This window comes from Eulemur rufifrons, chromosome 29 (assembly GCF_041146395.1).
Source record: "Eulemur rufifrons isolate Redbay chromosome 29, OSU_ERuf_1, whole genome shotgun sequence".
Classification (NCBI taxonomy): Eukaryota; Metazoa; Chordata; class Mammalia; order Primates; family Lemuridae; genus Eulemur; species Eulemur rufifrons.
The window spans coordinates 75,959,639-76,103,817 of NC_091011.1; the positions used below are offsets into that span (position 1 = coordinate 75,959,639).

General features: G+C 37.9%; 7 protein-coding genes across 7 annotated transcripts; 5 read left to right on the plus strand and 2 right to left on the minus strand.

Moving 5' to 3' along the window:
* The first annotated feature begins 1,303 nt into the window (after positions 1-1,303).
* Positions 1,304-14,152, plus strand: LOC138377415 (hyaluronidase PH-20-like). The gene is made up of 3 exons (XM_069462308.1): positions 1,304-2,254; positions 2,694-2,783; positions 13,646-14,152. The coding sequence occupies exons 1-3, from the start codon at positions 1,304-1,306 to the stop codon at positions 14,150-14,152; spliced, it is 1,548 nt and encodes a 515-aa protein (XP_069318409.1).
* Positions 14,153-14,161: 9 nt separating this feature from the next.
* Positions 14,162-26,544, minus strand: LOC138377003 (uncharacterized). The gene is given in 5 exon segments (XM_069461657.1): positions 14,162-14,165; positions 16,956-17,672; positions 17,869-18,265; positions 26,053-26,181; positions 26,400-26,544. Coding segments are annotated over 5 exon segments (1,392 nt in total).
* A 3,534-nt stretch (positions 26,545-30,078) lies between these two features.
* On the minus strand, positions 30,079-32,565 carry LOC138377181 (histone H2B type 2-K1). Its single transcript, XM_069461939.1, has 2 exons — positions 32,434-32,565; positions 30,079-30,315 (listed from the first exon to the last, which is right to left on the minus strand). Exons 1-2 carry the CDS (start codon positions 32,563-32,565, stop codon positions 30,079-30,081), a joined length of 369 nt encoding a protein of 122 aa, XP_069318040.1.
* Positions 32,566-36,677: 4,112 nt separating this feature from the next.
* On the plus strand, positions 36,678-51,649 carry LOC138377004 (hyaluronidase-4-like). The gene is made up of 5 exons (XM_069461658.1): positions 36,678-36,817; positions 41,115-41,181; positions 43,566-44,516; positions 48,458-48,547; positions 51,221-51,649. Exons 1-5 carry the CDS (start codon positions 36,678-36,680, stop codon positions 51,647-51,649), a joined length of 1,677 nt encoding a protein of 558 aa, XP_069317759.1.
* A 12,336-nt stretch (positions 51,650-63,985) lies between these two features.
* On the plus strand, positions 63,986-73,302 carry LOC138377005 (hyaluronidase PH-20-like). The gene is made up of 3 exons (XM_069461660.1): positions 63,986-64,936; positions 65,404-65,493; positions 72,808-73,302. Exons 1-3 carry the CDS (start codon positions 63,986-63,988, stop codon positions 73,300-73,302), a joined length of 1,536 nt encoding a protein of 511 aa, XP_069317761.1.
* A 10,157-nt stretch (positions 73,303-83,459) lies between these two features.
* LOC138377006 (hyaluronidase PH-20-like) lies at positions 83,460-92,327 on the plus strand. Its single transcript, XM_069461661.1, has 3 exons — positions 83,460-84,410; positions 84,879-84,968; positions 91,821-92,327. The coding sequence occupies exons 1-3, from the start codon at positions 83,460-83,462 to the stop codon at positions 92,325-92,327; spliced, it is 1,548 nt and encodes a 515-aa protein (XP_069317762.1).
* Positions 92,328-113,342: 21,015 nt separating this feature from the next.
* Positions 113,343-119,405, plus strand: LOC138377392 (hyaluronidase PH-20-like). The gene is made up of 3 exons (XM_069462280.1): positions 113,343-114,293; positions 114,759-114,848; positions 118,896-119,405. The coding sequence occupies exons 1-3, from the start codon at positions 113,343-113,345 to the stop codon at positions 119,403-119,405; spliced, it is 1,551 nt and encodes a 516-aa protein (XP_069318381.1).
* The last annotated feature ends 24,774 nt before the right edge of the window (positions 119,406-144,179 follow it).

Sequence of the window (144,179 nt, forward strand, 5' to 3'; positions counted from 1 at the left end):
TGCGTGTTCTAAACATGAGGGAAAAAATTAATTATTTTCAAAACATTAGACTGTAATGGTTATAAGATTTCATTTTATTCTGACTATGGCGTTGTCTTTAGAGAAATTTATTTTTCAGCGATGAGAATGAATGGATAATTTGCTAGAGTAAAGACACAATTCTGGAAAGAATGTTATAATTCTTGTTGTACCTTTACATAGTGGTATGCTACTATCTAACTGAAAAGAAAGTTCTAATTTCCTCCCTGAATCACAGAACATCTAAACGTCTTTTTGTAGGTAATTTTTGCAAATACCAAATGACTCTGACCATTTTATTATACCACAAAATGGTACCATACAGCAAAAGTGTGTGCTGTAACACTTCACTTTGTAAATATCAGAAGGATAACACAATCTCACTTATCAAAGAGTATAAAAAGACCAAAATCTATATATTGCTTTTCTTAAGCTAGGCTAGAATCAATCCTTTCCATAGAAGATATAAGGAAGTAAAATGTTTTATTAACTTAGAGTACATTACTGTAAGACTTGATCAAGTAGTGCTCCAAAGAGCACTTGAACTTCTTTGGTGGAGTTTTTGGTTGATTTAATAAGTTCAAGCAAACTTTCGACTTACTACCTCTGGCAGAAGTGACTTTCCCCTTCTCCCTACTGTCCCTCTTTAAAAAGAAAAAAGAATATGAAATTACACAATTCTGTGAGAGGCTGTTTTCAATATTTAGAGACCACTATAAGGTGGTCTGTCAAGAAGCAATAAATGAAAATAAGAGATTCAACTTTGAATTTATTTTCATTCAATGGGATTTTGCCAAGGAATTACTTGGTACAGCATTCTGCACACCTGGGAAAGCAAAAGGAAAAATAGCTACCTTCACTGCTCTGTAGGCTCCTTAAGGATTTGGGAAGATGAGACAAATGTTAACCATTGTAGAATTTATATCATAAATAAGAGGAAATAATTTTATTGATTCAAACATGAGTAGGTCCTCCATTTTTAAAAATTGAACTCCCTGCACATAAATTTGATAACTTAGTAAAGCTTACAATCTTTATTATGAAATGAAGCATAACAATATATTCTGTTTCTTTTTTTCAGTTATAGAGATGCAACTTGCAAAACATTCCTGAAACATGAAACAAGAATAATATTTAAATATAATATAATCATTATACCTCTTTATCCATCAAAGTGGCTTCATTTCCCTCTCTTTCATCTGTTCTCATATGCTGCATCAAATATTGGGTAAAAAAAGTATGTAGGAAGAAATAAGTGTTTTTATAGGAGTCATTACTCTCTGCAATGAGAGTGCTAAGGTTCAAGCATATCTTTTTTGGGAGCTTTGATGACTCCAGTGGAGCATACCAGACAGTGTTCACCTTCCTTCTGATTCCATGTTGCTTGACTCTGGATTTCAGAGCACCCCCTCTTATCCCAAATGTGCCTTTCCTCTGGGCCTGGAATGCCCCAACTGAACTTTGTGTTGGAGCACTTAACGAGTCACTAGATGTGAGCCTCTTCTCTTTAATAGGAAGCCCCCGAAAAGATCTCACAGACCAAAATGTTACAATATTTTATGTTGATAGACTTGGCTACTACCCTTATATAGAACATTCAGGCACGACTGTGCATGGAGGAATCCCTCAGAACATGTCCTTACAAGACCATATGGACAAAGCTAGGCAAGACATTCTTTATTACATACCAACAGACCACGTGGGCTTGGCTGTCATTGACTGGGAAGAATGGAGGCCCACTTGGGCAAGAAACTGGAAACCTAAGGATATTTACAGGACTCGTTCTATTGACTTGGTTCGACAAAAAAATGCAAGCCTTAGTGTCGCAGAGGCTACCAAGATAGCCCAAAATGAATTTGAAATGGCAGGAAAGGATTTCATGCGAGAGACTTTAAAATTGGGGAGATTACTTCGGCCAAATCACTTGTGGGGTTATTATCTTTTTCCTGATTGTTACAACCATAATTATAGACAACCTGGTTTCAATGGAAGTTGCTTTTATATAGAAAAGAAAAGAAATGATGATCTCATCTGGTTGTGGAAGGAAAGCACTGCCCTTTTCCCATCAATTTATTTGAACACCGTAATGTCTCCTACACAATCTGCGCTGTATGTGCGAAATCGAGTTTATGAAGCCATTAGGCTTTCCAAAGCACCTGATGCTAACAGGCCACTTCCGGTTTTTGTATACGCCCGCCTAGTTTTTACAGATTCAACTTTGAAGTTCCTTGAGAAGGTAAGTAAATCTGGTATGAGGGCAATGAACTAGTGTCTACAAAAAGTATTTAGTGAAACTTATTATTTTTGAAGGGAGTGAAATCTAGCTTTTAATATATGTACACAAGTAGTTCTACATCATTATATGACTTCAAAATAAGAATATATTTAATCTTTAATGATCTCTTAGCAAGCATGGAAAATTAGATAATAGAGACAATGTACTAACTCAGTTTCTTTTTTTTTCTTTCATGCTCTTGCTCTCTTGTCAAGAAAAGTAATTAAAACAAGAAAAGTCTACTTTTTATAGTAAGGCAATGGCTATGTAAAAGATATAAATATAGTGGAAAAATATTTGAATTACTATTATTGTGTCAGCATGCTTAGCTGTGGTGGTACTGTCCCATGTACAACAATTTTATTTTATTTTTATCTGATAACTCTATCACATTTTCCAGGATGACCTTCTGAATACACTTGGTGAAACTGTTGCTCTGGGTGCCTCTGGAATTGTAATATGGGGAAGCCTTAGTGTACTGCGAAGTACAGTAAGTTGAACTGGTAGAAAATAGATGAAAATATTTCTACCTTTAATGTTTTCAAGAATTGTTTTGGTATTGAATACAAAAATAAGTAGTACTATGCATGGCATGTAGTAGCAGGTGCTCAATAATACCACCTGAATCAAATATCTTGGATTTTTGTAGTTGCTGTAAGGCAGAAATACTGTACCTGTTTTCCAGTGAGGAAACAAATTCAGTGACATTAACTGAATTTCTCTAGGCTGCATGACTATTAAGTAGCCAAACCAAGACTATGATATCAGTTTTTTCACATGGTGTTTGGTGTCAGAAAATAGGTATCTCTTCCTTTAGTTTCATTTCTTTAATTCTCCACATCAGGTCTTTATTGCCCACCTCTTCAATTCTCTTGGCTCAATGCAAGAGTAAAGGTGTCATAGTCACTGCTAAATTGGAGCTGAACTTTCCCTTCTCTGATGGATGTGGAAATACTAATGAACATGCCGTGGAGAATGTCAAATTATGCTCATGGCCCAGGGGTCCTATCTTAGGACCTGTAGAGAATAAACTTTATACTCTAAGATCAGAAGAGACCTTTTGGGAAGAATTATATTCATCTCTTGTCCTTCGGATACAATAGCCATAGTCTTACTTCATTCAGAAATACTTACAGCAGTTATATTCCGGAAATTCTTTCAAGGTAATCTGAGCCCTTCTGTCTATTTTGAATAATTCTATGTCTCTAGTTTGATCTACAATAAAAAGAAACAACAGAAAATATAAGTTCAGAGAAAGGTATATGTCCCTTGGTAAAATCTTTTATGTCAGAAAATTATTTTAAAATTATAATTCTACTAAGTATTTTCCTAATTTTTATTAGTTGTTTTCCCAAATCCATATGCTTTCTCAATGGTCCTATTATTTAAAAATGTATAAATATTTATAAATTTTCCATACTATTTTCTTTTCTTTTCTTTTTTCTTCCTCCCTTCCTCTCTCTCTCTCTCTCTCTCTCTCTTTCTTTCTTTCTTTTTCTTTCAACTGAGAACTCTACCCTTACTCTGAGGAAGAGTCAGTCAGGCATTCCTCAATGAGTAGTATAACATGATATACAATTTAAGTGTTATATTTGTTTTTTAATGGCACTTTAATCTTAGATTCACAGTCCATTCTACTATCACACCTCCTAAATCATCTTCACTATTGTTAATGTCAGGGACAATCCTTCAACTTTAATATGACTATTTTCTACTATCTTGAAATTGTCCCTTGTATATTCTGTTTGTATATATTTCTGCTACATTTCCCAATTTGTGTTCATTTTGAATGCTAGCTTTATCATTACTTCCTTTTTATTCTATGTCATTTCTAATCAGTAGAGTCATGGATTACTTGTCATGTTTCCACTCATTTACTGACATCTTGAGAAACCAGTAATTGCAGGTTTACTTGTAGTTTAGGAATAGACCTAAAACAAATGTAAGTGAACTATTTTCCTTCATTTCATTTTATCAGATCTAGTGGTATGACAGAGCCAGTTCTACTGGTCCCAGCTTGTAAGACCTGCTTAATAAATATTCAGGAATTTTGTGAGCCAGTTGTTAAATACAGCCATTATTAAAAATTAAAGAAACTTAGAATTATAGAAAATCATAATAAAATAAATTATGTTAAAAACAAAGGTAATAAATTCTCAATATATTTATTATTTACTTCATTTTACTATTATCATGCTCTTGAGATTATTTACATCTGTTGTATAAGTGGAAATACTATGTAATGATGTGTTACTCTACACCTTATTGCCACACTGTGTAGTGGCGGTATACTCAATTCCCAATTCTGCATTCAGTAATGTTAGGTTGGTATCTTGAAACTGGCCATAGTAGGAGTATTTACACCATGGATATATGATATATGTGTAGAGGGCTGTTGAGAAAGTATACAGCCCTGTAATATGAAAAATAGTGTTAACAATGGCTGGATGCTTCCCAGACAGCCTATATATATAAACCAGGCCTTATCTATTAGACAGTCAGTTTTAAGACCTTTCCATAGACTATATCTTATGTAGGCTAAAATTCTCAAAACATTTTTATCCCTTTACTCCTCTTTCCACCTAACTCTTGTCTCTGTGGAATTGAGGAAGCAACTGCAATGTTAACTGAACTTTTATAAATTCTCACATCTTTGGTATGGGACCATAGCATTGAAGAATATTGACAAAGACCATGGACTCTTGAATCTCATGAGGGCTTAAAAACAATAAAAAAGCAAGAAAATATTTTATGTCATAAGTGTTATACAGAACATTAAAATAGACAGATGTGAGAGAGTTCACAAGAAAAGTATCCAAGAAGGGTATTGTCTAACTAAACATGCCATCTGAATGACAAAATGGAGTCAATCATGTTAAAAATTGGAAGAAAGAGCATTCCAAGCAATTTGAAATGAACCTGCCATACTAAATGTGAAATAACTCCTATGTCTAAGGTAGAGTGGGTGTGGGAGGGTTGTACAAGAGGAAGGAAGGGTTATACCATGTCAGGCTGTGTACAAGTCAAGAGAAGAGGTTGAATTTTATTCCAAGCACCATGCAAAGCTATTGGAGGGTTAAAAATATGGGTGGTATATTAGTTTTCTGTTGCTTCCATAAAAATTGCAACAAACTTAGTGGCTTAAAAACTAGAAATGTGTTATCTTATAGTTCAGTAGGTCAGAAATCCAATGTGCATCTCAGTGGGCTAAAATCAAGGTATCAGCAGGGCTGCATTCCTTTCTAGGGAATGGTTCTTATTTTCTCATTTGGGTTGTCAGTAGATTCAGTTCCTTGTGGTTGGAGCAATGAGATCTCCATTATCTGGCTGGCTGTTGCTAAAAGCCATTTCCTGACTTCTAGAGGCCAGTACATTCCCTAGCTCATGGCCCTTTTGTTCTGTCTTCAAAGTCAGCAATGGTGACTTTGAATCTCTCCTCCTCCTCGTGTCTTATCTTTCTAATTCAGCTTGAAAAGTTTCTACACATGTAGACTCATGTAATTAGATTGAGCACATCCAGATAATTCAGGATAATCTCTTCTCAAGGTCCATATCCTTAATCACATCTGCAAAATCCCTTTTGCCATGTAAGCTGACATAGTCACAGGTTCTAGGGGATTAGGGTGTGAATGTCTTTGGAGGCAATTATTCTGCCAACAGTAGATGACATCATCTCAAGGAAGGTAACAAGAAATAGATTGAAGTGGAAGCTGTCAAGATTCCTTGACTTGCCTCCCAAGCTACCACCACTACTTCCTTTGGTCTGCTGAAGGATTAACAAAGCCAGCACACTCAATGGAACTATTGATCATTAACATAAGTGACTATCTTCAATGTTTTTAAAAGCACAGTGTCCAGGTTTTAGGATACACTACTCTCAAGATGAATCATTTCAGTTACTCATCACTCATAGTCTATAAAATTTGTGAAAGAGCTGTCACTATTCATCTGCAATTAGACTATATGTAACATTTACATAAAATATACTCAGTTGGACCTGTTTAGTTGTTTTCAGTCACCAATTTAAAAATCACTCCTAGATTCCCCAGCAAGATGACTGACTAGATATTGGTTGCTAGATCATCCCAGAAAGAAGAAAAAGTTTCAGGTGAAAAAACATAGCCCAGGTATGGTTCTGAGGGAAGAGTGCCAGAACCTATTGGAGATCCCAGAGGAAGAAGATGCAAAGCAGAATAAGGAGCAAGATTTCAACAGAGATAGACCTTTGAGGAACTTCGAGTCCCATGCAAAGGGTAGGTGGTGGTGTTTATTTTTCTTCTTCACACACCTATGCCAGTCTTCTGGCTCCTGAATTATTGAAGAGCTCCTCTACCCTTACAAGCCCTAGTGCTGCTGCCATCAGTGAAGTGAGAGCTTCTTAAGAACAGAGCACAGGGCTGCCAGCCTGCTCTCTGTTGCTTCCCTCCACCACTGACCCAAGCCAATGTGGTGGGTGCCATATTTCTTGTGCACTCATTGTGTGCCTTTTTCCTCTCCAGGGAGCCTTAGCCTTTCAGTTTCCTTGTCACTGCACCCTGCACAAATACTTCTAACCACCTGCTTAGACTGTGACAACCACAAAGGTCCAAGGTGACACAGGAGAGCTGCAGGATTCCCCACAGTTTTGTCTGATAGGATTGGATATACTTATGGGACAAGAAGGTTACTTGAACTACAAAGATTTTTTGGGACAAAGGAAAATGGAGTGTGACTGGCCTTGTGGGTTTGGCCTGCTGCCAGGGGCAAGAGGTCAGAGGAAGATCTGCTGGGCAAGGAGAGTGAGAACAGAGTAAACACCACTCCCACTGGTTGGACTATGAATTTGAGACTGCCGCAGCCCCACAAGCAGATTCTTTGGTGTGGTGGGGACAACTCTGCCCCTCCCTGGATGATTTCCCCAGTGGCCTGTGAGCCAAGTCCTAACCTTTGCTGAGACAACACTTTCACCTGCATTTGGGGGGTTGGGCCAGCCCAGCCCTACCAGGCTTTGCCCCTCCACCTGCCTTAGTAGTGGCAGAGCACAAAAGGGGTCCTCTGGGAGTTCCAGAGCCCCTCCCACTTCCTGGGCCATCCAAGTGCATCTCCTGATTGACTATGACCGGGCATAAGTCCCACAAACACCACCACAGCTGACTGTTTCTGCATGCCCCATCTACTGGCACAGAAGTCAACTTGTACAGCCCATTACATCATTTACTGATTCAATTGCACACAGTTTGGCTGACTCTCATCCTCAAGTGCCACCTATTGACCTGGAGATTAAAGTGGACATCCCAATATATTTCATACTCTTAGAAGTGCACAGGGCTAGGGAAAGACATAAGATTTCAAAGATCTTCATCTCCCTATCTTGACAGGAGGCAGAGAATCTACCTTCACACTTAGTACACCATTGCTATAATCTATAAATAACCAGCATTTGAGAAAACCACTACACTAAGGCTATCTGCAACCAAGGTATTCGTTCACATCCTAGGTGCCCCCACCAAAATAAAATAACCACAAACAAAGTCAAAGATCCTTACTCAACATATGGTACAGTCACATCCTTTAGAGGGAGGGGGGAAAAAGTTCAATTGAAACATAATTGAAAAACATAAAGAGATAGCCTTATCAGATGAGAAGTAAAGAGTGCAAGAATTCTGGCAGTATGAACAAACAGAATGTAAAGACTCCCCTCAAAGGATCACACCAGCTTTCTAGCAATGGATCCAACCAAAATGAAAATGTGGAAATGATAGATAAAGAATTAAAAATATAGGCAGTGAGGGAACTCAGTAAGAGCCAAGAGACGATGGAAAACCAACTCAAAGAAACCAGAAAAGTAATTTAGGTAATGGCTGAAAAGTTTACTAAAGATATATATATATACACACACAAACAGAACTTCTAGAAATGAAAATTCATTTAGAGAAATATAAAACGCAGTGGAAACTTTTAAAAACAGACTAGACTGAGAAGAAGAAAGAATTTCAGAGCCTGAAGATAAGGCTTTCAAATTAACACAGTCAGTCAAAAGTAAAGGAAAAAGAATCAAAAGAAATGCACAAATTCTGAGAAATATGGGATTATATAAAATACCAAAACATAAGATTCATAAGTGTCCCTGAAAGAGATGAAGAAAAAGAAAAAAGCTTCAAAAACCTATTTGAGGGAATAATTGAGGAAAATTTCCCTGCTCTTGCTAGAGATTTAGACATCCAGATAAAATAAGCTCAACAAACTCCTGAGAGATTTATTGCAAAAAGGACATCACCAAGGTACATAGTCATCAGACTAGCCAAAGTCAACACAATGGAGGAACTCCTATAAGTCATGAGATGAAAATATCAAGTAATTTACAAAGGAAATCCCATCAAACTAACAGCAGACTTTTCAGTAGAAACCTTATAATCTAGAAGGGATTTGGGTCCTATCTTTAGTCTTCCTGCAAAACTAAGTTTCATAAATGAAGGAGAAATAGTCTTTCCCAGACAAGTAAACACTAAAGGAATTTTTTACCACTATAATAGCCCTACAACAAATATTCAAAACTTCTCTAAACATAAAAAAGAATGATCAATACTCACCACTATAAAAACACTCAAAAGTAAAATCTCACTTTTATTAAACAGTAACACAAGGGAGAAAACAAAGCAACTAGGTAGCAATCTATACCTAGATTGGATGATGAATGGAACAGTGTTTCACATATCAATATTAACATTGACTGTAAGCCTTTGAAGTGCCCCTATTAAAAGATATAGATTGGCAGAATGAATGAAAAAAACACAACTGAAATATCTGCTGTCTCCAAGAAACCCATTTAATTCATAAAGATTTTCATATATTCAAGGAAAAGGGGTGCAAAAAATACTCCACAGAAATAGAAACCCAAAGCAAACAGGAATAGCTATTCTTATATCAGAAAAAACAGACTTTAATTCAAGAATAGTAGAAAAAGACAAAGATGGTCATTACATAATGATAAAGAGATTGATTCAACAAGAAGATATAAAAATACGAAATATATATGCACCTAACACTAGAGCTTCTAGACTCATTAAAAACAAATACTACTAGACCCAAGAAAAGAAATAAACAGCACCATAATAATAGTGGGGGAATTCAACACTCCACTAATAGAACTATACAGATCATCAAGGCAGAAAATCAACAAAGAACACTGGACTTAAGTGGGACTCTAGAACAAATGGATCTAACAGACATTCACAAAATGTTTTACCCAGAAACTACAAAATATACATTCTTCTCATTAGCACATGGAACATTTTCTAAGATAAAACATATATTAGGCCACAAAACAATTCAAAGCAAATTTTAAAAAATCAAAGTCAATATCATGTATCTTCTCAGATTGTAGTGGAATAAAACTAGAAACCAATTCCAAGAGGAACTCTCAAAATATTCAAATACATAGAAGAGAAACAATCTTGTGCTGAAAAATCTTTGGGTCAATGATGAAATCAAGATGGAAATAAAAATTTGTTTTGAATTGAATGACAATGGTGACACAAGTTACCAAAATCTCTGGGATAAAGCAAAAGCAGTGCCAAGAGTTAAGTACATAGCAATAAATGCCTACATCAAAAACACAGAATGATCACAAATTATCAACCTAATGTCACACCTTAAGGAAGCAGAAAAGCAAGAACAAATCAAACCCAAAACTAGCAGAAGATAAGCAATAATAAAGATCAGAGCTGAAGTAAACAAAATTTGAAACAAAAAACATTACAAAGGATCAAATCAATGAAATGAAAATTGGTTCTTAGAAAAGAAAAACAAAATGGATAGGACACTAACTACATTAATGAAGAAAAGAAGAGAGAGGATTCAGATAGGCTCAATCTGAAATGAAAAGGGAGACATTACAACTGATACCATGGAAATACAAAAGATTATCCAAGACTACTATGAACACTTCTATGCATACAAACTAGAAAATCTAGAGGATATAAATAAATTTTTGGAAGCACACAGCCTCCCAAACTTGAATCAAGAAGACATAGAAATCCTGAACAGACAAATAACAAATAGCAACATTGAATGAGTAATAAAAATATTTCAGCAAAAAGAATCCCAGGACCAGATGGATTTATAGCTAAATTCTACTAGACTTTCAAAGAAGAACTGGTAACTATCCTACTATAACATTCCAAGAGATCAAGAAGGAGGGAATACTCCCTAACTTATTCTATGAAACCAGTATCACCTTGATACCAAAGCCAGGAAAGGATACAACAAATAAAGAAAACCACAGGCCAATATCCCTTATGAACATAGATGCAAAAATCTTCAACAAAATGCTAACTGAATCAAAAGCACATTAAAAAGATAATTCACCATTATCAAGTGTATTTAATTCCAGGGATGGAAAGATGGTTCAATATTCACAGATCAATAAGTGTGATTCACCACATAAATAGAATTAAAAACAAAAATTATATGATCATCTCAATAGATGCAGAAAAAGCATTCAATGAAATCCACATTTCTTCATGATAAAAACCCTCAATAAAGTAGGCATAGAAGAAACATACCTCAAAATAATAAAAGCCATATGTGACATACCCATAGCCAACATCATACTGAATGAGGAAAAGTTGAAAGTACTCCCCCTATGAACTGGGACAAGACAAGGATGCCCACTTTCACCTCTTCTATTCAACATAGTACTAGAAGTCCTAGCCAGAACAATCAGGCAAAACAAAGAAATAAAGGACATCCAAATCAGAAAAGATGAGGTTGAACAATTTCTGCTTGCTGATGATATGATCTGAATGTACCAAATCAGTAGCATTTCTATATGCTAATAATAGCCAAACTGAGTAGCAAATTAAGAACTCAATACCATATATAATAGCTGCAAAACAAAATTAAAATACCTAGGAATATACTTAACCAAGGGGGTACAAGGTCTTTACAAGTAGAACTAAAAAACACCGATGAAAGAAATCATAGATGACACAAATGGAAAAACATCTCAGGCTTATAGATTGGAAGGATCAATATTGTTAAAATGTACACATTGCCCAAAGTGATTTACAGATTAAATGCAATTCCCATCAAAATACCAAAATCATGTTTCACAGAAGTAGAAAAACCAATCCTAACTTTCATTTGGAATCAAAAAAGAGCCTGAATAGCCAAAGAAATCCTGAGCAAAAAGAACAAATCTGGAGGCATCACATTACCAGACTTCGAATTATAGTATAATGCTACAGTAGCCAAAATAGCATGGTACTGCTATAAATGTAGACATATAGGTCAAAGGAATAGAATAGAGAACCCATAAATAAAACCACATACCTACAACCAACTGATTTTGACAAAGTAGACAAAAACATACGCTAGAGAAAGGATACCCTATTCAATAAATGTTGCTTGGAAAATTGGAGAGCCACAGGCACAAGTATGGAACTGGATCCATTTCTTTCACCACATACAAAAAGTAACTCAAGATGGATTAAAGACTGAAATATAAGACTTGAAGCCATAAGAATTCTCAAAGAAAACCTAGGTAAAACTCTTCTGGACATTGGCCTAGGCAAGTATTAATATTTATGACTAAGATCCCAAAAGCAAATACAGCAAAAACAAAATTAATAAATTGGAGTTAAGTACACTAAAAAGCTTCTGCACTGCAAAAGAAAGCATCAACAGAGTGAACAGACAACCTACAGAGTGGGAGAAAATATTTTCAAACTATATCTGACAAAAGACTAATATCTAGAATCTATAAGAAACTCATCAAATCAGCAAGAAAAAAACAAAATTACCCCATTAAAGAGTGGGCAAAAGACATGAACAGACATTTTTAAAAAGAAAATATATTAATAGGGGCCAACAAACATATGAAAAAATACCCAGCATCACATAATCATAAGGAAAATTAAAATTACAACCATAATAAGATACCACCTTACCCCTGTGAGATAGGCCATTATTAAAAAGTCAAAAAAACAATAGATGGTGTGGATGCAATGTAAAAGGATTGCTTATACATTGTTGGTGGGAATATAAATTAGTAAAACCTCTATGGAAAATAGTATGAGTATGGAGGATCCTCAAAGAACTAAATGTAGACCTACCATTCGATCCTGCAATCCCACTGCTGGGTATCTACCTAAAGGAAAACAAGTCATTGTATAAAAAAGAGACCTTCACTTGCATGTTTATTGCAGCATGATTCACAATTGCAAAGATATGGAATCAACCTATGTGTCCATCAACTTATGAGTGGATAAAGAAAAGGTGATATATATATATATATATATAATATATATGAACACATTCATATATCATATATATAATATATATATATCATAAAATACTACTCAGCCATAAAAAGGAATGAAATAATGAATCCTTCTGTAGCAACTTGGATAGAACTGGAGGCCATTATCCTAAGCGAAGTATCTTAGGAACAGAAAAACAAATAAACTCCTGTTCTCAGTTGTAAGTGGGAGCTTATAACTGAGAGTTATAAGTGGGAGCTAAGTGATGGGTATGCATGGTTGTCATACAGAATATTATAATGGACATTGAAGACTAAGAAGGAGGAAGGTTGTGAGGAGGATGAGGAATGAAAAATTACTCATCGGGTACAATATACACTATTTGGGTGATGGAAACACTAAAAGCCCTGACTTCCCCACCATACAATTCATCCATGTAAGAAAAAACCATTTGTACCCCCTAAATCTATTGAAATTTTAAAAATAATTTTAAAAATCACTCTTTTCAATGCTGTTTAAACTTGTTTGACAAATGTGATGCTTATTACATTTATTTATAACTTATTAAGGGTCAACCAAAGATATGCTAGGCCTGGAGTTAAGAACTTTTATATGTATCATATCTTTTCATCTTCACAACAACCCTATGAGGTAAGTGCTATAATTACCTTTATCTTATAGATAGTGAAGCTGAAGCATAACCAGGGTAATTAATTTGCCCAAGTCACCCAGATAAGAAAGTAAGACTTAGAAAGCTTGAGAAATTCCCAAATTCATACAGGTGGTCACTAACAGAACTGGTACTCCAATCAGATAAAATGGACACCAGAGGCCATACTCTAACATGAGTAGTTTATAAATTATTAAGGAAGATCGAGGCTAGGGTATGTGAAGCCTCAACTGCTCAATTATTCAGTGACATGAATTGGCACTTAACAAATGTTACAAAAAATAGTTGGAATATTATTGCCTGTTAAGGTACAAAAGATAAAATATTCTCTACTCTTGCTGTGTCTATTCTTTTGTTCTTCCTTAAAACATGTTTATTGCAGTGAATTCATACATGAACTAACTTGTCCTTTCATATTGTGACTATCTTATAATTTTACAGAAACCTTGCTTGAACCTCGAGGACTACATGCAGACTACACTAAATCCCTACATAATCAATGTCTCCCTAGCAGCCAAAATGTGTAGCCAAGTGCTTTGCCAGGAGCAAGGTGTGTGCATAAGGAAAAACTGGAATTCAAGTGACTATCTTCATCTAAACCCAGCAAGTTTTGCTATTCAAATTGGGAAAGGTGGAAAGTACATTGTGCATGGAAAACCCACACTTGACGACTTGGAAGAACTTCATGAAAATTTTCACTGCAGCTGTTTTACCAACTTCTCTTGTTCCACTAGAGACAGTGTAAAAAACATTAGTGCTATTAATGTGTGTGTTGCCGACGGTGTTTGTATAGATGCCTATCTAAAATCAGAACCCGGCGATCTATTTTCCGGCTCAAATGAAGAACCTTATTTCTTTTCCTATGATGTCTCATCCTTCACACCATCTACCACAGTGCTCTTTGTTAATATTTTGTTTCTCATCATGAATTCTGCAGTGAATTTGTAATTCTACCTGTTAGCTGAAATGAACAGTATGCCCATTTTTAAGTGTGGTTTTTAGACTAATTAAATGTCTGAGAACAACATCTCTCACTGAAAGGTCATTTTTTTAAATTTTCTTTTTTTTTTAAGATTTTTTTTTTATTTCAGCATATTACGTGGGTACAAAAGTTTAGGTTATGTATATTGCCCATCCCCCCCCCCCCACAGTCAGAGCTTCAAGAGTGTCCATTCCCCAGACAGTGCATATCGCACTCATTATGTAGATATACACCCATCCCCTCCCCCCACTACATCTGCCCGACACCCAGTTGGTGTTATTCCCAAATGTGCACTTAGGTGATGATCAGGGAAACCAATTTGATGGTGAGTACATGTGGTGCTTATTTTTCCATTCTTGGGATACTTCACTTAGTAGAATGGGTTCCAACTCCATCCAGGAGAACATAAGAGATTCTATATCACCGTTATTTCTTATAGCTGAGTAATACTCCATGGTATACATATACCACATTTTACTAATCCACTCATGTATTGATGAGCATTTGGGTTGTTTCCACATCTTTGCGATTATGAATTGTGCTGCTATAAACATTCAGGGGCAGATGTCTTTTTTATAGAATGTCTTTTGTTCTTTTGGGTAGATGCCCAATAATGGGATTGCTGGATCAAATGGTAGGTCTACTTGTATCTGTTTAAGGTATCTCCATATTGCTTTCTACAGGGGTTGCACGAGTTTGCAGTCCCACCAGCAGTGTATGAGTGTTCCTGTCTCTCCGCATCCACGCCAACATGTATTGTTTTGGGACTTTTTGATAAAGGCCATTCTCACTGGAGTTAAGTGATATCTCATTGTGGTTTTAGTTTGCATTTCCCTGATGATTAGAGATGTTGAGCATTTTTTCATATGTTTGTTGGCCATTCTTCTATTGTCTTTTGAAAAATTTCTATTCACGTCCTTTGCCCACTTTTTGATAGGGTTGTTTGATTTTTTTTGTTGTTGTTGATTTTCCTGAGTTCTAAATAGATTCTAGTTATCAGTCCTTTATCGGATGTGTAGCATGCGAAAATTTTTTCCCATTCTGTAGGTTGTCTGTTTGCTCTCATGACTGTTTCTTAGAGCATGTAAACAGGTGGAAAACCATACCATGCTCACGGATCGGAAGAATCAACATTGTTAAAATGTCTATACTACCCAAAGTGATCTACGGATTCAATGCAATGCCTATTAAATTACCAACATCATTTTTCACAGATATAGAAAAAATAATTTTATGCTTTGTATGGAATCAGAGAAGACCCCATATAGCAAAAGCAATTTTAGTCAATAAGAACAAAATGGGAGGTATTAATTTACCAGACTTCAAACTATACTACAAGGCTGTGGTTATAAAAACTGCATGGTATTGGCACAAGTGCAGGGACACAGACCAGTGGAAAAGAACAGAAAATCCAGATATGAAACCATCCTCAGATAGCCATCTAATCTTTGACAAAGCAGACAAAAACATACTCTGGGGAAAAGAATACTTATTCAATAAATGGTGCTGGGAAAACTGGATAGCCACATGCAGAAGACTGAAACAGGACCCATAGCTTTCACCTCTCACAAAAATCAAATCACGGTGGATAAGAGACTTAAACCTTAGGTGTGAAACTATTAGAATTCTAGAAGAAAATGTGGGAAAGACTCTTATAGACATTGGCCTAGGCAAAGAATTTATGAAGAAGACCCCTAAAACAATCACAGCAACAACAAAAATAAATAAATGAGACCTGATTACATTAAAAAGCTGCTGCACAGCCAAAGAAACAGTCATGAGAGCAAACAGATAATCTACAGAATGGGAAAAAATTTTCACATGCTACACATCCGATAAAGGACTGATAACTAGAATCTATTTAGAACTCAGGAAAATCAACAACAACAAAAAAAATCAAACAACCCTATCAAAAAGTGGGCAAAGGACGTGAATAGAAATTTTTCAAAAGACGATAGAAGAATGGCCAACAAACATATGAAAAAATGCTCAACATCTCTAATCATCAGGGAAATGCAAACTAAAACCACAATGAGATATCACTTAACTCCAGTGAGAATGGCCTTTATCAAAAAGTCCCAAAACAATACATGTTGGCGTGGATGCGGAGAGACAGGAACACTCATACACTGCTGGTGGGACTGCAAACTCGTGCAACCCCTGTAGAAAGCAATATGGAGATACCTTAAACAGATACAAGTAGACCTACCGTTTGATCCAGCAATCCCATTATTGGGCATCTACCCAAAAGAACAAAAGACATTCTATAAAAAAGACATCTGCCCCTGAATGTTTATAGCAGCACAATTCATAATCGCAAAGATGTGGAAACAACCCAAATGCCCATCAATACATGAGTGGATTAGTAAAATGTGGTATATGTATACCATGCAGTATTACTCAGCTATAAGAAATAACAGTGACATAGAATCTCTTTTGTTCTCCTGGAAAGAGTTGGAACCCATTCTACTAAGTGAAGTATCTCAAGAATGGAAAAATAAGCACCACATGTACTCACCATCAAATTGGTTTCCCTGATCATCACCTAAGTGCACATTTGGGAATAACACCAACTGGGTGTCGGGCAGATGTGGGGGAGGAGGGGATGGGTGTATATCTACATAATGAGTGCGATATACACTGTCTGGGGAATGGACACTCTTGAAGCTCTGACTGTGGGGGGAGGGGCAAGGGCAATATACATAGCCTAAACTTTCGTACCCCCATAATATGCTGAAATAAAAAAAAAAAAAAGAAAGAAAGCAGAGCAGGTCCTACAGCCCCTAGCTGGCGGCTTCCCCGGCGTCCCTGGGACCCCAGGGTCGTCGCCGCCAGGCACTGGCCGCCGCAGCGGCCCGGGCCCCGGGAGGGGCAGGGAGCGCGCCCCTCCGCTGCCGCTGCCGCTGCCGCGGGTACCGCAAGCGCAGGAAGCGCTTCAGGAACACTTGGCAGTGGTAGAGCGCCAGCACGTACTGCAGCGCCAGGTCCAGCGCCCCCGGCGCCGCTGCGCCCCCCGGCCCGCCGCCCAGGCTGAGCAGCAGCGCCTGGCCCGTCAGGGTCTGCAGCCCCACGTGAGCCGAGGGGTAGAGGAGGAAATTGAAGACGAAGGCGCTGGGACAGCGCCGCTGCTGCAGGTAGACCTTCTCCAGGGCGAAGTGGGTGAGCGAGTGCAGGAGGCAGCGGTAGGGCGAGGAGAAGCCCAGCATCCGGAGGTCGGGGCTGCGAGCGAAGTGCCGAACCGAAGACACGAGCACGTCCAGGGTGATCCCGTGCATCCCGTAGAAGTAGAGGCGCATCCAGGCGGGCAGCGTGGCACCCTCGGCCGGCGCTTCAGCGGTGGACAGCGACTCGGGGTAGCCGGGGGCCGCCTCGCTTCCTGGCCCTCCCGGGGCCCTCGGACTCCGTGCCGCGCCACCTCTCCGTGCCGGCCCCTGGCTGTCCACGTCACTACCTGCTGTGGGCTCAGAGGCTTCCTGGCTTCGGAGCCTGAGCCACCGTCACAGTGTGCTCGCAGCTGCGGAGCTCCGCAACGTCTCCCGGCCGCCGCCTGTCCCCGGGGGTAGAAATGGGGCGCGCAGGAAGCTGCGTCCGGGTCACAGTCCCGCGGCAGCGGGAGCTAGTAGTTTAGGGGAGCTAGTAGTTTAGGGGACGCACGGGCCGCCCGGCTCTCTGAGTACCCCACCGGTGGCCCCGCCGTGCCCTCCTCTCCAGTTCTGGGCGAGGTGCAGCCGGCCGCAGCCAGCGCTCACCCTGCACCGCCGAAAGGACGCCGGGGCTTCGAGGAGCAACGCAGAGGCCGGTACAGGCCCCATCCCCTCCGCAGCTCAGCCCCGCGCCTCTGCCGCAGGCTCTGGAAGCGTAATGCGAGCAGCAGCCGCCCTTCCCCGCCCCGCTCCTCGCCCCAGCTGACCGCACTGAGTCCCGCGGGGGTCTGCTCGGGAACGCCGGGCCCTGCTTCAGCCTCCCCCTTCGGGCACGCTCAGCACCCGGGGCTCCGGCCGTGTGTGGGGCGCTTGCAGGGCGGAGGCACCGAGTGGAGAAATACCTAACAGGTGTGACTGCCAGCTGATGGGCATTCCCTGTATCGCGAAGCCAGGGCCAGAGCTATCCCCTAACCCCTCCCCAGTCACTCCTCTTTTGCTATCCTGCATTTTACTTTAATCAACAATCTACACAGGCATTTTACATTTTTGTTGTTGTTGTTCTACACATTTACTTAGTTTATTCCATCTTTGCTTCTGGGTTTCTTCACAAAATAGTAAATGACCATTGTACAAATGTGGCTATATGGAACGGGTTGCTATCTGGTACCATTGTGAGAAGACTCCCGGGTGAGATACCGTGAAGATGAACACAGAATGCAACATGTATTCCTGTCAACTGTCAGTACATGATAACTAGATACTGAAGTTAAACAAAACAATGCTGTGATGTACCAGTTTTTAACAGCTCTATTTGTGGTTATCATAATGTGAAAAAGCTTGGCTTGGTTTCAGTGCAGTGACTTAAATAGATTTGCATATGTTCAACTATTTAACAGCTCATTTGTACCTGGTGCAACTCCAAAACTTTAGGTCATGTTGTATTTTAATATTTTCAGTATAGAAAAAAAATACAAGTCACTAAACATGATTGGTAATCAGGAAACTTTGGAAAAAAAACCTATCCAATTTTTCAAAGCCTCAACGCAGGGAGGTGTGATGGCAAGCAGATAAAGGAAGCTGAACAGACATCTCAAAGAATACAAGTTATAAGATGGAAATCAAGTATCATGAATGTCTGGACCCTGTCTCATTTCTTTTTTTTTTTTTTTTTTTCTTGAGACAGAGTCTCGCTTTGTTGCCCGGGCTAGAGTGAGTGCCATGGCGTCATCCTAGCTCATAGCAACCTCAAACTCCTGGGCTTAAGGAATCCTACTGCCTCAGCCTCCGGAGTAGCTGGGACTACAGGCATGCACCACCATGCCCGGCTAATTTTTTTCTATATATATTTTAGTTGGCCAGATAATTTCTTTCTATTTTTAGTAGAGACTGGGTCTCGCTCTTGCTCAGGCTGGTCTCGAACTCCTGACCTTGAGCGATCCACCTGCCTTGGCCTCCCAGAGTGCTAGGATTACAGGCGTGAGCCACCGCGCCCGGCTCATTTCTTACATATTTATTAAGCCCCTACTTCATTCTAGGTGTTCTGCCATGAACTGAAGATATAAAGCTGAATACCACATGGATCTTTTCCTTACTGCAATCACAGTTTAGACTGAAATCACAGTTTAGTCATTATCAGCAAGGTGGTAAGTTCTGGATAGAGCTGTATACAGCACGGGAGGCGTGCAGCTCTGAGGATCAGATTTGACGCCAGCACGCAGGGGCTGCCAGGTCACATCCTTATAAACAACCCAAGAACTGATTTCCCTTAAGATGCGGACCAGGGCAGAGCACTTCCTGGTTGTTTGTTCACCTTAACCCTGGTCTCTTGTGTCATGGTCACAGTCTGCTGTAGAGTAGGTAGGCAGGGGTGAGATTTGTTTGCTGCTTCAGGTAGAACTCCATTAACACTGTGATAAACGATCTTTCCTATTGCATTACAGTGATATGAAACTACTTAAGTCCAATCTACCCTGGAAGCTGACTTTATAGTCAAATTTTCAATTAACCACCAGTAGTAAAAATGATACATTTTAAAGTTTAACACCTAGTTATTTTTCTCCTTTTATCCTCAATCTTGTGATGACAAATCTATTTTTATAATTCATACTTATCACTAAAACCAGAAAATGCAACTTACTTAATGCATACATGTTGTGACAGGGTTTTCATCTAAAATCTGAAAGCCTCTTCCTCTAACCACACTGCTGCTCTTAAAAAACGTCTCCTGCCCAAGTAGGATTGATTCTAAGTTCCCATCTTGACTGCACAAAACAAGCTCAATCATCAGGGCTGTCTTAGTTCATTCAAGCTGCTGTAACAAAATACCATAAACTGGGTGTCTTATACACAACAGAAATTTATTTCTCACAGCTTTGGAATCCAGGAATACCAAGATCAAGGGGCCAGCAGATTCGATATCTAGTGAGGTCCTGTTTCTTGGTTCATAGATGACAGCTTCTAGCTGTATGGAACGTGGAAGAAAGAGCTAGGGATGTCTCTGGGGTCTCTTTTATAAGTTCACTTACTCCCAAACCCTCATGATTTAATCATCTGCAATAGGCTCCACCTGCTAATACCATCATCTTTGGGGTTAGGATTTCAACATACGAATTTGGGGTGGGAGGGGACATAAATATTCACACCATAGCAAGGACTCAGAAGAGAGTTAGTTTTACTTAAATTTTAGAAAACAGATGAAAAGAAGGCGGAGTCAGTCATATTGGCCCATAGCCTGGATTTGGTAGACTCTCAGGTGAGGGTGCAGCTCTTAGAACTCGGTGTACTCACTGCCTTTCTTGGCTAAGCCGCTGGCTGTTTCCAGCCACCTAGGGACAAGGTACTAATCAGTTTTCTTCCTTTAGCTGTAAATTGTTAGGCTCAATCTGTGTGACCATGTTTCTTCAGAGATTGGTCATGTTGATGACCAGTCACCTGTGATTAAGATTGCCACAACTCTTGCTTTAAATAATATATTTATTATAACATTTTGACTTATAATAGCTAAATATTAACATATTTAATATTATACATTTTATTCATTCAACAATTGTTGAACACTTTTGTGCAATGTTTTGTACTATGCCCTGGACATACCAAAGTGAATATAACAAAGTCTCTGTCCTCTTGAAGTTTAAAATATAGGTTATTACAAAAGATTTAATTGGGTAGTGAAGAAACTGTAATAAAAATAAAAAACAAGTACATATCACCCATGATACCACAACACATAAGTGTCCACTCTTAATATTTTAGTACATAGCCTTTTAACAGTATTATAGTATCACTAGAATATTATATTATGTGTTCCTTTTGTAATTGCTGTTGTCACCAATTAGGGAACACTTTTCCATTTGATACTGTTATACCATTAGCATTGATTACAAAGGATTTCTTTGCATAAATATTCTATAATTTGGTTAGCCAATCCCCAAAAAACTTTTGTTATTATGAACTTCTATATGATAAGCATTCCCTTAATCACCTTTTTCATGGAACCATGTTTATTCACCCTGAATATACTCTTTAAACTTCAGTTGGAAGATCAAAGTTATACACATTTTATGGCTTTGGTTATTGCTACTAAATAGCTCTCCAGAAGTCTTGTTGGAATCTTGCAATACTTTCATAGAATAAATACCAGTCAAGTATCCGTGATCCTAAATGTGAACTGCCTGGGACCAGAAGTGTTTTGGATTTTGGATTTTATCAGATTTTGGATTATTTGTGTTATACTTACTAGTTGAGCATTCCTAATCCAAAAATCTGAAATCGGAAATGCTCCAATGAGAATTTTCTTTGAGTATCATGTCAGGGCTCAAAAAGTTTCTGATTTTGGAGCACTGTGGCTTTCAGATTTTTGGATTAGGGATACTCAACCTGTATCTCCCCCTGATGGGACCAGGGAGTCATGGCTAGAGGCAGAGTGCCATATAATAGAATCTTGGTGTTAAGAATGTATGTTTGGGGCGTGCAATGCCACGGGTTGCACTCAGTGGATAGTAATAAAGGTAGCCTTTGACAAAATATGGTTAAATAAAATATAAATTGCTTTGAATGATACACTGTTACTTCTATCTATCCATGTATAGAATTCCATTCTTCATCTCTCCCTCTAGAACAGATACTTCCTTTTCTTCCTTTCCTCTCTCCTTTTCTTTCATTTTGCACACATACAAACATTTTTGTACCAGCTATGGCACAACCACAACATGATCTTTACTCTTTCGCAGCTCAAAGTCTAGTGAAGGAGGTGAATAAGTAAACAGTGACCGCAACACTGAATAATAAATATTAGGACAGAAAGAAAGCACTGAGTATATTTGTGCACACAGTAGGAGACCTGTCTCCAAATGGAAGAATGCAGGGTCTTCCTGTTCTCCAAATATACTCACCTTCTCTCCTTAGTATCTCTCAACCCTCATATTCAGTGGCGGTTATGTCCTATTTTTATTCTCCAGTATTTCTTTAAATACATTTTCATAAGCTGTTATCTCCTTTCCATTTCCAGTGCTGTCATCCTCATTCAGACCTTTTTTTTTTTTTTTTTTTAATACCTCAGCCAGGACTATTCCAGTAACACTCTGATGTCCTCAGCATAAAAGTTTTTTGACCCTCCTCCAGCCTGTCTGGACATTGCTATCAGTATAACCTCCATAAACCACTACTTTGAAGATCTCATTACCCCAGTCAAAAATCTTCAAAGCCTTTTTACGACTTACAGCAGAAAACCCAAGCTCCTTGGCTTGATAATCAAGATCAAATAGCGACCTATTTTTCCAATCTTATTTTTTCCACTTACCTTTAACAGCCTCCCCTGGATCCCTCCTACTTAAGCAGATCCTACCCATTCTCCAAGGCCTGCTCATACACCCTCCACAAAGCTGGGCCTGACCATACCTGCCTGAAGTATTCCAGTTGTTGATGTGTCACCTTTAACAGCTGGCCACATACTGCTTTTATTGCTATCTTGACTTTTCCAAAATGTCTGTTTATGTTTAGTCATATTGAAAACTCATTTGTGTCACAAATACTGTTGCCATCTCTTGTAGCTCTTACCACAGAGACTTTTATAAAGAGATCATTCAACTTACGTGCGATCTGACGTTGATTTAAATGAGCTGCTGTATGGACAATTCTTAAACTTCCTTGATTAGATTATATGTAAATATAGTCTAGTAATACTGACATGAATTAGCTCATGTGTTATCTCCTACTCTTCCACAATTTAATTTAATAAACAATGCGCAAAACATCTAACTGGGCTCCAAACATGCTGTTGTTCCATTTCGTCATCCTTTCCTCTTGCTAGGGAATTGTACAGAGGAGAACACCTCTTTTCTTCTTGGTATAGTGTGACTATTCCTTATTCTCACATATGTGGCAGACATAATTATTGCAGCATCCTTTCCCACAGAGTCTAGACTTCATCTCATAGTCTTATCCATCAGAGTGATCCAAGCAAACATCATTAAATAATCATTAGGAATTGGCAAGACAAATGAATTCTGCTTAACATCCCCATTCTAGAAGGTATGTGGGGCATTTCTTTCTTTTGGGGGGAAATTAAATGTATGGGAATTTGCATTTATTGCATACACAACCATTCTCATGATTGGGATAACCGTTTATTTTATAAAAGTTCTCTCCTTTGTAAGCACATATTCATAGTAGAGTTCTTTGAGAATGCAAACTTTCTTAGTACATTAAATGTATTGTTTGAGTTACACTAACTATTTTTGAACATTGAACGGCATAAGGTAAGTTCCTATTTGTGTTCAAATTTAACATAATTCTTAGGAGCTAGATAAACAATCAGCAAATAAATGCGTTAGAATTTGTGTAACATTCTTAAATTTTCAGTATTCAGAAATGAATTTCAATTAAAGTATTAGCACGTCAAGTATATATTTCATAGCAGGGACCCAGGCTCAATCAATACTGTTTGTGTAGACACAGTTTTCTTTTTGCATTTGTACAGTCCCTTAAAGTTTACAAAGTGATTTCATATTTATTATCTCATTGGTACCTTCTCTACAATAATGTTTGGTGGGCAAGAAGTATCATTTAGTGATAAAGAAATTCTAAAATAGGGAAACTGTATTTCAAGAGTTAATAACTCTAGAGAAGGCTGGGCACAAATGTAGATGGTTTTTGAATTTAGCTTTCATTTAATTTTGAAAATATGCAATACTTTCATATCTTCAACATATATAAAGTATAAAGGATACACAGACAAAAATGTCCTCCAATACCTCTCCCTAATCCACTCATTTTCCTTCTGGGATAATATTATTAGTATAGTATTATTAATAGTTCCCTGGCTGTCCATTCAGAGATGGTCTATTCAATACATTCTCTACATACAGGAGAATTGAATCCCCCCTACCATTTTTATGCCAATACTAATATGTTGTACACTTTATTCTGCACCTTACTTTTTTCAATTAATTTTGTATACAAATTATTCCAGATCTATATATAAAGAACTCATCTTCAATTATTTTAGAAACAGCTAAATAGTATTTCATTGTTTGAGTGAATCATTATTTATCTTAACCAGGCCCCTACTGACAGGCATTGAAATGGTTTTAAATCTTTGGTCATGGTAAAAAAATGCTACCATATAAAAACCTTGAATGCAAGTCATTTCACTCATGTGGGAGTATATATGTTAAAGATAAATTTCAAGAAGTGATGCTGTTAGGTGAAAGGGTATGTACATTTGTAACTATGATAAATATTGCCAAGTTGTCCTCCTAGGGAATTTCATCAATTTGTGCTTTCACCAACAATTATGAAATGATCTATTTCCACACACCCTTGCCAAAGATGTTATACTATACTTTTTGCCAATCTGGTCGAGTGATAAACAGTATTTCACTGCAGTTTTAATTTTCAACTATCTTACTGTATTATGAGTACAGTGGGGCATTATAGAGAAGTTCTTATAGATAAGAACTATTTGTCCTTCCTCTTTGTGAATTATCTGTTCATATCCCTTTCCACTGGGTCTTTTTAAAATTATTGGAAGAGCTACTATTAGAGAAATTTGTCTTTTGTGTAAAACACAAGACTTTTGAGTCTAGGTTTCACATTCTCAAAACTATATTAACAAACAAAATATCATTTCTAAGGATAGTGTCTCCAGAACTTGCAAATCTTTTATATTATTCAATCTACTTGCATGTAATAATACTCCCTATCCTTTCTTTCCCTGTAAATTTATTTCTGCCCTGTAATTAGTTTACAATGTTGATAAATTTCAACTGCCCTGTAATTTTCCTTATTTCTGAAACCTTCCAAAAGTCCACTGCAAATAATTCCACCTCTAAGAGTATTCTTCCATACCAAGAGGCATTTCTTTTTTCTGAAACTTCTGACCAGAGTATTTGGAAACAAATGAACTTCTCCTAAACCATCTTTAGGATTCCAATGGCATTTAGGGGTGGGCAACCTGCGGCCTTCTGATTTTAGGATTGTTCTTTTTTAAAAACCAAAGGATGCAAGAAAAGCTTCATCTTTCTTTGCTGCACCCCTTTTAATACACAACATGATATAATGGAAAGTACAATGGGGACTAGGCATCAGGAGTTCCGGTTTTCTAGTTCCTGGTTACATTACTAAATTGCTGTGTGACTTGGCACTCAATGGCTCAGTTTTCTCATTTGTTTAAAAAAGTGGGAATGGGGGAGAGGAGGGACTTCATTATCTTTAAAATTGTTACCCTGCATTCTGGTTTTGAGCCACCCCTCTTGTTTCATTCTTCAAATCAGTAACTCAGTGTTCTTTAAAGTCTAAATTGTGAAATATGAAACATCTGAAATTGAAGAGAACGACTGAATCTCCCACTAGATGGCACAAGATACAAAGGGAAGACACCTACAAAATTAACAATCCAGTAATTTTCTGGAAATTGTCTAATCCTAACTTCTCAAACAAGCAGGTGTACTCTCGTTCAGCTTATCTAACATTATTACTAAATTATAAATTGGTACTGATCTGTTGAAATCTCCATAGTTGCTCCCCCAGTTCCAGTGGCACATACTGTGCAGGTGCTAGCAAGCAAAGAGGTGAGAAAGGGACCCAGACCCATTTCAACAAACCACAGTTCAACCCAGTCACCCCCAGTCATCCCCTAACCTCCCCACCCCTCCAGTGTCAGCAGCCCATGTAATGAATGTTTCGGTCAACAACACACGCTCCCCTTGACACAGCAGAATTACTCGCTCCCAACCAGCCATCTGGGGTTGGAATCTGCCCCAACCTAAGAATCATTCTTGGCCCAACAAGACCAAGAACTACCAGAGACTGAGGTTTCCTTGCACATGGCTGCGGGGAGAGCAGCATTCCTCCTACCAAAGGGGAAAAAAAAAAAAAAAAAAAACCAAATCAGTGAGGAGAGCAGAAGCCAGGCCAGGCCTAGGCGAGGCTGATGGAGAAATAAATCTTGATTCTCTGCAATGGGGAGCAGTAATATTTCCTGCCCTTTCTCTGATTCAAAGAGTGCCTAAAAACTTGCACTCGACTTCATTGCCTTCTGGAATCCTTTTAAAGGGAGGTTAAAAGCCACCGATGGTCTGCTTCATTACCAGATCTATCCACTCCTCACACCGGGCACTGTTAAGGAAGGTACCCCCAGATGGAGCAGTAGGAGGTGAAGCGAGAGCCGGAACAGGGGCCCAGAGATCAAGCAGCTCCTGCAAGAAAATCTCCATGTGGCCTGCATTTATTGCATAGACTCTATTATCATGTTTGCTAAATACTCCATTTCAATAAACAAAAAAGCTCTATGTTAAACTTAATCAAAACATTTATGATAATAAACTTTGATTTTTAACATCTCTGGTAGCTCCCAGTAGAAATCTCTGATGTACTAAACAAATTGATAAACTTATTCTCAATGAACTTTGAGAACATTATAAAAAATTAAAATTGGCCTGGCGAGGTGGCTCACGCCTGTAATCCTAGCACTCTGGGAGGCCAAGGCGGGTGGATCGCTCAAGGTCAGGAGTTCGAGACCAGCCTGAGCAAGAGCGAGACCCCGTCTCTACTAAAAAAATGGAAAGAAATTATCTGGCCACCTAAAATATATATAGAAAAAAATTAGCCGGGCATGGTGGTGCATGCCTGTAGTCCCAGCTACTCGGGAGGCTGAGGCAGTAGGATCGCTTAAGCCCAGGAGTTTGAGGTTGCTGTGAGCTAGGCTGATGCCACGGCACTCACTCTAGCCTGGGCAACAAAGCGAGACTCTGTCTCAAAAAAAAAAAAAAAAAAAAAAAAAATTAAAATTAATGCTGCCTTTAATGAAATTGGCTGAGAAGGAATAAATCTACAAAGGAAAATGAGAATGTATATCCTTGGGTGTTCTCACATAAAATATGGAGGTTTCAAAATTAAACTTGATTAATAATGTTAGGGGGAAAAGTAAATTTAAAAAAGTAACAGGACTAGTTATAAAATAATTAGCTTTTGAAAAACAGAAATAACAACATAAACCTGGAATTACCTCTGAGTTACAGAGCTAACAAATCCAGAAGCTAAGTCAGTTTTTTTAAATCAAAAATGCAACTCCTGTAAACTGAAAGCACAGTGACAGCAGAAAGTATTACAAATTCTTGAGAAATGATACAAATTAGAGCCCTCTTATTTTCAAACCTGTGAACAAGTATAGTACCAAAAGTACAGGATTCAGATAGGCTGAAGTTGTAGTTCCTGTTATGCCTCCTAGAACCTTATGGACTTTGGACAAATTGCTTCTGTGAGTCTTAGTTTCCTCATTTGTAAAATGAAAATAATTTCTATTTCATAAAGGTGTAGTATAAATAGGGATAATTATACCTGCTTCAAAGTTGTAAAAATACAAAATTACAGGTAGATAGGAGGAATAAGTTCTAGTGTTCTACAGCACTGTAGGATGACTATAGTTAACGACGGATTAAATAGTTTCAAATAGAGGATAATGATTATTCTCAACATGAAAATGATAAATGTTTGAGATGACAGATATACTAATTACTCTCATCTGATCACTATACATTATATGCATTACATAACTATGTACCCCATAAATATGTACATTAGGTGTCTTAAATTTTTTAAAAAATACTATAAAACATAAAAAAAGATAGCATATGTGAAGTACCTGATACATCGTGGTTACTTATGAGTTGTTTGTCATTGACAGTCCTTGCCTATGGTCTGTTCTGCTTTTCCTGAACTAAAGAAAGGATCAAGACTTGACTTGAAATATGTATTTTTACCTTTGTCCAATCTAAGCCTGATTCTTCAAAAACTGTCCTTCAAATTTACAACTCTACATAATTCTCCAAATATATGGTGGTGAACTTGATACACAATCTCTTTGTTAGCATAATTTCTGGTTAGGCTGTATGTTATGCCTAATAGGCTATTAATATATTCCAACATGCCAAAAGAACAAAACTTTTTAGAACTATACATCCAGAAATGTGACATGAGCACAACCTTGCCTACCTTCCCGGGGTCTGCCGAGAGTTTACACTGTTCTCGGGAACTAGACCCGTGTCCAGGATTGTTGGTGTAGTGGGTGCTGCTCAGTCACGTCCAGGGTTTGCCCTCAGCCATCTGTGGGTATCCCCCACTACTGCTACAGGACCAGGAGATCATTTTTCAGAAAATACAAAACACTGTAACAGCAGCTGCCTGATGCTGGTCAGTTAGCAGTGAGCTTTTTGGCTCAGTGTTAAGTAGGGGCTTAGGAATAAACAAACATAAGGAACAGAGCCAGTGAAAGGAGAAGGGAGGCAGTGTGGGGGAGGAACAAAAAGTAGGAACAAACTTCAGTGTACATCCTATTAAAATGCAGATTCCATCCTAGATCTGAAGTGGAGCCCAAGAGCCTGTATTTCTTTTTTAAGAGATGGGGCATTACTCTGTCACCCAGGCTGGAGTACAGTGGCACCATCATAGCTCCCTGCAGCCAAGAACTCCTGGGCTCAAGTGACCCTCCTGCCTAAGCCTTCTGAGTAGCTGGGACTAGGTGCTCACCACACCTGGCTAATTTATTTTTATTTTTTGTAGAAATGGGTTCACCCTACACTGCTCAGGCTGGTCTTGAACTCCTGGGCTCAAATGATCCTCCTGCCTTGGCCTCCCAAAGTGCTGGGATTACAGGTGTGAGCCAGCACTGTGCCGCCAAGAGCCTCATTTCTAATAAGCTCCCAGGTGGTGTGGATATTGCTGGCCCATGAAGCACACCTTGAATGGCCAGGTGTGAAACAGTGGGGAGTAGGTAGGAGTGAGGCTCAGGGCCCCAATCTCCTGGGGCTGCCCCTTGCCACCTGTGCTCATGGAATCCCGCTGTGAGGCTTGAGGTATGAGAAAATACATATGAAGTACATAGCATCACAGCCAACGTCAGCCATATTACAAGGCGATGCCTTTTTAGCACATGGAGTTGAAGGTGACAGCAAGCTGAGTCTATCCAATTACACAGGGAACATAAAGGACTTTTAGATTTGTCTAAATCTTACTTCACTCCACCCTCTCCAAGCTTAGAAGAGAATTTATGGGTCATATGCCCACAAGATAGAGCAGGGGCTGCATGAGATACAGAAAAAGCAAATGTGGTCAGATGTTAAATGATAAATCTAGGAGAAGGATGTGAGTGGTCATTCACTTTCTTGTAATTTTTCTGTGGGTTTCAGATTTTTCTAAATAAAAATAGGGAAGAAAAGTTATATCCCTGCTGATTTGTTCTGAAGGGGAAGAAAATGTTGGGGGAAAATTAAAAATCTTACTGATCTCAGCAGGTTTAGAAGCTGATCTGGGCCTTCAGTTTTTGTATCTTGAATAGATCCATGTGGCCCCTTCACCAAGCACAGGGCCTGTCACATAGGATGCATGACAGTTGGTGGGAAATGGTATTATAAAACCACAGCCTAAAAAAGTAACACATATGAGGAATTTCAGGCCCAGGGAAAGAGCCAGCAGTAAACCCGGGACTCTAGTCCAGGTCACAAGTCCTACTTCAGCTCACTACCAATTAGAACATTTGTATGTTTACAAAAGCACTGTCATGTCACTGATGGGATACACTCAGCAGGCAGTTTTTAAAAACTATGAATGTGAGTTGCTGTTATTCCACCTGTGGTAGCCTCACAAAGTGAGGATACCCTTGCCCCAGACTACACCCCAGCTTCACGCATCCCTCTTTTAAATCACCACAGTGCACAGGAAGAGCTGACCCTTTATTCATGTCAGTCCCTGGATCACTTGGAGCTGGTGTACTTGGTGACAGCCTTGGTGCCCTCGGACACGGCGTGCTTGGCCAGCTCCCCAGGCAGCAGCAGACGCACAGCTGTCTGGACTTCCCGGGAAGTCAGGGTGGTCCGGCCTGAGTACTGGGCCAGCCGGGCGGCCTCACCAGCTAGTCGCTCAAACATATCATTCACCAACGAGTTCATGACGCTCATGGCCTTGGCAGAGATGCCGATGTCGGGGTGCACCTGGAGAAGCAGCAAGACCACTGTTAAACAAGGAGCTCTGCTTGCACCATAAACCTCAGCCCTGAGCTGGGAGCCCTGGGGGTCCTAGGAAGCAAACGGCAGGAGGCAAGGCCTCCTTGCCAGCCCCTTCCCAGAAGCCAACAGACATGGAAACTACTACTATGGTATATCTAAGTTAAAAAAAAAAAAAAAAAAAGCTTCTCCAACTGCAAGAGTTAACACTATTAAGTTCCTTGTATAAGTACATGTAAGCATCTATATTTAACAAATAGAATCAGTTACACATGCATCTTGCTTTTTTCATTTAATGCATTTGCGTAGTGTTCCGTGGTATTGATGAATCATACACTAGTTCATACCATCATTCCTCTCTTAATGGACATTTAGGTTTTTTTTTTTTTTTTTTGCTGTTAGGTGGTGCTATAGTAAATATACATTTTTGAACCTTGTATGAGCATAATGAAGGTTATTCCCAGAGGTGGGACTGTAGGATCAAAGGGTTTGTGTACTTAACTTGGTGACAGTTACCAAGTTACTCTCCAGTAAGCATATGATATAATCATAGCACCAGACTAGGAGGTGAGAGACCCTTGTTCTGTGGCTGTTCCATGAATCACCATGACCTTGAATAAGGCACTTTCCTTTGGGCATCAATTTCCTCTTCCGTCACACAGGCTTTTGAACTAGGTGATCTCTGATAAAACAAATGGTGAGGACCTGATGACTACCCTAAAGTGAGTAGGTAGACCTTGTCAGGTGTAAAGTGGGAGAGAAGTGACTGCCTACCAACCTACATGGAGCCAGTGGTGGAGACAGTACTGGCTTGGGCAAGATCCTAGCATCCTTCCTGGGCCCCTGTCCCCCCCGCACAGGGACCAGGCTCCTGACACCTGCCCACCGGCTCTCCCACGGCCTCTGGTGACCTCTGCATGCAGGAAGTCTGCAGCTGGCACAAGGTTGGTTTACTCCAAATCCCCTGTTTTCAGAACATCCTGCTCTCCTTAGGGCTGTGGAGTGAGAGGTAGGAGGCTAACTCTCTCAGCAGCGCTCTCCTCTGCGAGGCCAGGCCTGGTCCAACCTAACAGTCACCATTTTTGAGCCCCAAAGTTGGCTAAGCTGCAGGGCTCTGTAACACTGCCATCCCACTTTCCTCAGGGCACTGGCGTCTGTCCTCTGATGCTTTCCTTCTGGCCAACCCACATCAATGCTGGGTCTACCCTCCACCCAAGAGATTCCCAGACACCTGGATTGTCAATCAACTAATCCAGGTGGAGTTCAGGTGGAGACTGGCTCTACCTCTGGGACCTAATCGAGCAGAGGTGTAAGAATTTTAGGCAGATTCGAGAGACCCAGGATAGGTAACACAGCTGCCCGCCCCCTGCTCCTGGCCCTGGCTTTGCTGAACAGGGCAGTGGCTTTGGGTCCTCCAGACAGACTGGTTGTTGGGTACACATTGGTGCCCAGCAGTATCTGTCAACGTGCTGAGTCCCAGGAGTAGCTGCTTCTCGTGCATGAATAAAGGGCACCTGCATCTCCTGTGTGGTAGGGGAGAGGGACACACAGGAAGGATGCTAGGGACTTGCCTAGAGCCAGGGGGATCAGATGGCCACTATCTGCTCACATGACTCAGCTGCCCCATGGAGACTTTATGGGCCTTGGGTTCTTGATCTGTAAAGTAAGCAAACCCTAAGCCCCTCTGAGACAGTGCTGCGTGTTCAGAGGCCTCCCTGACTCCAGCTCACACTGCCTGCTCCTCTTCAGTCACCACCGATATCCTGTTGTACCATGTTTGGCACCTGAGCACCTTGAGCCCAGCAGAGCGTGGTCTTCTTGTCCTTTAATTATGTCCCCTCCCCTAACCATCTTGTCTATCCAAAAGCCCTGTAAACTTCTGGAGGGTGGAGGGGAGTGTGCTTTACATGGCACCTACCTGTCACAGGTGCATGAGATGCCGGGGAGTGGCGAGACCTCTGAGATGAGGTTCTGCCACCTCAGGAGGGGCACAACATGCTGAGCTGCTTGCTCCAGTGCCTGCACTAAACCAAGTCACAGGTTCCAGTCTGGTGCCCCGTTAAGGCACTTTCCAGTACATCCCCTCGCCTCACTCCCTACTCTCACCTGCTTCAGCACCTTGTAGATGTACATGGAGTAGGTTTCTTTGCGCCGGCAACGCTTTTTGGACTTCTTGTTCCCAGAACTGCCACGCCCTCGGCCTCCAGCCTGCTGTGACTGTCCGTGCTCCGTGTTCATCCTCCAGCTCCTCAGACAGCCCCCTCCCAACCTCAGGAGCCACTTTTATGCAGTCAGCTGCCCTGCCAGGTGTGGCTGGGGGCATGCACCTGGGATGGAGGTGGTGGAAGGGGAGGGGTTTGGCTCAACCCAAACCAGAATGTGCTCTGGGTTAAACTTAAAAGAAACTAATTGCTCCCTCCTCTCTCCCAAGTAATTTCCTGTCTCAGAATCAAGAAATCCTTCACTAGATCCCCCTCCCCTACTCAACTGCCTCCCAATGTATTTACACACTGTTAAAGTTCACACAACTCCAGACCATGAACCTGTAATCACTGAGCACCCAGGTGCTCAGCATGGCTCAGAGTGCTGGGGAGCTCTGGAAGGAGCACAGGCTGCCTCCCCTCAGAGCTGATGAGACAAGACTGGTTCACACCCGTGATGGGGCCATTGGGTGTGGCACCATAGTAGGAGAGCTCAAGTAGCCAGATACAAATGGGGATCTGAAGCCAGTCTTGTAGGTTGGGTATCATCTAATTGGGAAGAATGGAGGAAAGAGAAACGGTATGAAAAGTAGAGAGTGGAATCAATGCAAGCAGAGTATAATGAGGCTCGGACTGAAGGCAGAAGATGGAACAAAATGGCTGAGCCTGGACTAGAGGCAGACAGCAGGAAGCACCCTAGCATGGAGGAGCAGAGAAATAGTGGATGTTGTGGGGGTCAGGGAATTTAGCTGCAAAGGGGAAAAAAAAAAGGCCACTGTAAAATGGAGAAAGTTAGTTGTCTTACTTTGCACCTACATGTGAAGAAACATTTCAGGGCCTTGAATGCTGTGATTAAAGAAATCTGGAGCAACGTGAAAAGTATAGGCTTGGGGGAAAAGAGGATATTCCAGATCAAGAGAGGTGGGGGAAGAGTGCCAAAGACAAGCATCACCTACCAGTGTGAGCAAGCAATCTCCACCTCATTAACTTACTACTACACTCAATTCCCAACATCCAGTTACATCCTACCTGCTAAAGTTTAACAGGACTAAGGGGGGCAATTCTTAACCCAAAACAAAGCACTGCTAAATTTAGAAATATATATTTTGCGGGTTTTTAAAACATTCTTAAAATTATCAAGATTGGCATTTTTCCTGACAAATCAGCTGCTAGAATACTTCCATATCTCCAGGTTCTGAAGACCTCTCATCCCTTAACACCTCAGATACAGTACTCTGGAGCCCCCCAACAGCCTTTATCTGGATTCTTGTCAATACCTGGGCACTTCCTTGGCTGAAGTAGCAGGAGCTGTTCCCACTACCCCAGCAGCTCCCTCTCCAGATGCCATTCTCCTGTGCACTAAGGCTCTGGACACTCAGGACAGACTGACATGGGCCATTCTGCTCCAGGCTCCACTTAAAGCACAAAGCAGCTCAGCCAGGCCCATCTGGGGTTGGCGGTGGGGCAGAGGATACCTGTGTCTCAGTTGCGACATCTCACCGAGCCCTCTTGTGCCCTCCACCTAGTGTAGCTCTTGGACTTTGTGGCCATCTGAGAAGACCCTCGTCATCTTCTGAGTTAGAGCACTAACCCTGCCTCCTGAGCAGCTACTCATGAGAAACTTCCCTCCTTTTTGAATACTTCTGTCTCCTACCTAAATCACAATATAGTATCTGATTTATGTCTATTACTATATCTTGTTCTCTAGTCTTGTTGGCCTTCCCACTAGAACATGAGCTCCTTGGGGGTTTAGATACCATCTGGGACGTGTTTCCCCCCAATAGTCTTAGATGTACTGTAATTAGAACTGAAAAATCGTGAATGTGCCATGTTTTCCCGCAGGGATGGCTGCTGAGGTTCCAGAGGTAGAGTGGTGACTCCGCACCAGTGAGGATGGCCACTGATGTGCCTAGTGGCACAAAGGCTATAAGTACTATTCAGATTCAAAAGAACCAGACAAGGTATGCAGAGCTCCAGGCTAAAAGTAAATTAGATAGTGCTGATGAAAATTATGGCTGTGGACAGGGAAAATAATAAAACTTCCTATATCCCAGCCTGACGTGTGGTTCACAAACCTTCGTGTGAAAATGCAGACTCCTAGCCATTTCTGCATCTCATCAAATGGAATCAGTAGGTCTGGAGCTCAGGAATCTGCATTTTTAACAAGCATCCCAAGTATTGTGGTGCAGGTGGTGGCAGGAGACCCTCAGATCACATGCCGAAAACATGCTCTGGGGCAGCGGTTCTCAAAGTGCAGCCCCCTGACCAGCAACATCAGCATCACCTGGAAGCTTGTTAGAACTGCTAATGTTCTTGGTCTCGCCCCAAACGTACTGAGCCAGCAATCGGAGCCGATGGGCCCTCCAGGTGATTGTGATTCACCTGCAGTGTGTGAACCATGGGCCTAAGAAAAGGCACAACTTCAAATCAGCAGAATGAGAACTTCTTCCAGTTCCTACAGACTAGTCTTCAGTACCCATCTATCCCACTGACTGCGGCCCCCCAGCTCTTGCCTACCGGAAGTGAAAGCTGGGCACTGCAGGGAGGAGGAGAAGCTACCCCACAGACCTGAGAAGGAAGGTAGGAACCATGGCTTCCTCTTTATTTATTGGGCACTTCGTAGATGCCCTGCAGGTCTAAAAGTTATGCTGTTAAATAATTATTTAAAACTGACCAGGACTAAGGCTCTGGTCCAGAGCGCCAAACCAGAAGCAAAAAGGAGTAGAGGTGGTGGGCTGGGGGGTACTCCTCCGATATCACCAAAACCCAGACAAGGAAGCTCTTACATGCGGATTCCTGGTTCCTCTCCAGATTACCATATCAGAATAGCAGGGCCTAGGGAATCTATTTTTTTTCCCCAAGTCCATCCCTACAGCTGGGGGTGGGGGAGGAACTTTGAGACTGCCTTGGCTATGGAGCAGTGACTGACCCCTAGCCTTGGGGCAGGACTGGAGGCCCTGCATAAACTCTGTGCTCTAGAACAGCCATATTATTATTTTAATAGAGGCAGGGTCTCACTCTGGCGCCCAGGCTGGAGTTAGACAGCCTTCTAGAACTTGTCTGTGCACACAGATCACCTGAGGTTCTTGTTAAAACACAGACGCAGATTTAGGGGGTCTGCGATGCGGCAGCAGTTTCTGCATCCGTGATGCGGGTGTTTCTGGTCTAGGGTCCACACTTTGAGCAGCAAACCTCCAGAGGACTCTCCTAGTCAATCCCCTGAGGTGTGTAGGTCTTCCCAGACATGCAGGGACCCGCTCCCTGCCACTTGATTCCAACCATCCCCAGCTTCCTCCCCGCACCCCAGTCCCCGAAGCCCTTCTCACACCGCCAAACTCCATGCTCTGATCTGCCCTGCCCTCCTTCCCTTGCAGAAGTGGAAATGCCAAAGATGTCTGGGAGAGTCAAAGCCAGCCCTCAACCCGCCCACTGGCCTGAGGCGTGGCTCTTGGCGGCTGCACACCAAGGTGAGCCTGAGATCCTGAAGCACGTGGTCCAGGCAGTGGCTCTCGCACAGTTCCACGGGCACAAGCTTGTCCTTGAGCTCCAGCAGGCGCCAGGCCCGTCCAGTAGGCGCCACAGCAGCCGCCACTCTGTGGCTGCCCCCTCTGGTGGTAGGCGGTGTAGAACCCACGCACAACCCCAAGCAGTGCAGGTAGAGCGACGCGAGCCTGTACTGGAAGGACTGCCGCTCCCGCTGGGGCACGGGTTCGAGCAGGGGTTGCTCTCGGTCCAGCAGCTCTTGCAGGCTCACGTGGGAGGACTCGCAGAGGCGCTGTTCAGCTCTGGAGGGAAGGCAGCGCCCACGCCCTGAGCCGCCAGCCCTTCCAGGACTGTGAACTCCGGGTTCCAGAAGGTGTGATGTTACTCATGGCACCAAAACGGACTTCAGTGAAGCGAGGGGCCCACAGGGGAATGAGTGGGCACGGCCTGGGTTTAGGGTGTGAAATTGGGGTCCACTGATGGATTAGCAAGGAGAACGGAGAAGGGGCATGACCCTTAGGGGTTTGGGAGGGAGCCAGCCAAGGAGTGGGGCTCCTGTAAGGTGGGAGTCTTTTGGAGTCAGGCGCAGTGGGTCCCTCCAGGTGAGGGTGCAGACCATGGATGCTGCAGTGGTCTGGAATGGTGGGTGGGGAGTAGGAGTGACGGATGGGTGTGGAGAACGGTCCCTTCCCCGGAGCAGACCCTGGTTCTAGAACTCCTATTAATAGTCCAAGGGAGATCTGCAGAGTGAAAGCCGGCCCCAGGCAGAGCAGCCAGGGAGCTGTGAATGACTGGGACCCAGCCAGGTGGCCCAGCACCCAAACTCCCTCTCTGCCCCGGCCTCTCAGGACCAGGAAGGCACTTTGCCCTTTGCTCTCCCTGCCCTGGGGCCTCCACTCCAGCCCCTCACTCACCCCTCAGACATGGGGTCTGCTTCTCCTCATGCTGCCCTTTCTGAGCTGGTTGTGGAATCCACAGAATCCAAAGCCAGGAGGCAGAACAACCTGGTTTTAAGAGTTCTGACCCATCGTACCAATGATCTAGGGCTAAGGAGAGAGAGCTGGGTGGGTGCAGGATTGGGGACACTTACCTTGGAGGACTTCCTGGAAGCTGCCCGCTCATGAGAGGGAGGGTGATGGCTGCAGGCTCCCAAGTAGCAAGCTTTGGAAGGTTAGGGCAGAATGTGGGGTCCACTGGGGCTATTTTTCTTGTGAGGATTAAATAAAATAAGTCTCTATTTGAAATCACCTGTAAACTGTGAAGCTCTCGATATAATTTCTTTTCCCCAAATTTAAAGCTTATATGACAAATAGCAGTTTTCCTACTTATTTCTGGAGAAATGATAAACTTCAGAGGCTTTTAGGAGAATTCGTTACTTCTTTATTTTTTGAAGAGGAATTTAAATAATCTGAATTGTGTCCTGGATTGTCGTTTCATTAGAAATTGAAAATACGGGCAAATTTGAGCAAAATGCTCTACTGAAGCAAGTCTGCTTTACTTAGTATTTCTCTTCTTTTTCTTTCCCTAAAACTACTATTATTCTATTCTCTGAGAAAACCCAAACCATAAATAACCTGCAGGTGAAAGAAAATCTATCTATGTTTACAATACATAACTTTACAGGATTTGTGTTGTATATAAGAGGTTTGAACATATTATCTCAGAATTCATCTCCATGGCATTTTCAGCTTATTCAGGGTCCATGCCAGTATTTTTAAGTGATAGGGGAGTGCTGTGATTAATAGCAACAGCCCAAGGCATGATTTTCACTGGATACTTAGTTTAATAATACTTCATCATAATGAACTCAGTGATTGATGATTCCACATAAAATAAAAAATATATCTCCCTGAAAAGACATTCACAGGATTTGCTGTCATTGAGTGAAAAGAATGAAATTCTCAACTGCAAAGGATTATGGACTCATATATAGGATACACACAAACGTATATACATGCATATATAAAACCGGTTTAGAACCATCTTAATCAGTTCACATTTCAGTTGAAGAAAATGTATAAGGAAAAACATGGTAAAACCATATCTTCCTCACTTTTGGTCACTGTCCTTGGCAGAACTGAAAAGAAGGCCCATAGAACTCCAAAAAAGCTACTGACAAAATGATGCCCTAGATCCTCCCACTACAAAATGTCTGAGATAAAAATTGTCTTAGTCTGTTTAGGCTGCTATAATCTATAAAAACAGCTTAATCCGGTTGTTTATAAACAGTAGAAATTTATTCCTCACAGTTCTGGAGGCTGGGAAGTCCACGATCAAATCCAGCGGATTGACATCTGGTGAGGGCCTGCTTCCTGGTTCATAGATGGCATGTTTTCACTGTGTCTTCACACGGTGGAAGGGGCAAGGACACTCTCTGGGGTCTCTTTTATAAGGACACTAATCTCATTCATGAGAGCGCTTCTCTTATGACCTAATCACCTTCCAAAGGCCCCGTTTGTATTATAATACCATCCCATCAAGGACTAGGTTTCAACATATGAATGTTGAGGGGACACAAACATTCAGATCATAGTGCCAATGAGAAGAAAGAGAATATAATTGGAACTGATTATTTATTTTCCTTTAAGAATCCATCAGAACTTGGCTGGATATGTTGGCTCATGCCTGTAATTCCAGCACTTTGAGAGGCCGAGGTGAGAGATCGTTTGAGGCCAGGAGTTCTAGACCAGCCTGGGAAAAATAGCATGTCCTGTCTTTACAAAATACTTTAAAAAATTAAAAAAAGAAAAGAATCGGGCCGGGCGCGGTGGCTCACACCTGTAATCCTAGCACTCTGGGAGGCCGAGGCGGGTGGATAGCTCAAGGTCAGGAGTTCGAGACCAGCCTGAGCAAGAGCGAGACCCTGTCTCTACTCAAAATAGAAAGAAATTATCTGGCCAACTAAAATATATATAGAAAAAATTAGCTGGGCATGGTGGCGCATGCCTGTAGTCCCAGCTACTCGGGAGGCTGACGCGGAAGGATTGCTTAAGCCCAGGAGTTTGAGGTTGCTGTGAGCTAGGCTGATGCCACGGCACTCACTCTAGCCCGGGCAACAAAGCAAGACTCTGTCTCTAAAAAAAAAAAAAAAAAAAAAAAAAAAAAATCCATCAGAACTCATTCCATGATGATTTTAATACATGAAGCTCAAACTTGTAGGTTATTCTTTGTCACTTGTATATTTTTCTTTATACCCTCTAATAGAGCCAAATTCATGCCACTCCCTTACCCTGCAAATCTGTCCAATATGTTCTCTGTAACTTAAAATATGCAATCAGGAAAATTCCCTAGATCAAATGCATCTCTCTGAGTGTTCTCTTTCTTTTCTTACTATAATAGAAAACCAGCTGTCCTCTTAGGGCACCATTTCCCCTGCAGCACTCATTCTTTCATCCTTCTTTTGAAAAATTGTGGTAAAACACGCATGACATAAAACTTACTTTAGCCTTTTTTTAAATGTACAGTTCAGAGACATTAAGGATATTTATATTGTTGTGCAAACATCACCGTCCATCCATCTCTAGGACTTTTTCCCTCCTCAGCCCTCTTATTGCTAGTTGTTACTTGTCACATCCCAGTGGACAGGGAAGGGGCAGGTGTCTCCTCACAGCTATTTCAGACCATGGCTCTTCCATTCACAACTTGTGGAAGCACGTTAGATCAAACTGAACATCAGAACAAACCTTTCAAAGTTACAGTCATCTATAGAGCCCTGGTCACAATGACCAGATTTTAGCACTTCGTCTATTAATTAAGTTTATAAAGTTAAATGCATAGTTTAATAAAAGTTAACTCTTTTCTCTTTCCTCTGGCTTAAATCTGTTGGAAGAAAATCTTCTAGGAGGAACGGGAAGTGTGTTTCACTTCTCTATTCTGTTGCCAAGCAGGGTTGAAGTGGGAGGGTGAATGGCTGCAGTTGAAACAGGAGACATTTGACAGGTATCACTCTGGAATTGGCTCTTTAAACCGACTCTCTTCTTATGAGGACTTTCATGGCAAAACAAAAAAGTTGAAAAAAAGAGACCGAAAAAAAATATTTACTTCATACTATTCAATGAAATTGAACCATAATATAGTTCACAATATGTTTAACAAACTCCTTGTTGATCACATATATGTTGTTTTTAGCATTTCTTGATTACAAACATAGCTGCAGTGAATGCAGCTGTATCTGTAACTTTTTCCAATCCAGTAGACTTTACATTTTAGGGAACTTTTAGGTTCATAGCAAAATAAAGCAGAAAGTACAGACAGTTCTCATACACTCCCTTTTCCTACACATGCACAGCCTCCCCCAAGATCAACATCCCCCACTATCAACATCCCCCACCAGAGTGGTACATTTGTTACAGTTGATGAACCTACATTGACACATCATTATCATCCAATGTCCATAGTTTACATTACAGTTCACTCTTGGTGTTGTAGATTCTATGGGTTTTGACAAATGTATGATGACATGTATCCACCATTATGGATTATACAGAATAGTTTCACTGCCCCACAAATCCTCTATGTTCTCTGCTACCCCACCCTTGGCAACCACTGATCTCTTTGTTGTCTCCATATTTTTGCCTTTTCCACAAAGTCATTTGGTTGGAATCATACAGTATGTGACCTTTACAAATTAGTTTCTTTCAGTTAGTAATGCACTTACTCAGTTCTCTTAGTAACATTAAGTTTCTTCCATGTCTTGAGCTTGATATCTCATTTCTTTTTAATACTGAATAATATTCCATTGTCTGGATGTACCATCATTTACCCATTCACCTACTGAAGGATATTTTGGTTGCTTCCAAGTTTTGGCAATAAAGCTGCCTATAAACATTCAAGTGATGGTTTTTGTGTGGATATAAGATTTAAACTCACCTGGGTAAATGCCAACGAGCACAATTATTGGATTTGTATAGTGAGAATATATATAGTTTTGTAAGAAATTGCAAACTGTCTTACAAAGTTTCTGTACAATTTTGCATTCCCATCAGCAATGAATGAGAGTTCCTGTTGCTATACATGCTCACCAACATTTACAATTGGAATTGTTCTGGATTTTGGCCATTATAATAAGCATATAGTTTTACCTCATGTTGTTTTAATTTGCAGTTCCCTGATGCTATATGATGATGAACATCTTTTCATATGTTTACTTGCCATAGGTATATCTTCTTCGGTGAGAGGTCTTTGTTCAAGTCTTTTGCCCATTTTTAAATGTGGTTGTTCATTTTCTTATTGTTGCATTTCAGAGTTTTTTTATATATCTGCATAACAGTTCTTTATTGGATATATCTTTTGCAAATATTTTCTCCCAGTCTATGGCTTGTCTTCTCATATTTTTTACAGTGTCCTTTACAGATCAGAAAATTTTAATTTTAATGAAGTCCAGATTCTCAACTATTCCTTTCATGGATCATGCCTTTGGTGTTGTATCTAAAAAGTCACTTCCATGTCCAAGGTAATCTAGATTTACCTCTATGTTATCTTCTAGGAATTTTATACTTTTGTATTTTATGTTTAAGTATCTATAACTTTTTGCAACATGTAGAATTATGTTGGTTTCACCACTGCATCTCTAGACCTGGATCATTGTCCTAACCATATTATATATTCCATAAAGATTTATTGAATAAAAATTCAAGGGTATGTAGATATGCGTATATATGTATACATATGTTATAAGTGAGAAAATATAGATCTAGTTTTATACTTTGACTAATAAAAATGCCTATAAAAAAGAATAAAACTCAATAAGCAGCATTGGAAAGAAATCATTATATTTAAAAATTCATATGATTTATAATGCATAATTGTTTTTACTGTATAGAAGCATGTTAAAAAACGCATACAGGGGACCAAGATGATGCCAAAATAATAAGTTTTCCATAGGCTAGTGACAAAGACATATTGTGCATCATTTATATATACAGAAAACATGATTAAAATCTCCTAGAAAAGGAAACTTGTAACTGGATTTTACTAAAGCACAATATTTTGGACCTTTAGCACCTTTGTCTCTAAAAAGTTTATTGTATGACATTTCACACATTTTTTTCCAAGGATATCACAGTTTATTAGGCATATATACTCAGTGTCCAGTCATGACAAGAGGGAGGTAAAGAATAATGTTTATGGAGAGTGGGCACTCTTACATTTCCCCTGAACAACAGGAAAAGAATGAAGAAGATTTACTCTTATTTTTTGTGGGGAGGTGGTGGGGAGAGGGAGTCACATTTAACATCCCATGGTTGGAGAAGCATTAAGGGAGTGAAGCCATCTCTGTTGACTTAGAGACTCATGAACATCTGGTGCCATAATACAAATGCCACATGAAGTCAATTGTCTCAATAATATCCAATTTGTTTAAAAGGATAAACTGTCATTCACATTTGTTGATTAAAAAATTCAATGTACAGAAAGCCTGTGGCTTACTCAAGTTTCTTTGCAAACTTGGGGTGCTGTGTTGCAAAAGTTTACATAAGATTTTGGTCATGTCTTTCCTACATTTAATACATTAAATAAAGACACTAAGAACTACATAAGAAGCAACGTGTGGCTTTTAAAGGAAGACTGAGTTTATGACATCAGAGAAAAATCTGTGATTCCTTAATTTTAAAAAGTGTATATGATGAAATAATTTTGATAGAGAACTCCAACCATACTGCTTTCAAGAAGAGACCTTATTGGCTGGCATACATCAACTGTTAGTCCTTACATTGGGGAAGATTCTTTGGCAGTTTTGTCTCAACTGACTAATTAGAGGGGACTCGAGAGTCAAGATTCATTTGGACTTTAGCTGCTGAAAATACAGTCTAATATCTTCAGGGGAAAACCATAGAGTTAAACAACTAATAGGCTTTTAGCCTTATTTATGTGCCTGAGAGAAGATGATAGCACCAACATTCATAATCAACAACAGGTAACTGACATCTCTACCTGTTTTGTGTTTCAGCCTATGCTAGTTCCAACTGCAACTGCTGTTTTAAAAACAGATGAAGGAACAAACCTTTGAGGCCAGTATGTTTCAAATTCTATACAAGGTATTATTTACTGTTAGTACAGTTTGTTATTTCTTTTTGTTCTATTTAGTATTTGTCAAAATGCCAGTATTTGTTAATTTTCAAGTGGGCATATTCTTGGAGTCACTTTTCCAGTAACCGATAAGGAGATACGGCAACACACTTTGTTTTCTAGTTGCCCTTGCAGCTGAAGGCTTGTCAGTACAGGATGGCTTGGGTTAGTGTACTCAGAGTTATAGGAAATTTAAACCAGAATGGCAAGAAGGTAGTCTTTGCAAAGCTGAGGATTTGTGTGAAAATTTTTTAGTTTTTATTCGCTGGATATTTTTTTCACATTTCAAGTAAAAATGCAAAAAAACAAATCTCCCCCCCACCAAAAAAATCCCCCCAAAACCCTTTTTCAGATAAAATTATAAGTTAGGCCTAGATGTCAATGAACCTTATAAGTCCTTAGAAATATTTGGTCTATTCATCATGTGCCATAAAATTAGAGAGACATTTGAATCCGTCATGTATAATTTTTTTTCTTCTCCTTTTTAAGGAGGCTGCTGTGATGCTGAAAATTACAAGTCATGTGTACCCATGGGTGGCATGGTTAGGAGAGCTGCTGCTCTTTATCCTAGTAACTCAGGCTGCCCTCAAGCCAGCAACGCCTCCAGTGTTCAAGAACCAGCCTTTCAACATTTTCTGGGCAGCCCCAACAATGTATTGTAAGCATTTCTTCAATGTGAATTTGAATCTTCAAGTATTTAACATTATATCAAATCCTTTAGAGACTCAGCATGGATCAACAATTGCCATATTTTATCCAAATGAATTAGGGTATTACCCTTATTTCTCTCAAGACAAAGAATCCTTTAATGGAGGGATACCACAGAACATGAGCCTTTCTAAACACCTTAGGAAAGCTGCCAAGGACATTGCAGAAGCTGTCCCTTGGTGGAGATCAGTGGGACTTGTTGTTATTGACTGGGAAAGTTGGAAACCCCAATGGGATAGAAATTGGGGCAGCAAAATAATATATAAAAAACACTCCTTCACCTTCACTAGAAACCACCATCCTGACTGGTCAGAAACGAAAGTGCAAACAGTTGCCCAACAGCAATTTGAAAACGCTGGAAGGAGTTTTATGAACGTTACCCTCACACTGGCTTTAGAAATGAGACCAAAATGTTTATGGGGATTTTATCTCTATCCAGACTGCTATAACTATGATTACAGGATAAATCCAGAGATGTACACAGGTAATTGCCCAAATGATGAAATTATCCGCAACGACCAACTCCTGTGGTTGTGGGAAAAAAGCACAGCACTGTATCCTTCAATATATTTGGATAAAATATTGAAATCAAGTTTAAATGCTTTGAAATTTGTTCATTATCGAGTTAGAGAAGCCATGAGAATTGCTGAAATGGCTAGACAAGACTATGTGTTGCCAGTTTTTGTTTTTTCCAGACCATTTTATTTGCATAGTATTGAAGCTCTGTCACAGGTAAGAAAAAATATAGTCACTCACATAAAAAATGGAAATTTAGTAAAATGACTATACAGAGTCTAGAAATAAATATTTTAGGATTTTTTTCCCTTAATAATATAATGATACTCTATCATTAAAGGCCTGCATTTCTTCAAATGTCAACTCAATTCTGAAACTGTCCCTGACAATTCCATTTTCAGATGATGGTTCTTATCAGCTTAGCACTTACAAGAGTTTCCAGCAGAACAGCTTCTAAGCTTGAGTTAAATAATATAAATATATCAGTTTTAACCAGGGAGAAATTTTAGAATCAGTTTCTTCTTTTTATTTTCTTTCTTTTTCTTTTTTTTTTTAGAGACAGGATCTCTCTGTCACCCAGGCTGGAGTGGAGTGCATAGCTCACTGTAACCTCCCACTCCTGGGCTCAAGCAAGGCTCCTGCCTCAGCCTTCCCAGTAGCTAGGACTATAAGTGCACGCCACAATTCTGGGCTAATTTTTGAAAATTTTTTGTAGAAATGGGGCCTCTTTGTGTTGCCCAGTCTGATCTCAAACTCCCAGGCTCAAGCAATCCTCACACAACAGCCTCCTAAAGTGCTGGGATTACAGGCATGAGCCACTGCACCTAACCCTAGAATCATCTTCTTAATATGAAAGGGTAACAGCAATTTTCCAAAAATATAGAAAATAGAGCTTAGGGTAAATAATTAATCAACTACTTCTTTTGTTATATTGCATTTTTATGTTTTGATTGATCAGGCTAACTGAAAAAACAACAGATTCTGTTGATTTTGTTTTTAAGAGTCTACAATGCAATTTAGTGGTTAGTGTCAAGGCATTAAACATGGTTTATATAAAGAGACAGATATTGCCTTTAGACTTAATACTAAGTAGGATGTACAGAAATGTGTAGATGAAATTGTTTAGAAGATAATTGGTTTGCATCCGCTGGAAGTGTTCAAACTTTAGCTAGATTGTCACTTAGGATGTTATTGTAAGGATTCAATCATTGGATGGGTGGCTAGATAAGAAAACCTTTAAAGCTCTATCTATACCTGAGAGCTAAAATTCTTTATTCCAGTACTCAACACAGAAGCAGGGCTATTGGATAGACAGCTCACTCTCTTTAATCACTTATATTTGCGATAAGAGCATTGAAAAGCAGTAGCAATTTTTCCTCAAACATTTCAGAATATAATCTATTGACTCAAATATTATTGGTTAGACTTAACATTTTCATCAATGCAGAACAACTCAAAATGGGGTGTTCATTCAATAAATTTAGGAGAAAAAGAATCATAGCATCATGGCAAAAAGTTGGAGGTGTCATAGGTATCTAATCCTCCTCCTGGCCTTTCTTATGTGGCCTCTGCTTTAGTCCTCTGATTTTTGATGGGACACTTTCTCTATCAGAAGGAAAACTGGCATTCTGGGACAACATTAATTCCTATAAGTTCTTGAGTATGTTGAATCTATTTTGTCTCTGAATAACTTTATACCACTAGTTCTAATTCTACCTTCTAGTGCCACACAGAATAAATCAAATCCCTCTTTCAAAAAAGCCAGTTCTCCATGTATTTTAGGACATCAGTCATGCCTACCAAAGTCTTCTCTCTAAGGTGTTTCTCAAGTGACAGATCTCTCAAATCATGTCACTTTCTCAAAGCTTTCTGGGAAAAAGACTAGGTTATATTTATTCATTCAAAAATTATTGAGTGCCCACATTCTGTCAGGAATAATATGTTATTAGTAAGAACAGTAGAAAATAATAACCATCCATGCAGTCAGATAGTTCATCTTGAGACAAAATGGGAAAAGAAGATGAGCCACATTTTCATGAAAGCCTTGTTCATAGCTTTCTCATTTTTTGTGCTATTAGACTTTTGAAGAAATGATGAATTAAGTATCTTTTCCGAGCTCTATATCAGAAATCAATAGACCACATACTTTACTCACTAAAAAGCATAGAATTACCTGAGTATTATATTGAATTGTTTTAATGGTTTTCCATTGCCTTCCATGTTTCACATATCCACAAACAATATGAGTTTTCCTCACCTATTGTCTAAGTAACAAAATGTTACAATGCAAGTTTTTTTTTTTTTCCTAACTCAGCTTGGTATTTTCTTTCAGAAATGTCTCAATTTAAATAAGAGACTAGATTTATGTTTATGGAGTGTGATACTAGTTAGCACAAAGGAAGAATGATTTCTTTTCTTGTTGTATTACTTAGACACATTGCAGAACACAAGTATTAGCATTACTGGAACCTTTCTATACTGCAGAAAAGCTCGCTGTGGCATGGCCATTTACTCATTCTGGTCTTTCCAGTGCTCTACCTTTGCCCTGGATCTCTGACTCTTCACACCTGGGAGAGGAGGAAAGAATGCAGATTGCTCCAACAATCATTCCCTCTATCTTCCATTTCTCTCCATGTCCCACCTCTTTGCTCTTTGCCTATAAGCATGAACATAACCTCCTCCGTTTTATATCATGGTGAATTATAATCCACTTAGTCATTCAATTTGAGAGTCCATTGGATGCTTCCCTTCTCTTCCCATTATCCAATTGGTAACTAAAACGTATCCATCTTAATTTCCAAATAACTCTTCAATCTGTTCCCTTTGCTTTACAAGGACTGACAATGCCTTTGTTGAGACCTCATCATTTCTCACCGAACAATTTTTGTCATCTCCTAACTGGTGTCCCTGCCTGCACCATCTTGAGCTTCTCTTCCAATGCATTCTTTACGTGACCAAAAATATATTGCATAGTTGCAAATTTGTATCTTTCTGTTCTAAAAATTTTTGTAGTTAAGTCCTAACACTTTAACATAGCATTTTTTCTTCGTATTTCAATTTTGCTTATTCACAAGGATTCCTATGCTTTCACTTCTCTGCAAATCCCACGTGCTTTACCACAAGGACTTACTGGAAGTTCTCTGGATGACCTGTGCTCTTGCCTGCATATGAGCCTCTACCCTTATTCTCACTTATGGACATAAAACTCCTCTCTCTCTCTGGTCGGTCTTGTGAATTTATACTCATTCTCAAAGGCTCATCTAGAATTTCATCTGTTCAAGGAAGCCATTCCAGACTCTTTCATGCAGTATTATGCACTTTTTCTAATCTATGTATGCCTTATGAGTACTGCTAGTATAAAGATTAACTTATTATGTTGTAGTTACTTGTTTATATGTCTGTCTCAACCATTAGGTTAAAGCATTCCCTCAAGAACAGGAACTGGAATCTATTTCCTTTTTAGATTTTCAGTGTCTAGAACATTGCCTGGAACATCTTACAAATTTATCCAATAAATGTAGAAATCCAAGCCAGAATCACATTTTCCAATTCTCCTAGAGGCCTTTGTTTTATTTTTTTGTATGAGAGTTTTATTTAAAATAAATTATTTTTTGTCTGTGCTTTGTTTTCACATTTATTTAAATTGATATACAATATTCTAGTGTGCATTTATCATGTACAACATAATGTTTTGAAGTATATATTCATCGTGGAATGGTTAAGTCTAGCTAATTAACAAATGCATGACCTCACATATTTATCATTTTTGTGATGAGAACATTTAATATACACTCTTAGCAATTTTCAAGAATACAATGTATCATAGTTAACTATAGTCACCATGCTGTACAATAGATCTCTTGAACTTATTCCCCGAACTGTAATTATGTATCTTTTGACCAACATCTCCTCAACTCATTCTCCCTTCTAACCACCCCAGCCTCTGATAACCACCATTCTATTCTCTACTTCTATGAGATCAGATTTTTTAGATTTACATGTAAGTGAGATCATGCAGTATAGTCCTTTCTTTTGGAAACAAAGATAACATTATTAATGTGTTCTATACCAGAGTTGATAGGTTGAGTCTTATTACTGAATTACCAATGAGTGAATTTAGTTTGGCAGAAACTACTCTGAACACTTCTCTTTTCTAGGAGGACTTAGTACATACAATTGGTGAAAGCGCCGCATTGGGGGCAGCAGGAATAATACTGTGGGGAGGATATAGTTATTCTGCTTCAAAGGTAAGCAGGGATTTCTCTGTCAGCATCTTGAATACATTGTAGATACTAGTTTAGTTTCTTAAAAAAATTTTCACGTCAGAGCCAAATCTTTGCTGATTGCTCTCTTGACTTTAATGAAGTTCAAAAACTGTAGGGTCTAACGTTTGAGAACCTACTGTACACCAGCCACTGTGGTTAGTAGAAGGGTAAAGAGAACACAGTCTTTCCAATAAGATAGCTAAGTGAGAAACTGATGTTTACATTCTAGGGGTATAATTTTCAGCATGTTAACTAAAAATTGCTGAGTTTCAGCTTCTCCATCTACAAAATTGTACTAAAGGAAAACCTACTCTGCAAAATTTTGGTAGATTACATGGCATAATATATATGAGATAAAAAAAAGAATTCTAAAATTTTTTGATATAATTTTTAAATTATTTTTTTCATTTCAAAATATTAACAGGGTACAAATGTTTTTGTTACATGGATACCTTGTATAATGCTGAAGTCAGGGCAATGAACCAGAATAGTGTTCATTGTACTTGAAAAGTAAGTTTTTACTCCTCACCCCCTTCTACCCTCCCACTTTCTTGGGTTTCAATGACCTTCACATCTCTACGTACCCATATGTGCTTATCATTTGGCTCCCAATTATTAGAGAGTGCCTGTGGTGTTTGTTTTTCCATTCCTGAGATACTTTGCTTAGGATAATGGTCTACAGTTCCATCCAAGTTGCTGCAAAAGACATTAATTTATTTCTTTTTATGGCTGAGTAGTACTCCAGTACCCTCCCTTCCTCCCTTCCTCCCTCCCTCCCTCCCTTCCTTCCTCCCTCCCTCCCTTCCTTCCTCTCTCACTCTCTCTCTTCCTTCCTTTCCTCCTCCTCCCCTTTCTTCCTTCCTTTGGTTCAATATTTTACTTGTTTTGTTTTATTCTATCCTTACTAGAAACTTCTTCAGATGCCTCAGACAAGGGGTCTTGTCCTTACTAAAAATAACATTTGTTTCTAAATATACTATGAGGCTGGCCCAGATTGAATGTGCCCATAACAGTTAATATTGCTTACATCAGTGGTCCCCAACCTTTTTGGCACCAGGGACCAGTTTCAGGGAAGACAATTTTTCCATGGACCGGGGGTGGGGGTGGGGAATGGTTTGAGGATGATTTAAGCACATAATATTTATTGTGCCCTTTATTTCTTTTGTTATTACATTGTAATATATAATGAAATAATTACACAACTCACCATAATGCAGAATCTAGCACTGCTGCTGATCTGACAGGAGGTGGAGCTTAGGCAGTGATGTGAGCGTTGAGGAGCGGCTGTAAATACAGATGAAGCTTCACTTGCTTGCCCTCTGCTCACCTCCTGCTGGGCAGCCTAATCCCTAACAGACCATAGACTGGTACTGGTCCACAGCCTGGGGATTGGGGACCACAGGCTTACATGATTTTCAGTACTTGCTATTGCCCAAAGTGATACCTTGTTCAACTACCTACCTGTCATTAAGAGTTTTACTCTGTCTTATGACTTTCCATTTGATTCTCCCAAATCTTTACTAGCTGGATTCATAGTTCTGGGGCCTCTTTTCACTGAGAAAATATCCCACTGTTCTAAATTAACATTTATATTGATAAAATAATTAAAATGCTAATAGAAAACTCAATTTATGTTATTAATGAATCTACTAGAATTTTCCCATGGTGCTTCCTGTATGGATCAAGGCAGGCATTTTTTAAGACTTCATCTAGACTCTTCTGGGTTAGCTGTTGATATTTCAATTAGGCTTGCCCATCCTTGGAGCACAGTGTGATCATTAGGGGTAGAAGTGTGTCCTAGTGTGAAAGCCCAATGCTGTGGACACATCAATAAAATACCTAATAGCAGACTTGTGGGAAGACATGTTTACCTAGTATCATTGAACCATATATTCTAGTACAAGTGACTCAGGCATTTCATTGTAAATAATGATCTATTATATTCTACCTCCTATAAACTGACTGATAGATAAATAAAGTATGGTATATTTGTATTATACTGAACAGCAGCTAAAATGAAAAAAACAGAGCTACATACATGTATTAACATAAAAAAATTGAAAATGTTAAGTTTAAAAAGCAAGTTGTATAAAAATATACCCACATGATATATATTTATGTAAATATTCAAAAAACATATAATACTAAAGATTGTCCATAACTATACACACACACACCCCTGGTAAAGTTATAATAAGATGGAGAAAAATCTGACCAAATATTATCATATTTTGAGTATCAGCCCTGAAAATATTTCACAAAGTTAAATTATAACAAATCATCCCATAATAATATGTTTTTAAGGCATTACTACAAATTTCTCTTTATATCAGGGAATAGTGTATAGTGGAAAAATGGGGATCATCTTCCTCTGGAAATGACATGCGTTTGGTTGGGTCATAGTCAAAGGCATGGCTGTCCCTTTAGCATGGATACAGCAGAAAAAAAAAAAAAGAAAAAAAGCACAAAGGCATGGCTCATCAGTCATATGATCTTATAAAGGCTTAGTCCCTTATTTAAATAATTAGTCTATTGACATGTTCTTCCTTCTTGGCCTCACCAAAGACAAAACTGCAGGCATTAGTACCTCCTGGATGATGGATAATGGAATCACATTTTGAGAACGCTTTGAGTAGATCTCTGTTTTTCCTACAGGAGAACTGCTTATCTGTGCAACAGTCTATCCAAGGGTCTTTGGGCCGTTATGCTGTTAACGTGACATCTGCAGCTGAGCTCTGCAGCGAAAGTCTATGTAACAATCATGGAAGATGTGTTCGAAAAACGCCTGAATCCTCCTCCTATCTGCATCTGCCTGAAAGCAGTGGCAAGAAATACATCCAAAACAAGAGTTTCAGATTCATCATTTCTGAAAACATTAAACTGAATATAATAACAGACATGAAGAATGGATTTGTGTGTCACTGCTATTATGGCTGGCATGGACAGTCTTGCCACTATCAGACTTCAGAACTCCCAAAAGAGAAGAATAAGGCTCCTACTGCTAAATATAATTTATCAGTTTTTCTCAGCATGGTCTTATCTGTGATTCAGCTGAAATCTTGTTGCCCCCTACTAAAATGTTAATTTTTCCTTGAAATACTGAAGAGTAAAAAATGTTGACATTTTCTCTTTAATTTCAAGTCTCTTCTAAATGTCTATTGGCTTTAAAGTAAAAACAAAAAACAAAATAAAACAAAAAACATAAAAGTTTGCTGAAAAACTTTGTTTCCATAGAAGTTTGCTGAAAAATCATTGACATGAGGGAAATTGATCAATAGGAGGAAAAAGTTATAAATTTATTTTAACATGTATACAAGGGAGACTTCAGAAAGAAAACTCAAAGATACATGGGAAATTGTCCATTTTTAGCTTCAACAAAGTATGGACAGCCATGTGGAAATATAATTGGACAAAAAGGGTATGATCTAATGCTAACAAGCTGAGTGGTGGAACTCAGCAAGGCTTGTCTGTCTAGATTCTTCTTGGCCTCTCTGAGCATTCCTTCCTTCCTTCCTTCTAGGCGTGGGGCAGGACCCTTTCTAGAATGGGGGTCTTAGATTCAAACAAAGTAGGTCAGAAAATTACTATATGGCCAGTTTTTACGTAGAATAATTTTAGGTTTTATGGCTGGCTTTCAAGGGAAAAAGGTGTTCTGGTCTTTATGAGCTCCCTGGGGAAGAGGGATTCTACTGTGGTTCCTATGGCTAGCTTCACAGAATAATGGGACTGAGAGGCAGGAGGACAAAGGAAGGTCAGAGAAAAAAATTTGCTTCTGAGGCCTTCATTTTGGGGTACTGTTTTCTGAGCCCCATCAATAGGAAATCAATACTATCTGGAAGGATTTTTAAAAAGTTATCTAAATATTTACAAAATAATCTTGACTCTAGATTTGAAAGTTAAACACCACCTTCTTTTATGAAACTTATTTTCTATACTTGACCAAACAACTTCATTTCTTTAGTGATAATAAACTTACTTTTAGAACAAACAATACATTTTTTTGAGATAGGGTCTTGCTCTGTGGCCCAGGCTGGAGTATAATGGAGCAATCATAGCTCAGTGCAACCTCGAACTCCTCAAGCGATTCTCCTTCCTGAGCCTCCTAATTAGCTAGGACTACAGGCATGTGCCACCATGCCCAGCTAATATTTTTAAGATTTAAAAAATAGAGATAGAGTCTTGCTAAGTTGCCCAGGCTGGTCTCCAGCTCCTGGGATCAAACAATCCTCCTACATTGGCCTCCCAAAGTTAAGGGATTACAGGCATGAGTCACTACACCTGGGCAGAAACAATAAACTTTAAGGGACGACATGTTCATTTCAAAAGATTACTATAGATTATTGGTACATTCTTCACATTCTTAAACTTAAGGTAAGCTTCTTTCTTTAGTAGCTATAGCCTGTTTTCTTTCAGGAGAAAAGGACCAGCAGTTTGGGTCTCATCTTATTAGGCACATTTCCTTTCTGAAGGGCAAGCTATTTCCAAGTGTTTTAAAACATCAGTGTACCCACCACTGTACCCTATCCACCATAAAAGTCTGTACACAAATTTTTCAAAACCTGATATTCATTTATGCCAGACTCTAAATGACTATTAATAGCTTCCATTACTGACTTTCCCAGTGATATCTGTATTTTAGAATACAGTTATGATTAGAAATGCAGTTAAGATTGAGATTTAAGATTTAGAATACAGTTAAGATTAGAAAAAAGATTTGCCAGTAAGTAGTAAATCTCTTAACCTTCCTTGACCTCAGTGCCTCAGTGTGTTGATGTACAAAATGGGACAGTATTACCTGTCCCACTTACCTAGCAGAAGTATTATGAAATTTAAATGAGAAAATGCAAAAATTTGAAGCACTACAGAAATATGTATGGTGTGGCTATCACTTTTTTTTTTTTTTTTTTTTTTAACAAGTATCAATGCCTTAAACTTAAACATGGGCTGAGAATGAAATCTCAGGCAACAGCCATAGCTTGGGGGAATAACACAAAGGCATTAAAACCTTATGTCACACAGAAGATTGCCTACACTACCTGCATATAAATATAACCTAGATATAACCTGATGCTTTGCTTTTAAAAAATAACAAAGGGACTTTCTTGGGTGTTTATACCTGCAATTGATTAATGCTGTCGCTCACAGGGAGCTCATTAGCAATGCTCCAGCTCCTCACAGTGGGCGCCTTGCTGACATGCACTCTGGTAAGCACCAGGGACTGAACCCAAGTGTGGACAGCACTGGTGAATTAGTGACCACAAAGTAATTTTTGCTGTCTGGTGCCAGGCACAAGTATATTATTTACTGCTTAATAAGTTGTGACTTCTCAGGAAGTAGTATAGGCTTGGCAGAGACTCCTAAATGGGTCCAACAAAAGTAACATCAGGGGATATACGGTGGTAATCTCCAAGTGATGTGAGCCTTAGCCATATGCCCTGTGTTTGATTGACATTTTTCAAACCTAAGGGATCACTATTTTGATGTGACTACACTATCTTAGAAAGAATCTTTGGCGTTTACCAAGTCACATGCTTTATAGCACAAAAATTTCTAGGCCAGTACTAATGGACCCAGACTTCACACATTCTTTATTTTGTTTTTCTGAGAAAGTTATATGACACGTCTTATGGAGTTATAAGACCACCATAAATGATTCAAACTTACCTCTAATTTAGGTAAAATGTTTGTTTCTTAGTTTCAAGGACTTCTTAAGTTCTTAGGTCTCATGATGTGGACAATTATTAAATATGAATACAGCACTTCCATTTTCTTGATCAAAATTGAGTAAACTAAGTCAAAATATGAAACACAGCTTAATTACCAGGCTAACACCTCTAATGATTTGGAGTAAATAAACAAAAAACAGTTGTTGAGTTAGAAAAAAATTAAAAAATGAGGCAACTATTTTGCTAAAGTCATCTAAACCAAAATCAGGCAGATTGGTTCCAGGAAAGAGTACTGTACTAGGGTGTACCTAAATGCATATCTTTGAAGATATTTAGATGATGAGCCTTAATTCCTTTTTTTTTTAAAGTGGGGTTGCTTATAATGGCAAAGTATGATGGCTCATTTTACAAATAGAAATATTTCCCTCCTCTATATATTGTATCAGACAATGAAAACATTCATTCCCCTTCTCTAGAAAATGTCCTGCATTTGTTGCATATTTTAATCTTTATAATGATAGTGACTGGTCCACTATAGGGCAGCGTAAAGAGCAAGAGCCTTAGAATGAGCTAGAACTGGGTTTTCTAGCTTTGGGCTGGTGACCAAATTATTAAATATTTTCTAATGCTTATTTTCTTGTTCGGGAAATGAGAGTAACTCTTACCCCAGAGTGTTGCTGTAATGCTTAAATGTCATAATTGATTGTTTACTGAAAATCATTTGATGACTACAAAATTAGTTATTGATTGTCAGATTTTAGGAATATGGTAGAAATTGTTTTGCTGTTAATACTGTTTCAATGAAATTTTAATAAATATTTAAAATTATAACAAATATCACACATTTGTTTAAAACTGTTTATGCCATCAATAAATATGACTTATAGCTTGAAATTTTGAAATTTTAGCTATTGCATGTTAAGAATTATTAATGAAAGCAAGTAACAAGACATCCACAACTGAGTAACAATATTTTTTGTTAACCATAAGCATTAAGAAGCTAAGGCACTAATTAGATGCAACCTTAGGAGACCCACTGCTCTGTAATTATGTTTACAACTGAGCATGCGCCTTTTGAAGTTTCTTTTTAACCCTTTGAAGTTTTCTTGCTCTCTGTTCTGGATTTTTTGTTTTGTTTTGAGTAAATTTTGTCCCCATCCTCCAACTTCATACTTGGTCCAAACTCTTTCAAGATTTTGAAGCAGAACAGCCCCCAATCCTAATAAATATTCCCTGGGGATTTTCATAGCTAATTTCCCAGATCCTCTCAGAGTTCCTTCCTTTCTTGTGCCTTTTGCTAGTTGGTGAGTCTCAGGGACACTCCCATCCTGTCATCAACTAGCCAGATTCTTGCTCTTCAGTTGCTCTAGCACTGAGTTCCTGTTTCTCATGTCTCAGGTGATAATCATAGGGCACTCCTATTTTCCTCTGTTTTTGGTGAGGAGGCAAAAATAACTGCCTCTTTTTCTTATCCATAAGGGTAAATGTGAGGCTTTTATGGAGTAATGTAGTGGGGCAGAGATAACTATGAATAGTAATGCATCTTAGTAATGTCATTAAAAGGTTGAAGTTGTAGTGAATTTTTATTTCTGGAAAGTATCTGTCATACATTTATGATATATGCTATATGATAGATGTATTGTTTATTTTAATAACAGCAATAATGGTTGTTAATGATTGCTTATATCTCGTGGATGTAACCAACATGCTAATAGCCAAAGTAAGTGGGTTTGACTTTGACACTGGGAAACAGTCTTGTTAACTCTTGCTTCTTTGATGTTTGGTAACTGCTTTTCTTCCTCTTTTGTGAAATTGAAACACAACTGTCCTATTTGGCGAGATGGGTATATAACTACCAAACACTATAGAAAATATATGGATTCTATTTTTTTTTATTTTTTTATTTTTTGGAGACAGAGTCTTGCTCTGTTGCCTGGGCTAGAGTGCCGTGGTGAGCTTAGCTCACAGCAACCTCAAACTCCTGGGCTTAGGCAATCTTTCTGCTTCAGCCTCCTGAGTAGCTGGGACTATAGGTGTGCACCACCATGCCCAGCTAATTTTTCCTATATATTTTTAGTTGTCCAGTTAATTTCTTTCTATTTTTAGTAGAGATGGGGTCTCGCTCTTGCTTAGTCTGGTCTCAAACTCCTGACCTCAAGTGATCCTCCCACCTCAGCCTCCCAGAGTGCTAGGATTACAGGCGTGAGCCACCATGCCCCACCTGGATTCTATTTTAATAATATATTTTGCCACTATTTGTTTTAAATGTCACTTACTTAAATGTTACTTACTTATTCCACTAATCTAATTTAGAAGACTGAAAACTTGTCATATAATGCATATTTTGTAAGTCAGAAAAATACTTCCACTGGGCTGAGGGAAGGAAGCTGGAAGTCCGAGCTTGAATAGGGCATTTTCTTTCGTGGACTTCCTCACAAAGATGCAAAGAGGCAGTCAAATTAATGACATTTACCCTAAGGCTGAGTCAGTTTGACATACCGATAGAGCCATGATCCGTGTAGACTTCCTCATGTATGTTCCTTCTCAGAAGCACACTATGTGGTGATACTCGTCATTAATAAAGCACACACCATCATCAAATCTGGCTCCACCGTAGTATGAATTTGATAAGTATTTCAGTTTTAGTTTTTCTGTGTTTTGTTTTGTTTTGTTTTTTAGGACACGTGGTCTTGCTTTGTTGCCCAGGCTGGACGTGAATGCCTGGGCTCAAGCAATCCTCTTGCCTGAGCCTACCAAATAGGTGAGAATACAGACACAAACCACCGTGCCCAGCTTGTGGAGTATTTCATTTCCGTCAGAACAATTCCTTATCGGCTCACATATTTTGATTACTTTTTTCCCTTAATTTCTAAAGGAAGCTTGAATACTAGCAGTTCTGTGACTGAGTAAATGGTTCTGGGCTTGACCTCGTGTTTTCACTGTCTTTCATACAGATGTGGGTAGGGGCAAGGGACAATATTATTAATAATAGCAGGAATAACTTACATTTATTGGCTACTTTCTATGTGCCAGGTGTAAGGTTTAAAAAATAATTTCACTCTCTTATGTTCAGCTACTGGAGCCTATGAATTGAACTGAAAAAAGGTTAACAGGAGAAAATCATATAAATTTTATTTAATATTTTTCTGGTCACATGGAAGCCTTCATAGGAAAAATGAAGACCCAAAGAAGCAGTTAAGACCAAGAGCTTATATAATTTTTAAACAAAGAACAATAAATTATAGAGAACTGACAAGACAATGGAAAAGTGGTTTCAGTTTCTAGGGGCAGGGATTTGTGCAAAGATGACTAGAAAATATAGGAAGAAAACTAATTGAAGATAAGGATTATTTTAGTGGGTTTGTTTTACTGATCCATTTCAGCATTGACTCCCAGTCTTCAGTGGTAAGAATGTTCTCCTCTTCCTGATACAGGGAGGGCATCTTTCCCATGGGAAATTTTATGTTTTGCTTCAGGCAGAAAGAGGAAGATCAGAGAGTCTTTCCTACACCTGCTGTTTCTCAGTCACATGCAGCTCAAAATAGTCAATATGCCAAAGTGGAGTGTTTTGAACACCTTCATTTCCCTTGTTTGAAACTTCATTGTAAGTTTCTCATAGTAAAGCCTGAATTGGTGGCTGTGGAGAAAAGAATCAATTTGGTAGCTGAGTGGTAAGAGATCTTCAGAGGGACAGAAGAATGTATGTTAGAATGAGAATAAATAAGCAGGAAAGAACAAATCTAGACACATTTCCCGTATCCTATTAAACCAATCTCCCAACTCTGGGAATAGATCAGTCCAATAAAATTGTTGAGTCTAGTTTATCTTATGAAGAGTCTTAATCTCTTCTGTTAAATGGTATAAATTAGACACTATTTGTCTCATTTGATTCACATAGAGGCAGCATTTTTCAGCGGTAATTGCACAAGCTCCTCCTTGTTGGGAAGTCAAATATGAAGGTTGTGATTATTTTGGAGTACAACAGAAGCTAAGTTATTTACTTCTGATTAGAGTGCTTCCAACATTTTCATAGTGATATTAAACTTTTATTCTATTACCTGAAAAGATTTAGGATCACCCTTTCTATGGCACAAGTTCTAAAATTTGGGAATAAGGTCCTTAGCGCTGAAAAGAACTTGAAATAGCAACACAGAATCAGGTTTTCTATGCAGTCTTATCTGATATGTTTATGTGAAATGACTTTATTAATGCAGGAGCCCAATTTTGTAATTTGGCTGGCATGTAAGTATCTAGTGACAAAAGGAGCCAGGTATCTGAGCACATATTGCCCTGACCATTTAGGTAGGAATCTTTTATATAACTTGTTGCCACATAAGATAAAGACCAGTATTGTTCCTGAACAAGTTTAGAGTGGAACCTACAATTCCCCAGGTCCAGTGTGTTTCACAACTTTTTTCATTGGTCCTATTGGCATCTGAACATCTCCATTTTCATGTGCTACTATCAGTTTGTAAGAGCAGACTATGTTGTGAAATATTTGACATAGGAGACCTGTAGTCTGGCTTTGGCAGCTATGAGGTTCAGTTTTGTCACCTGACCAAATTGGTCCAGATTTTTGGTCTACTCATATAAAATTTTTGGCGTTAGGTAGCCTAATCAGGGAAGTAGCTGAACTACCCAACATTGTGCAACAATGGCCTATGAATCAACCAAAACATTTGATGATTTGCTAAAAGTTTGTGCCCTAACAGGCTATGCTAGAACCACTTATGACCTCCATGAGAAGTTTGAGGATGCTGCATGTGGAATTAAAACACAGGGTTTGATTGCAATATTGCCTTGGTTTGTCACCTAGGAAAGGTCCATTACCATGTCTATTTTTAACACAAAGGAAAAAAATTGCTTCCATTGTCTTTACCTGAACAAAGGACAGTCCTTCAGCTTACACAGAGGTTTTTCCTGGATGCTTGAACTTACCAGAAAGAAAGGTAGAGTGACATTGTTTTTCTGGTCATGGATATCATACACTTCCATTTATCCATTTTCCACAGTTGGTCTACCAGGTGCTCACACTGGCAGAAATAAAAACTAGTTAATATTGTTAATGCTATCTAGATGTTGACATAACCAGCAATCAGAATGTTTAGTTAACATGACCAGGATTTGCAAAACTGATATAAGGAGGTGTCAGGTTTGTGCTTGACCTGTTAATAAAACCGTAAGGCTAAGAGGAGAGAGAATTGAAAGACAGACTGTAGTGGAGGACCAGAGGGACAGTAGGATAGATTAATATCAGTAATCTTCAGTCAACTTTTCAATAAATGGGGGGAAAAGGTAGTTATTGTTTAAAAAAGAGGTCCCCTTTCCAGGGAGGAGAGAGACTCAAAAGAGGAAAAATAGATGGAAACAAAGTTCTTGATCTGTGATCTTGGGGAAAGCTGTCTACTTTGTGATGTCATCTTGCTTCTAGAGCCTTGGAATTGGCTCTGAAATCCTTACTATGGAGTCACCTGTAAGGATGGTCTTCCAGTTATCCTAGGAATTATGATCTGGATTTAGCTTTATGTGGCTCACATGAATCCAGGAAGATTTTTCTTTTATTATGATGGTCATGTAGGTGGTTAGCAGTACTTCATAGGTCTTTCCAGCAAGGTAACAGTGCATGCTTTCTTCTAAAATCTTGATGCAAACCTATCTTCTGGTGGGAAAAAAAAAAAAAAAAAAAAAAGGCAAGGTTTGTCTCAGTCAATGGGAACGGTTGTCAGTTATACCTTTTTGACCTGCTGATGATATGATCCAAGTATATTAGTTAGCTCTTGTATACAGCTATTCATAACATCAAATTGTTCACTAAAGTTCCCATAATGTTCACTCAATCCAGGAATACAATGTTTTGAGATGCCAGTAGATACAGGGTGTCCAAAAACTATAAAAGGGATTATTCTATTTCTCTTATTTGGAAAATTCCAGAATTTTTAAGGGCCAAAATTAATGCCTTTAGCCATTTAAGTCTAATTTCTTGACAGATTTTTTTCTTAAAATTTATTTATATTGAAAATTTTATGTTACACTTGTTCTGGCAGTTAAGGATGGTATGAAATTTTAAGGAATATTCCACAGTTTTTGTGAGTAAGTGGTTAATTTCTCCTAAAAAATGAGTTTCTTGCTCTGATTCAATATATAAAGGAATGCCAAAATGAGGAAAATCTCAGCTATTAATTTCTTTGCCACTATCATGGTGTCAACATATGTAGTTGAATGGAATTTAGTCTATCCACTAAATATACAGACAATAACCAAACAGAGAATGGAATTTAGTCTATCCACTAAATATACAGACAATAACCTTACCCTAAAGCTGTAAGTAAATCTCTAAAATCCATTTGGAGTGTCATTAGGTGCAGTGTGGGCCTTGGAGGATTCCCTAAGTTATGTTGATTTCCTCCAGAGTGAAATTTACAAGTAGTGCATTGGGAATTAATCTGGCCAGAAATTTTGTGAGTGCCAGGGCAGAACGAATTGTCTTTTAGTTCCTTAACTATCCCTAACTGCACATATGTCCCATCTAATGGGAGATAAATGCAAGCCAAAAGGTCAAAGTTAAGTGGACTGTAGGAAGTCTGTGTGGCCCAATGCATAATCTATTTGATAATTGTTCGGCACTCATCTGTATTGATTTATTTTTTTAAGATTGTGAGGCATTTGCCTGATTGTCAATAACATCAGTTAAGGATAAGGAATATCTTTTAAGATTCCATCCCCTTCAGAGGATTTTAAATTGAGATAGCTTTTCATTAGAGAAGGGAGGAAGTTTGAGGTTTGGTCTGAAGGTGGGAAAATAAAAACATCTTTATAAGTACTCTGTATCCTCTCAGTGTCACTCCCCTTGTCCCATGTCACTTCTCAGTCTTGAGGGGTACAGAGACACCAACCACTATGGCTATTTCTTGCTGGATTGGGGCAAAGATTGCTGACTAGGATATGAAGAGAGAAAGTATATAGCCTGGTGCTTGAGATATTCATGAGTCCCAGGCCTGGTGTCATAGTTCTCAAACATCATTATACTGGTTGCTTTTGTCATTGCTTTCTTATAACATTTTAATATATATTTGGCTATAATATAAAGTATGAGCAAAATTAGCAAGACTGACACGTCTAACTTTAGCAATCCAGAAAGCATGGACTGGATTTCATGAAAAATCCTTGAAAACAAAGAAGAAAACCAGTCAGGTAGATTTGTAGTCAGGAAAGTACTCAGAGTTTAGTCCAAACTATAGGCAAATAATGAAAACTCAAAAACAATGAACAAGGATAGAATCTAATAACAGGTGTACTTATGAAACATAATTTTTTTCTCTCTAGTTTTCCATTTCTACCAAGGATAAATCATAGTAACCAACTTAATTGCAAAATAAATTTTAGTATTATTATGCTTGGCCTGATTGTTTGCATAAAGTGCAATAAGAACAATTTCTGGTCATATATGCTTTTTAAATTGGCTTTGGTGGAATTTTTATATAAATAATCTCAGGTTAGACTTTAAAAAATTTTTTTTTATTTCAGCACATTACTGGGATACAAATGTTTAGGTTACATATATTGTCCTTGCCCCACCCGAGTCTGAGCTTCAAGCATGTCCATCCCCCTGACAGTGCACACTGCACCCATTACGAGTGTATATACCCATCCCCTCCTCCCCCCTCCCATCTGCCTGACACCTGATGAATGTTACTACTATATATATGCACATAAGTGTTGATCAGTTAATACCAATTTGATGGTGAGTACATGTGGTGCTTGTTTTCCCGTTCTTGTGATACTTCACTTAGTAGAATGGGCTCTAGCTCTATCCACGATAATACAAGAGATGCTAGATCCCCATTGTTTTTTGTGGCTGAGTAGAACTCCATGATATACATATACCACATTTTATTAATCCACTCATGTATTGATGGGCACTTGGGTTGTTTTCCACATCTTTGCAATTGTGAATTGTGCTGCTATAAACATTCTAGTGCAGATGTTTTTTCTTTTTTTTAATAAACAAATGTCTATTCTTTTCTGAAGATTTCTATGGGTAGAGGTCTTCTCATTAGGCTCATTATGTCCCATGATTTCTTATATAAAATCATATTGTGGAAATAGATTTGAATGTTAATTTCAATAAGATTAGCCTACTCCTTCCCTGAGATAGAGGGAAAGCTAACCCTTTATCCCATTTCCTTCTTTCTCTCCCTGCCATTCAGGCATTGGTGTTAGTGGTTGGTATTTGAAAGGAATTAGTTTTTTCCCCAAATATTATTTTTAGGTGGAGATTTTCTATGTTCTGAATAAGGAAGTTTGTAAGAGTTTAAATTATGAAAATCTATAGCTACTTTACATGTTCTAAACATGAGGGAAAAAATTCCTTATCTTCAAAACATTAGACTGTAATGGTTCTTGAGATTTCATTTTATTCTAACTATGGGGTTCTCTCTCTCTCCCTCTCTCTCTCTTTTATTTATAACAGGTCGAAGTGTCATGCTCAGGTTTTCTCATTAGAGTAATTTATTTTTCAGTGATAAGAATGAATGGATAATTTGCTATGGAAGGACACACATTCCTGCAAAGAATGGTGTAATTCTTGTATTTTCACATAGCAGTAACTACTAATCTAATTTTAAAGAAATGTTATAGCTTCTTCCTAGGATCACAGAACATTTAAATATGTCTTTTTGTAGGTAATTTTTACAAATGCCAAATGCTGAATAATAAATACATAGCTTAATTTCTTGTCCTTGGCTCACACCATTATATTGTACCACAAAAGTGGTACCATATAGCAAAGATGTGTGTTATATCACTTTTTGAAAATCAGAATGACAACACAAAATCAATATATTCCTTTTCTTTAGCTAGGCTACAACCAATACTTTTAATAGAAAGATATAAAGTAGTAAAAATGTATTTCTAACTTAAACATGAGAGTACATTACTGTAAGACTTGTTCAAGCAGTGTTCCAAATAGCACTTATTTGGTAGGAGTTTTTGGTAGATTAAAAAAGTTCAAGCAAATTTTTTACTTATTACCTCTGGCAGAAGTGACTTTTCCCCTACTCCCTTACTGTCCACTTTCAAAAAAAAAAAAAAAAAAAAAAAAGAACAACAAAAAAGAAAATGAACAAATCTCAGACTTCTATGAGAGGTTGTTTTCAATATTTACAGATCACTATAGATCACTATGAAGCAGTCTTTTAAGAAGCAATAAATAAGAATGAGGGATTCAACTTTGAATTTACTTTTACTCAATGGGATTTTGCTAAGGCATTTCTTGGTATAACATTCTGCACACTTGGGAAGGCAAAAGGAAAAATAGTTGCCTTCACCTCTCTGTAGGCTCAGTAATGATTTGGGAAGATGACACAAATGTTAACCATTATAGAATTTGTATCATACATAATAGGAAATAATTTCATGGATTCAAATACAGGAGTAGGTTCTCCATCTTTTAAAAGTGCATTAGAATCCCTGCACTTAAAGTTTAGAACTTGGTAAAGTCTTACAATCTTTATTATGAAATGCAACATAACAATATATTTAATATTTCTTTTTTTAGTTATAGATGATGCAACTTGCAAAACATTCCTGAAACATGAAATAAGAAGAATATTTAAATGTAATATAATCATTATGCCTGTTTATTCATCAAAGTATCTTCATTCCACACTCTTTTGTCTGTTCTCATATCCAGCACCAAATATTGGGTAAAGTGTGTAGGAAGAAATAAGTGTTTTTCATACTCATTACTTTTGCAATGGGAGTGCTAAGGTTCAAGAACATCTTTTTTGGAAGCTTTCTTGAGTCCAGTGGAGTATCCCAGGCAGTGTTCACCTTCCTTCTGATTCCACGTTGCTTGGCTCTGGATTTCAGAGCACCCCCTCTTATCCCAAATGTGCCTTTCCTCTGGGCCTGGAATGCCCCAACTGAACTTTGTACTGGAAGGTTTGATGAGCCACTAGATCTGAGCCTCTTCTCTTTCGTAGGAAGCCCCCAAAGAGACATCATAGGGCAAGATATTACAATATTTTATGTTGATAGACTGGGCTACTATCCTTATATAGATACGACAGGCAAAAATGTGAATGGAGGAATTCCCCAGAAAGGGTCCTTAAAACACCATTTGGATAAAGCTGAGAAAGACATTCTTTATTACATGCCAATAGACAATGTGGGTTTGGCTGTCATTGACTGGGAAGAATGGAGGCCCACTTGGGCAAGAAACTGGAAATCTAAAGATGTTTACAGGAATCAGTCTATTAAATTGGTTCAGCAACAAAATGTACAGCTTAGTGTCACAGAGGCTGCCAAGATAGCCAAGGTTGATTTTGAAAATGCAGCAAAGAGTTTCATGCAAGAGACTTTAAAATTAGGGAAATTGCTTCGGCCAAATCACTTATGGGGTTATTATCTTTTTCCTGATTGTCACAACAATAATTACAGACAACCTGGTTTCACTGGAAGTTGCTTTAGTACAGAAAAGAGAATAAATGATGATCTCAACTGGTTGTGGAAGGAAAGCACTGCCCTTTTCCCAACCATTTATTTAAACACGGACATGTCTCCTCAACAAGCTGTGCTATTTGTGCGAAATCGAGTTCATGAGGCCATTAGGATTTCCACAGTACCTGATGCTGAAAGGCCACTTCCAGTTTTTGTATATGCCCACATAGTTTTTGCTGATCTACCTTTCAAATTCCTTTCTGAGGTAAGTAAATCAATATATGAGGCCGATGAAATAGTGTCTACAAAAAGTATTTAGTGAAATTTAATATTATTATTGGAGGGGGTGGAATTTAGCTTTTAATATCATTTAGCAATGTGCACGCAAGTAGTTGTTCATTATTGTATGAATGCAAAATAAGAATATGTTTAAACATTAATGTAATCTCATGATCTCTAAGCAAGCATAGAGAATTAGGTAGTATAGACAGTGCATTAACTCACTTTCTGTTTTTTCATTCATGGTCCTGCTCTCTTGTCAATAGAAGTGATTAAAACAAAATAGTCTCTTTTTTATAATAAGGCAATAGTAATATAAAAGATAGAAACAAGTAGTAGAGAAATAATTAAATTACAGCTGTTGGGTCACCATGCTTAGCTTTGGTGTTACTGTCTTGTGTATAACACTTTCGTTTATATTTATCTGCTAACTTTTTCTATCATGTTTTCCAGGATGACCTTGTGAATACACTTGGTGAAAGTGTTGCTCTAGGTGCCTCTGGAATTGTAATATGGGGAAGCCCAACTATAATGCGAAGTATGGTAAGTTGAATTGGTAGGAAAATATTTCTACCTTTAATATTTTTGAGGAATTTTGGTACTGAATAAGGAAATAGGTAGTACTATGCTTGTCATGTAGCAGTAGGTGCTCAATAAATACTGGCTGAATCAAAATATCTTGCATCTATATGGTGGTTGTAAAGCAGGAAACACTGTACCGGTTTTCCAATGATGAAACAAGTTCACTGAGATTAGTTGAATTTCTCTAGGCTGCATGGCTATTAAGTAGCAAAAACAAGACTAAGATCTATTTTCTGACATGATGTGTGGTGTCAGAATATTGGTTTCTCTTCCTTTATTTTCATTTTCCTTATCAGGTATTTATCCCCCACCTCTTCAATCCTGTTGGCACAATGCAAGAGTAAAGCTGTCATGTGGTCACTGCTGAATTAGAGCTGAACTTTTGCTTCTCTGATGTATGTGGAAATACTAATGACGCCATGGAACATGTCAAATGAAGCTCATGGCCCAGGGGTCCTATCCTAGGACCTGTATAGAGTAAACTTTATACTCTAAAATCAGAGGAGACCTTTTGAGAAGGAACTCATTCATATCTTGTCCTTCAGATAAAATAGCCATATTCTTACTTTAAAAATACTTAACAGTCATTACATTTGTAAAATCTTTCAAGGTAATCTGAGCCCTTCTACCTATTTTGAATAGTTCTTATGTCTCTAATTTTGATCTTCAAGAAAGAGAAACAACAGAAAATAGAAGTTCAGAGAAAGGTGTATGTCCTTGGTAAAATCTTCTATACCTCAGAAAATGATTTTAAAACTATAATTTTACTAAGTATATTCCTAATTTTTATTAGTTGGTTCCCCAAATTCATAAACTCCTTTATCAAGGATTCTATTGTTTAAAAATTGATAAATATTTATAAATTCTTCAAATTCTTTTCTTTTTTGTCTTTTAAAGAAAAAGGAGAACTCCACCCTTAGTATGAGGAAGACTGAGTCAGGCATTCCTCAGTGAACAGGAGAATGTAACAAATTATTTAAATGTCACACTTGCATTTAATCTTTAATCTTAGATTCACATTCTACTACTGTGCCTTCTAAATCATCTTCAGTACTATTCATACTAGACACAGTCCTTCAACCTTAATATGACTATTTTCTATTTTGAAATTGTCCCCTATAGACTCTGTGGTATATGTACCTGCTACCTTTCCCAATTTATGATGATTTTGAATGCCAGTGCTATCATTATTTCCCCTTTTTTCCATGTCATTTGTAATCAATAGTGTAATGGATTACTTGTCATGTTTCCTCTGATTCATTGACAACTTGAGAAACTAGTAATTGCAGGTTTATTTGCAGTTACTGGAACTGACCTTAAACAAGTGTAAGTAAACCATTTCCTTCCATTTCATTTTACTGGATCTAGTGGTGTGATAGAGCCAGCTGTACTGGGCCCAGCTTATGAGAGCTGCTTATTAAATACTCAGAATTTTGTGAGCTAGTTATTAAACACAGCCATTATTAAAAATTAAATTATAAAAACTTATAATAAAATAAATGATATTAAAACAAAGGTAATAAATTCTCAACATATCCATTATTTTGCTTCATTTTATTATTATGCATTCTCTTGAGATTATTTATATCTATTGTATCTGTGTAAGTAGAAATACTATGTAATGATGTGCTAGTTTACACCTTATTGCCACACTGTGTAATGGTGGTGTACTCAATTCCCAATGCTACATTTAGTAATGTCAGGTTGGTAGCTTGATATTGGTCATGGTAGGAGTATTTACACCATGGAGATATATGTATGGAGCTATAACCAGGCCTTACCTATTAGAGAGCCAGTTTTAAGATCTTTTTATAGACTACATCTTATGTTGGTTAATGATTCTCAAATCATTCTCATCCCTTTACTCTCCTTTTTGCCAAACTCTTGTCTCTGTTGAGCTGAGGAAGCAACTGCAATGTTATCTGAACCTGGTATATATTCTCACATCCTTGGTACTGGGAATATAGTGTTGAAGAATATTGAAAATGCCCATGTACTCTTGTAGCTTATTAGTGCTTAAATACAATACACAAGAAAAATATTTGATTTGATAAGTGCTATACAGAGAATTAAAATAGAGAGATGTGAAAGAGTTGACAAGAAAGATATTCTGCCAACTGTTGATTATAATTAGAAGGGTATTGCCTGATTAAAGCTGCCACCTCAATGACAAGATGAGTAAACCATGATAAAAATGAGAGGAAAGAGCATGCTAAGCACAGGGAACTACAAGTGCAGTTTGAAATGAACCTGCCATGCTAGTGAAATAACTCTTATGTCTAAGGTAGAGTGGGTGTGGGAGGGTTGTACAAGAGGAAGGAAGGGTTACATCATGTCAGGCTGTGTACAAGTCAAGAGAAGTTGTTGAATTTTATTATAATCACCATGCAGAGCTATTGGAAGGTTAAGAAGATGGATAGTATATTAGTTTTCAAGTCCTTCCATAAAAATTACCATGAACTTAGTGGCTCACAAACCAGAAATTTATTATCTTACAGTTCAGTAGGTTAGATGTTCAACATGGATCTCAATAGGCTAAAATCAAGGTGTCAGCAGGGCTGCATCCTTCCTAAGGGAGGATCCTCTCTAGGTCACTTGGGTTGTTGGAAGATTCAGTTCCTTGTGGTTGGAGCAATGAGATCTTCGTTTTCTGGCTGGCTGTTGGCTAATGGCCATTTCCAGCTTCTAGAGGCTGGTACATTCCTTAGCTCATGGCCCTCATCTTCTCTTTCCAAAGTCAGCAATGGTGACTTTGCATCTCTCTTCCTTCTTGTGTCTTATCTTTCTAACCCAGCTTGAAAAGTTTCTACATGTTCAAACTCATGTAATTAGATTGAGCACATCCAGGTAATTCAGGATAATCTCCCCTTCTCAAGGTCCATAGCCTTAATCACATCCTCAAAGTCCCTTTTGCCATGTAAGATAATATAGTCCCAGATTCCAGGGGATTGGGGGGTGAATGTCTTTGGAGGCAATTATTCTGCCAACAGTAGATGACATCATCTCAAGGAAGGTAACAAGAAATAGATTCAAGTGGAAGCTGTCAAGGTTCCTCGACTTGCCTCCCAACCTACCACCACTACTTCCTTTGGTCTGCTGAAGGATTAACACAGCCAGCACACTCAATGGAACTGTTGATCATAAACATGAGTGACCATCTTCAATGTTTTTAAAAGCACAGTGTCCAGGTTTTGGAACACACCAATCTCAAGATGAATCATTTCAGTTACTCACCACTCACATTCCGCCAAATTTGTAAAAGAGCTGTCATTATTCATCTGCATTTAGACTATATGTAACATTTACATAAAGTATACTTAGTTGAACCCTTTTAGTTGTTTTGAGTCAGCAATTTAAAAATCACTCTTAGATTCCCCAGCAACATGGCTGACTAAATATTGGTTGCCAGATCATCCCAGAAAGAATAAAAAGTTTTATGTGAAAAAACACAGCCCAGGTGTAATTCTGATGGAATATTGCCAGAAACTACCAGGTATTCTGTGGGAAGACTGCAGAGAAGAATAAGAAGGAGCAAGGTTTTGGGAGAGATTGATCTTTTAAGGAGTTTGGAGTTCCGTGGAAAGGGTAAATTGGGGTGTTTATTTTTCCTACCCACACACCTGCTACACCCAAACTGTCAAAGAGCTTCTATACTCTTACAAGCCCAAGTGCTATTGCCATCAGCAAATTGAGAACCTTGTAAGAACAGAGCACCAGGCTGCCAGACCGCTCACTGTCGCTTTCCTCCACTACAGACACGAGCTGAGGTTGTGGGCACCATACTGCTCATCCACCCATTATGTGCCTTTATCCAGCCCTGCCTTTCAGTTTCCTTGTCACTGGACCCACCACAAATACTTCCCAGCACCTTCTTGTACTGTGATAACCACTAAAGTCCAAAGCAACACAGGAGAACTGCAGGATTCCCTGGAGTTCTGTCCCATAGGGTGGGCTGTCCCTGGGGGATGGGAAGATGCCATGAGCTACAAAGGTTTTTGGGATGAAAGAAAGCAAAACCTGTGCTCTTCTCCACCTGAGAACCACTGGTGTGTGACCTGAAGTTGTCTGTGCCCCTCCCAGTGGAGATGTAGGTGCAGAGAGGAGTCTGTGGGACAGGACAGTGTTCCCACTCCAGAACAAAAGCAGCACCAGAGACAGGGAAGGGACATGGAAATGGGGATTCTCCCATCCCCAGTACCCATTGTTGCAAATACAGTTGTGTCTGTTCCCAGGAGCGCTTGATGCCAGAGGGCAGCCAGTCCCAAGTGGGTAAGGAGACGCTGCACCTTCACTCAATCTATGCTCACTGCACCCAGGCTTTGCATGGAGGTGCTTCTAATTTCCCTTGCTTCATGGAGAGGCAGCATTTTTGCAGTTGCCCTGCCCAGGGAATCTCAGCCTTGGAGTTTCCATTTACCTAGAACCACAGATAACATTCCCCAGCACGAACTCAGGCTACAGGGGCTGGTGGGTCCCAGGGGAACTGTGTGATTTCCCCAGGGCTTGGACACTCAGGGCTGGCTGCTTTCAGGTGAGAGGAGATTGCAGCATGCCAGGGAGCCCTTCAGGCTCTCCTTCATTCAGTCTTCTCTTCCTCCCCTCTTCCGCTCACTGCTGCTGACCGCCGTGGCAGTTCCTGCATGAGGCTGGTATTTATATGAAAAGGGAAAGTTCAGCCAGGACACTTGGGAGTGGCTGCCACCCCTCTGACGGTTTGCCTATGACACTCAGGCTTACATGGAGAATGAGGCTCACGCCTTTTCCTTTAAAAACCCAAAGTGGACTGAGGGGTGTTTGGACTGTGAGCTCCCCACTCGCTGGCCTTCTCTGGGTCTGCCAGCCTGACTAATCCTGCAGAGAAGGGTATACCCTGCCCACTCCATGGCTGAACCACAGCAGAGTGACTTTTAGCCTACTTGCGTGCTCTGCAGGCAGCACACCTCTCCCTGTCACAGTCAGAGCTGGAACTCAGGGGCTCAGAGGACAGGTCTGTGGGCCCAATACGATACTCCCACGACCCAATTGCTTCATTCAGTGGCATGGAACAGACATTTGTGAACTGAACGCAAGTGGAAAGTGAGCCCACACGGATAGAACTGAGAAGAGAATGTGGTGTGGGTCCATGCTGCGCGGCTGCCTTTTGAATGGCCTGGTTGGTTTGGCTTGCTGCCCAGGGCCAGACACACCAGAGGGGGATCTACTGGGCAAAGGGAGTGGGAGCAGAACACTACCACCAGCTGAACTGTGAATTCCAGACTGCCCCACTCCTGCAAGCAGGTTCTTTGGCATGGTGGGGACACTTCCACCCCTACCTGGAGACTTTCCCCAGTGGCCTGGGAGCTGACCCCCAACCCCTGTTGAAGCAGCACTTGTGCCCACCTTTGGGGTGTCTGGACACAGTCTTGCCTGACCCAGACTTGCCTGCCCATCTGCCACTGTAGTGGCAGAGCATAAGAAGGGATTCCTTGGGAGTTTCAGGACTCCTCCCACTGTCTGGGACATCCAAGTACATCTCCTGATTGACTAGGGCTAGGTATAGGTCCCACAAACACCACTGCATCTGGCTCTCTCCTGCAAACACCACCTACTGGAAGTGAGGTCAACTTTAACAGCCCATTATATTTACTGATCCAATTGCACAGGGCTTGGATGACTCTCACCCGCAAATACCACCTATTGACCTTGAGATTAAACTGGACATCCCAATATAATTCATACTATTAGAAGTCCACAGGGCTGGGGAAAGAGATTAAATTTCAGAGACTTTGATCTCCTCTTCTCAACAGGAGGCAGAGAATATGCCCACACATATAGTACACCACTGCCACAGCCTACATAGAACCAGCATTTGAGAAAACTACTATACTAAGGCTACCTATAACCAAGGTATTCATTCAGAACGTAGGTTGCCCTGAAGGTACCCACAAGCAAAGCCGAAGATCGTTATCTAACATATGCTATAGTCACACCCTTAGGAGAGAGGGAAAAAAGTCCCGTCTAAACAAAAGAAAATTCAAAAACAAGAAGTGACAACCTCCCCAGATGATAAGGGAATCAGTGCAAGAACTCTGGCAGTATGAAAAACCAGAGTGTAACGACCTTCCCAAAGGATCACATCAGTTCTCTAGGTAGTGGATCCCAACCAAAGTGAAAATACTGAAATGATAGATAAAGAATTCAAAATATGGATTGTAAGGAAGCTCAATGAGATCCAAGAGAAAGTGGAAAACCAACTCAAAGATATTGGAAAAATAATTCAGGAAATGAATGAAAAATTTACAAAAGAGATAGATATATTAACAAAAAATGAAACAGAACTTCTGAAAATGAAAAATTCATTTAGGGAAATACAAAACACAGTGGAAAGTTCTAACAAAAGACTAGACCAAGCAGAAGAAAGAAATTAGAGTTTGAAGAGAAGTCTTTCAAAGTAACCCAGTCAGTCAAAAATAAAGAAAAAAATTAAAAGACATGAAGAAAGACTCCCAGAAATATGGGATTGTGTAAAATACCCAAACATAAGAATCATAGATGTCCCTGAAGGAGGAGAAGAAAAAGCAAGAAGCTCAAAAAGTGTAATTGAGTGAATAATTAAGGAAAACTAAATCTATTAAAATAAAAAAATAGAAATAAAAATCACTCTATTCAATTCTATTTAAACTTGTCTGGAAAATGTGATGCTTATTACATTTATAATTTATTGAGGGTCAACCAAAGATAAAATAGGTCCTGTGTTAACCACTTTTATATTTATCATATCTTTTCATCTTCACAACAAACCTATGAGGTAAGCACCATAATTATCCTTATCTTACAGAGTGTGTAGCTGAAGCATAACCAGGTTAATTAATTTGCCCAAGTCACCCAGATAAGAAACTAAGACTTCAATAGCTTGAGAGATTCCCAAGTTCATATAGATAGTCAAATGGAACTAGAACTCCAATCAGGGCAAAGGACCTCAGAACCCATACTCTAACAGTTGTACTATTCTATTAATAACTCTGATTAGTTTACGAATTATTAAGGAAGATCAGGTTAGGATATGTTAAGCCTCAACTTGTCAGTTATTCATTGGAATAAAATAGCATGTGCAACAAACTTACAAATGTCAGTTGGAATAATATTGCTTGATAAGGTAAAAAAGATAAGATATTCTCTACCTCTTGCTCTGTCTGGTTATAGTTTGTTCTTCTTTTAAAATTGCTTATTGCTGTGAATTAATTCACATATGAGTGACTTGTCCTTTGATATTCTGACCATCTTATAATTTTATAGAAATCTTGCTTGACCCTGGACAAATACGTGAAGACTACAGTGAATCCTTACTTAATCAATGTCACCCTAGCAGCCAAAATGTGCAGCCAAGTGCTTTGCCAGGAGCAAGGTGTGTGTACAAGGAAAAACTGGAATTCAAGTGACTATCTTCACCTGAACCCAGCGAATTTTGCTATTCAAATTGGGAATGGTGGAAAGTACATAGTACGTGGAAAACCCACGGTTGGAGACCTGCAGAAACTTTCTGAAAAATTTAATTGCAGCTGTTATCCCACCTTGAGTTGTAAAGAGAGAGCTCATATAAAAGACATTAATGCTATTGCTGTGTGTGTTGCTGAGGATGTTTGTATAGATACCTCTGTAAACTTAGAACCCAGCTATCAACCTTCTTGGAAGAAAGATGCAATTTCCAAGGGTGTCTCATCATCTACATTACCTGCCACAATGTTCTTTTTTAATATTTTATTTCTTACCATGAGTTCTGTTGTGAAGTGAATTTGTAATTCTACATGTTAGCTAAAATGAACAATATGTCTATTTTACAGTGTGCTCTTTAGACTAATTAAATGCCTGAAAACAACATGTCTCACTGAAAGGTCCTTTTGGAAAGTTCTTTCTATACCTAGTGAATGGTGGTTTCCTTTCAACTTGACAAACACTGCAATCTCGCATGAATTCTCTACCATGAGTTCAATTTGTATTCCAGTACTCAACAGCTTGCCTATCAGTATTCTCTCTAGCTTAGAGTATACAAATTCATATTATCTCCTTCACTTATAAAACCCCCAGGATTGTTTCAACACAATCAGCACAAGATATTGACATTTTGATGAAATTATAATTTGACATGGGGTGTTAAGAACTTGAAAGTGAAAACTCATCAGTAAGATTTACAGATCCTGGATATTTCTCTTTTCTCCTTGGCTTACAATCAAGAGAGAAGGAAAGAGAATGGGTGGGAAAGAAGAAAACAAAAGGAGGGAAGAGAGAAGCGAAAGAACTAGAATTCTTTTCTTTCTCTGGTGCCATTGAGAACTCTAATTTGCACATGATTGAAAGGAACATCTGTTGCATACACAATTAGCTTTCAACCCACTGTTAAAACCAAGAGCGGTTGTATTAATAGTTGAATGCCTTACCAGGTCTGAGCCCTACAAATAAATGTTACTGCCACCTCCTTCCACTTCCATTTCCCCAGCCTTCATTTTAGAAACAAGAGATGAGGCCACAAAGCAGATTAGGATATGCCAAATCCACAGTCGTCTAGGTGCTCACAATTATGGTACAATTAAAGTCACTAAGATCTTAAACTCTTTTGAGTCATTAAGTTTCCTGTGAGGAAAAAGGAAAATGTTTTACTTGTTACAGTCCTCATTTCTTTGTGCTTAAGTTTGTTAGTATCTCAGTTGAGATGGAGCTGCAAAAAGCAATAAAATGATTCAAATTATTATTATACATTTTAAGCTCCATCAATTAAAAAAAAAAACACTTGTTCTGTCAGCATCTGTTTGAGTGAAAAAAATTAAAATATTTGTATAGTCTTATACATTGTTAATTTTTTTTATCTTTTTTCTCTTTTATTTTTAGTTGACATGTAATAATTGTACATATTTATGGGGTACAGAGTGATATTTTGATACATGTTTACTTTGTATAATGATCAAATCAGGGTAATTAGGATATCTGTTACCTCAAACATTTATGATTTCTTTGTTTGGAATATTTGAAAATTCTCTCTTCTAGCTTTTTTAACATATACAATAAGTTATTGATAACCATATTCACTCTTCAGTGCTACAGAACACTAGAACTTATTCCTGCCGCCCAGGTATCATTTTGTATCTATTAACCAACCTCTCTCTATTCTCCGCATTCTTTTTTAAGGCTGAAATGTATTCTGTTGTGTACATGTACCATCTTTTCTTTATCCATTCATCTGTTGATGGACATTTAGGTTGATTCCATATCTTGGCTATTATGACTGGTGCAGCAATTAACAGATATTCTTTGATATATTCATTTCCTTTCCTTTGGATAAGTACCCAGTAGTAGGATTGATGGATCTCATAGTAGTTCTACCTCTAGTTTTCTGGAAAATCTCCCTATTGTTTTCCGCATGGCTATACGAATTCACATTCCCACCAACAGCATGTAAGAATTCTCTTTTGCCTGCATCTTCACTAGAATTTATTATTTTTTGTCTTTTTGATAATAGCCATTCTAACTGGAGTAAGATGATATCTCATTCTAGTGTTAATTTGAATTTCCCTCATAATTAGTGACGTGCATCTTTTCACTCACTTATAGGCCTTTTGTATGTCTTCCTTTGAGAAATGTCTATTCAGGTCCTTTGTACATTTTTAATTTTTTTTTTTTACTCTTGAGTTATTTGAGTTTCTTGTATATACTGGGTATTAGTCCTTTGTCCAATGAATAGTTTGCAGATATTTTCTCTGATTCTCTAGGTTGTTGATTGACTCTGTTGTTTTTCCCTTCCCGTGCAGAAGCTTTTTAGTTTGGTATAGTTCCATTTGTCTATTTGTGTTTTTGTTGCCTGTGCTTTTATAGTCTTGCCCATAAAATCTTTTCCTGGACCAATGTCCTGCAGCATTTTCTTATATTTTCTTCTAGTAGTTTTATAGTTTTAGGTCTTAACATTTTACTTATTAATCCATTTTGAGTTGTAAAATCTTTTTTATTCTTATAATGTCATTGTTGCTCATGGTAAAATAATACAAGGTAGAAAACTACTAATCTCTCCTTCTCTCCTCCTTCTACTAATTATAACTCCTGGTTACAATTTCTTGTATATAATTTCAGAAATTTCCTAGGAATATGTAATCAAATATGTGTGTATATATTTAATACAAATTGGTCTATGGTGTTTATAATTTTCTATAACTTGCTCCTCTCACCAGAAAATTTTGGGTGTCTCTCCATATCAGTACATCTTTTTACTGACCACATCATAAACCACTGTATCACTATATGACAATTTTTAATGAAATTTTTTACATTTCATTTTTGGAGATTTTTTTTTCCCTCTATTAAAAATTTGAGGCTAGGCGCGGTGGCTCACACCTGTAATCCTAGCACTTTGGGAGGCAGAGGTGGGAAAATAGCTTGAGGTCAGGAGTTCGAGACCAGCCCGAGCAAGAGCGACATCCCCTCTCTACTAAAAATAGAAAAATTTAGCCGGGTGCAGTGGCCTGCACCTGTAGTTCCAGCTTCTCGGAAGGCTGAGGCAGAAGGATTGCTTGAGCCCAGGAGTTTGAGGCTGCTGTGAACTAGGCTGATACCATGGCGCTCTAGCCTGGGCAACAGAGTGAAACTCTGTCTCAAAAAAAAAGAAATTTATACTTAGTATAATGTAAATATGTATCTTGGCACACTTTTGCCAAGATCAAATGGTATTGTTAATGTTAAGGGTATATACATTTCAATTTAGTTAGAAATTATAAAATTATGTTTTAAAAATTCTGTTAAAAATGACATTGGTATTTTTATGGGAATTGCATTGAATCTGTAAATCTCGTTGGGCAGTATGGACATTTTAATAATATTGATTCTTACAATCCATTAGCATGGAATGTTTTTCAATTTTATTGTGTCATCTATGATTTCTTTCATCAATGTTTTGTTGTTTTCATTGTAGAGATTGTTTACCTTCTTAGTTAAATATATATTCCTATGTATTTCATTTTCTTTGCAGCTATTATAAATGGTATTGAGTTATTGATCTGACTCTCAGATTGAATGTTATTAGTGTATAGAAATGCTATACACTAATGTACACAATTTGTGTACATTAATTTTATAACCAGAGACTTTACTATATTTATTTTTTCAATTCGAGGAGTCTTTCGGAGGAGTCTTTAGGGTTTTCTAGATATGAGATCACATCATTAGCCACATTTTACAAATTGGAAAAATATTTCAACTGGACTGAGGGAAGGAATCTTGAAGTCTGACCTTGAATAGGGTATTTTCTTAGCGGACTCCATGATAAAGATGTAAAGAGGCAGTTTAATGAAATATACCCTCAGACTTGAGTCAGTTTGACATGCTAATAGAGTCCTGAGCCTTGAAGACTTCCTTCTGTAGGTTCCTTATCCTACAGTGTGTGGTGATAACTTACCATTAACAAGGCACAGCACCATCATCAGATCTGGCTCCACTGCAGTATGAATTTGCTGAGTATTTCAGTTTTAGTTTTTATGTTTTTATTTTTTTAAGAGACAGGGATCTTGCTATGTTGCCCATGCTGGGCTGGCTTTCAACTCCTGAGCTCAAGCAGTCTTCCTGCCTCAGCCTCCCAAGTAGGTGAGATTACCAGTGCATGCCACCAGGCCCAGTTAGCAGGGTATTTCATTTCCATCAGAACAATTCCTTAAAGGGCCCACGTATTTTGATTACTTTTTTTTTCTAAATTTCTTAGGAAAGTTTGAATGCTAGCACGTCTGTGAATCATTACATGATCCTGGGCTTGGCATCTTTTTCTGATGCTTTTCACTATCTTTCATACAGAAGAGGGTGTGGGCAAGGATAATATTAATAATAGTAACAGAAAGCACTTATATCTATTGGGTGCTTTCTATGTACCAGTGTGAGAGATAAAAAACGACTTTCCTCTCTAATGTTCTGTGGCTGGAACCTATGAATAGAACTGACAAAACACAGATTAAAAGGAGAAAATAATATAAATTTTATTTAATATTTTTTAGGCACATGGAAGCCTTAATATGAAAAATAAAGACCTGAAGAAGCAATTAGGACCAAGAGCTTATGTACTTTTTTAACAAAGGACAATAAATTGTGAAATTACTAGACAAAGGAAAAAGAGTTTAAGCTTCTAAGGGAAGTAATTTGTGGAAAAATGACTAGAAAACATAAGGTAAAAGGTAACTGAAGATAGGGATTATTTGAGTAGGTTGGTTTGCACCGATCCATTTCACAACTGAGGCCCAGTCTCCAGTGATATAAGAATGTTCTCCTCTTCCTAACAGGGTGGATATCTTTCACCTGGGAAATCTTATGTCTTGCTTCAGCCAGAAAGGAGGCAGTCAGAGAGCCCTTCCTACATTTGCTGTGCTCAATCACTTTCAGCTCAAAACGACAATGTGGCGTGTTTGGTGTGGCATGTTGTGAATGCCTTCATTTCCCTGTCTGAAACTTCATCATAAGTTTCTCATGCTAAAAGCTGAATTGGTGGCTGTGGAGAAAAGAATCAATTTGATAGCTTAGTAGTAAGAAATCTTGAAAGGGAGAAAAGAATGTATATTTGAATGAGAATAAATAAACAGAAAAGCACAAATCTAAGCACATTTCCCCATATCCCATCAAACTGATCTCCTAACTTGGAGAATAGGTCAGTCCAATAAAATGGTTGAGTCTCATTTATCTTATGGAGAGTGTTAATCTTTTCTGTTAAGAGGTCTAATATAAATTAGACACTATTTGTCCCACCTGATTCACATAGAGGCAGCATTTTTCACCAGTAGTTGCAGGAGCTCCTCCTTGTTGGGAAGTCCTGTATACATGGTGTGGCGATTTTGGAATACAACAGAAGCTAAACTTTAACTTCTAATTAGAGTGCTTCCATCATTCTCATAGCGGTATTAAACTCTTGTTCTGTTACCCTGAAACGATCATCCTTTCTGTAAGTTCCAAAACTTAGGAATAACGTCCTCATCATTGAAAAGAAGTTGGAATGGCAACATACAGCAAGTTCTCTATGCAGCCTCATCTGATATGTTTACGTGGCATGACTTTTTTAACACAGGAGCCCGTTTGTAATTTGGCTAGCGTTTAAGGTGGAGTAGCTAGTGACAGAAGGAGGCAGGTATCTGAGTCCACGTTGCCTGGACCATTTAGGTAAGAATTTTTTGTATACTTTGTTGCCACATAAGATAAAAAGAGCACTGTTGTTCATGCACAAGGTCAGAGTGGAACCTGCAATTCCCCAGGTCCAGTGAGTTTCACAATTTTTATTATTGGTCATGTTGGCATCTGCACACCTCCTTTTTCATGTGCTGCTGTCAGTTTGTAAGAGCAGGACATGTTGTGAAATATGTGTCTGGCTTTGGCAGCTCTTAAAGCTTGGTTTTGTCACCAGTTATTTCAGATTTTTGGTCTACTCATATAAAATTTTTTTTATTAAGTAGCCTAATCAGGGAAACAGCTGAGCTAACCTAGGTTCTGCAAGACTGGCCTATGAACCAGCCGAAACATTTAGTGATTTGGACAAATCTGTGCCCTAATGGGGAGTGCTGGAACCACTCATGGCCTCCATGAAGGGTTTGAAGATGCTGAGTGTGGAATCAAACCACAGGTGATTGCAATATCACCTTGGTTTACCACATAGGAAGGATACATTACCACGTCTCTTTTTAACACAAAGGAAAAAAAAAATTGCTTCCAATATCTTTACCCTGAGCAAATGACCATCCTTGAGCTTACAAAGAGGTTTTTCCTGGCTGAATAAACTCACCAGAAGGGAAGGTAGAGTGACATTGTTTTTCTGGTGATGGATACTGTACACTGTGATTCACCCATCTTCAACAATTTGTCCACCAGATGCTCACGTTGGCAGAAATGAAAACTAGTTCAGGATTCTTCACACTATGTAGATGTTGACATAACTAGCAATCAGATTGATTAGTTAATATGACCAAGGTTGGAGAGAGTATTGTAAGGGCGTGTCAGGTCATGCCTGACTTGTTAATAAAATAGCCAGGCTAAAATGAGAGAGAGACAGTTGAAAGAGAGCTCATAGCGGAGGATCAGAGGGAGAGAAGGATAGATTGAGACAAGTAATCTCCAGTCACATTTCAATAAATGAAGGAAAAAGGGTAAGTTTGGGTTAAAAAAAAAGTCCCCCCCCCCACCCCCCACACTGCCCCAGGAAGGAGAGAGACTTAAAAGCAGGAAAAATAGATGGCAGCAAAGTTTCTTGATCTGTGATCATAGGGAAACCTATCTACTTTGTGGTGTCATCTTGCTTCTAGAGCCTTGGAATTGGCTCTGAAATCCTTATTATGAGGTCACTGTAAGGATGGTCTTCCCGTTGTCCTGGGAATGATGGTTTAGATCTAGCTTGATGTGGCTCATGTAAATCCAGGAAGATTTTTCTTTTATCATCATGGCCATGTAGGTGGTTAGCAGTACTTCATCAGGTCCTTCTCAGCAAGGTAACAGTGCATGCTTTCTCCTAAAAATCTTGATGTTCACCTGATTTCCTGGCCAAAAACTGGCAAGGTTTATCAGTCAGTGAAGGTCACACCTTTTTTACTTATTGATAATATTTTCCAAGAATACTAGTTAGTTCTTGTATGTATAATAGCTAATCATAACATCTCATTGTTCACTCAAGTTCCCATAATGTTTTCTCAATTCAGGAATACAAGGTTTTGAAATGCCAGTAGATATAGGGTGTCTAAAAACTATAAAAGAGGTTATTCTATGTCTCTATTTGGAGAATAACATATATTTATAAGGGCCAAAGGTAATGCCTTTAGCCATTTGAATCCAGGTTCTCATCAGGTTTTTTCTAAAGTCCTTTATATGTCTAGATTTTTATATTCCACTTGTTCTGATGATTGAGGATGGGGATGTGCAGTCTGGCTTTGGTGACTATAAGACTTGGTTTTGTCACCTTACCAAGTTAGTGTAGATTTTTGGTCTACCCATATGAAATTTCTGGTGTTAGGTAGCCTAATCGGGGAAGCAGCTGAGCTGCCACAGGTTATGCGAGACTGGCCTATGAATCAGCCAAAACATTTGGTGATTTGGCAAAAGTTTGTGCTGTAAAAGCCAGAGCTGAAACCACTTATTACCTCTGTGAAAGAAATTTTAATGAGTAGTCCAGAGCTTTTGTGAGGAAGTAGTTTATTTCTTCAAAAAATTCATTTCTTGGGATACTTCACTTAATAGAATGGGTTCCAACTCTCTCCAAGAGAACAAAAGAGATGCCATATCACCATTGTTTCTTATAGCTGAGTAATACTCCATGGTATACATATACCACATTTTACTAATCCATTCATGAATTGATGGGCATTTGGGTTGCTTCCACATCTTTGCAATTGTGAATTGTGCTGCTATAAAAAGTAAGCACCACATGTACTCACCAGCAAATTGGTTTCCCTGATCATCACCTAAGTGCACATTTGGGAATAACACCAATTGGGTATCGGACAGAGGTGGGGGGTGAGGGGAGGGGATGGGTGTATACCTACATGATGAGTGCGATGTGCCCTGTCTGGGGAATCCATATATTGCTCCATATATTGCTTTTCTTAAGCTAGGATAGAACTAATCCTTTTAGTAGAAGATATAAAGTAGTAAAACGTTTTATTAACTTAAACATGAGAGCATATTACTGTAAGACTTGATCAAACAGTGTTCAAAAGAGCAGGAGAGGACAAAGAGCAGGAGAATAGTTTTTGGTTGATTAAGTTCAAGCAAACTTTTGATTTATTACCTCTGGCAGAAGTGACTTTTCTCTATTCCCTTACTGCCTCTCTTCAAAAAAACAAAACATACTTCAGAGGCTGCTTGATCTGCAACTAGGGGAGTATTAGGCATCTACCCAAAAGAGCAAAAGACATTCTATAATAAAGACATCTGCACCCAAATGTTTATGGCAGCACAATTCACTATTGCAAGGGTGCGGAAACAACCCAAGTACTCATCAATTCATGAGTGGATTATTAAAATTTGGCATATGTATACAATGCAATACTACTCAATTATAAGAAACCATGGTGATCTAGCAACTCTCATATTTTCCTGGATAGAACTTGAGCCCATCCTCCGAAGTGAGGTATCACAAGAATGGAAGAATAGGCTCCATATGTACTCGCCATCAAATTGGCATTAACTGATCAACACTATGGTGCTCACACGGTAGTAATATTCTCCAGGGATTAGGGGGTTAGGGGTGGATAAACTCACAACTAATGGATGAGGTGAGCATTGTAGAGGGGAAGGGCATGCCTCTAATCCTCGCTTGGGTGAGGCAAAGTCATAAAATGTAACGAGAATGTTTGTACTCTCATAATATCCTGAAATAAAAAAAAAAAGGAAAGAAAGAAAGTGATCATGGTTCTATAAGAAATTGTTTTCAATATTTATAGACTACTATAAAACAATCTTTTGAGAAGCAATAAACATGATTGAGAGGTTCAACTTTGAATTTATTTTCCTTCAATGGGTTTTTGCCAAGGCATTGGTTGGTACAGCATTCTGTAACCTGGGAAGGCAAAAGGAAGAATAGCTACCTTCACCATTCTTTTTTTTCTTTTTTTATTTCAGCATATGATGAGGGTACAAAAGTTTAGGTTATGTATATTGCCCTTGCCCCCGCCACCCCCTCGAGTCAGAGCTTCAAGTGTGTCCATTCCCCAGAAAGTGCTTATCGCACTCATTTTGTAGGTATACACCCATCCAGCAATCCCATTATTGGGCATCTACCCAAAAGAACAAAAGTCATTCTATAAAAAAGACACCTGCACCCGAATGTTTATAGCAGCACAATTCACAATTGCAAAGATGTGGAAACAACCCAAGTGCCCATCAATACACGAGTGGATTAATAAAATGTGGCATATGTATACCATGAATTATTACTCAGCTATAAGAAATAATGGTGGTATAGAATCTCTTATGTCCTCCTGGATAGAGTTGGAACCCATTCTACTAAGTGAAGTATCCCAAGAATGGAAAAATAAGCACCACATGTACTCACCATCAAATTGGTTTCACTGATCATCACCTAAGTGCACATTTGGGAATAACACTAATTGGGTGTTGGGCAGATGTGGGGGGCAGGGGATGGGTGTATACCTTCACCTTTCTGTAGGCTCAGTAATGATTTGGGAAGATGAGACAAATGTTAACCATTATAGAGTTTATATAAGAGGAAATAATTTCATGCATTCAAACATAGGACTGGATTCTCCATCTTTTAAAATTGAATTAAGTCTGGGTATGGTGGCTCACTCCCGTAATCCTAGCAATGTAGAAGGCCGAGGCAGGAGGATTGCTTGAGCTCAGGAGTTGGAGACCAGCCTGAGCACAAGTGAAACTCTGTCTCTACTAAAAATTGAAAAATTAGCTGGGCATCATTGTGCACCTGTAGTCCCAGTTACTCAGGAAGCTGAGGCAGGAGGATCTCTTGATCCCAGGAGTCTGAGGCTGCAGTGAGTTACAATGATGCCATCGTACTGTACCCAGGGTGACAGAGTGAGACTGTCTCAAAAAAAAAAAAAAAATAAACAAACAAATAAATAAATAAATAAATTGAATCCCCCTCCTCACTACCCACTTCATATAAAAAATAAATTACAAAAACTATTAAAATTCCTGCATTTAAAGTTTAGAACTTGGTAAAGCTTATGATCTTTATTATGAAATGCAACATAACAATATGTTCTATATTTCTTTTTTCAGTTATAGGGGATGCAACTTGCAAAACATTCCTGAAAATAAGAAGAACAATATTTAAATGAAATGTAATCATTGTACCTCTTTATCCAACAAAGTGGCTTCATTCTACTCTCTTTTATATGTTCTAATATCTTACATCTAATATTGGGTAAACCAAAGTGTGTAGGAGGAAATATGTTTTTTTATAGTCATTGCTTTTTGCAATGGGAGTGCTAAGGTTCAAGACCATCTTCTTCAAGAGGTTTCTGGGGTCCAGTGGAGTATCCCAGACAGTGTTCACCTTCCTTCTGATTCCATGTTGCTTGGCTCTGGATTTCAGAGCACCCCCTCTTATCCCAAATGTGCCTTTCCTCTGGGCCTGGAATGCCCCAACTGAACTTTGTATTGCAGGGGTTGATGGGCCACTAGATCTGAGCCTTTTCTCTTTAGTCGGAAGCCCCCGAGAAAATGTCACAGGGCAAAATATTACAATATTTTATACTGATAGACTTGGCTACTATCCTTATATAGATATGACAGGCAGATCTATTAATGGAGGAATTCCCCAGAAGGCATCCTTAAAAAACCATTTGGACAAAGCCAAGAAAGACATTGACTATTACATGCCAATAGATGATATGGGGTTGGCTGTCATTGACTGGAAAGAATGGAGGCCCACTTGGGCAAGAAACTGGAAACCTAAACATGTTTACAGGAATGAGTCTATTGAGTTGGTCCAGAAACACAATACACAGCTTAATGACACAGAGGCTACCAACCTAGCCATAGTTGAATTTGAAAAAGCAGCAAAGGATTTCATGCAAGAGACTTTAAAATTGGGAAAATTACTTCGGCCACATCGTTTATGGGGTTATTATCTTTTCCCTGATTGTTACAACTATAATTATAATCAACATAGTTTCACTGGAAGTTGCTATGACATAGAGAAAAGAAGAAATGATCATCTTGACTGGTTGTGGAATGAAAGCACTGCCCTTTTTCCATCTATTTATTTGAGTACCAGACTGTCTCCTCCACAAATTGTGCTCTATGCACGTAATCGAATTTATGAAGCCATTAGGATTTCCAGATTTCCTGATATTGGAAGGCCACTTCCAGTTTTTGTATATGCCCGCCCTGTTTTTGCTGATCTAGTTTTGAAATACCTTTCTCAGGTAAGTAAATCAAGGTATGAGGACAATGAAATAGTGTGCACAAAAACTTGTTTTGTGAAATTTCATATTATTTTTGAAGGGAGTGAAATTTTGCTTTTAGTGTCATTTAGCAATGTCCACACTAGTAGTTTTACATCACTAAATGGATGTAAAATAAATATATGTTTAATCTTTAATGTAATCTCATGATCTCTTAGCAAGCATGGAGAATTAGGTAGTATAGATAGTGTATTAACTCACTTTCTGTTTTTTCTTTCATAGGCCTGCTGTCTTATCAATAGAAGTAATTAAAACAATAGCAGTCTCTATTTTTTATAGTAAGGCAATGACTGTGTAAAACGTAGAAATAATGGAGAAATATTTAAATTACTATTATTGGGTCAGCATGCTGATTTTTGGTGTTAATGTCCTAAATATAACACTTTCATTTTATTTTTATCTGCTAACTTTTTCTATTACATTTGCCAGGATGAACTTGTGAATACACTTGGTGAAAGTATTGCTCTGGGTGCCTCTGGAGTTGTAATATGGGGAGGCCTCAGTATACTGCGAAGTGTGGTAAGTGAATTGGTAGGAAATAGATGAAAACATTTCTACCTTTAATATTTTTGAGGATTGTTTTGGTATCAAATAAGAAAATAAGTAGTTCTATACAAGGCATATAGTAGTAGATGCTCAATTAATACTGGCTGAATCAAAATATCTTGCATTTGTTTGGTTGTTATAAAGCAGGATATATTGTAACAGTTTTCCATTGGGGAAACAGAAATTCAGTGAGATTAACTGAATTTCTATAGGCTACATAGCTATTAAGTAGCAAAAACAAGATTGTGATATCAGTTTTCTGACATGGTGAGTTATTAAGTCTCTCTTCCCTTATTTTTATTCTTGTTTCATTCTCCATATCGGGTCTTTATTCCCCACCTCTTCAATCCTCTTGAATCAGTGTTAAGAGTAAAGCTGTCAAATGGTCACTGATAAATTGGAGCTAAATTTTTCTTTCTTTGACGGATGTGGAAATTCTAATGATGAACACACCATGGAGAATGTCAATTGAAGCTCATTGCCCAGGGGTCTTATACCGGGGCCTGTAGAGATGAGACTTTATACTCTAAGACCACAAGAGACCTTTTGAGAAGGAATATATTCATATCGTGCCCTTCAGATAGAATATTCTCACCTTATTCCAAAATACGTAAAAGCAGTTACATTTGTGAAATTCTTTAAAGGTAATTTGAGCCCTTCTACCTATTTTGAATAATTCTAATACCTTTAGTTTGATCTTCAAGAAAGAGAAACAATAGAAAATATAAGTTCAGAGAAAGGTATGTGTTTCTTGATAAAATCTTTTATATGTCAGAAAATTATTTTAAAATTATAATTCTACTAAGTATATTCCTAATTTTTATTAATTGTTTTCTCAAATTCATAAACTCCTTTATCAAGGATTCTATTATTTAAAAATTTATAGATATTTATAAATTCTCCATATTCTTTTCTTTTCTGTCTTTTAAAGAAAACTGAGAGCTTCACCCTTACTCTGAGGAAGAATGAATCAGACATTCTTCAAAGAGTAGGTTAATGTGACATACCATTTGAGTGTCACACATGTATTTTAATGGCACTTTAATCTTAGATTCACATTCTACTACCATGCCTCCTAAATCATCTTCAGTGTTATTCATACCAGGTAAAGTCCTTCAACTTTAATATGACATTTAAAAACAAGAAGTGATCATTTCTCCTGATAAGAAGAAATCAGTGCAAGACCTTTGACAGTAGGAAAAAATAGAGCATAACAACCCCCTCCCCCCATTGAAGAATCACATCAATTTTCTAGCAATGAATTCCAACAAAAATGAAAATACTGCAACGAAAGATTGTGAATTCAAAATATGAATTGTAAGGAAGCTCAATGGGAGCCAAGAAAAATGGAAAACCAACTGAAGGAAACCAGAAAATTAATTCAGGACATGAATGAAAAATTTTAAACAGAGATAGATATATTTTTTAAAAACCTAAATAGAACTTCTAGAAATGAAAAATTCATCTAGGGAAATATTAAACATGGTGGACAATTTTAACAATAGACTACACCAAGCAGAAGAAAGAATTTCAAAGCTTGAAGACTAGGCTTTTGAATTAACCCATTCAGGCAAAAATAAAAAATAAAAAAAAAAGAAAGGAATTGAACAAAGTTTCTGAAGAATAATAGAATTATGTATAATGCCCAAATGACAATCGTAAGTATTCCTGAAGGAGCACATCAAAAAGTAAAAAGCTTAGAAAACCTATGTGAGGGATTATTTGAGGAAAACTTCCCTGGTATTGCTAGAGATTTGGACATTCAGATACAAGAAAGTCAATGAACTCCTAGGAATTTCATTTCAAAAAGGACATTACCAAGGTACATAGTCATCAGACAGGCCAATGTCAGTATGAAGGAGGAATTCCTATGAAGTGTGAGACAAATACATCAAGTAACTTACAAAGAAAATCCATTAGAATAACAGTTAACTTCTTAGCAGAAATTTTACAAGTGACAAGGGATTAGTGTGCTATCTTTAGTATTCTTAAAAAGAGTAAATGTCAGCCAAGAATTTTGCAAAACTTAGTTTCATAATTGAGAAATAAAGTCTTTCCAAGACAAGCAAACACTAAGTAAATTTTCTACCACTAGGCTGGCCCTACAAGAAGTACTCAAAAGTGATCTAAACATCAAAAAGTTGATACTTACCAGTATGAAAACATTTGAAAGTAAAAACTCACAACTATTATAAAACTTTAACACAGAGGAGAATAAAAAGCAACTAGGTAGCAATCAACATGATGACTGCAACAGTATCTCATATATCAATATTAACTTTGAATGTAAATGGTCCAAATGCCCAATATAGATTGGTGGAATGGATAAACAAATTAAACCCAAATATCTTCTGTCTCCAAGAATCCCATTTAATTTGTAAAGATTCTCATAGACTCAAGGTAGAGAGGTGGAAAAAATATTCCATGCAAACAGAATCCAAAAGTGAGCAGGAATAGCTATTCTTATATCAGATAAAACAGACTTAATTCAACAACAGTAAATAAAGACAAAAATAATTATCATATAATGATAAAGTGACCAATTCAACAAGAAGATACAACAATCCTAAATATATGTATACACCTAACACCAGAATTCCCAAATTCATAAAACAAATACTAATAGACCTAAGAAATAAATAGCAATATAATAATAGTGGGGGACTACAACTCTCTAGAGACAATACTAGGCAGATCATTGAGGCAGAAAATCAATGAAGAAACATGGAACATAAATGGGACTCTAGAACAAATGGACCTAACATTCACAGAATATGCAACCCAAAAACTATAAAACATACATTCTCCTCATAAGCACATGGAATATTTTCTGAGGTAGACCGCATGTTAGGCCATAAAATAAGTGTCACAATTTTTTTAAAAATTTAAATCATATCATGTATCTTCTCAGTCCACAGTGGAATAAAAGTAGAAATCAATTTGAAGAGCAATTCTCAAAATTATACAAATACAAGGAAATAAAAAGTGTGCTGCTGAATCGTCTTTGAGTCAATGATGAAATCAAAATGGAAATCACAAAATTTTTTAAATTAAGTAAGAGTGGTGACACAAGTTACCAAAATCACTGGGATACAGTAAAAACAGTGCTGAGAGGGAAGTTTATAGCACTATATGCTTACATCAAAAAGACAGAAAGATCACAAATTAATAACCTAATGTCTCGTCTCCAGGAACTGGAAAAACAGAACATACCAAACCAAAAGCTAGCAGAACACAAGACATAATGAAGATCAGAACAGAACTAAGTGAAATTGGAACCCAAAAAACAATACAAAGGATCAATGAAACATAAAGTTGGTTCTTTGACAAGATAAGCAAAATCAATAGACCGTTAGCTAGATTAACTAAGAAAAGAAGAAAGAGGATTCAAATAAGCTCAATCAGAAATGAGAAAGTAGACATTATAACTGATACCATAGATATACAAAACATCGTCTGAGACTATTATGAACTCCTCTGTGCACAAAAATTAGAAAATCTAGAGAAAATGGATAAATTTTTTTGAAATATTCAACCTCTCAAGCTTGAAGCAAGAAGAAACAAAAATCCTGAACAGACCAAAAATGAGTAGCGAGACTGAATCATTAACAAAACATTTCCTAACAAACTAAAACCCAGTACAAAATGAATTCACAGCTGAATTATTTCAGACCTACAAAGAAAAATGGGTACATATCTACCAGAACTGTTCCAAAAGATTGAGAAGAAGGAAATCCTCCCTAACTCATTCAACAAAGCCAGTATCACCCTAAAACCAAAGCCAGGGAAAGACACAATAAGAAGAGAAAACTACAAATGAATATCCCTGATGTATATAGATGCAAAATTCCTCAACAAAATACTAGCAAACTACGTCCAAAAGAACACCAAAAAGAAAATGACCATGATAAAGTGGGTTTCATCCCAGGGATGCAAACATGGCTCAACATATGCAAATCAATAGATGTGACTCACCACATAAAAGGAATGAAGAAGAAAAATCATATAATCATCTTACAGATGCAGAAAAAGCATTTGATAAAATTCAACAACCCTTCATGATAAAAACCCTCAACAAACTAGGCATAGAAGGAACATACTTACAAATGTTAAAAGCCATGTATGACAAACCCTCCACCAACATTGTACTGAACACGAAAAAGTTGAAAGCAATCCCCCTAAGAATTGCAACAACACAAGGATGCATACTTTCACCATTTCTATTCAATAAAGTCCTGGAAGTCTAAGCCAGAGCAAAAAGGCAAGACAGTAGAATAAATGCCATCCAAATTGGGAAAGAGGAAGTCAAACTATCCCTGTATGCCAAGGATGTGATCTCATATCTAGAAAACCCTAATTTCTAGAATTGACAAAGGAACTCAGTAGGGTTTTATGTTACAAAATTAATGTAGACAAATCAGTAGCATTTCTACATGCTAATAATTGCCAAGCTGAGAATCAAATCAAGAATTCAATACCATTTATAACTGCTGCAAAAAAAAAAATTGTAGATAACACAAACAAATGGAAAAACATCCCATGCTCAAGAATTGGAAGAATCAATATTGTTAACATGTTCCTACTGCCTAAAGTGATTTATAGATTCAATGCAATTACCATCATAATACAAACATCATTTTTTTTACAGAATTAGAAAAAAAATCCTAAATTTTATATGAAATTAAAAAAGAGCCTGAATAGCCAAAGCATCCTAAGCAAAAAGAACAAATCTGGAGGTATCACATTACCTGACTTCAAATCATACTACAAGGCCATAGTAACCAAATCAGCATGGTACCAGTACAAAAGTAGATGCATAGATAAATGGAGAATAGAGAACTCAGAAATAAAATTGTATACCTACAACCAACTTACGTTTGATAAAGCAAACAAAAACATACACTTGGTATAGGATGCCATATTCAATAAATGGTGCTAGGAAAATTAGACAGCCATATGCAGAAGAATGAAAATGAGTATCTCCCATGATTTATAAAAAATTAACTCAAGATGAATGAAACACTTAAATGTAAGACCAGAACCCATAAAAATTCTATAAGAAAACCTAGGAAAATCTCTTCTGGACATTGGCCTAGGCAAAGAATTTATGACTAAGACTGTAAAAGCAAATACAACAAAAAGAAACATAAATAAATAGACTTAATTAAACTAAAAAGCTTCTGCACAGAAAAAGAAATCATAACAAAGAGCACATATACAACCTACAGAATGGGAGAAAACATTTGCAAATTACATGTCTGATGAAGGACTAATATCTAGAATCTACAAGGAACGCAAGAAAATAAAAAAAACAACCCCATTAAAAAGTTGGCAAAGACATAAACAGAAATTTTCCAAAAGAAGATATACAATGGCAAACAAACATTAAAAAAAAATACTCAACATCACTAATCATCAGGGAAATGCAAATTAAAGCTACAATGAGATATCACTTACCCCTCTCAGAATGGCCATTATTAAAAAGTCAAAAAACAATAGATGTTGGTGCAGATGCAGTGAAAAAGGATTGCTTATACCCTTTTGCTGGGAATGTAGATTAGTACAACCTCTATGGAAAACAGTATGGAGATTCCTTAAAGAACTAAAAGTAGACCTACAATTTGATCCAGCAATGCAGTAGATACTGGGTATCTATACAAAAGAAAATAAGTCATTATATAAAAAATGATACCTACACTTGTATGTTAATCACAGCACAACTCACAATTGCAAGGATGTGGAATCAACCTAAGTGCCCGTCAACTAATGAGTGGATAAAGAAAATGGTGTGTGTGTGTGTATACACATACCATGGAATACTACTCAGTCATAAAAAGAATTAAATAATGTCTTTTGCAGCAACTTGGGTCGAACTGGAGACCATTGTTATCCTGAGTGAAGTATCTCAAGAATGGAAAAACAAATACCATAAATCCTCACTTATAAGTTGGGGCTAACAATGGGTATGCATAGTCATATAGAGCAGTATTATGACTGTCAGAAAATCAGAAGTGGAGAGAGTGGGAGAGGGTTAAGAGACAAAAAATTACCTTTCAGATACAATGTATACTATTCAGGTAATGGGTAAACTAAAACCCTGACTTCACCACTATACAATTCATCCATGTAAGAAAAAACCATTTGCACCCCCTGAATCCACTGAAATAAAAATAAAAATCACATTTGTCAATGCTGTTTACATTTGTCTGACAAATGTGATGCTTATTACATTTCTTTATAATTCATTGAGGGTCAACCAAAGATATACTATATCCTCTGTTAAGCACTTTTATATGTATCATATGTTTTCATCTTCACAATAACCCTATGAGTGAAGCACTATAATTATCCTTATCTTATGGTATAGCTGAAGTATATCCAGCTTAATTAATTTGCTCAAGTCACTCATATAGGAAACTAAGAAAGCTTCAGAGAGTCCCAAATTCATACAGGTAGTCACTAATGGAACTGGGATTCCTATCGTGGCAAATGAACCCCATACTTTAGAGTCTGTGCTTTAACAGCTATACCCATTCTTTCTCTGAGTAATTTATGAGTTATTAAGGAAGACCAAAGCTAGGGTATGTGAAGCCTCAACTGGTCAATTATTCAGTGGCATGAAACAGCATGTGCAGTGAACTTAGCAAATGTTACAAAAAACAGTTGGAATAATCCTCCTTGTTAATGTGAAAAAGATCAAATGTTCCTTACCCCTTTCTGTGTCTGCCTTTTTTGTTCTTCCTTAAAAATTGCTTATTGCAGTGAATTAGATCAAATATCAACTAACTTGTCTTTTGATATCCTGACCATCTTATAATTTTACAGAAATCTTGCTCGGACCTAGATGATTACCTGAGGACTACACTAAATCCTTACGTAATCAACATTACCCTAGCAGCAAAAATGTGTAACCAAGCGCTTTGCCAGGAGCAAGGTGTGTGTACAAGGAAAAACTGGAATTCAAGTGACTATCTTCACCTGAACCCAGCGAATATTGCTATTCAAACGGGGAAGGAGGGAAAGTACTTAATAATTGGAAAACCCACACTTGACGATCTGCAGCAATTTTCAGAAAAATTTCGTTGCACCTGTTATAGCAATGTGACTTGTAAGGAGACAGATAATGTACAGAATATTCACTCTATTAATGTGTGTATTGGTGAAGGTCTTTGTATAGATGCGTTTTTTAACTCAGAACCCAGTGTTTATCCTTATGGCTGGAATGAGGAACATTATTTCATTTCCCATGATGTTTCATCCTTCACACCATCTGCCACAATGGTCTTTGTTAACATTTTGTTTCTCTCTATAAGTTCTGCCGTGAATTTGTAATTGACATGTTAGCTGAAATGAACAATAAGCGCATTTTAAAGTGTGCTTTTTAGACTACTTAAATGCCTAAAAACAACATCTCCTACTGAAAAAAAATGACTATCTTTGGAAAGATTTTTCTGAATTACTATCCCTAGTGAATGTTGGTTTCCTTTGAACTTGACAAACACTGCAATCTTGTAGGAATTCTCAACCATGGGTTCAATTTGTATTCCAGGACTCAACAGCTTGCCTGTCAATATTCTCCAGTTTAGAGCACACATAATTATCTGTTTCACTTGTAAAACTGCCAGGATTGTTTCAACCCAATAATTCTGCACCAGATACCGACATTTTGATGAAATTACAATTTGACATGTAGTGGTTAAGAACTTGAAAGTGAAAACATTAATAAAATCCATCATTAAGATTTAGAGAATCTGGCTGTTTCTCTTTTCTCCTCTGCTTACAATCAAGGGATAAAAAGAGAGAAGAAAAGAGGATGGGTGGGAAAGAAGCAAACAAAAGGAGGGAAGAGATAAAGAAAAAGAGCTAGAATTTTTTGCTTTTTCTGGTGCTGTTGAGAATACTCATTTACACAGTATCCAAAAGAACGTGTTGCATACACAGTTAGCTTTCAACTCCCTGTTAAAGCCAAAAGTAGTTGTAGTTGAATGCCCTACCTGGTCTGACCTGTACAAATGTTACTGTCACTTCCTTCCTCTCCACTTGAGCCAAACTTCCTTTTTGAAACAAAGATGGGCTGGGTGTGGTGGTTTATGTCTATAATCCCAGCACTCTGGGAAGCCAAGGCGGGTGGATAGCTGTAAATGAGGAGTTTGAGACCAGCCTAGGCAACACAGGAAGACGCGTCTCTATAAAAAATTAAAAAATTAGCTGGGCAAGGGTGGCATGTGCTTGTGGCCTCTCGGAGGCTGATGCAGGAGTATTGCTTGAGCCCAGCATTTCAAGGATTCAGTGAGCTATGATCGTGCCATTGCACTCTAGTCTGGGTGACAGAGCCATCAAAAAGATTGAAAGAATGTCTTTTGCAGCAACTTGGATGGAACTGGAAGCCAGCATCCTACTTGAAGTAACCCAGGAAGAAAACACCAAATATGGCATGTTCTCACTTATAAGTGGGAGCTAAACAATAGGTATGCATGGTTATACAGTAAAGCATCAGTCCCCAACCTTTTTGGCACCAGCAATCGGTTTCCTGGAAGACAATTTTTCCACAGATGGGGGTGGGGGAATTGGCAGAGCTCAGGCTGTGATGCAAGCAATGGGCAGCGGCTGTAAATTCGCTCCCCTGTGCTCACCACTCACGTCCTGCTGTGCAGCCCCATTCCTAAATTTCATGAAAGACAATTTTTCTACAGGCGGGGTTGGGGGAGGGCTGGCAGAGCGCTGCAGGGAGTCCCTAACAGGACATGAGCCAGTACTGGTAGATGACCTGAGGGTTGGGGACCACAGACTTAATGGATATTGGGGACTCAGAAAAGGGAAAGTGTGGGATGAAGAAGTATCTATTGGGTACAATGTACACTGTTCAGGTGATAGGTATATTAAAAGCGTAGACTTCTTCAGTATGCAATTTAGCCATGTAACCAAAAAACCACTTGTCCCTTCTATATCTATGTAAATAAAAACAAAGAAATATACAGTCATAGAATACTGCTTTATGACTACCCAAATGTTAGAACATCGTCTACCAATATCTATCTTTATTATCACTTATTGCATAATATTACATAATCATTTATGCCATTCTTCTGCCAATATGTTCCTATCTAAATATGAGAATATGTTTTATATTAATTTCATATTTATCAGTCTTGGTCCTTGATGGCAAAGACTGTCTCATTTTTATCCATATTTGCATGCTATCCAGTACAGTGAAAGCCACTGTTCTCTACATATTTGTTGAATTCAAATAAAGTGATAAGCACTGGTGAATTAGTGACCACAAAGTATTTTTGCTCTCTGGTGCCAGGCACAAGTATATTATTTACTAGTTAGTAATTTGTGACTTCTCAGAAAATAGCATAGGCTTGGCATGAACTCTTAAATGTGTCCAACAAAAATAATGTCAGGGGATATTTGGTGACAATATCCAAGTGCTGTGAGCCAATAGTTTAGCCATATGTCTTGTGTTTGACTTACATTTTTCAAACCTAGGGGATCACTATTTCAATGTGACTACACTATCTTAGAAAGAATCTTTGGTATTTACCAAGTCATGTCTGAAATTTTCTCCATGAGAAGGCCTGGTAAAAATCACATGAGCATACATGAGGTTCAATTAAGAGAAGCAACAACCAAATAGTCATTGACATAAGCTACTTTTCATGCTGAATGACCCTTAGTCATTATACAGTGCTCGCCTGACCTGTTTATGCTGCTGGGAGAAGCCTGCACTGCCATGGGAAATTACTGTTACAAGTTGCCCTACTTCCAGGCCACATAAACTCCATGTGACCTTCAGAGAAGCTTCTAGAAACCCATAGCCTGTGCAAACTGTCTTCTCAAACATTAGCAAATATGTATTGATTTGCTAATATCAGCTTGATATTTATGAGATAAAAACCTTACTTCAGGGCAATATTAAGAAACACATGTCTTTAGTGGAATCTATGCATCCTCCAAGAAGAAAACACTCTGAGATGCTAATGAGAATCACTATCATAGACTATTTTTCAGTTACATCAGAAATATGGCAAGGATATTCTTTATAAGTAATGGTGCAAGAATAAATTCTGTGTTCCTTAACCAATAGCAAGTGTCTCCTTTCCAGTACCTTATCACTTTTCATAGACCCCCAAGATCTACATCTATAGGTACTTACTTGGCCTTCAACTTACTGAAAACTGACTTTCTCAATAACTTTGGCACCTTCAGTCCTGACTACAAATACTGAGAAAGGTGACAAAAAACAGGAAACAAATTATACGTGACTAATCATGAGTGACTATGTTAGGGTGGACTAAATTGTCCTGACTGGGTGGATTCCTCCTATTACCTAGTTGAATAATTAATCACAAGTAAATAAAAAGAGATTTCTATGCAAGTCAAATGTTGGGTTTGAACTTCCCTATTCTTTCCTTATATTGACCCTTGACCCATCCATTGTTAAGGGACACTGTCAGCGCCTGTACAGATCCCTTAAGGTCCCTTGTATTGTTTGTTGTGCATACCTTTCCCCAGATTCAGTGTGTTTGCCCTTCTCACTCCCTCCCTCCCATTCAGCCTTGTTTTGCCTCCCAATCCCCTTAATTGGATCCCCTCTATGATGAGGCTAAAGCTGCCCACCCAAGGCCTTTACATAAAATTACACCAGAAATGGCTTCAACCCCTTCTCTCTGTCCTGATTCTCTCAGTCTCTTAAGAGGTTTATCCTGAGAAAAATTTCTTTAAAAATCACATGAAACCTCATCTTAGGGCTTGCTCCGGGGGGAACTGACCTAAGTTCCACTTACTCTCCAAATATTTAGAAACAAACTATGTTTTAGAAAAAGGAGCTTGCCTTTTGCACGGAAACAATATCATGGACAAGTGAAAATAAAAATTGGAAAAACACATTGGAAACATGTGACAACTGCTAATTTCCCCTAATATTTAAAGACTTCATAAGCAAATCAATTCAAAATGATTCAAGCCTAATATGGGAAAAGAATCTGAACAAAAAAATCACAGCAAAGAAAACATGAATGGCTCAACTTCTCTCAAAATAAAAGAAATTATAATCACAATGATAAAGAGATTACATTTTTACATTACTCATATTGGCAATAACTTTATGATGTATTATAGTACATGTTAGCTTGAGAGTGAAGAAATAAGTACTATCAATTTTTGAAGGAAATGCTAACTGGATAATAACTCTTTAAACATTAGCATTATCTATTACACTTTAAACTGGATGTGACACACGTATTGAACCCTGATTGCTCTCTTTCCCATTTTTCTTTTTAAATTCTGTAATATCAGCTATCACTCTGAAATTATTTATTATTTATTGTCTGTTTCCTTCCACTGGAAAGCAAGCTCCATGAGAACAGAGCCTGTTTTGTATGGTTTATTACAATACCCTCCATGCCTAGAACAGTGTTTGGAATGTAATTAATGATCCACTAACATTTGTTAAATTGTTAAATCAATACATTAAGTAATTGACACCTATGGTATAGTCTGAAAGGTCCCAGTAACCCTAGAACATCTCCTCTGAATCCTTCAGTAATGTCTAAAATTCTCACTTAGGTAATCAGTGAAAACACCGAGGAAGTCCAGTCTAAATGCACTAACATTATTACCATTATAGTAATATATAATATAAATGCATTTATGTGTTTAAGTATAGATCTATAACAGAAACTTCTACAGCATAAAAATCTAAATAGAAGTAAATTAGTGAAGAAACTAGACCAACAGAGAAGTACATTTGAACTGGGGTTGTGGGCCAGGAAGGACCAGGATGATGAAGTAGAATTTAATTAATTGCTAATGATCGGATGCCAGGCCTTAGCTGTAGTGCCAGGAGCCTTACTTCGGTTGTAGAGATTATAGCCAAGGGATTATTAAGATAAAGAGTACAGAGAAGAAACCAGAATCAAAATCAAAGCAAAGGACTTACACTGTACACGAGAACACTTTAAGGAGAGACGTGAACACCAGGCCACTGAGGAAAACTGGAGGCATCAGAAGAGCAGGAGCAGCAGGTTTGTAGCAGGAGCCTGGAGACCCGCGAGCCCCAGAGCGCAGGCGCCAGGGATTGTGGGAAACCCTCGCCATTGTTGTGGTGGGGAGAGGCCAGTGAGAACCCACCAACCTAAGCCGACCTGTGACAAAAGTGCTGCAGGGTCCCCAACTTTGCCACTGTTAGGAGTGTGGAACGATCTGTCCCTTCTGGTAGCAGCCACCCTAGGTCTGGCTGAGTTGCGGGCACAGCCACACTTGAATGTAGACAGCGGCGCTACAAGAGACTGGGGGCTCGTGGGCACAGTCGGCTTTTAGCCAAACCTCCGGATTGGGCCCTTGGTTCCAGCCACACCTCTTTTGGCACTTTCTACAGTTTTCTTTCCCTTAAACTCTAAAACTTTATTCTAAAACCTTCCAGATAGCCAGAAACATCTCAGCAGCCAGCATTTTGGTGGAAGAGATGGCTGGAGCTACAGAACCCACCTGACCTCGCTCCAGCTGGTTTATTTTCCTCACCTGAACTGCTGAGCCCCTGCAGGGCTTTGCCAATGGATGAGATATGGTCCTGAACCCTGAATCCAGGGAATGAGACTGAAATTTGCTTGGCCTGAGGTAAAATGCAGTTGATTGGCATCCGGAGAATGGGGACAATGCTTGTGCCTACTCATGGGGTGTTAATAGAATTAGATTAGTCAATATATGTAGCGTGTGTAAGAGTGAGAGAAAGAGAGAGAGTAGGAAAGAAAGGATAGTAAAAATGTTAGTGACTGTTCAGTTCTCTGAGATTCAGGACTGAGGTTAGACTCAAGCTAGTGCCCTTTGTCCTGGTTCCTCTCTGTACTTTATAGCACAAAAATTTCTAGACCAGTACTAATGGACCCAGACTTCACACCTTGGTCATTGTGTTTTTCTGAGAAAGTTATATAACATATCTGACCTTCAGTTAATCACTGTTGGCAGTCAGAAGGTGCTGTACATCATCAGGAGATATAAGACCCCCATAAATGATTAAAACTTACCTCTAATTTAGGTAAAATGTTTGTGCCTTAGTTTAAAGGATTTCTTAAGTTCTTAGGTGTCATGATGTGGAAAGTTATTAAATATGAATGTAGCACTTCCATTTTCCTGATGAAAATTGAATAAACTAAGTCAAAATGTGAAACATAACTGCCAGGTTAACACCTCTAATCATTTGGAATAAATAAACAAAAACAGTTGTTGAGTTAGAAAAAAATTAAGAAATCAGGCAACCGTTTTGTTAAAGTCATCTAAACCAAAAACAGGCAGATAGTTTCATGGAAAGAGTGGTGAACTGTGGTGTAGCTAAATGCATATCTGTGATGACATTTAGACTGTTAGCCTTATTAATTTCTTTTTTAAAAGTGAAATTGTAACAGCAAAGTATGATGGTTAGTTATACAAATAGAAAGATTTCCCTCATCTACATACTGTACCAGGCAATGAAAATATTCAGTCTCCCTTCTCTTGAAATGTCCTACATTTGTATCATAGTTTTGCCTCTATAATGATAGTGACTGGTCCACTATAGGGCAGGGTAAAGAGCAAGAGCCTTAGAATTAGCTAGAACTAGGTTTTCTAGCTTTGGGCTGGTAGGCAAGTTATTAAATTTTAATAACTTATTAAAATGCTCATTTCCTCATTTGGAAAATGAGAATGGTAATTCTGACCCCAGAGTGTTGCTGTAATTTTTAAATGTCATAATTGTTTACTGAAAATCCTTAGATAACTTCACAACCAGTTATTGATTTCGGATTTAATAGATATGGTAGAAATTGCTTTCATACTAACACTATCTCAATGATATTTTAATGAAAGACTTGTGTATTTATTTTAACCTTTAAAATTATAATAAATATCACATATTTGGGTAAAACAGTGTAGACCATCAATAAATATTATAGCTTGGATTTTTGAAATTGTAGCTATTGCATGTTAAGATTTAAAAGCAAATTAGCCATACGCAACTGAATAACAACAATATTTTTTTTGTCTGCCATAATATTCATTAAATACTAAGGTACTAATTAAATGCAACCTTGCAACACTCACTGCTCTGTAATTATGTTTACGAGTGAACATGTGCCTTTTGAAGTTTCTTTTTAACCCTTTCAAGTTATCTTGCTATCTCTCTGCTCTGGGTTTTTTGTTTGTTTTGTTTTTAAGCCAGTGGGTCTTGTCCCCATACCTCAACCTCACACTTGGTCCCCAACCTCATACTTGGTCCAAACTCTTATAAAATTCTGAAGTGGAATACCCTCCAATCCTATTAAATATACCCCAATATTTTCACAGCTGATTTCCCAGATCCTCTCAGAGTTTCTTCTTTTCCTGTGCCTTCTCCTAGTTGGTGAGTCTCAGGGACACTCCCATCCTGTCATCAACGAGCCAGATTCTTAGTCGCCTGTTGCTCGTGCACTGAGTTCCTGTTTCTCATGTTTTAGGTGAGAATCATAGGGCACTCCTGTTTTCCTTTGTTTTTGATAAGGAGACAAACACAACTTCCTGGTCTTCTCATCCATAAGGGTAAATGTGCTTAGGTTTTTATGGAGTAAAGAGGCAAAGAGAACTATGAATATTAATGCATCTTTATAATGTCATTAAATGTTGAAGTTGTAGTTAATTGTCTTTTTGGATAGCATCTGTCATACATTTATGAGATATGCTATATACCAGATGTATTATTTATTTTAATAATAACAATAATGGTTATTAATCATTGCCTATATCTTGTGGATGTAACAAACATGCTAATAGCCAAAGTAAGTTGGTTTGAGTTTGATACTGAGAAATCATCTTTTTAATTCTTGTTTCTTTGATGTTTGGTAATGTTTGGTAACCGCTTTTCCTTCTCTTTGTGAAATAGAAGCACAATAACCCTGTTTGGCAGACCGGTGTATAACTACTGAATACTGTAAAAAATGTTGGTTTCTATATTAACAATGTATTTTGCCACTGTTTTAAATGTCACTTATTCCACTAATCCAGTTTAAAAGTCTGAAAACTTTTCAGATAAGTCAAATTTTACAAGTTAGAAAAATATTTCAACTCGGCTGAAAAGGAAGCTTGAAGTCTGAGGTTGAATAGAATGTTTTCTTAGTGGACTCTGTGACACACATGCAAAGAGGCAGTCAAATTAATGAAAAGTACACTAAGGCTTGAGTCAGTTTGACGTGCTGATAGTGTCATGATCCATGAAGACTTCCTTGTGTAGGTTCCTTCTCAGAAGCTCACTGTATGGTGATCAACTTACCATTACTAAGGCACAGTGGCTGTACTGCAGTATGAATTTGCTGAGTATTTCAGTTTTAGGTTTTTCATTGCTTTTTGTTTTTGTTTTTTTGAGATGGGCTCTCACTATATTGCCCAGGCTGGACTTGAATCCTGGGCTCAAGTCATCTTCTTGCTTCAGCCTCCTAAGAAGCTGGGACTACACGCATGTGCCATCAGAACAATTTCATTTCCACCAGAATAATTCTTTAATGGATCACATATTTTGATTACTTTTTTGTCTTAATTTCTTAGGGGAGCTTGAATGCTAGCAGGCCTATGAATCATTAAATGTTCTTGTGTTTGGCTTCTTTTTCATGCTTTTCACTGCCTTTCGTACAGAAGTGAATGGGGGCAAGGGACAATATTATTAATAATCATAACAGGAACAACTTACATTTATTGAGTACTTTCTATGTGCCAAATATAAGGGGTAAAAAATAACTTTTTTCTACTTTCTGGCATTCTGTAGCTAGGGCCTGTGAATTGAACTGATAAAAGAGAGATGAACAGGAAAAAAGAATATAAATTTTATTTAATATTTTTATTGGCATATGGAAAACTTCATAGGAAAAATGAAGACCCAAAGAAGCAATTAGGACTGAGAGCTTATATACTTTTTAAACAAAGAATGATAAATTGTGGAGAAGTGACAAGACAAAGGAAAAGGGGCTTAAGCTTGTAATTTGTGGGAAAATGACTAGAAAATAAATGGGAAAAACTAATGAAAGATAAGGATTATTTTAATAGGTTTATACTGATCCATTTCAGCATGGACTCCCAGCCTCCAGTGATAAGAATGTTCTCTTTCTAACACAGGGAGGATATCTTTCATATGGGAAATTTTATATCTTGATTCAGGCAGAAAGGAGGTGGTCAGACAGCCCTCTCCCTATATCTGCTGTTGTTCCATCACTTTCAGCTCAAAATAATAAATATGGCAAAGTGGCTTGTTTTGAGGTGCCATGTTCTGAACACCTTCATTTCCCCATCTGAAACGTCAAAAGTTTTTCATAGTAAAAGCTGAGTTGGTGGCTGTAGAGAAAAGAATCAGTTTGGTAGCTGAGTGGTAGGAGATCTTCAAAGGGAGAGAAGAATGTATATTAGAATGAGAATAAATAAGCAAAAAAGCACAAATTTAAACACATTTCCCCATCTCCCATTAAACCAGTCTTCCAACTCTGGCAATAGGTCAGTCAATGAAATGGTTGAGCTTCATTTACCTTATGGAGAGTGTTATTCTTTTCTGTTCAAAGGTATAAGTTAGACAATATTTGTCCCATCTGACTCACATAGAGGCAGCATTTTTCACCAGTAATTGCACAAGCTCCTCCTTGTTGGGTAGTTGTGTATCAGGGTGTGACGATTTTGAAGTACACGAGAAGCTAAACTATTAGCTTCTGATCAAAGTGCTTCCAACATTTTTCATAGTGGCATTAAACTCTTGTTCTATTACCATAAAAAGACTTTAGGATTGCCTTTTCTAAGTCACAAGTTCCAAAACTTGGAAATGAGTTCTTAATATTGAAAAGAACTTTGGATGGCAATACACAGGCAGGTTTCCTATGCAGTCTCATCTGATATGTTTATGTGGCATGACTTTATTAATGAAGCAGCCCAAGTTTGTAATTTGGCTAGCATTTAAGGTGAAGTATCTAGTTACAGAAGGATCCAGGTATCTGAGTCCGCATTGCCTTCCCTATTTAGGTAGGAATCATTTATATATTATACTTTGTTGCCACATAAGATAAAAAGACCAGTGTTGTTTATGGACAAAGTCAGAGTCAAACCTGAAATTCTCTGGGTCCAGTGTGTTTCACAGCCTTTGTCATTGGTCATGTTGGCATCTGCACACCTCTATTTTCATATTCTGCTGTCAATTTGTTAGAGCAGGACAAGTGGTGAAATATTTGATATAGGAGAACTGCAGTCTGACTTTGGCAGCTGTAAAGCTTGATTTTGTCATCTGACCAAGTCAGTCCAGATTCTCGGTCTAACCATATAAAATTTTTGGTGTTAGGTAGTCTAATGAGGGAAGCAGCTCAGCAATCCCAGGTTGGGAAAGACTACCCTATGAAACCTGCTAGAGTTGGCAAAAGTTTGTGCCATAAAAGGCTGTGTTAAAACCACTTACGGCCTCCATGAAGGGTTTGAGAATGTTGAGTATGGAATCAAACCACAGAGTTTGATCACAGTATTGCCTTGGTTTGTCACCAGTAAGAGTCCAGTACCATGTATGGTTTTAATACAAAGAAAATAAATTCCTTGCAATATTACCTGAGCAAGGAACAGTCTTTGACTTTGCATAGAGATTTTTCCAGGGTGAATGAACTCACCAGAAGAAAAGGTAGGGTGACATTGTTTTTCTGGTCATGGATACCATACACTTTCATTCATCCATCTTCCACAGTTGGCCCACCAGGTGCTCACATTGACAGGAATGAAAACTAGTTCAGGTTTTTTCATGCTATCTGGATTTTGACATAACCGGCAATCAGATTGACTAGTTAACATGACCAGGACTTAGAAAACTGGTGGAAGTGGGTGTCAGATTTGTGCCTGACCTGTTAAAAAATATGAGAGAGATACAATTTCAAAGAGACCCCATAGTGCAGGATCAGAGGGGGAGTAGGATAAATTGAGACAAGTAGTCTCCAGTCAGCTTTTCAATAAATCAGGATTGGTTGGGGGAGAATGTTAGATTTTGTTTTAAAAAAAGTTCCTCCACTTGGGAGGAGAGAGATTTAAAAGGGGGAAAATAGATGGAAGCAAAAATTTCTTGTTCTGTGATCTTAGGGAAAGCTGTCCACTTTGTGGTGTCATCTTGTCTCTAGAGGCTTGGAATTGATTCTGAAATCCGTACTATGAGGTCACCTGTAGGGATGGTATTCCAGTTATCCTGGGGGTGATAAGCTGAGTCTAGTTTGATGTGGCTTACATAAATGCAGGAAGATTTTTTTCTTTTATTATCATGACTGTGTAGGTGGTTAATAGTACTTCCTCAGGTCCTTCTCAGCAAGGTAATGGTACATGCTTTCTTCTAAAAATCTTGATGTTCAGCTGATCTCCTGGTTGAAAAAGATGGCAAGATTTGTCAGTCAGTGGAGGCCATACCATTTTACTTGTTGATGATATGTTCCAAGTGTATTAGTTAGTTAGTTCTTGTATACAGCTAGTTTTCCCTTTTGTCAGTATACAAGCTCTAGTAAGAGCTATGAACAGCATGGGCTGATTTTACATTGTGAAAAAAGTATGCTTCAAGTGTTTCATTTGGGGAAACTATGGTATAAACACCTATTATGTTTCCCTGGCAATTTCATTCACAAGATCCATTAAAAAGTGGAGGTAAGTCTGGGATGCCTAAGGGGATATTTAAGAGATTCTCTCATGACCTCAAAAGTTTCTGTAGTTGCAAGGCAACCATGTAGAATGGAGTGGGGCTCTCCATCATCAGAGATGGGCAGTAAAGTAGGTGAATTTTAAGTGTTACAATAATGGAAGGATTGGTTACTGGGGCCTGTTCATCAGTGGTCTGTTGCTGCTGTGTAGAAAGGTGCCATGTCTTATGAACTTGTAAGAGAGCAGACACAGAATGGGGAGTGTAGAGGTGAATGGGGCAGCCTAATGGAAGACTATTGAAATTTTCTATTAGGGCAGCAGCTGTGGCCTTACCTCATGCAGGCAGGGGGACGTGCCTGATCCCACAGGGTCTAATTAACTTGAAAAAATATGATATAGGTTGTATCTGAGAGGTAAAAGTTTGTTCTAGAATACCTAAAACAATACCATTACTTTCGTGGCAATATAGATGAAATGGTTTGTACAAACTGAGTTAGCCAAGAGCTTGGTATGTGGGAAATGCTAATTTGAAGTGTTTGCAGGAGTTCAGTGCCTACAAGGGCCAGAAAATGGGCTCTGACGTAGCATCTGGAAAGAGGGCACATAAAGGTTTGAATGGCAGCAAAATTAGGAATCCATTGATGACAGGAGCTAATTGTGTCTAGAAATCTAAGCAGCAGCTTTCTGTTTTGGGGAGATGGATGGGCCAAACTGAGTCAATGCATTTTGTACCGAATTTTTTAATTCCTTGAGATATCTCATGTCATAAGCAGGTGGTTGTTTGCACCCATGGACTTTTGGTTCTGGAGGATTTTTGGCTTATTCAGCTAATGCCTTTAGGAGAATGAAGGTGTCTATAAAAGTACTCAGTTTAGTTTGGCTATAAAGTAAGGGGCCATTTATATACTGAATAAGTGTGAGGCCTTGAGTAACAGCTATGAGGTCTAAGTTGGTTTTATAGAGTTGGGAAGATATTGAGCGGAACTCAAAATATCTCTGTTAATTGTCTTCCTCTGAGCATAAATGTAAAGAGAAATTTTGAGTCACGGTGCAAAGAAATTGAAAAGAAAGCTGAACAGAGGTCAATTACTGTAAACCAGGCTGCATCAGCAACAAAGTAAGAATATCGAAGCTGGATTGGGGACTATGGGGTAGTGAGGAATTACAAAAGAGTTTATAGCTCTTAGATCTTGTATAAATCTATGGATTTGATTCTCTCTGAATCAAATTTCCCTTTTATTATTGGAAAGATTGGGGTATTGCAAGGTGAGGGGATAAAGATAAGAATACTCTGCTGTACAAAAGAGTCTGTTACAGGTTCAATTCCTTGTTTTACATCTTGAACAAAAAAGTCTTGGGCTACTGATAGGAAAGGTTTATTACTTTTCCAGGCGATTCCCACAAGCTCTGCACTCAGTAGCAGTCCATCGGAGTCATTTACATGGGAGACCCAGAAAGTAATTTGGACATCTTTTAAGATGGCATCCTCTTCAGAGGATTTCAAATTGAGATGGGTTTCTATTAGAAAAAGCAGAAAGTTTAGGTTTTGTCTGAATGTAGGAGAATAAAAACATATTTGTCATTACATTGTATGATGGCATCAAATTTATATAACAAATCTCTGCCTGAAAGGTTCGCTGGTGAGAAGTCAGAAGCTAGAAAGGCATGATGTACGTTAAGACGGCCTGCAAATATTGGAGTGGCCTGTGATGTGGGAAATGAAATAGGTTGTCCAGAAATTCTAACAGCTTGTTTAATTAGAGGAGGCAGGTAGAGATTAATCCTTTGAGCCAGTGGTAGAGAAAGTCACATCAGTGTCAACTAAGAAATATAGTTTCTGATCCTCTATTTTAAAGATAGAGGATCCTCTCCTCACTTCCCCAGAAAGGGGAAAATGGACCCCCTGAGGATGTTGGAGTTTAGGGAGATTATTTAAGCCTTCCTTTCTTTGAAGTGCAGGGCAATTGTTTTCCCAATGTGTCCTGGCTTTGTATAATATAATAAATGTTTTGATTGCTGCTTTGTGAAACAAGTATATTCTAATTTTGTACTTTATCACATCATTAGCTAGAGAGAATGGTAGCTTTTGGTGCTGGGAAGACATTTGGTTGCTTAAGACTTCAGTTATAGTTTTGCCTTCACAAAATGCACATTCTTTTTTTTTTTTTTTTTTTTTAAAAGAGACAGGGTCTAGCTAAGTTGCCCAGGCTAGAGTACAGTGGCTGTTCACAGGCAGAATATTGGCACACTACAGCCCCAAACTCCTAAGCGCAAGTGTTCCTCCTGCCTCGTCTCCAAAGTAGCTGGGACTACAGGGATGCACCACTAAGCCTGACTGTACAAAATATGCTTTTTTTTGTGTGTGTGAGCATGTGTAGAGAAATAAAAATGTGCATACTTAGACAGGAGGAATTAGCTTTTTAAGAAGATACGTAATAAACCACTTAAACTCTGACAAGATTATTGAACCTGTCATCTTTCCTAAGGAAAAATTCAGTCTACATCCTAAATGCTCCAGGCCTGGTGTCTCTGTAGGCTCCAAATATGTTATATATATAGGAGGAGAAATACTTACTGTATTATCTTTTGAAGGTGAGCTCATATGTTTTTCTTTAATGGTATTTATCTTCGGCGTTGGTTAATGTGCTCAGTTACATTTGATGACATTGTGTCCCCATTACCTTTGGACAAAGGAAATTTATTAACAGATAGGTGCTTTCTCTTTGTGTTTGACTATAGTGGTGATTTAGATCTTTAATATAATGCCATATGTGGAAGATTTAGTAACTATGACTTTGGAAAATCAGAGAAAGAAAAAAACAAAAGTCATTTCACTGGTCAAGGAAAGAGAAACACTGGTTATTGCTTATAGAAGGCTGATTGTAGAGTCATAGCCCATGTTATGGCCATTATAATTTTGTGAACTTCATTATGCAATGCACCAGTTGCACCATAAGTGTTCTTTGTTGTTCTTAAACTTTGGCTTGACTTGATATTAAGCCCTTTTGCTCATTAGTACAGGCAGCTGAGCCACTGTAATCACAGAAGAACTAGAATTTGGTCCTAGGTTTATGATGGTGGGATGTTGGGTTGACTGAAAGTCAAGCATCACTGAGCTTAGCATTGGATTTGAGAAGAGGCATTGCAGAGAGCATCCCTAGCAGAGCTATTGTGATTTTAATTAGCATATTGCACTTAGAGGCTGTTCAAGTCTTTATTCAATTACTTAGTTTCAGTCGTATCTGGGTGTCAGCCTCATGCTTGGCTATAGAAAACATACTTGTCTTTTGAATAATGCTTGAGCTTTATGGGTTCTGGATGATGTGCTTCACTTTTTGTTTGAGTATCTTGATTTTAAAGTGTCATAATTGTTCATAATTTTGAATTTATTGAAACTCAAAGTACATCAACTTCATTTACTTAATTAACTCATTTGGCATGCACAAGAGGGGAGACTGACAAAGATTCTCCCCTTGACCAAACTAATCAGGCTCATCTGTGCATTCTGTTTATTTGTCTCAAACCCTGTGCTTCTATGTACTTCCTTTTAGAATCTAGCTGTAGCAAGAATCCCCCATCCTCCATATCAGGTCATCCATAGAGGTTCCTCTCCCTCCATCATCCCCCAAGTGATGTCTGATCACCCTGGCCAGCTGCCAGCAAGAATACTGTTAGGTCAGTTTAGGCAGAATCCCCCTTAGCCCTGATCTTTCCTCTTAGTAATTTTCCATCCACTGACCCCACAGCCTGCTTTTTGGGTATAAATTTCCATTTTTCCTTGCTGTATTTGGAATTGATCCCAGTTATAATATATACTGAGGTTTTGTTTAACCTCTTGCAATAGTTTTTCTGAATAAAATCTGTTTTTACTGCTTTAATTATTGTTCAGTTCTGGATTTCTTTTGACAAGCCTGTGGCTTCTGATTGGTATAATAGCATCAGTTTTTGTTTGAACATCTTTATTTCAAAGTGTCACCATTGGCTATAATTTTGTGTTTACTGAAATTCAAAGTACAAGTTCATTCAATTAACTAAATAACTGATTTATCGCATTATCTATTGGATACCAATTGAGTGGCTCTGAAAGTTGAACAATAACCTAATTCTACAAGTAAAGGTATATTCTATACATTCCTTAATAAGCTCTGAGGCCTACAAAGATATTTTGGACATAGAATGTTATTCACATTTTTCCCCAAAGAAATTATCTTCCAAAATTAAAATGAATTACTTTCCTATTTTGACTATGTATGCATTTTTAAAAGTTGAGGTTTTAATATTTTTTAAAAGATATCAATTTGCTTAAGTATTCAATATTTAGAATTCAAGTTTAATCAGATTGTGGTTTTCTCATTTCTTAGATACATTATTCCCTAATTATGTCATGAAACAAGAAGATAAATTTACTGTATAAATTGGGCAATTATGAATTATATTTCTATGTTCCACCACAGCAATTAAATAAAATTTGATTTTGAGAACTACTCTTGAGGGATTTCATTATGTATTTCACTCTTCTTTTTCTCTTTTCCCCTCTCCCTTCCCACCTTAAAGAAAAGGAGGATTCAGAAAATTAGCATTTTCCTATAACAAAAATTAAATACATCCTTCTTTATCGTTTTGAAAATCCTAACTCTAATTTATTTTATTAATTTTATAAGGAGAAATTACTTCTATTTTTACAGTAAATGTACTTTCTAGAAGACAGTGCCTTAAAATTTATTCTTCATCTGTGTTACACTGCAGAAATCTGTCAATTTAGCAAAATGCTTAAAAATCAAAGCAACTTCAATGAGGACTTGTTTTACCACTGGGCTCTTAAACTCATTTCAAATGCTAATAAAAAAATTATGGCATTCTTATGCTAATCTTCTCTGCCATGGCATTTGAATTTGCTGGGATTAAAACACCACACACACACACACACACACACACACGCACAGGTTTCCCTACCCCATCACACAGTAACTTCTCAAAAGATTAAGTCTTTCTTTAATATTGACTGGGAAAAGGGCTCCCTTTTCTCACTCAACAGATTAAATACTGCAGAGCGATAGACTGAAGCAACTTCTGACCTACTGATAGAGGAAAACTTTTCAACTATTACATCAAAAGTAAGTTGGGTTTTTTCCCCCTCTACTTTATAGCCTGGTAGGGAAATTCAGGTATGGTTTTGTGAAAAAGGATAAGAAATTCTGTAATATGCCAGATTTTTGAGCAATTCCTTCAGCCTTGAGAATCTCTAGCTCGTTCAAAACATATCTGGGGTGACACTGAGAAAGTTAAAATGAAGCTAGAAGGAACCAAGGGAAAAGAATGATTATGATAATAGTAAAGCAAAAGGGGAAGGAAAAAGGAGTTGATGGAATGTCACCTAAGGTAGGATTAACTTCTCTTGTTGAATCCAGTTTATCATATTTGGCCAAATTATTTATAAAATACCACAGTTTAAGAAGAAATCTCCTAGAAAAAAACATTACTCAAAGGCTCCTTTCTTTCCTAAAAACATGTTAATTTTTGCTTTAAGGGAAAAAAACTTACAAGTTTCTTGCTTTGGGGGATATTATGCTGGTCTCTTAAAAGTTTGTTTAAAACTCTTAGCTTGGATTCACTGTAACTTGTAGCTGGAGGCATAAATAAGTCTCTGGGGTGAATTTATGAACTAATTACTGTGGAAATGTTATACACTCTACCAAATATTATTAGGATACAAGAAACTTGGGGCCTGCTGCTCACGTGGAATTTTGCTTTTTATTTTTCATGTTAAAGAATGATTCCCACAGTATTTATGGAAGTAATTTGATATGTTAAATTACCTTCAGTATCCTTAGGCTTCCTGAGACTAGAAACTGTTTGTTCATTATTGCAACAATGCCTAGATCATGTTAGTTGTTCTGAGGACTGTAGGGAAATGGAGAATGAGGAGGTGCCTGGTGAAGACTGAAACCTTTGGACTCTTTCCCTCACCCTTCCCCCTTCAGTAAGGTCATGGTCTGCTTTCACCAAAGTTATAATCTTGCCTTTATCAATATTTGTCCATATTTCTGAATTTTTACTTTTATATTTATAATAATTTATATTCAAAATCCATAACAATTACAATGGTAAGAGGATTGTATCTAAATTAAGTTCTCTTTTTTTTTTTTTTTGAGAAGATGTCTTGCTTTGTTGCCCCTGGCTAGAATGCAGTGACATCATCACAGCTCACTAGCTCACTGCAGCCTCAGACTCCAGGGCTCAATTAATCCTCTTACTTCAGCCTCCCAAGTAGCTGGGACTACAGGCATGCACCACCACACCCGGCTAATTTTTCTATTTTTAAGGGATCCGCTTGCCTTGGACTCCCAGAGTACTAGGATTATAGGCATAAGCCACCATGCCCAGCCCTAAATTCAGTTCTTAATTCCATACAGATCATATATATATAGACTCATGGAAAATGGGAACAACAAAAAGTAGAATCTGGAGATAGTCTCTTGACTGACTTTTGTATCTGCTCATTATGATTTTGCCTCAAAAATCCCAGTCTTCCCGTAACATCATGTTGTATACCTTAAAAATACAAAATAGAATTTAATTTGAAAAAAATCCAATCATCAACTCCTCTTTCAAAAAATAAAACAAGAACCCTTTGTACAAGCATCCTGGTAAATGAAGTGTAGGGAGGTCTATGGTTCTTTTTCTTTCCCTGCTGAAGAGAAGCTGAGCTTCAAATCTGTTCTGGCAAACTAAGTTCTAACATGAAATTTTATTTTGCTCCCATTTTTTATTTGAGAAATGGTATAATTATTGGATAAAAGAAAATTAGAAGATCAATAATATATAATGGAGGCTCAGAAAATATAAATATTCTTTCATATTTCTGAATGTTTTTCAATTCCCTAAGTATGTACTTACATGTTTTTATATACCTCAACTTATAGTGTGTATTTTTTTTTACTTTATTTCACTTAGTAGTTTAGGGAAACATCTTTATATGTTGCTTCAGTTGCTTTATAACTAGTTCTGATATCTGCATAAATTCTCTCAGGGTGAAATACTGTATTCAAGCATATCTTACTCATTGGGTATTAAAGTTGCCTTTTTTTTTTTCTTTTGATATAGGGTCTCGCTCTATTACCTGGGCTAAGGTGCAGTGGTGTCATCAAAACTCAGTGCAACGTCATACTCCTGGGCTCAAGCAACCCTCCTGCCTCAGCCTCCCAAGCAGTTGGGACTATAGGTGCACACCACCACGCCCAGCTGGGTTTATTTAAATTTTTTTTGTAGAGATGAGGGTCTTACTGTGTTTCCCAGGCTGGTCTTAAACTCTTGGCCTCAGGTGATCCTCCTGCCTCAACCTCCCAAAGTGCTGGGATTATAGGCATGAGTGACTGCTTCCAGCCAAGAGTTTAATTAAAATAGGATTTTAGATGTATTCTCATTTTAAGCTTCTAAATCTATTTTGAGTGAAAATCATCTTTATTTTTTTTAAAGTGATACTAATGGCTAGCCAATGCTCTAGGAAGACATTGAGCCCAGGCCACATCTTACCTTAATACTACTGAAGACAGTTTGTGAAGTTGGACTTTGAAAGTAGGCTTCTAGGTAAGTACCATTGTAGGAGCCTGGGGGGGGGATATTAAAGACTTAGCAGGAGTGCTTTAAGAAGGAATTATCCACACAGAAGACCAGGAAGACACTTAAAGAGGCAACTTTAATAAGTATAAATTGAGTATAGACCTTAGGAATGCTAGTAGAGAGATAAGGTCAGGGGTTAATAATCTGGGGCTAAATCAGTTAAGATTTTCCAGAGAAATGGGGTTCTCTATTAGGTTCTCTGTTTGAATAGGTAGGGTTCTCTATTAGGTATTTTAAATAATACAAAGATGCTATTTTAGATGCTAACTTCTGGGTCTGTCCCCAACTTTGTGCCAATTCTGTGCCCCAAGGCTTTGTCTTGGATTAATACTAAAAAAGAGATATTTCATTGAATACATTTTCAAGGATAGAAGTGTCCCTTCTTTTTTGAAGATTTCTGTGGGTAGAGATCTTCTCCATAGGCTCACTCACCCCATGTTTTTTAAGTATAAAATGATCATGTGGAAATAGATTTGAATGTTAATTTCAATGAGTTTAGCCAACTCTTTCCCTGACGCATAGGAAAAGCTAATCCTATGTTCCATTTCCTTTTCCCTTTTTCTGCCATTCAGGCATTGGTGTTGGTAGTTGGTAGTTAAAAGGAATTAGTTTTTCCCCCAAATGTTACTTTAGGTGAAGATTTTCTAGGTCCTAAGTAAAGAAGTTTATAAGGGTTTAGACTATGAAAATCTTTAGCTACTTTACATGTTCTAAATATGAGGTGAAAAATTCTTATTTTTAAAACATATGACTATAATGGTTCTTAAGATTTCATTTTATTCTGACTTTGGTGTTCTTACTAGAGTAATATATTTTTCAGTGAGAGAGTGAATGGATAATTTCGTACAGTAAGGACACGTGTTCCTGGGAAGAATGGTATATTTCTTGTTGTGCCCTCATATAGTAGTATACTACTAATCTAATTAAAAAGAAAGGTTCTAGTTTCCTCCTAGAATCACAGAACATTTAACTATGTCCTCTTGGAGGTAATTTTTGCAAATACCAAATGCTGAATAATACGTAGTTTAATTTTTCATTGGCTCAGCCCATTTTATTGTACCACAAAAGTCGTACCATGTAGTGAACGTGTATAACACTTCACTTTGTAACAATCAGAATGGCAACACAATCTCACTTACCAAACACTATAAAAAGACCAAAATCCATATATTACTTTTCTTAAGCTAAGCTAGAACCAATGCTTTTAATAGAAGATATGAAGTAGTAAACTGTTTTATTGACTTCAAATATGAGAGTGCATTACTTTAAGACTTGATTGAGCACTTAAACTTGTTTGGTAGGAGTTTTTGATTGATTTAATAAGTTCAAGGAGACTTTTGGCTTATTCCTCTGGCAGAAGTGACTTTTCCCTCTTCTCTTACTACCCCCCTTCAAGAAAAAAAAAGAAAGAAAGAAGAAATTTTTTAATTCTATGACAGGTTGTTTTCAATATTTGGCAGACCATTATAAATTGGTTTTTCAAGAAGAAATAACCAAGAAAAAGAGGTCCAATTTGGATTTTATTTTCATTCAATAGAACCAAGAAAAAGAGGTCCAACTTGGATTTTATTTTCATTCAATGGGCTTTTGCTGAGGCATTGCTTGGTATAGCATTCTGCACACCTGGGAGGGCAAAAGGAAAAATAGCTACCTTTGTCTCTCTGTAGGCTCAATAATGATTTGGGAAGATAAGATAAATGTTAACCATTGTAGAATGTTTACCAAACATAAGAGGAAATAATTTTATTGATTCAAACACAGGAGTAGGTCCTCCATCTTTTAAAATTGAATTAAACTCTTTGCACTTAAAGTTGAGGACTTGGTAAAGCTTATAATCTTTATTATGAAATGTAGCATAACAATATATTATATATTTATTTTTTTGGTTATAGATGATGCAACTTGCAAAGCATTCCTGAAACATGAAATAAGAAGAACAATATTTCAATGTAATATAATCATTATACCTGTTTATTTATCAAAGTGGCTTCATTCCACTCTCTTTCATCTTTGCTCATGTATTCCATCAAATGTTGTGTAAACCAAAGTGTGTAGGAAGAAATAAGTATTTTTAAGTCATTATTCTCTGCAATGGGAGTGCTAAGGTTCAAGCACATCTTTTGCGGGAGCTTTGTTGAGTTCAGTGGAGCATCCCAGGGAGTGTTCACCTTCCTTCTGATTCCATGTTGCTTGACTCTGGATTTCAGAGCACCCCCTCTTATCCCAAATGTGCCTTTCCTCTGGGCCTGGAATGCCCCAACTGAGTTTTGTGTTGGAGCACTTAATGAGCCACTAGATCTGAGCCTCTTCTCTTTAGTGGGAAGCCCCCGGAAAAACATAACAGGGCAGGGTGTTACAATATTTTATACTGATAGACTTGGCTACTATCCTTATATAAATAAGAAAGGCACAAGTGTGAATGGAGGAATCCCCCAGAAGGGGTCCTTAAAAGACCATCTGGACAAAGCTAAGAAAGACGTTCTTTATTACATGCCAACAGACAATGTGGGTTTGGCTGTCATTGACTGGGAAGAATGGAGGCCCACTTGGGCAAGAAACTGGAAACCTAAAGATGTTTACAGGAATCAGTCTATTGAGCTGGTGCAGCAACAGAATATACAACTTAATGTCAAAGAGGCTGCCAAGATAGCCAAGGCTGATTTTGAAAATGCAGCGAAGAGTTTCATGCAAGAGACTTTGAAATTGGGAAAATTACTTCGGCCACATCACTTATGGGGTTATTATCTTTTTCCTGATTGTTACAACCATAATTATAAACAACCCAATTTCAATGGAAGTTGCTTTGGTATAGAAAAGCAAAGAAATGATGCCCTTGACTGGCTGTGGAAGGAAAGCACTGCCCTTTTCCCATCCATTTATTTGAACAGCAGCATATCTCCTAGAAAAAGTTTGCTCTATGTACGTAATCGAGTTCATGAGGCCATTAGGATTTCCAAAGTACCTGATGCTGAAAAGCCACTTCCAGTTTTTGTATATGCCCGCCTAGTTTTTACTGATCGAGCTTTGAAATACCTTTCTGAGGTAAGTAAATCAAGGTATAAGGGCTATGAAATGCTGTCCACAAAAAGTGTTTAGTGGGATTTAATGTTAATTTTGAAGGGAGTGAAATTTAGCCTTTGATATCATTTAGGAATGTGCACAACAAGTAGTTCTACATCATTGTATGAATGCAAACTAAGAATATGTTTAATTTTTAATGTTACTCATTATTTTTTAGTAAGCTTGGAGAATTAGGTAGTATAGACAATGTATTCAGTTTCTTTTTTTCTTTCTGCTCCCTTGTCAATAGAAGTAATTAAAACAATAGTAGTTTCTATTTTTTTTTATAGTGAGACAATGGCTGTGTAAAAGATAGAGAAAAGTGGTGGAGAAATATTTAAATTATTATTGTTGGATTAGCATGCTTAACTTTTGTTTTGTTACTGTCCTATGTATAACACTTTCATTTTATGTCTGTCTGCTAACTTTTTCTATCACATTTGCCAGGATGACCTTGTGAATACACTTGGTGAAAGTGTCGCTCTGGGTGCCTCTGGAATTGTAATATGGGGAAGCCTTACTATAATGCAAAGTGTGGTAAGTTGAATTGGTAGGAAATAGATGAAAATATTTCTCCCTTTAATATTTTTCAGGATTGTTTTGGTATTGAATAAGAAAAGTAAGTACCATTATGCCTATGAAATACCTTTGTAATAGTAAGTGCTCAACTAATACTGGCTAAATTAAAATGTCTTGTGTTTGTGTGGTTGTTGTAAGGCAGAAAATATCATACCTGTTTTCCAGTGATGAAACAGAAATTCAGTGAGATTAATTGAATTTGTCTAGGCTACCTGGCTATTAAGTTGCAAAAACAAGACTATCCTCCATTTACTGACATGGTATTTGGTGTAAGAAGATAGGTCTCTCTCTTCCTTTATTTTCATTCTTCTTTAATTCTCCATATCAGGTCTTTATCCCCCACCTCTTCAATCCTCTTGATTCAATATGAGAGTACAGCTGTCATATGGTCACTGCTGAATTGGAGCTGAACTTTTCCTTCTCTGATGGATGTGGAAATACTAATGAACATGCCATGGAACATGTCAAATGAAGCCCATGGGCCAGGGGTCCTATCCTGGAACCTGTAGAGAACAAACTTTAAACTCTAAGACCACAAGAAACCTTATGAGAAGGGTTATATTCATCTCTTGTCCTTCAGATAGAATAGCCATATTCTTACTTTATTTAAAAATACTTAACAGCAGTTACATTTGTGAAATTCTTTCAAGGTAATCTGAGCCCTTCTCTCTATTTTGAATAATTCTATTGTCTCTAGTTTGATCTACAATAAAAATAAATAACAGAAAATATAAGTTCAGAGAAAGGTATATGTCCCTTGGTAAAATCTTTTGTATATCAGTAAATTTTAAAATTATAATTCTCCTAAGTATATTCCTAATTTTTGTTAGTTATTTTCCCAAGCCCTTTCTCAAGGGTCCTATTATTTAACATTTTATACATATATATAAATTTTCCATATGGTTTTCTTCCTTTTGTTTTTAACGTAACTGAGAACTCCATTAAAAAAATTAAATAAAAAAAAAGGAAAAAACAAACAAACAAGAAACTCCCCAAACTGAGAACTCCACCCTTACTCTGAGGAATCAGGCATTCCTCAATGAGTAGGATAACATGACATGCTATTTAAGTGTGACACTTGTTTCTTAATGGCATTTTAATCTTAGATTTACATTCTACTACCATGCCTCTCAAATAATCTTTAGTATTATTTATGCCAGGGACAGCCCTTTAACTTTAATATGACTATTTTCTACTTACTGGCACTGTCTCAGAATTGTCCCCTATAGAATCATGAATTACTTGTTATGTTTCTTCTGATTCATTGACAACTTGAGAAACCAGTAATTGAAGGTTTACTTGCAGTTACTGGAAACTGACCTTAAACAAGCGTAAGTAAACCAATTCTTTTCATTTTATTTTACTAGATCTAGTGGTGTGATGGAGCCAGCTCTACTGGTCCTGCTTGTTAAATATTTGGGAATTTTGTGAGCCAGTTGTTAAATATAGCCATTATTCAAAAGTAAATTAGAAAGATTTATATTAAAATGAATTATGTTAAAAACAAAGTCAGTAAATTCTCAATATATCATTTATTTTACTTCATTTTACTGTTATTCACTTCTTGAAATTATTTACATCTACTATATCTATATAAGTGGAAATGCTATGCAATTATGTGCTAGTCTACACCATACTGCCATATTGTGTAATGGTGGTGTTCTTGATTCCCAATTCTGCATCCAGTAATGTCAGATTAGTAATCTGAAATTGGCCATGGTAGGAGTATTTACACCATGAAGATATATATATATATATATATATGTGCATATATATATATATATATATATATGTATAATCTGATATAAACCAGGTCTTATCTATTAGAAAGCCAGTTTTAGGATCTTTTTGTAGACTATTGCTATGTAGGCTAATGATTCTAAAATCATTCTTATCTATTTTACTCCTCTTTTTGCCTAACCCTTGTCTCTGTGAAGTTGAGGAAGCAACCGCAATGTTATCTGAACTTGGCATAAATTTTCTTATCCTTGGTATTGGGAACATAGTGTTGAAAAATATTGACAAAGTCCATGTACTCTTGAAGCTTATGAGTGTTTAAATACAATACACAAACAAGAAAAATATTTGCTTTGATAAGTGCTATACAGAGAATTAAAATAGAGAGATGTGAGAGAGTCAACCAGAAAGGTTTCCGGGAAAGGCATTATCTAATTAAAGCTGCCATCTGCATGACAAGATACAGTCAACCATGTTAAAAATTAGAGGAAAGAGCTTTCCAAGCAGAGAGAAGAGTAAGTGAAGTTTGAAATAAACATGCCATGCTAGTGAAATCACTCCTATGTCTACGGTAGAATGGGTGTGGAAAGGTTGTATAAGAGCAAGGAAGGGTTACAACATGTCAGGCTGTGTACAAGTCAAGAGGAGAAGTTGGATTTTATTTTAACACCATGCAAAGCCATTGGAGAGTTAAGAAGATGGGTGGTATATTAGTTTTCTTTTGCTTCCATAAAAATTACAAAAAACTTAATGGCTTGAAAAAACAGATGTATTATCTTATAGTTCAGTAGGTCAGAAGTCCAATGTGGTTCTCAGCAGGCTAAAATCAGGGTGTCAGCAGAGTTGCATTTCTGTCACTTGGGTTGTTGGCAGATTCAGTTCCTTGTGGTTGGAGCAATGAGATCTCCATTATCTGGCTGGCTGTTGGCTAAAGGTCCTTTCCAGCTTCTAGAGGCTGGTACATTCCTTAGCTCATGGCCCTCTTCTCTTTTCAAAGTCAGCAATGGTGGATTGAGTCCCTCTTACACTTTGAATCTATCCTTCTCCTTTCATCTTATCTTTCTAACCCAGCTTGAAATGTTTCTACATGTTCAGATTCAAGTAATTAGATTGAGCACATCCAGAAAATTCAGGATAATCTCCCCTTCTCAAGGTCCATAGCCTTAATCACATCTACAAAGTCCCTTTTGTCATGTAAGATAACATAGTCACAGATTCCAGGGGATTAGGGCGTGGACATCTTTGGGAAGCAATTATTCTGCCAGCAGTAGATGATACCATCTGCAGGAAGGTAACAAGAAATAGATTCAAGTGGAAGCTGTCAAGATTCCTTGACTTGCCTGTCGACCTACAATCACCACTTCCTTTGATCTGCTGAAGGACTAGCACAGCCAGCGTGCTCAGTGGAACTGTAGATCAGGAAAAAGGACTATCTTCATTGTCTTTAGAAGGACAGTGCCCAGGTTTTAGTACATACCAGTCTCAAGAAGAATCATTTCAGTTAATCATCACTCATACTCTGGCAAATTTGTAAAAGAACTTTCATTATTCACCCATAACTTGACTATACATAACATTTAATATAAAGTGTACTCAGTTAAACCTGTTTAGTTGTTTCGAGCCAGCAATTTAGAAATTAGTAAATCTTTTCAATTCTGTTTAAACTTGTCTGACAAATTTGATGCTTATTACATTATTAATAACTTATTGAGGGCCAACCAAAGATATGCTAGGCCCTGTGTTAAACACTTTTATATATGTCATACCTTTTCATCTTCACAACAACCCTATGAGGTAGGCGCCATAATTATTCTAATATTTTACAGAACATGAAGCTGAAGCATACAGGTTAATTAATTTTCCCAAGTCATGCAGATAAGAAAGAAGACTTTGAAAGCTTGAGAGATTCCCAAGTTCTTACAGGTAGTCACTAATTGAACTGGGAATCAATTAGAGCAAATGGACCACAGAGCCCATACTCTTAACAGCTGTAGCCATCTATCTCAATCAGTTTATGCATTATTAAGGGAGAACAAGGCTACAGTATGTGAAGCCTCAACTGGTCAATTATTCAGTGGCTTGAAACAGCTGTGAAACTTACTGACAAATGTTACAAAAAACAGTTGGAATAATCTTGTTTATTAAGGAAAAATATTCCCTACCTCTTTCTGTATCTATTTTTATTCTTCCTTAAAAATTGCTTATTGCAGTGGATTAATTCACATATGAACTAACTTGTTCTTTGATTTATTCTGTCTTATTTTACAGAAATCTTGCTTGAACCTGGACAATTACATGAAGACAACACTGAATCCTTACATAGTCAATGTCACCCTAGCAGCCAAAATATGTAGCCAAGTGCTTTGCCAGGAGCAAGGTGTATGTACAAGGAAAAACTGGAATTCAAGCGACTATCTTCACCTGAACCCAGCAAATTTTGCTATTCAAATTGGAAAAGGTGGAGAGTACATAGTACTTGGAAAACCTGCACTCGAAGACCTGCAGCAATTTTCCGAAAAATTTCGTTGCAGCTGTTATCCCACCATGAGTTGTAAGGAGAGAGATGATATAAAAGACATTAATGCTATTGATGTGTGTGTTGCTGAAAACGTTTGTATGGATGCCATTCCAAACTCAGAACTCAGTGGTCAGCCTTCCAGCTGGAATGAAAAACCTTCTTTCACTTCCCACATTGTCTCATCCTCCACACCATCTGCCATAGTTTTCTTTGTTAATATTTTGTTTCTCACCATGAGCTCTTCTGTAGTCAATTTGTAGTTGTACATGTTAGCTAAAATAAACAATATGTCCATTTTAAAGTGTGATTTTTAGACTAACTAATTGTCTGAAAACAACATGTCTCACTAAAAGGTCCTTTTTGGAAAGTTCTTTCTATACCTAGTGAATGGTGGTTTCCTTTGAACTTGACAAACACTGCAATCTTGTAGGAATTCTCAACCATGAATTCAATTTATATTCCAGTACTCAACAGCTTGCCTATCAATATTCTCCAGCTCAGAGCTCACAAACTCATATTATATGTTGCACTTGTAAAACTGCCAGGATTATTTCAACACAATCATTCTACACAATACTGACATTCTGATGAAATTATAATTTGACATGCAGTGGTTAAGAACTTGAAAGTGAAAACTTATCAATAAAACTCATCAGTAAGATTTAGAGAACCTGGATATTTCTCTTCTCATCTGCTTACAATAGAGGCAGGGCGGAGAGACAAAAAGAGGGAAGAATTAAGGGAAAAGAACTAGAATCTAGAATTCCTTGCTTTCTCTGGTTCCACTGAGGACTCTAATTTGCACAGGATTGAAAAGAACTTGTGTTGAGTATACAGTTAGCCTTCAACTCCCTGTTAAAGCCAAGAGCAGAGCGGTTGTAGTTGAATGCCTTACTTGGTCTGACCTGTACAAATGTTACTGTCACCTCCTTCTCCCTTTGCTCCAGACTTCCTTTTAGAAACAAGAGATGAAGCCACAAACCAGTTTGGGATATGCCAAATCCACAGTTGGGTAGGTACTAGGATTATGGTACAATTAAAGTCACTAACATTTTTTTTTTTTTTTTTGAGGAGAAGGAAAGAGGAGTTATTAATTTGCCAGCAACTGAGGAGGTTGGCAGACTCCCGTCTCAAAGTATCAACGTCCTCAAAGTCACTAAAATCTTAAACTCTTTGAGGCATTGAATTTCCTGTGAGGAAAAAGGAAAATATTTTATTTGTTATAGACATCATTTCTTTATGCTTTAGCTTTGTTTAATATCTGAATTGAGATGGAGCTAAAAAAAAACAATAAAAATGATTCAAATTATTATTATACATTTTTTAACTCCAATAATTTTTTAAAAATGAAAACACTTGGATAGTCTTTTATGTTATGTCAGTTTAAAATCTTTTGTATTCTTTTTTCCCTTTTTATTTTAGTTGCTATGCAATAATTGTACATATTTATGGGGCACAGAGTCATATTTTGATATACATGTACAATGTATATGATCAATGTGATGATCAAATCAGGGTAATTAGGATATCTGTCACCTCAAACATTTATTTTTTCTTTGTGTTGGAAACATCCATATTCCTCTTTTCTAGCTTTTTAAACATATACAATGAATTATTGATAACTATATTCACTCTATAGTGCTATAGAACACTAGAACTTATTCCTCCCACTCAGCGTAATTTTGTGTCCATTAGCCAACCTCTCTCTACTCCCATCCCCCATCCTTTCCAACCCCTAATAACTACATTCTATTCTCTACTTCAATAAGTTCATTTCTTAAAATTTTTAGCTTCCATATATGAGAGAGAACATGAGGTATTTGTCTTTCTGTGCCTGGCTCATTTCACTTAAGATAATGTCCTCTAGGTTATCCATGTTGCTGTGAAATGACAGGATTTCATTCTTTTTTATGGCATAATTGTATTCCATTGTGTGTGTGTGTGTGTGTGTGTACATATTTGCTTTATCCATTCATCTGTTGATGGACACTTACATTGATTCCACATCTTGGCTATTGTGAATAGTGCTCTAATAATCACAGGGGTATAGGTATCTTTTTGATATACTCATTTCCTTTCCTTTGGGTAAATACTCAGTAGTAAGATTTCTGGATCCTATGGTAGTTCTATTTTTAGTTTTCTGAGAAATCTCCATATTGTTTTCCATAATAGCTGTACTAATTTACATTCCCCCAAAAGTGTATAAGAGTTCCCTTTTCTCTGCATACTCACCAGAATTTATTATTTTTTTTGTCGTTTTGATAGTAGCCCTTCTAACTGAAGTGAAATGATATCTCATTGTGGTTTTGATTTGCATTTCCCTCATGGTTGGTGATGTTGGACATTTTTTTCACATACTTATAAGTCATTTGTATGTCTTCTTTTGAGAAATATCTATTTAATCTTTTTCCCATTTTTAAATTAGGTTATTTATTTTTTTGCTGTTGAGTTCCTCCTATATTCTGGATATTAGTCCTTTTTCAAATGAATAGTTTGCAAATATTTTCTCCTTTCTATAGGTTATCAATTCCCTCTGTTGTTTTTCCTTTGCTATGCAGAAGCTTTTTAGTTCAATATTTTCTATTTTTGTTTTTGTTGCCTGTGCTTTTATATTCTTACCCATAAAATCTTTGCCTATACCAATGTACTGAAGGAGTTTCCCTATGCTTTCTTCTAGTACTTTTATAGTTTTAGGCCTTAACATTTAAGTCTTCAATCTGTTTTGAGTTATAAAACGTTTTTATTCTTGTGAAGTCATTGCTGTTCTGGGTAAAATATTTATTTATTTATTTGTTTTTTTGAGACAGAGTCTCACTCTGTTGCCCAGGCTAGAGTGCCGTGGCGTCAGCCTAGCTCACAGCAACCTCAAACTCCTGGGCTCAAGCAATCCTCCTGCTTCAGCCTCCCGAGTAGCTGAGACTACAGGCATGCGCCACCATGCCCGGCTAATTTTTTCTATATATATTTTTAGTTGTCCATTTAATTTCTTTCTATTTTTTTAGTAGAGACGGGGTCTTGCTCTTGCTCAGGCCGGTCTCGAACTCCTGAGCTCAAACTATCCACCCGCCTCGGCCTCCCAGACTGCTAGGATTACAGGCATGAGCCACTGTGCCCGGACTGTTCTGAGTAAAATAATACAAAATGGAAAATTAAAAGTCTCCTTCCATCCTCCCTCTACCAGTGATAGCACTGGGTTACAGTTTCTGCCGTATAATTGTAGAAATTTCTTAGGAATATGGAAGACAATGTGTACGTATATATTTAGCACAAATTTCTCTATGGTGTTTACAATTTTCTGTAACTTGCTCTTCTCACATGACAATATATTTTGTGTGTCTGTCTACTTCAGTACATCTTTGTATTGACTACATCACACTCCATGGTACCACTAAATAACAATTTTAAAAGAAATTTCTTGTTAATGGACATTTCATTTTTGGAGATTTTTTTCTCTATCAAAAATTTTATAGTTAGTATCATGTAAATATATATCTTGGCACACTTTTGCCAGCATAAAATGGAATTGTTGATGTGAAGAGTACATACATTTCAATTTAGATGGGTATTACAAAATTATCTTTCGAAAATTGTGTTCCAATTAGTGGTATTACTAATAGTGAATGTGAGAGCTGATTTTCCTCACCAACACTGGGGTCTATAAGGTGAATGTGAAAATGGCATCTCGTTGTAACTTGTAATGTTGACATTTTTTCCATAGTTTGTTATGGATATCTTTTTCTTGTCGAGCATTTTTTTTAAGGGTAAACTTTTTCTCATTTATACTAAAATTGTACTTCTTGAGACTGCTTCCATTTCTGAAAATTAAGATATGGATTTTCAGATACCAATAGAGTATAATTTGAAAACAGAAAACCAAAGACCACCTTTTAAAAGAACATTTCATTATCTCTATATATTTGTTACATGGCATTTGACTGTGATATTATTATATTTTTAAAGTACATGATTGAAAAGAAATTAGAAATTCATCTATCCACTGAATCTCATTGCTTTTACAAGGTCGTAGAGTCTCATAAAGTTTTGGCAAACAATTCTTTTGTAAGAAGTATCATTTAAATAAAATTCTAAAGTCCATGCACTGTTAGTTTTCTTTTCTTTTTTTTTTCCCTCCTCAACACTTATTAACTTTACTTTTTATTTTATTTTTTATTTTATTTTTTATTTTTTGCACTGTTAGTTTTTCAAGGGAAGCCTGATCCTTGGCAATAGGATATGGGGAAAGAGCAAGCTAATCCCAGTGTAGCAATTTGTAAGCTGTTGATTTTGGCCAAGTTACTTACCCCCTCTAAGTTTGTTTCCTCAGTTATAGAATATAGACAGTCCCAGCCTGAGCAACATAGCAAGACTACGTCTCTACAAAAATTAGAAAACTTAGCCAAGCATAGTGGCACACACTTGTAGTCCAAGGTAATTGGGAGGCTGAGGTAGGAGGATCACTTGAGCCCAGGAGTTTGAGGTTGCAGTGAGCTATGATGACGCCACTGCACACTAGCCCAGGCAACAGAGTGAGACCCTGTCTCAAAAAAAATAAAATAAAAAAATAAAAAAAAGAATGTGGAAAGTCTACTGTTGAGGATACTAGAAAAAATAAAAGTCAGCTAGTACAGTGCCTGTTTTAAGAATGGTAGATACCCAGTAAATAGCAATGATTAGTTATTTGAAGCCTTTATATACTTTTCAAAATTTTCCCTCTATTAAATGATTTAAGGTTTACATTTGAAATATAAAATTGGCTTAATGTTTTCATTTGAGAAATAGATATTAAAATGTATTTGTAACATGCTTAATTTGAGAACTACAAATTATCTAATTCAAGCACAATGTTCCATTTTATTGATGTACTATATTAGATGTATGTATGAATTTTCATTAAAATATTAGTAAACTCAGAGGGTCATTGTCTTTGTTTCTTTCTTTTTTAAAAAAATATTTCCTTTTTCATATCTTTATTGGGTACATCTGTTAGACAAGGTGGTTGTCTTATGACTGATGGGCTATATCTGTATTTAGACTCTATAAAAGTTTTAAACACTGTACTAATACGACTCTGTTTACTTACTTGGTTTCTAATTTCAATACAGAATATATTTGACCTAAAACATATAATTTTTATTGAAATATATTTCTTTGACGCCAATTTGCTAATCCTAAATAACGGATATAGGGACAAGGATGGGTTTGGGTCAATAGACAAGTATGTAATTTTTAGGGTATAAATCATTGCAAATGATTTTATTTTTCTCTGCTACATCTTAATTAAATACTGGAGGTAAAAGAAATTTCTGGATTTAATATTTATACTGCGCTTATCATTTTGTAAAAATGGAAAAAAAACATCGAGAATGTAATATGTAGTATACAAATGTTTTTGAGAATCGAGCAGCCAAAAATAAATATATGTTTTGTATCCTGTAGAAAACCTTAGTCCCTGAATGGATGTTCTGTTCCCAGGTGCTGCTGGAAATTAGTCTGGCAGGAATTGTCAATAAAAATTTAAAACATTATGCTACTTTATACTTCTTCATAAATAAGAGTTTCTATTTATTACACAACAATTGTGAGCTTTACATACAAATTCTCATTTAATTTTTTTTTTTTTTTTTTCAGATGCAGTAACTAAACCTTACATTAAGTGACTTGCCCTGGGGTCACACAGCTAATACGGTCTAGATCTGGGAAAAAGATCCGGGTGGGTGGCTTTGGCTCCCAAGCCCGTGCGTTCCACCATTACACAATACTGCCCCCACGTGGGTATGAGGTGAAATAACATCATAACACAAAGGAACTTTGAACTAGTTCCTATTCGTTGTTTTCACTCCAGGCTCCAGAACAGCATCTGACCTTGGGTATCTGTCCACTATGAAGAACTTTTCTGAGCACTGGACCATAATGGACAGGTGATCAAGGGCCACCTGTTAATTTTAGGTATACTTTTAAATTGGCTTTTATGGATTAAAGGAGACACTGGCAATTGAAGAAAGAGGAAGCTTAGATTATTAGAAGTTTGCAACATCTTAAAATTTCCTGGGCCCATTTAGGACACACAGTGACAAACTACACATTGAGAGCAGCAGGAGGCAGTAAGGTAATGTTGTCAAGTCCCTTTGCTGCTTCAACAGTAACATTTCTGTGGTCTTGAAGCCTTTTGGCTTCAGCATGCAGTAATTGTAACCAGTCACTTGCGAGTCACATTATGTCTCTAGAAGAAATTCAGTAAGTTTATGTTTTAGTTAAAAAAAATCAGTTATTACAATATTAAAAACAATATATGAATAATGTTGCTGATTTGTGATTATTTTGGAAGTTCTATGTCTTTGAAACATAATTTTTAAAAATTTTCTTATAAAACTACTTTTAAAATGAGTTTTTTCTACAAGCAAAGAAATTAATTTTTTACATATTTTCACAGTGAGGGAAATGTCGGGGTAGGAAATTACATAATCATATTTTCCCTGTGATTATTTCATGTATTCTTAGTAGACATGCTGAATATTTTTTTAAAATGTAGACTCTAATATAGTATTTGTGAAATAGCATGGTGCGTGCATGCCCGTGTGTGTGTGTGTGTGTGTGAGAGAGAGCGAGAGAGAGACGGAGAGAGTGTGGGAGCGTGAGAGCCTCTGGGGATTGCTGAAGTGTGAGGGCAACGTGGGACGTGGTGGGAGATGGGAGTTGAGGCTGGAAAGGTAGACAGGTGTCAGATACGAAGGGTCGTCTGCAAGATGCTAAGGAAATGACAGTAAATCCTTTAGGAAGGATTGAAATGATCAGATTTGTATTTTATTTTATTTTTATTTATTTATTTATTTATTTGAGACAGAGTCTCACTCTGTTGCCTGGGCTAGAGTGCCGTGGCGTCAGCGTAGCTCACAGGAACCTCAAACTCCTGGGCTCAAGCAATCCTCCTGCTTCAGCCTCCTGAGTAGCTGGGACTACAGGCATGCGCCACCATGCCCGGCTAATTTTTTCTATATATATTTTTAGCTCTCCATATAATTTCTTTTTATTTATAGTCGATACGGGGTCTCGCTCTTGCTCAGGCTGGTCTTGAACTCCTGAGCTCAATCTGCCCGCCTCGGCCTCCCAGAGTGCTAGGATTACAGGCGTGAGCCAGCTCTCCTGGCCCCAGATTTGTATTTGAAATCTTTGGAGAAAATGCATTGTGGAGAAACTGAGTCTTAGAGCCTGGAGGCAAAAAAAAAAAAAAAAAGTTAGAAAGCTGGTGCCATTATATAGGCCATGGAGAATGAAGTCTTGAACTAGGAAGTCTTAGGGATGGAAAGGAAAGAATCAGAAAATAATAATAGGCCAGTTGGATGTGGCAGGGTCAAGAGAAAGCAAGGAACCTAATCTGATGCCAGGTTTCTTGCCAGGGCCATGTCATCAAGTCCTGAGAAAGGAGCACAGGTGGAGAAGCAAGTTTAGAGGATTCTGTTTTGAGCATGTTGCATTTGGGGTGCCTGTGGGGTACAGGGACAGCTTTTTTTTTTTTTTTTTTTTTAAAGAAAAGGTCTATGATTTAGAAGCCCAGAGGAGAGATGAGGGCTGTGTCTTTAACAATTGATAATAATGAGAGACCTAGTATGTCTAATAGTTTGATAACATGGTCTCTAGAGCCAGACTACCTGAATTGGAATTCTAGACCCATCATTTACCAGCTGTGTGAGCACGGGCAAGTGACATAACTTCTCACTGGCTTTGTTTTTTCATGCGTGGTGAGAATGAATGAGTTGATATATGTCAGGCTTTTAGATCAGTACTTGGTACATAGCGAGCACCATGTGCTTGTTTGTTGTATTGTTCTTATGTTTAATTTAGCTTTTATTTATTGAATACATGCTTTGGGCCAAGCCTGTGGTAGGAGATTAGAGACAATTTCTCATTTAACCTCCATAGTACCCTGTAATGGTGACACTGTTATTATCTGAAGAAACTGAGACCTTAGTATGACCAACTTTCTCAAAGTAACTCACTGGGAAATAAGGGGCAGAGCCAGGATGAAGCCTTAGGTCTTAAAAAAATGGGAATCTAAACCAATTTAGATGATATTTGAAATCCTGTGAGTGGATGAATCCAAGATGCATGTGTGTGTGTGTGTGTGTGTGTGTGTGTGCATGTCAAGGGCGAAGAGCCAGGGAACACCCAAGGGTGGGGATGAGGGCAGAGAAAAGCTCAGTGCAAGAGGCAGGAGGAGAAGTGGGTCAGCAAAGTCAGTTGCATCTGTGGCCCAGTAAGATAAGGATTCCCTTTCCGTCTGCTCTTATAGGCTTTTGTCTTCCATTGCTGTTAATGTTGAGATTTTAAATCTGTTAGAAAGTATTTTTCCATACTTCTCCATGTACAAATAAAAAAATAAACAAGTAGACACATGAATCTTGAATCCTACACCAGAAGCATCACAATATCTAATAGGTTTAACATATGATGAAGGTACTTAGAACCCTAGAGCTGCCCATCTATTTCAGATCCTAAGAGCTTTCTCCTTTCCCTAGGCAGTGGACGTAAAGATTAATAAATCGTATCTACTTCTGTGTACAACTTAGTGTTTCTTTTAGGGTTGCTTAGCCTGGATTCACTCTCTTTACCTGGGGTCCCCTGGGGGTTATTCTGTATATCTGTATTAGTTTACTGGGGATGCTGTGACAAAGTACCACAGACTGGGTGGCCTAGACAACAGAAACTAATTTTCTCACAGTTCTTGAGGCTGGAAGTTTGAGATCAAGGTGTTGGCAGAATTGTATCCTTCTGGGGTCCATGAAGGAAGAATCTGTTTCAGCCTCTCTCCTTGGCTTGTAGATGATTGTCTTCTTGTATTTTCCATAAGTCTCTGTCTGTGTCCAACTTTCCTTCCCTTATAAGAACACCAGCCATATTGGATTAGGGCCCACCCTAAAGACCTGATTTTAATTGAATTACCTCTATAAAGATCCTGTGTCCAAATAAGGACACTAGATCTAAGGTACTGGGATTTAAAAAGCTAAACATATGAATATTTTTTAGGGGACACAATTCAGCCCATCACAATATTATGAGCGTGGAAAAACAAACAAATACAAAGTGCTTTTGTCTATTTTTTCCCTGAACACAATAATCATCAACATAGAAAGAGATTCCTATAAACAAAAGTGGTGGGGTTTCTTTCTCCCCACAACCAAATGAGCATTGAGGTCTGCATTGGACACCAGCTGGGTGTCCCATAATTCAACTCCCACACAGTCTACCTGGAGATTGTGTCAGATCCCACAGGGTGAAGGCTTGGTCCCCAAAACTGCCCCACCCTTCACATACTCCCACCAAAATCTGAGCCTCCAGACATTCTGACCAACTGCCTTCAAGCTGGGGTTCCCACAACTCCCTCTTTGAGTTTGATTAATTTGCTGGAGTGCTTCACAGAAGTCAGGGAAATACATTTACTGGTTTATTATAAAGGATATTACACAGGATACAGATGAAGAGATGCATAGTGTAAGGCATGGGGGGAGGGGCATGGAGCTTGCATGCCCTCTCCGCAGGGTACACCACCCTCCAGGAACCCCCACATGTTCAGCTATCCGGAAGTCTGAAACTCTGTCTTCTTGGGGCCATAATGGAGAAGTCATTGGATAGGAATGATTGACAATTATGTAGAAATGTGACTGGGTAAGAGTGGTATGATCTAAACCCAGCAAAGCCTGTCTGTCCAGGTTCTTCTTGTTCTCTCTGTGCAGCATTCCTCCCTCCAAGGTATGAGGCAGGACCTGCTCTGCAATGAAGATCCTGTGGCCCACATTCAGATTAGAGCTCTGCCTTGGCCAGGTGAAAGGGGGGCAAGAGAAGGTCAGAGAGAGAGAGAGAGATTCTATAATAAGGGCTACGAGAGTTAGGAGCCAGGAACTATGGATAAAAACAAATATCAATACCCTAATCATGTTTATTTTAATTATTAAAGACTTTGATGAATCCAATATAGAACTACACTACAAGTAAATAAACATATTCTACCCCACCATTTTGTGGGATCAAATGAAAAACATTTTTATTCTATATTCTCCCAGTCAGATCTTCTTTCTTCTTTTGATAAGGAATAAAGATTTGAACTCAGTTTTTAAATTAAAATTCATAGATATTTCTGTTTATTCAGCCAACCTTGTCTCTTGTGGTCAATATCTCTTACCGAATGGGAAAACCATGGCCACCATGACCAAGATCGTTGGGTATTACATGTAGTCACTCTCCTAGATGCTGTGGGGAGAAGGCAGGTTACAAAGATGTCCCTTCCCTCAAGATAGTCCTATCTTCATGCTATTGTTCTTATCCTTTTTGGCATCATGGAGCCTTTGAGAATCTGATGAAAGATAAATATAGCTTTTCTTCCTGAAGATATTTATATAAGATTATAAGCACAATTATGTATGCAACTTATTTTATGGCATTGGCTCAAATACATTCTATAAAGAATTATGCCTTTTCCATCAATTTTTGCATGCAAAGTTAATTTCCGGCAATATTCTTAAAAATAGGGAGAAGGAAAAACAGAAGCCCATAGTGCACAAATTAGATTAAAAATAAACTTTGGTTTTGCTAAAAAAGTAAATTTTAATGAGAACACATCTCTCTCCTATTTTGAACGAGAAGCAGAAATTAAAGAACGATCTTTGCATGGCAGCATATGAACCTTTCTGTAGACTCTCTTTGATGGTAACCTACACTGAAAAGCTGGGCTCATAATGGCATGTTGTGGTGAACAGAACCAGCTCATGTTCACAGATGACACAATGGACTTGTGAGTGGGAACACCAAGATATTTCAAGACTATGTGAATTGGATTTATGTCCTTTCACTCCTGTTGGCTTCACATTACTGAGTTTCATCTTCAGCAAGGGGATGCTGTTGATGTCAGCAAAGGGAGGATTAAGAACCCAATTTTAAGGTTGTCTGAGAAGAAGTACTTTAAAAAGAGTTATGATGAGCTCCAAGTTGTCTGCATATTTCTGTATCACATATTTGTAAAAAGAAATTCATATTCTGCTTATACTTCATGAGAAAACATATTGATAAGGCAATGATTGAAGACCCTAGCATTAATGTACACCTTGCCATAGACAGGCAGGACCACAGAAAGCAATGAGTCAGATCATACTGCTTAAAGATACTTACCCCTCCAAAATATTACAAGCTAAGGAGTCTTACTAAGCACCACGAGTGTTCTATTTGTTCACAAAGTGTCCAATGAGGTTCATTTGCAGCAGAAACTTTTCAGCATCCCAAAGATGTTGATGGATTTTCCCAAAAGGACTTGCTAATGAGGAATTCATCTTTGAAGGTATCAGCTGGCTGCATAAGGAAGCTTCTAATTCCTTTATCACATGTCTCAAAATATTAAATTTTAAAAGTCAAGCATCACGGAATAGATAATTTCCTTTTATAGAGGCACTACTTTAACCTGCTTCCTGTTTTCCAAATCACACACTAACTTGACCATTTTGGGGCTACGTGGCTTCTTACCAATTACCTTGTTGCTATTTTAAGACTAGGTTGCTGCAGCAGGGCAGATCAAGTTTTGGTAAGTTTTTGCCTTTGGAACTCCAGCCTTCTTTTCTTTAAAAAGATATACACTAATGTATTTTTGGAACAAAATTTATGAGATGCTACTTCAGAATTTTTGGCTTCATGCTTCTTCCTTTGGAATGTTGTTACAGAAAAAACACTTGGGCTTTGGTATTCTATCACACACAGTAGAAAGCAAAGCAAAAGGCTATTTGATGTTTCTTCTTTAGTTTCTTTGACATTTTCTAATGTAAGCCAATCCTGAAGCAAACAAAGACACATATTCATCATCATAATGGCAAGACACATATTCTTTAGTTCCTGCCAGTGGGAAGCTGTTCTAAAATAGCATGACAACACTAATGAGTATACGGTGCCTGCCTACAAGAGCAGCCAATAGTAGACATAAAAATAATGTGTATACCAGGATGATTTGAAAAAATCAAATTAAAAATTACAGTGCGTATGTGTGTGTGCATGTGTGTGCATACGCATATCCACATGCCTGATTCACTGACCTCCCTCTGTTGCCCTTCCATGAACACCACGTTAAGAGCCCTGGTGTAAAGGAGCGAACGGCAGCTTCAACTCATCCAAAAATCCAGTGTCATGATAAAGATTGATGTGAGCCCCATTTGGGGGAGAAACCCACTTTCCTGATGGCCTTAGAAAGGGCTTCACAAGGACCCAGTGGATACCAGTTAAGCTGCAACTTCAAGATTGAGGAGAAGATTATTAGGTTGAGAAGAGGAGAAAGGATGTTCCAGAGAGAAACTAAAAAGGGAGATGCTGTCATCTGGGAAATGTGAGGTGTGTGGATGACTGTAAGAAACTAAGAGTTACGTTGGAAATACTCAGCTATCAGAATAGTGCAAACTGCTAAGGCTTGAATCTTAACTCTGTTATGTGTGACCCTGAACAAATTATTTAATCTCTGTTTGCCTAATTGTCCTCATTTTTTAATATGGGGAGAGCAATTGGGAACCAACTTGTGCCAGACATCTTGTGTTTTTTAGATGGAATTTCTTTAATCCCTTCTGGCCACACTAAGTACATGAATTCTCTACAAAAACTGATGCAGCCACGCAGCCACTCTCCCCTTTGTTAAGAATAAATAACAATAATAGTAAGAGAAATAATTCTAGCAAATGGTATATAAAGAGCTTCTACTTTGTGCCAAGTATTCTATTGTACATTTTGGATGCATCATCACAGTTCCTCCTTGTAACACCTGAGGTGGAAGCTGCTGTTATGTTCATGAGAGGGAAACTGAGGCATAGATTGGTTATACGATGCAGCACAATAACATAGATTGCAGCAAGGGGGCAGGGACCGCAATCAGGCTCTTTCTTCCACCCTCTGTTTGAAATTTCCTCTGGTGGCTGGTTGCAGTTGTATCCAACGAGCTCAATGCGTGAATTCACCCTCTCTGCCCTGCCCATCAGGTTGATGCCTCCCTTGGATGGTCTGCTCACATTTGATTGGCTTTTTTCCATGAGGCTGCTTGTTCAGTCATCCTCCTGTCTGCACATGCTTCAGTCTGTGTGCAAGTGACACTTGCCCCCACTGGGCTTGCATTTGAGGGAGACTGTGCTTCAGCCAGGGCCCAGGACTGTAGGTCCCTGCTTGTGTGCAGAGGGAATTTGAGGCATTAGTGAGCTATTGTCCGGCCTGAGTAAAACCCTTTCTCTTGGACCATCCTAGAAATTAGTACCTGTGTTTATTCTGAATGACACGAAATTGTGTTAAGCAAACGTTATGACTACCTTGGATCTCACTTGTACGTTCAGGAAACTAAGCACAGGGAGGAGAGACAAACAAAAAGAAACACCAAATAATTAAACAGATTTTTTAAAGGTGCACATGGAGTGGAGGCGAGGTGCTTCACTAGGGTCAATGCAAACACGTGCTGTGTGCTTTTCGTCCCTCCTGAGGAATTCTGTGAGGTTATAATCAATGTAGGAGCCTGTTCTGCCTGAGGGAGATGACTCCAGCTGGATCTAGCCAGATTTATCTGTTGTTTACATTTCTGCATTTCCTCCTTCGTATCTTTTCTTATAAAATTGTCTTACCAATCCAGCGCCCAGCTATAGAAAGAGAGTGTTGGTTCCTGCCGTTTTTATTTATTTACATTGATTCTGTGAAATAACACAGCAAGCAGTAAGAAGGAACAGAAGCAGAAGATGAGGCTCTGGGCTTGTGTGAACTTCCTGCCCCACATCCCACTCCTGAGAAGATGTGGTCTAAGGGTGTAGACACCCACAGCCTGCAAAGCCTCTAGACTCCTTTCTAACTCTGATTCTGAAACAGTATCTCCTGCTTAGTGGCTAGACTCTTTCCTCCTGCTTAAATGGTTACGTTGAAAGTCACACAGACTTTCCAGTTGGCATCATCTGCTTCTTTTAGTATCCCTCACCCACATTTTAATTATACAACATATATTGCATTAGACTGTCATCCCTTCAAAGGCTTATTTGCAGATTTAAGTTAGTGATTTCATTCAGATACATAAGAGAAACGTTTTTCTGAAACCTCTCTCATTGCTTACTTTCTTTACCATAAAAAGCACTACTATACTATGCATGTATTAACCATTCCTGCACAAAAAGGAGTGCAGTACTAATGGCTACGTGCATTAGGGTTGCATTTGAAGTGGTGGCTGGCCACACTGCAGTTTCATTTCGGTCCATTCCTGCCATGAGGAAGCTGTGTCTAAAGTCTAGACATGTTTGCAATAAAGACGTGCAGCCACGCCGTCAAGAACTTAGGCTTCCCGAGAACCAGGGAGGTTCTCAAAACACTTCAGGAGCTTCAAATCAGTCCTCACAAATCTCCTGTGAAGTGGGACATTTTTCATCTTCCTCCAAGCAGAAGGTAAAACATTCATTTCAATGGCTTAAGGTCCGAGAGACAGAGAGCAAGAGAGCGAGAGCGAGAGAGAAGACAGAAACAGGAACTGAGCTTGATGTCAAACCAAATCCTGTTTGTTCCACAAAGTCAAGGAGATGAGCACAGGTGGACATGGTGGTGCAGTAGGTGTTTATCACAGCAGAGATACTACAGTTCACGTGGGAGAGAAGGAAATGATGAAACAGTTCAGAAAAATGGTTAACTCCTCTGAGTAGGAAGGAAAAAGAAAGAGGTTGAAATAGTGGCTCCCAAAAAAGAAACTGTATGGAACTTCAGAAATTCCAACCCTTTTTTGTGACAGGATTGACTCTCCACATACTTAGGCACCCAACAATGGGGTCTGAATACCTGTGTCACGTCTGAATGAGTGCACACGGGGAGGCGGAATAAAAATATGTTTAATCTGAATTTAATGCCAGATATCTAGGTTTAAGCTTTCCCTTCTCTCAAAGTAATGCCCTCATGAGTAACAACCAGAATTGGCTAATTAATATATTTTTAAAAATCTCAGTTATTTCATTTACTCATTAGTATGGTAAATATTTATTAGAGGCTACTACGGCAAAGCACGAACCCTAGTGTAAACCGTGCATGCAAGGAATCTAGGTCGTGCGCTCCTTGTGCGAATTTGTCTGTAACCATCCTTCCCCGACTTCCATGGAAAAATTATCTTCCATAAAACCTGTCCCCGGTGCCAAAAAGATTGGGGACTGCTGCAGTAGGGACTAGCTTTGTTAGGGAGATTTGCCTGTAGCAGTAAACCTTATTTCTTCTTCAAATTTCGATTATCATTTTAATAGTGTGGTTTTTCAATTGTATTAATTTTTATCTTTTAATTATAAGTAATACTAGTTTTCCTTTTCTTTTACAATAGTAATATTAATGTTTATTCTAAAATCAATTACTTAAAAATAGAGTGAACTTTAATAATTGTATAATAAATACGATCATAGATTTGGCAAAAACCATGAAGGTGGTATGGACGCAACACAAGTCTGAAAAATATTATACTAGGCCAGTGTTTTGCAAATTATGGCCCTTGGGCAAAATCCGGCTCACCACCCACTTTTGTAAATAACATATTATTGTTACACAGCTGCACCCAGTTGTTTACTACAGTCTACGACTGCTTTCCCCTGTGATGGCAGAGTAGTTGAGACAGAGACTGTATGGCTCCAAAAGCCTAAAATATTTATTATCTTGTCCTTTACAGAAAAAGTTTGCTAACCTCTCAACCAGGCTATACTGTTAAAGCATTTTTTTTTAAAAAACTTAGTATAATCATGACTCTATAGGACACAGATACATTTAACAGCCAAACTGGTCCTATATTGTCCCTTTTCTGTATTCTAGACAGTTTGGTGCCTTTCTACAAATCTGGAGCATTCCAGGACCCCTAAGGCTCCAGGCCGCATAAGAACACCGGGCTAAACTGAGAGTTTCTTTGTTTACTGTTCAACAAGATAGATTCTGTCTTCTTCTCAAATTCTGTTTGATCAGAAACACTGTGGCATCATGAAAGGGGCAGATGAGTTACTGAGGCCCTGAAGCGTCACTGAAGATAAGAGTAAAACCTTCACTTCAAAAGATCTTGGTAAAAGGGGAAGGTCCATAGCTTTCATCTAAATGGGGATGAGGCCAGAGGACAGGGCCTCAAGGGACTGGGAGCCATCGTTTCTAAATGTGTGTCTGCAGAGCAGTGTGGGGACAACTTTATCTATCGTTCTGCCAGGCTCTGGCTTCATTTTTCTTTTCAGGTTAACAGATACATTTTGACTGTATCTTCCATGCTCCGTATTCTGGCAGGAGAACAGCTGCTCCTGATTACCTGTGTGTGTCCTCTGAAAGGATGGCAGCTCTATCTTACAGCTCGTTGATGAGCCCTGGCTATGTTCCATGCACTGTTTCAGGTGTTAGACACCTATCATCTCACTTCGTCTTTACCATGACCCCATGAGGCAGGTTCCGTTATTATCCCCGTTTTACAAAAGAGGACACTGAGGCACAGAGAGATTTAGTAACTTGCCCCAAATCACATAGTTACTTGGCAGAGTGAAGATTTGAATCCAGGATTTTACTCCATACTCTGTATTTTAATCACTGTACTGGTTTGCCTCTTTCCCCATCTGGATGCCTTGAAGAAGGCACAGTGTAAGCCCACACTCCCACGCTTGGGGGTTGTAGTGTCCCTTGAAATGGATGAAAATTTGTAGTGTCAATCCCTGAAGAAGAGACTGGGTTTTAGGCAGGAAACTGGGACTAGAAAGATTGGCCTTGAACAGGCAGGAGAAGGAATTTCTTCCCCCACACTTGGCCTTTTTCTCAGCAGATGAGACCTTTAGGGAGGCAGAGGATCAGACGTTAGTCATTGGATGTGCCTGCCACAGTCAGCCCCTCCATATAGAGACAAGGCTGTCAGTGCAAAGAGCCTGTGGCACCTTGTATCCCAGGTTACGTCGTTTCAAGGTCCTTGTGGATTTATCTTCCTTTTGTTAATCGCTGGCAAAGTATTATTTAAATATACTGGCTTCATCTCACTTGTATTAAGGAGTATCAAAGGGAAGAGACAATGGTCCATAATTAACCAGAGAACTTAAAAGGAGAATCATACGCCCTGACTCTGAGGCCAACATGTTGATGGTAACAGCAAGTAGAGAACCCTAAGGACAAATGTGACTTTTCAGAGACAAGTTGAAATCGTGAGCCAGAAACTTCTCACACAGAAAAGCCTCCTCAATTGCTGATGTTAGATGATGCAATTGTGTGAAGCTGTGAGATACAAAAATGATGACGTGTTTCCCATTTTGGAGGATGTTGGAAGTCTGCTAGAGAGACAAATATGAATATATCCATAATATATATACACACGATATGTATTAACCATAATCAAATGTGATGTTTCATAATATCAGTATAAACAAATGTGGGGGGGAAGGGGTGCTGTCAGTTATGGAGAGGGACAGGGCAAGCTGGATGAAGTTAGTTCACACAAAACAACACAAAAGAGATTGAGCCCAGACTGATTTTGTCCTGGATTGTAGGCCTTGGTAAGGAATTTTTAAGTAGACCAAAGGAATGGGGGAGCTGTTGGAAATGTTTAAGTAAAGGAGTAATATGTGTGCTTTAAAAAGAAAAAATAAAAACAAAAAACCAACCCTGGGACCTTGTTGAGGATCTATTGGAAAGGGAAATATAGGGGAAACTCTTGCAGAGTCAAGTACAAACTGTTGCAAACCTGCCCAAAGGGGGAACACAGAGCGTGCAGTGTTGGGGGCCACCGCCAGCCCTGCTGCAGGGAGAGCAGGGAGGATGAGACTGGCCCACCACTGATTTGCCAACTTGGTGGTCATTGGTGGTGTTGAGAAGAGCAATCTCCTTGAGGGGTGGAGACAAACCCTAGCTAGAGAAGATTCAAAAGAGAATGAACAGTGACGAAGACTGCATGTGTAGAAGTCTCACAGAGTTTTGTTGTGAAGGGGAGCAGAGAAATGGGGCTGTGGGGAGAGAGATTTGTGAAGTCAGGGGAGCTTTTATTTTATTTTGTGTTATATATTTTTTTTAAATAAGGGAGCTGATGAGGATTATCCAATGGAGACAGAAAATTTGCTAATACAGGAAGTAGTGGGATTAATGTAGGTGCAAAATCTTTGAGGAGGTAAGAAGTGATTGGATGTAGTGTGCAAGTGGAGGAGGTAAATTTATATTGGAACACAGATTTTTACTCTTTAAATAGGAGAAAAGCCAGAATACATGGATTTGTAGATGTAGTGATGTTGATAGGTGTAGGAAGATGAGGCATCTTCTATTCTCACTCTTCTCTTTTCTATATAAGCTTCTGATTGCTTCCATTTGGTCAGTGCATAAGGTGTAGGTCATCATCTGATGGGAGAAGGGGATAGAAGTATCAGAGATTTGAGGGAAAGGCGAAGCTAGGAAAAGCTGAGAGAACTACTTGATAGGGAAGAGTATTCATATTGCCTGCCTGCATTGAGGGCCAGCCTGGTTTTGAGTTCTAAACTCAATATAAGGCCTCTTATATCCTTTCTATCCATCATTTGCTGCTTGAGTGAAGCCATGGAATGGGCAGAGAGAGGATTTATACAGGTTTGAAATTTTGGGAAAGGTGTATAATGAGAGGGAGAAGTAGGAAAGAGTAATGAGAATATATATACAAGGGACTGATTATAATGATGGAGCACATCATCTAAGCTGAGTAGAGTGGAGTAAGGACAAAAATTGGAATGGAGGAGTGAGGTGGAAAGATATTTGTCTAGCCTGAATTATCAATAGTGCTAAGGCAGAGAAACCTGAGGGCAAGTGCAAATATAGGTCAGTTGCACTCTCTCTCACTCCTTCTTTTCGATTTAGATATAGCACAGTTTTTGTTTATATCAATATTCAGCATTTACCTTATTATGACTGTTTATTGCTGAGCCAAGTAATATACTACAAAGTATTCATTTACTTCTTTTTATGTAACTTATACTTTTCATGAAAGTAATCATTTCCTTTTTTTATTTACTTAATTTTGTAACTACCATTAAATCCTCCTACATCCTCCATTAGTCTCTCAATATAATTTCCACATTGTTAAACTTACCAACAAAGCCAAAGTCATTTTTCTCTTAGAGAAACTACCTTCTTGAAGTACTCTGTCTTCATGCTCCACATTGCACAGGTTGTGAAAATAGGCTCAAAAAGCTTAAATGTGCAAAGGTCACATGACTTGTGTATGGCAGAGCTGGAACTCAAACTCCAACAGTCTGTTCCTTGCATTTCTTATTGGTGGTTGTATCAGTTATTTGTTGCCAAAATAATGCTGTATAAAAAACCATCTCAAAACTCAGTGTCTCCAGAAACTGTTTTTATTATTTCTCATGTGTCTGGGGTTGGCTGGGCTTGGCTGGGGCAGCTCATCAGAGGCGGGTCTGCTCCTTTTACCACCAGTCTAGTCCCAGCCTGCTCTTAGGAGGACAGCGGAAGTGCAGGAAAACAATCTCAGCTGTGCAGGTGTTTTTCAGTCTTTGATCATCACATCCTCTTAATGTCTCATTGATCAAAGCAAGTCACTTGGCCAAGCTCAAAGACAAAAGGCAGGAAAGTTCAGTCCAGCCATGCAGGAGGGGAGGTAGTCAATATTCATTAATAATGACTGAATCTACCACACTAACTAGCAAGATATATAAATGACATGCAGCTCCAACAAAATGTCTGATGACTAGGAAATCAACTAACCTTGATACTTCTCAATTAGTTGCTCTTTGCTAAAGTGTAAGCAATTTTCTTAGTTCTAACCATAAATTCTTACAGAAAATATGCAAGCATTAAAATCATATTTCAATACAGTATTGAATATATCAAAAAACTTTAATTTGATTTTTTTTTGGTTTCTTCTCATTCTCCTTTATACTTTTTGAATTTTGTGGCATATATGTGGCATATCTATTTAGAAATGAAATGTTATAAAAAATAAAATTTAACTAACTTATTTTGAAACTTAAAGCACCACATTAAAGTATCTTTATCAGAGACATGTTTGAATGATAAAAATACAGAAATTAATTTTATTCCTAATTAATATTCCTAGAGTTAAACCATGACTCTATTTTTCTAATTTATAACAGGGTATATTTTAAAAATGTGCTTCTATAACATGTTAATGTCATCATTCCTTCAGGCCACTGAATAATAAATACATTTAAGAAGAAAGCAAGGACATTTTAAAAGGCACAACACTTGCAAATTTCTGCTTGAAAATTTTAATCAAATTACTTTAAGATATGTTTGTCTGTGAAAAAATGTAAGAGTTCAGCTGTATAAATCACTTGATACACCATGCAAAGTAGTCAAAAGAAACCCAGACTAATACAAAAAAATTATTATACACTTACTTGTACTATGTTTACATTTATCATTTATTAGGTACTACTATTATAACATTATTTTTATGTGATGGTGTTTTTGTTTTAATAAGGCTGTCTTTTGAGATCACAGATAACAAAGACAAGTAGAAAAAAAGTGTTTTTATACAAATGTAGATCCAGTAGGAGATACTCTAGTACTAAATCCTAACCTCTTTCTTATTTGCACTTCTGTAGCTTATGGTTAAATGGATATTTCACTTTTTGTTTGGACAACTTGGAAGTAGGTCAGGTACTAGGACTCTGTTTTCAGAACACCCATGTAGGCGGGTGATTTGTAGCATGGGTCAGTCTGCAACAGGCTCTAAAGTCAGAGCACAGACATAATCACTGGCGTAAAAGAAAAAAAAAAATAGGGATTCACTGAAGGATTCTTAGCCATTAAACTTGAGCCTTTACCCAGCATGTCTGTGCCCTCCTAGAAAATTGTCCTCAAGTTAGCTCTGATCGCAGTGCTTTCCTGCAAGCTGCAATTAGGAGGGGTGTCTTACCTTTCTTGCTAAAAACGCACTTTGCAAGCTAGCCCTCTGTAGCCTGATGGGAGGATAAGAGAGGGTAGGGAACAAACAGCCATGCCCAGGAGTGCTGCTTGTGCTTGTTTTCTGACCGCAGATCCGGGAACTTGCCAGAAGCAATCCTTAAATTCTGTTACTTCCTCCTGAGTGAAGATGGAAATTGCCCAGACCTGCTTTTTGTTTATGTTACTTCTAAAGCCACTTAATTTGCAGCTGCCGATTGTTGCTTTGTGCCTCTCAGTCCAGTCTCTAAATTGGTGTGAAAACTTTAGGATTGCTGTGCTAATTAAAATATCCTTCGCACAGCTGCACTTTCCCTGGAGTGGGTCAAGGAAAGCCCCTTGGGAAGCCCCAGATCCCCTCCAGGGAGCAGGGTTGTGATGTCAGATGGCCCAGAGATTAGTCACTTTTCATTCACTGACACCTTGAGAAACTTCTCCAATTGCACTTCGCCCTGAACCCATACCTTACCAGGTCTTCAGGGATCTATTGTCTTTAAATATCACAGGATATATACAAAGCACTTTAAAAGAGGAGACAAACTAGCATTTGGCAAAGTGAATGTTCATTAAAATAAAATATGCAAGCTAATATATGTATAGAATACAGAAAAGTCATAAGAAATTTTTACACAAGGCAATTCTTTCAGTCTTGACACTACTATGTCCTAAGACAACATGTTAGCTAAAAATGTAAAAAGAGAAGAGACAGAGAAAGAAAAAGAAGGAACAGGACGAGGATGATGCAGTGTTTGTTTCACCAGTCCCATACTTAAAGTTAAAAATCTTGAAGTCACAGTCCTTCCTTTGCCTCTTTTGCCATATCCACTAAATTTCCAGAGCCTACTTTCCAAATATCTTTCTCCTCTGCCACAACCTTAATGCAGGCTCTCAGCATTTCTTACTTGGATTGTCACAGCGGCCTCCCGTGTTCTTTTCCATTTACTATTGTCCCTTGTTAATCAGCGTGATCTTTCTAAAACCGTATCTGCTCATGGATGGTTTACTTTCCCGTTTCAATTAATACCCAATATCCGCAGGATAAATCTTACCTCAGCACACACAGTATACACATCTCCTCCTCGAAGCCTGACCTCTCTTCCAGTTTCACCTTGTGGCCACTCCTCCCCTGGCTTCCTACCTCCCTGCCTCTGACCGGGATGTGCCATAGGCTCTCCAACTCCACCCCACTTTAGTGAATTAAAGAGTCAGCCTGCACAGTTTACATACTTAATTTTAAATTTACCTATTCAATGCCTGTGTGAAAATTTATAAGAATTCAAAGTTGGTTAAACACAAAAAGATAAGATTAACTTAAATCTGAAGTTATCTGGATACCAACAGGGGCTGATCCCATAGGAGAGGGTCATTCATTAATCAAATAGGAACTGATCACCTTGGAGTCCTACTGGTTGGCACCACATCTAGGTGAGTGAATTCCACAGAGAGGGCACAAGGGGGAGCAGAGAGAGTTAAAAGGCTAAGAACAGAGGAAAGCCTCTAACAAGAAAGAGATGAAAGAGGTTATGGGACTCTGAAAAGCATCATCTGGTAGAGGGAAGACACAGCCTATGGTTTTTGTGCTATGGCAGGCTTTCTCTTCGGTGTCTCTCTAATTTCCATTCCACATATTCATTGATATGTAAAACCTACACTTACACTCATTTCTTTCAAATTCATAAAATCTTTTCTTTGGCTTTCAAAGTTCAGTCTCCTAAGGATTTTACTATCAGTGAATACAGAGGACTCTAACAGAGTAGAGGGGCTTTAATTTCAAATTTATAGCATCAGTTTAAATTATTTGCATTTGTTTAGTCTCCACTTTTCCAATTTCTTTTCAGCCTCATAAGGAGAATAAGAAATGCAGCTGTGTTAAGAAGAACATATTATAGCACCTCATGAAGTCCATACATGTAGATGTATCTCTATTTGAAAACATTTTAATGCTTTAAAAGTTTTCTTCTGATAAAGCCATAGCTGGAGGTACCAAGCTCTTCCACAAAACAAATTATATAAAAAACAGAAAGTTGAAGAATTCTGTTTCTGAGACTTATATGACATACTCCCATTAAAGGGAAAAAAAATTTACCATGGCTATATAATTTTTATTATGAAGTTGCTTAATAAACAAAAACAAGGACCAAACCTTGTGTTTACAGCTCTTACACAAACACAAAAGAAATCTATACATTAATATAAAGCAAGTCATAAAGCAAAACAATTAATTTAATATGATGGATGATATTGCTTGTTGAATGTCCATTACAGGTATTGGATTTAGAGTAGGAGGATGTAGCTTCTGATATCATCTTCTATTCAATCTGTTTCTATACACCTGCTTACATAAATGTAGTTTTTGCATAATTCACACCATAGTGCAGAGATATACAGAGAGAAGATGGCCACGTGATGATGGAAGCAGAGATTGGAGTGACACATCTACAACCCAAAAAGCACCAAAGATTGCTGGAAAACACCAGAAACTAGAAAAGAACGGATTCTCTCCTTCAGGTTTTAGAAGGATCATGGCACTGCTGACACCTTGATTTTGGTCTACTATCCTCTAGAACTGTGAGATTATAAATTTCTGGTCCTTTAAATCACCCAGTTTGTGTCACTTTTTATAATAGCCCTCGCAAACTAATACATATAGTATAGAGCTGTGGAACTCAATATAGTAACCACTAGCGACATGTGACAATTTCTTTTTAAACTAATTAAAATTAAATGTAATTTAAAATTTAGCTCCTCAGGTACACTAGCTACATTCCAGCTGCTCAGTCACCACGTGTGGTCAGTGGATATTGGATAGTGCAGGCACAGAACATGTCTCACTGCAGAATATTCTATTGGACAGGACTGGCGTAAAGTTTATTTTCAAATTATTTATAAACATTTAACTGGTTTAGTGAATGGGCCTATTCAAGAAAGATTGGTGTTGGAAAATAAAGTGGTTTTGTAGAAAGGTAATTTTGAATAGCTAATTTCAATCATTGACCTTTTCCAATGGAAGAAGTTTTTAATCAACTTCCTTAACCTATTAATATTTGGGGGCAGCAGGTTGACCCTTAACAGAATTCCTTACCATTAATGTACCCATACTACCCTCAAAGACAATTTTTGGGTTAAAGTTTAAAAATGTGGAATTTATATATCTTCATAAAATTCACCTAGTTGCTTCAGTAGAAAATTTTCACTCAGACTATTTTTATTGTTTATCTCAGGCTAATGATTTCTAACATAAAGGGTAATGTAAGCGATGTGTCTCTTTACTGTGTTGTGCTTTAATTGGAAAAGGAGCAGGCTAAACATTTAAACTACAGATGGTGGTTCCTTAGGAGACCACCATTTCCTTTCGACATTGCATCTAAATTGCCTGATTTGCAATTTGCACACAACTTCCAAAGTAATATAAGATTATCTGGATTGAAAAACAAAAATCTTTCATTTGGCTAAGAAAGCCAAATACCTTCGTATCTATGTTATCTATTTTATGCCCCAAAGAGCAAAACATTAATAAACATATTTGGTGTTATTTATAGATCATCTAAAAATATAATTAGGAATTCATGTTTTTGAAATGGCAGTAAATACCCTACAAACTTAATGGAAATGTAGTTTATAATACAACTACATTTAATACATTTATAATACCACTCTTATAATACATTAGAAATTGATTTCATACTCTTGAATATCATTGGTCAAACATTTTAAACCCTCTTCTCAAAACATATTCCATGAAATAAGTGAATTAGTATAGTTGCCTTTGAAGACCTCTGTTTCAGTTCTCAGAAAGGCCTGGAGACAGAGTGTCTGGGATCAGATGTTTGCAGAGAACTGATCTTCTGATAACAAAGTAGATAGATTCAGAAGAAAAAAAATGGGGAGGAGGATGACTTAGAAATCTATGCAGGAATTCTAAGAAAGGTTAAAATTGGGCATGGACAAAGTAGAGCTCTTCCCCAGAGAGAATAAAAAAACAATAACAATTGGGTTATATAACATTGGAAGGATAAAACTAATTGGATAAAACTAATGCTCCGTATTTCCTTTTTTGGATACTCTTCTCCCCTGTCTAATGACACAGCCCTGAACTTTCTAAGAGATAATGTTGTCTAAAAAGAATGTTGAAATGGAGT

Bases quoted from the DNA above. Each gene is read 5' to 3' on its own strand.
- LOC138377415 (XM_069462308.1), top strand. From the start codon at position 1,304: ATGAGAGTGCTAAGGTTCAAGCATATCTTTTTTGGGAGCTTTGATGAC. The intron at 2,255-2,693 runs GTAAGTAAATCT...CACATTTTCCAG, and splicing joins CTTTGAAGTTCCTTGAGAAG to GATGACCTTCTGAATACACT. The intron at 2,784-13,645 runs GTAAGTTGAACT...ATAATTTTACAG, and splicing joins TTAGTGTACTGCGAAGTACA to AAACCTTGCTTGAACCTCGA.
- LOC138377181 (XM_069461939.1), bottom strand. From the start codon at position 32,565: ATGAACACGGAGCACGGACAGTCACAGCAGGCTGGAGGCCGAGGGCGT. The intron at 30,316-32,433 runs GTGAGAGTAGGG...CTGCTTCTCCAG, and splicing joins TCTACAAGGTGCTGAAGCAG to GTGCACCCCGACATCGGCAT.
- LOC138377004 (XM_069461658.1), top strand. From the start codon at position 36,678: ATGGGTGTGGAGAACGGTCCCTTCCCCGGAGCAGACCCTGGTTCTAGA. The intron at 41,182-43,565 runs GTGAGAGGTCTT...CTCCTTTTTAAG, and splicing joins CCATAGGTATATCTTCTTCG to GAGGCTGCTGTGATGCTGAA. The intron at 48,548-51,220 runs GTAAGCAGGGAT...TTTTTCCTACAG, and splicing joins ATAGTTATTCTGCTTCAAAG to GAGAACTGCTTATCTGTGCA.
- LOC138377005 (XM_069461660.1), top strand. From the start codon at position 63,986: ATGGGAGTGCTAAGGTTCAAGAACATCTTTTTTGGAAGCTTTCTTGAG. The intron at 64,937-65,403 runs GTAAGTAAATCA...CATGTTTTCCAG, and splicing joins CTTTCAAATTCCTTTCTGAG to GATGACCTTGTGAATACACT. The intron at 65,494-72,807 runs GTAAGTTGAATT...ATAATTTTATAG, and splicing joins CAACTATAATGCGAAGTATG to AAATCTTGCTTGACCCTGGA.
- LOC138377006 (XM_069461661.1), top strand. From the start codon at position 83,460: ATGGGAGTGCTAAGGTTCAAGACCATCTTCTTCAAGAGGTTTCTGGGG. The intron at 84,411-84,878 runs GTAAGTAAATCA...TACATTTGCCAG, and splicing joins TTTTGAAATACCTTTCTCAG to GATGAACTTGTGAATACACT. The intron at 84,969-91,820 runs GTAAGTGAATTG...ATAATTTTACAG, and splicing joins TCAGTATACTGCGAAGTGTG to AAATCTTGCTCGGACCTAGA.
- LOC138377392 (XM_069462280.1), top strand. From the start codon at position 113,343: ATGGGAGTGCTAAGGTTCAAGCACATCTTTTGCGGGAGCTTTGTTGAG. The intron at 114,294-114,758 runs GTAAGTAAATCA...CACATTTGCCAG, and splicing joins CTTTGAAATACCTTTCTGAG to GATGACCTTGTGAATACACT. The intron at 114,849-118,895 runs GTAAGTTGAATT...CTTATTTTACAG, and splicing joins TTACTATAATGCAAAGTGTG to AAATCTTGCTTGAACCTGGA.